Genomic DNA, 113589 nt, shown 5'->3' on the forward strand with positions numbered 1-113589 from the left:
GACTGTCTGCAATGCGACAGCGTTCACACTTCAGAAGATTACTGGTGGAGCGCTCTAGAAAACTTTCATTTTGCAATTTTATAATTGCTGTGGACCATAAATAAAGTATATGAATAGCTCTTCGATCTGAAACACTCAGATCAGTAATCATTTTCAGGTTCTCCTCATAATGGAATGCCCTCTGAGAAAGTGTCTAAAGTGTAATTCGTTTCTTTGGCATAAACAGCTCAAATGCATCAGACGTGCAAGTTATCCATAAATGTGGGCAGAGAGGAAGAACTTGATCCTTTTTTCTTAATTTATTCCAATTGAAGATTTCCATTAGTGACTTTTGCATTTGTAAAATGTTAGTTGCTCTGCTTTCAACTGCAAAGAACCTCATTAGATTAGATTAGTTCTACAATGTGACAACAAAGTTGTGCTCTTTCATGGGATTTCTGCTGACCCAGCATGTGTGGAATGGCTGGGGTTTCAGATGTGAATGTATGTACGTTTGGAGGGCATTGCGCAGGGAGATAAGAAAGCATCGAGTTAATCAAAGAGATGGAGGTGGGGGCTTGTAAAAGTGAGGAGTGACTGCAGAGCTGGTGGCTAAAGATGAAGCATTAAATTTACCGCGAGATGACAGTTTCATTGCCGGAAGCACTGTCTAAGCAACCTGAGTGATCACCCCCTTCCCAGCACCACTAGTCTTTCTCAATTTTTTAGATGTCAGCTGAGAGCATTGTGCAGGGGTGCATCCAAACCACAATACTGTATTTGGAAATGCGCAGATAACTTGTTGTAGTACAGACATTATCTTCCCGAGGTTGTACACTGATACTCTGATACTGATGAAATGTTTAGAAGATCAAAGTACGCTAACATGTGTGCATTAATTAATTCATCAAGTAATTTGTTGCACACAATTGAGCATGTATTTTAATACATTTCTGCAAATTGACAGATATGTCAACACACAAATCTATTTTGTATTGCATTATAGAATATGCATGCATGAGACTGTTCACATCACAGAGTGGCTGGGGGACTTTAAGGCAGACAACATCCTAGTGATCTGTTCCATTTTTGCTAAATTCCCACTTTGCCTAGTGGGTGAGCACCTCATCACCCTCTCTCACCCATTCTTAGGCTCATTCTGTACATGATTGCCTGTTCAGGATCTTTAAGGCATCAACAGATTATGGTCATGCAAGGGGTGTAATGATGAGTGAAGAGGAGTGGTACAGTCTTTACATTTTTAAATATTGTCAAATAGAAATGTATTACTCTGTGCAAAATGTGATATGATTAGCCTGCTGTGCTAAAGGGTTCCACCAGGAAGACTAATGACACAGCAACTCAGGTTCACTCAAGGTTCTGAATTCCACTGAATTCCACTAGCCACGCTGCTCTTACCTGATGGCTGAAGGTAAGTGGACATGGTGAGTGCTTGGATGAAAGCCTTTCAGGATGCTGCTGAAAGTGGTATTGTTAGGCCAGCATGGGATGATCTTCCCTCTGCATCCCTGTGCAGCAACAGAGACACTGGGACACAGAATCTACAACAAGAAATGAGTACTTGATCGAAGTATACATACAAAAGAGGATATATGAAAAACCAGATAGAGGCAATATGCATAAACTAGATGACGCTAGTTAGCCAACACAGCATTTAGTCAACACAAAACCTCTCAGGCCATACCACTATTTAGGGTCATTCAGTTAAGGGTCATTCGAGGATACTGATCTTTTTGTTTTAAAGTCATATATTTATAGCTTTTGCTTAGTGCTTTAGGCCATTGTCCTGTCACAACATGTAGATCTCTTACAGAGTGCAATAGGGTCTCTTCGAGGATTTGCTTGTATTTGGTTCCATCCATCATGCTTTTGGTGGCAATATGCTTCCCAGTCCTTTCTGGTGAAAAGAAACCCCATAGCATGATGCTGCAACCATTATGCGTGACAGTTGGGATGGTGTTACCTGGGTGATGGCCTGTGTTTAAAACATAGCACTTTACTTTCTGGACAAAAAAATGCTTTATGGAGTCTCAACAGATGGAATATTCCAGTGCTGCATTTCAGTAGTTTTGATATGAAAAAGTTTTTAATTTCGTTATTTAATCTCCAAATAATAGATAATTTTCATTGTGGTTGAATTTTAATATGAGATATTAAATGTATCACATTTGATCATGTCACTGGCCTCAGGTGGTGATGCCTAGATAATGATAGTTGACGACTGCAGTTATTGGATGCATTTGTCACATCCTCTGACAGATATATCACGCATCTCCCAGAGCAAATTCAACATTGTTGCTAAAATGTAGCTTTAAAACTAAGGAGCTTCTTCTGTATACATATGCTACGTACACTACATGGCCAAAAGTATGCGGACACCTGACATCCAACATCTCATCCAAAATTAAGAGCATTATGGTTGCTATAACAACCTCCACTCTTCTGGGAAAGCTTTATATCAGATGCTGGAGCATTGCTGCAGGTATTTGCTTCCATTCAGTCAGAAGAGTATTAGTGAGGTCGGGCACTGATTGGGCAATTAGGCCTGAATCGCAATTGGCTTTCTAATTGATCCTTTTTCCAGGTTTCCAGGTCACGGTAATTTGTCAGATGTGGGACAGTTCTGTTGGAGGAGCATGGGAAACGTGTTGAACTGGAGACAGGCATGATGCATTACCATCCCACATTCTGGCATATTCCTGTTGTCTGAATGTTCTGGCCTGGGAATATGTTCTGTGAACCATCACCCAAAATATGATAAATGACACTTTTCTGGACTGTTTAAACTACTCTCAAATCATGACGGGTCTGGGCTTTTCTGGGCTGTTAAAACTACTCACATGAAATCTCCTGCACTGCTGAGTTTGATTAGATGGATCGTTTGATATCACTGATATTTATATTTTCGACCTTAAAACTGCACAGGTGTAGTAAGAAGATATCCTACAGAAACATTTTTAGTTAAATGCAAAAGTATTGGGACAGTGACGCAATTTGTGTTGTTTTGGCACTGCACTCTTGGACATTGGATATGAGAAATATGAGGTTAAAGTGCTTCGGCTTTAATTTGAGGGTATATTCATCCATATTGGGTGATGCTTAAAGAACAATGGGACTTTTCTCACTATAATATTGACTTGAATTCTGTTGCTGGAGCTTTATTTAAAAATTGAGCTAGGAACTAAATAAATCATATAAATGATCAATTAACACTACAGTAGATGGTAACCACAAAATAACACAATACTGGGAATCTAATTCAAGCCAATAGGTGTGAAGGGGTAAAACGATTACAGAGAAGTACACCCACAGTTTTATACTGGTGGACATCAAATTCTCTGTTGACATCAAATTCAAGATGCTTTTACTAATTCTGCTCATATATCTTTTCACATGAACTTCAGGATATCATTTGGAGAATTTCCAGAAGAGAGTGTGACTGAACCACAGTTTTAAAGTGCCAATTCAAAACTGCCAATAAAGGCTGATGGTTTAAGAAGAGTGTCTGCTAAATGCCTGTAAGGTATGAGCAAACATTATGATTGTACGGAAGCCTGGTAGTGCTTCATCACCAAAGCTGTAGTTTTTATTTTTACTGCGGCTTATGTGTGTGGGCTACTCTATTCTAACCCACAAACCAAAATGTGACATGTCTACAGGCAACACAGCACTATAAGAGAGAACTAGTGCTTATTAGAGTAGACGAGCAGCTAGCACAAATAGTGAAAACATTCAGCATAACCTATTAATGGCACTACTAGAACTTTAACCTGTGCCTATAGAGCCCAGTCTCAGCTTGTGATGACAATATATAATTTATTGCCTGTTTTGTGGACTGGTTAGTTTGAACAAAAAGCATATAATTGTTGCCAAAATGACTTTGGGCTTTAGGGTTTTTGGGACATTCATACTGACTGCACAGTTTTAATAGGCGCTGTTGGTGTTACACTGCCCTCTTCAGGCTAACATTAAATGTTAAGGGGAAAGGTTACAATTAGAGACTCCAGACTTGCACCTAAATTCCTAAGTATGCTTCTCATTATGAATGACTAAATTACTCTGATCATGATGTCTTTTGGGGAGTACTCTCATATTGTGGAGATGATCCCATCTCTCCCTCTAGTAGTTTGCTTACCATGTTAAATGCACCTTTGTAGTCAGTTTGGCAAAAGGCATCTTCCAAATACTCAAATTCTAGTACATTGTATTGTGATCTGTTTCATATTAATAGGTCATTGAGTGAAACTCTCAGCTGCATGTTGAATGATCGCTACCCTGCTACAAACGTGGAGCTTTTTATAACAGGTATTACTCACTGAGTGCCTTCACAACAATTGCATTAAAATCAGACTAACCTGATCATTGTTTTATTAAGAACACCAGTATGGTAACGCACCACTATGATGCATAATGTCTTATCTACTGCTACTCATTTCAGGGAATTGTCTACAATATGAATTCCAATAGATTACTTTTAAATCCACATAAACAGACTTCAGAAATAGCTGATATGAAGACAGATGGCTCCGATAACACTACTGTACACATACGGATTATTTCAAGCAGCAGTCTCAGTTCTGTGCGTGTGAATGATGAATACAGATTTTCTCATGTATGGCTTAAGCTTGTTTCCTTTTCATGGCATGTTTCAGCATGAAAATAAGCAATGCCTATCACAGTAAGTTCACACTGTATGTCATCCCTCTCTCATTTACTTGAATGATCCTGTATATCATTTTCTTTTTGTCTTGCTTATATTCGTTTGGCTGGAAACATGAAATATGAAAGCACAGAGAAATACATTAATAAATTTACAATGGAAAATAGGTGCAAGGGATGAATGATAAAATAGACCAAATGCCTGAATGCAATGACATATTATGAGTTTTGACTTTGTATGTTCCAGTTCCGTTTGAAGATTTAGCAGTGCAGTTCTTCATGGAATAACATGAGGAGCTCGAGAATGTTAAATTTACAAATTCAATGTGCTAAAATGTTTTGCAACAAAACGAAATGTGTTTCTCCACAGGATACAGTAGAGAATGCATGTAGAGATTTATGTGTTTATGGCCATTTAAATGCTCCAGGTGCTGACATTTGGAGTCTAAAGAGTCATGAATGCATAAATAATCTATGGCAGAATTCCAAGTGTTTCTCATCATTTCTTCTGCATTTTCCATTAAATAGCTTTGGAAGACGCTTGAATAATTCCATATGTTTTAAGACTGAGAATAGGGATTGAGATGGGATAAATAACCCAGATAGTTATATTGTAAGCCATGGCCTTTGAACTCTGTCAATGCTGTTTTCAGATATTCAAATTGGCATGAAAATAAAAAATAAGAAAATTAAAAACTTAAATTTTGCGTGAAAATGTTAATCTCGGGATATTACAGTATTTGTGCTTCTTATCATTAAATAAAAATAAATGTTTTTTGGTTGTTTATAATTTTATCGAGTGATTATTTCCTCTATTATTGCAGATCTGAATAGTTTCAGATCTTCAGACAAAATGGAATATTAGTCAAACCAGAATAGACACAAAACACATTTTTTAAATTACAGTGTTGAAGTAATAATTTTGTAAAAAGTAATTGGCCCCTTAAACTATACTGTATATGCATTCCCCATGATCATCCAGATGCTTTTTTGCAAATGTGAGAGGAGCATTGCTGTTTCTATTGGTTAGCAGTCATTGCTACTCTCCCACAAATCCCATTTTTACCCTGTCTCTTTCTTATTATGGAGTCATGGGCGCTGACCTTAGCTGAGGCTAGAGAGGCCCACAGTTCTTTAGATGCTCTTCTGGGATCTTTTGTGACTTCCTGGAGGAGTTGTCACTGCGCCCTCAAAGACATTTTGGCAGACCGACCACCCCTGGGAAGACTCACTACTGTTCCAAGTGTTCTAAATTTTGAGATAATGGCTCTTACTGTAGTTTAGTGGATTCTCAGAGCCTGTGAAATGGCTTTGTAACCCTTTCCAGAACTTTTACAGATATATTTCAACAACTTTTTTTCTTCATCTTCTCTGAATTTTCTTTTGACCACGGCACTAAGGGCGTAATTACTATTCACATGGATTATATGGGTCTTTGATAACTTGTTCATTAAATAAATTAAGTAATCATTTTTAAAATGTGTTTTGCGTTTCCCTTTATTATTATGTTTGTCTAAAGAAAAGAAACTATTCAGTGTGACAAAAATGCAATAACAGAGGAAATCAGGAAGGGGGCACATACTTTTTCAAGGCACTGTTGACTGTTCAACAAAACTGGCCATTTATAGCAGGTGATTGATTCACATCTTATTTTCAGGGCTGAGATTAGGAACTGCAACCGGATTTATGTTCTGTATCATTTCTTTCCAGCAATGAACTTTCATATTGTGATACTTACTGTATAACAGCCTCATTAAACTTAAACCTGGAAATAGACAAGGGTAATGATCAATAGAAAACTGAAATATATTGTTAATATTGTTACACAATATAACTTATTGCCAAAAGATGATAATAGAGTTCAACACACAATGCACAGAAGGATAAACACTACTTAATTAAACAGCTACAAGTTAATTGCACATTTGACATATGAGCTTGAAGGCTTTCCTAAATGGCTTCTGGTTCAGTTTTGGTAAGTTGACTGGCTGTGGTGTCTTGTCTCCATCTTCCGGCAGGAATATGAATTACATATAATATTCTTCTTGGCAGAATCAGACTTTTGAAGCCTGAGAAAGAAATAGGGAATTGTCTTTTATCAAATAATTCAAATAAAAAAAAAAATCTTAAACCATTCTTATTTTCTTTGTTCTATTACAACATCTGTCAATTTGAGTATTATCACAAATGAGTAGCTGATTCCTTGTGTGTACACTGCCATGCACACCTTAGAAAAACCTCTGACAACCCACTCTAGTGGAGCTGGCTCACAAGTTACTGTGATGCTCCAATACTGAAGGATATACATGACACGGTCTAATTAATTACCTGTAGTGTGATTGACAACTCTTAGCAAAAAAAAAAAAAAAAACTTTTCATCCGAAAAGAAAATATTACAATTCAAGAAGCCAAGAAAATGCTAAATAGAGGGCAAGGTCAGCTGTGAAAAAATTTGTCTTTAATTGATTAATATGCCTTTGGCAATGAATGTCCTTCCAGTCCACAAATGTATTGACGTTTAGAATGACTGGTAGAATGAAGGCAATAGTACACGTCAAAGGGAATAATATGAAAGGGAATAACCACTATATTCTTTCTCCTAAATCTTCCTTTCCATATAATTCAGTTGATAAAAAATAAAATTCATTTCACACAATATGAGTGGTCTGAAAATAAACTTCCACTGTATCATAATCTTTCAGTACTAAGTGAACCTTTCCTGAAGAAGAGTCACTTGAATCAAACCACAACAGTCACAATAAAATTTTGTTTTGGAATAAAATAGTGTTTGAGTATAAATACAAATCATATTTTCTGACAGCTCAGTATCTGTCTAGAGTGGTGTGGGTATCATTTTTGTCAGTGTTTCAGGCCGACACAGTATGTAGTGCTGATTAATCTTATATAACTTGTTCAAAAAGTTCTGAACTAACAGAGCAGATGCTGTAAAATTTGTTGTAGTGACTTTCAGAGCTAGAATGTGTTTCATATTGTACCTGTAGTCATAAATATGGAGCGGCATTTCATCAAATATTTATAATTTCATTAATGTTTTCATTAGTGACTTTTTAGCTGTTTATTAAATGATGATTTTCCGTTTATACAGTTACTACAGAGCTACAAATAAGTGTTCATAATAACAGGTTTCAGGCAGAAATGTGTTCTCTAAGTTTTTGTCTTTGAATACTCTTACTGCTTTCTTATCTGTCACATACAGGCATTTTTTTCACAACAAATTTCAAGTCAAGGACTGGAAATAAGCCATTGAATAAGACTGGATGTTTCATATTCATAAAAAGAAAATATTTGATCTATCCAACTCAATATGACCCAGTTGGTAATGTGTAGTTCAGACATTAAAGACATGCGATGTAGGCTACAGAGCTGCAGAGGTGATGCAGTAAATTAAAATTAAATATCAATCCATTTGCATCCATATGCACAAACTAAATGAATCAAATAAAAACATGAAATGTACCAAAAAAGTTATCAGAAACAAAATGCAATGCATTAACACATTAGCTCTCATGACGTCAATGAGTTTATAAAACGAAAATGTCAATATTATATATGTATGACTTTACATAGCAGACATGTTGACCCAATAAAGAATGAACAAGGAGCTCACTAAAAATAACAGAAATAGGGATAAACATCTGTCACTATATGGATAAAGCCAAGGTCAGAAAAAACAGCCTTACCACTTACAGTACATTAGACAGGAAGCCGTATAGTTCGTTTTAACGTAGAAAAGGATATCCAGCGACTACTGTGAATTGCAGCGGCACTTTAGCATCTGTTCTCCTTTTTTGCAACTTACGGTAAATGAAGCGGTCAGAAAAAGAGCCCTTTTACGTCTTGGATGTTGCGCGTGCGCAAACTTTACGGGGGACAGATTTCTTGTTGGATACATGGCTAACTATAAAGCTACACCGGCTACAAATAACGTAACGGGACGAATTAACGAAAAACGTTATCTTTTTAAATAGTCATTTAGGGAATGCGGAGGAGACACTAATGCTTTTTGAATACTTACATGAATGATTTCAGCGTTAACAGAAAATTTGAAACGCAATGTATTTTAAACATGGGCCGGCGACAGACGTTCTAAATAGCGGAGAACAACTTTCAGAGCAAAAGTACAAGATAAAAAACACCACCCCGAGATGAATTACAGTATTCCAGCCAACTCGCTGCTGTTGTTCCGTGCTTGTGATGAGGGGGACTACGAGAGTGTCAGGAGGATTCTTGAACCTGGAGCAAGCGAAACCGGGACTCAGTGTCGATCTGAATGTAACGTTGATCTCTCCCGAGCCCTTTCGCTTGTACCGGTGGATTGCACGGACGAAGAGGGAAACACTGCGCTCCAGTTCGCCGCAGCGAGTGGTCACGAAAACCTGGTCAGGTTTCTACTCAGAAAAGGGGCCTCCGTGGACAGCCGTAATAACTATGGCTGGACCCCGCTCATGCAAGCTGCAAGGTGTGGTACCACTTACTGTGCGTGCTTATTGGTCAAAACTTTAATAGATGGTACATGGGGTGATTTGTTGGATCATTTGAGTAGGCTATGTGTAGTTCATACGTGATCCATTCTTTTTTGCAAACTCGTGGTGTCTACAATAATAATAATAAATAAGATAGAAAACATGGGAGAGGAAGACACATTATATACATTCGATTTAGTAGACTTAAATTTTTTTTATTTTTTTATTTTTTTTTTTACAAGGGATGATGCATTCCTGAAAAATGATCGCCTTAGAAGTACTGGAAAGTTTTTGTGTAGATTCGGGAACTTTGCACATATGAACCGTAAAGAATAGTGGGTTACAAGTTACTTTTGTGTATTGTTTATACTGAAGTCATGATTGTTTTTGGGTGGCAACGAAGACTTGTTACCTGTTGGTGAACCGGGTTGCGATTACATTTGAATCGGTGCCAAGCGGCGCTGGTGAAATTGCGTTCCAATACCAAGAGGAGGCTTATGAAACAAAAACAGTTATGAATAAACGTAAGAGATCCAAAACTGGAGTTTTTTTCAGTATTTTTTTAACTTTTCTTATTCTGCACTATACTTAAATTAGTAATTTCTCCTTGTTGCAGAATATTAGTAGGCTTTAGACTCCTGATGCCTCCAATGTATTTAGTTTAGTCAATGAGTTACTAATTAATAAATTACTGAATAACTTAACCAGACTGTGCAATCATTTTTACACCTCTGTTTGTTCCAGCAAAGCAGCTAATGGTTTAGAAATGTCAGTCCTGCATAGTTGTAGTACCAGGGAGAACCGTCTCCAAGACAAAACAATGCCCAAAGTCCAGTTTGTGCTAAAGTCGTCTTTTTTAAATGCAGGTTTGGGCACCTCAACGTTGCCCAGATTTTGCTGGAAAATGGGGCGGAAATCAACGGCAAGAACAGAATGGGGGCCAGCGTGCTCACCACGGCAGCCAGAGGGGGCCACACCGGCATGGTCAAGCTGCTGATGGAGAGCGGGGCCTTCGTGGACGACTACGACCACCTGGACGTCCCCGAGGGCAACGGCAACAACAACAACAACGGAAGCGGCGGGCCCAGGGAGTTCCTGGACGTCACCGCCCTGATGGCAGCCGCTCAGCACGGGCACGAGGCGGTGGTCAGGCTGCTCCTGGAGTGGGGCGCCGATGTCAACGCCACCCTCAAGACCACGGGCTGGAGCCCGCTCATGCTGGCCACACTCAGCGGGAAGGTGGGCGTGGCTCAGCAGCTGGTGGAGAGAGGTGCCGATCCCGACCAGGTCAACGTGCTGGCCAAGACCGCCTTCGAGATCGCCCTGCAGCTCAAGCAGAAGGATGTGAAAACCTACCTGGACTCCATAACCACTGTGCGCCCACAAACAGGTGCTGCCACTGTGGTCGAGATGGAGGGACTGCTGTCTGTCTGTTTAATCTGAAGCGACCAAGCCCACAAGAGCTCTTTTTCATTGTTAGCAGGGATTAATATTCTGCTAATGAATCATTACTTTCATGTTTTACATAACTCACATTTGCATGGTTGCCTTAAGCTGCCAATTATTGTGAGTGATTTGGCTCTTTCAAGAATGACTTCTTTTGTCTTGGTCTCTTTTGGAGATTCTGCCTGTAAGATTAATATATTCCATGAATTTCTCTTGGTGTCTAGTGCAATTTCTCATTGAACATACTTGCAAAAATAAGGCAAATTTTATGATACAAGGATAGGAGTTTGAGCTCCCTTTGTTGTCGACAGCACTAGTGTGTGAAAACACAATTCACTAATAGCCATGTTAAATTTCTTTTGTTTAAGTAGAATTCACACTTTCCTGCAAGTAAGTAGACGAAGGCTCCTTTGGAGTTTTAAGACCTCATTGATTATTGCGGTGATAATCGTCTTTCAAACCTGTTTTGTCTGATGTTTGAATTGTTAGTGGGAAGGAAGACCTTGGCTAAAGCGTAACACTGATTTGGTTCTTGTCTTTTTGTGTAGATAAATAATACTTTTTGGACAGTTGGCAAATAGATGTCCTTTGAGCAATAGTGTCTAAAATATTTGCAACATCCACGTTGTCGGCTTTAATATTCATCCAAATAGTGTTAATTCATCTCATTGCAATGTGTATGTGTATGGCTGGAAAGATAGCCTAGTCTACAGCATAGACATAGACACAGACATAAACCATGCTTCTCCTGCTATTCTTCACTGTTCTGAGCCAGCTTTTTTTCAAAGTACTAGACCCAAACTGCGCAGAGAGCACCATCATCCTTTCAAATTACCTTTTTGGTTTATATTCTTTTGTTCTTTTTTACTGTTCAAGATGATGACAAGAGAAGGCCAGATGTATTCAGTGCCCTGAAATTAGGTAAGTTAATTTCCTTTCGATGTAACGAGCACACATTCACACTTTTTGATTGCTTGTATGGTGGTTGTAATTTTATAGCTGTTGTATGGTGGTTGTGATGTTACTCAGACCATTAGATGGAACACTGAGCAGTGAGTTTCCCCTCTGCTCCATTGGTTCATCACATTAGGTAGTGACTGCCCAAGGGTAAAATCCAGCATGGCATTTACAGTCTTGCATGCCACTCTGTCTCCAGGCATTTGTGTGCATATCGGAAAAGGAAACGTGGGAGTAAGTTAGCGTGGCTTTAGAATTAGCATGAACCAGGCAGGAATAATATTGAAGGAACCACATTTGGACAGTCATTTGATTACATTCCGTTTTTTGTCTTGCACTGTTGGTTCTGCCACATTGACTGATGACCAAACGAGACCTGTGACTCTCATACATAGACGGCTGGGGCAATTGTATGCGCATGTGCCTGTATGTACGTGTGTGCATATCTCTGTGCCACGGTCTGTGAGTCTGTGTACACGTGTGTGTGTGTGTGACAGGGAACTCCCAGCTGGTGAAGGAGATCCTGGATGAGGATCCGGCCCAGGTGAACATGGCGAACGGGGACGGGGCGTCCCCGCTGATGATCGCGGCGGTCAGCGGGCAGCTGGAGGTGGTGCAGCTGCTCGTGGAGAGGAGTGCGGACGTGGACAAGCAGGACAGCGTCCATGGGTGGACCGCTCTCATGCAGGCCACCTACCACGGGTAACTTCCTGTGCTTCAATGCATTCAAACAGAGCCTCTTGTGAAAACAGATCTAGCATGGCTCTTTTAGATTTTCACAAAAGATGAAGTACATTATGGAATTACCAAATTAATTTTTATTTGTCTGATTACCCTTTTGATTTGGCAGTATGCTTTGGTTTTTGTAATGGTTCTTCATCACTTGTTCAATACGTTTGCAGGACTTGGTTTGTGTAAATGTTAAGATCAGCATATATTTAAACCATTGATCCTCTTGTGAATAATTACTACCATAACAAATCCGTGTTTGCTTGCAGGGGTCTGCTGGCATAGAACAAGTTGCCAGACTCTTTACAATTTTGGCTGTGCTTTTGCTTTTCACCTCTCACTTTGAAGGAATAAGGATGTGGTGAAGTACCTGCTGAACCAGGGAGCCGACGTGAACCTCCGCGCCAAAAACGGCTACACGGCCTTCGATCTCGTCATGCTGCTGAATGACCCGGGTGAGTCCTGAATCGCTGCCCGGCGTGAAACAAACGCATTTATATCTGTATCATGAGCTCACGGCCACTTGCCTTCCTTCAGATCCCAGCGTGTCATTCGGTGACGGTCCCTAAGGCGCTCTGTTGTTGCTGTTTTCAGACACGGAGCTGGTGAGGCTGCTGGCTTCCGTGTGCATGCAGGTGGATAAGGACAAGGGCAAGTCCAGGACTAGGACGTCCCTCTCGCGCTCCAAAAGCAGACAGTCCCTCAGCGTCCCTGTACCCCCTGACGACAAGGGGGGGCTGAAGGTATGGTATTGTCAGTGGTGTAGTGAACTTCAGGAATTGACAGAAGCATGTCTGGGGAGTCATTTTTTGTTATTGTCATATTTTGCAGGTCAGATTCACCAGAAATGTTCTGCATTCTGCATTTTCTGGGGTTCAGTTTTCCCACAGACCAGCAAGTAGATTCTCTCTTTCAGTAGGCTGTCTGGTTATTGAAAATGTGATGTATTTAGTGAAAGCTTCAATCTGCCGGGATACAGGTGTGTGGGTCAACACAAGCTGTGTTGTTTAAATTAGTGCAAGCACAGATATGATGAAGCTACTTTTGGGGCCAGGGCTTCACTTTTTTGACCTAGATATAACTAACTTTACTGTTTTTTCTATGTTAAAGATGGCAGTTGTCAGTCAAATTCAAACAAAAACGGTCATACTTTTGTATTCCTGAGACTAACACTGATGTTCTTTTGGTGGAAAACTGTCATACCTTACCCCAAGTTCAGATCTCCAATCTTTTGGTTACAATCAGCAGTTTCTCACAGTTTCGAGTGTTTGTGCTCTCAGTGTGCGTGTTGCTCGGGGCAGTTCGGTGCATAGCAACATGTACATGTCGCCATGCCTGACGTGACTCTTGTCGCCGACAGTCGTGGTGGAACAGGATGTCCAATCGGTTCCGGAGGCTCAAGCTGACCCACACTCTGCGGCACGGGCTCTCCACCAACCGCCTGGCCCCCTTCCCGGACGACCCCGAGGTGTCTCTGGACTCCACCATGAAGGCGGACGGGAAGAGCGGCGGGCCCAACGGCGCCATGGCGATGCCTCCCGGCCTGGGGAACGCCGACGTGAGCGTGGCGTGGAGCGCCAAGAGCAAAGACAGCGGTGAGAGAGGGCAGAGCGTCCTGTCACACTCAGCAGCGAATGTACCGTGCTTCTGAACTGCTGCTGCTTTTGACTGGGGAGAGATTAGGAGAGGCTTCAGAACTCTCTTTACATCTCTCTGTACAGTCAGTGCTGCAAGTCATTCTGTCTATACTGGATACAAGTATCACAAGTGCAAGTACACCCCAATGTGTTTCAACTTTTATTAATGTTCACATTGTCATAAGTCTCTAAATTAGAAAACCACAGCCCATACAAACCATTTTGGACGTAATGTCAAGTTATGTATGGTGAAAAAGAATTTAGTTTTTCATTGTACAGACACAGACACTTGACATTAATTATGAACTCATCTGTTCATTTTTGCTGTTGCCCTAAAAAAACATTTGGTTTTGTCTGTCAGTCTTTTAACTCACCAAAATGGTGAAATAAGCATGTTGTACCACTAGACACCACTAGAGGTCTTAAATCAGCCATATGATAGTCTGAAATCTAAGATGAAATTTGTTTGTTATATGTTTGTTTTTTTTTCAGGCATTGGCAGAACCAGCACAGAAAAAGATGACTCTCTTATAACAACAATGGTTAGTGTTCACGTTTAAGCCTAAGGTTGAAATAAAATAATTCTAAAATGTGCTCCAAGTCCAAGCTGAAATGTATGTAGTTTATATCAGTCAGCTCCAGGAAAAAAAAAAGGGTAGAAAGGATTTTCAGGACTGTCAGTTTTAAACAGCAGTATTAAAATGAATTTATTTGTAGACATGTTCCAGGTTGCCATGTTCCATCATACCCCATCCCTAAAGAGAGCTAAGGCAACTGACCACCTCCCCCTGCCCCTCCAGCTGAGAAATGGCGCTCCCTTGACTCGCCTCCCTAATGACAAGCTGAAGGCCGTGATTCCGCCCTTCCTCCCCCCGTCCAACTTCGAGCCCTGGAACTCAGACCGGTCCCGTGTCCTGAAGGAGGGAAAAACGGAGCCGCCCCGCCTCACTATGCCCCAGAGGGGGAAGGCCAGCTTCAACAGCAGCGGCAACTCCGACATCGTGAGTGCAGTAAAGCAGGGCTGACCACAGCCAGTGCACTGAGCAAATGTGTGTGCACAGTAAACTGCCCAGTGTTAATTCAACTCTAACAAGGTACATACAGTGTGAGTCCAACAGGGACCACATGTACTCTGTAAGAGTTGAACACTAAACATTTTAATGTGTGATATGTGATGAAAGTTGTCGAACTCGCTCATTGGGTTTCGCAGACGTCCGTCAGCCGCGTGGTCACCCGCTCCATCAAGTTCCCCAGCATCACCAAGGGTCCCGCCTCCCCCTCCAACTCTGGGAACTTCAACTACTCCCCCCACTCTTCTGGGGGCTCCAACGGGGTGGCCGGGGTGAACAGGCACGCGGTCGACCCACACAACCGCTCGGGTACGCACCATCTTCTTCCTCCGCCCGGTTTTCCAGTCTGGCATTTAGCACATGCTCTTATTCAGAGTGGTTTACACAGATTGCATTTTTACATTCAAACCATTTATACAGCTGGATATTTTGCTTAATAATTCAGGTTAGGTTCTCTGCTCAGGGGAACAAAGGCAGCTTCTACAACCTTTGAGTTGCAAGCCCAGTTCCCTTTCCACTATACTACACTGCCACCCCTGTCCCCCCTTCCTTTCTCTCCTTTCCTTCTCTGTTCTATATCTCTGTTCTGCCTCTTCTTCCCTCCCTCACTGTGAGGGGGGAAGTGGGTGAGTGACAGTAGTCGCTGAAATGTTTCCCCACACGCCTCCATGTTCCCTGCTCCCCCTCAGGGGGAAGCTCGGACAGCGTCCTGTCCCAGATCGCCGCTCAGAGGAAGAAGGCGGCGGGCCTCCTGGACCAGAAGCCCCAGGCCGCCGAGACTCCGCTCCCCGCCGTGCCCGACATCAGCCTCCCGGACATCCACAGCACCCCCAGCCTGGTGGCCAGCGACGTGCACTCCCGGAGGGTATAGGACACCCCCACTGCTCCCGGGAGTCTGTCAGGGAGGAGACCAGAAGGGTCCCTGTGTTCTGCAGCTTTTTTCCTCTGCCATGCTCAACAGAAAGAGCGGATTACAGTACAAGGCTGCTGTCAGATTTGGGGATTAATAATCTTGGGTGTTTGGGGGGGGGGCAGGGCTCTGGGCTGAAGGAAGAATAGATTTGGGAGGGTGGGGTTGACATGAGGGATTACTCGGCTGTTCTGTGCATAAATCAGACAACTGTCTGACTGTATGAACTTGTGTTTGTTTGAGGGGTATGGATTATCTGGGCAGCTCACATTTGACAAATAATATTTGCACTGTTTAGAGATTTGGGTAATAAAGCTCACAAAATGGCTGAAGGTCAGGACCTTGCTACATCTTTCCATTTACGGGACAAAAATGATGGTGTCTACCTTGAAATATGTTACAGTGTGACCTTATAGGATGAGCGAGGCTGTTTTGGGTCAGGCTAAATCCTTTGTTTTGGATTAATTTTGCAGTTCAAAGGTTGATTTGTGTCTGTCTTTGTTCCTCCACGCAGAAAATGGACCTCATGAAGAGGCCACAGTCGGGAAACTCGTCCACTTCGAAGAGCACCTCTCCCACCCTGACCCCCTCCCCCTCCCCGACTCCCAAACCGCCGCCGGGGGACTCCCTCTCTTCGGCCTCCTCGCACCCGCGCTCCAAGAGCAGCGGCGGCTCGAGCAGCGGCACCATCACAGATGAGGGTGAGCCGGTCCCCACAGAGGAGCAGTGTTCTGCAGTGGCTTATATAAGCAGTTCTCCCCCTTCCACACTGATAACGTTCCATTTCATACTGGGCACACGCTGTCCACTATCTAATGTCACACTGTCTGACTCGTTTCTGAATTACTACAATGCCAGGCACCGAGTTAGATGTGCTATTTCAAAGGGGCAGAGATATATGTCCTTAGAATGGTTCAGTGATTTACATCAATGATGTGCAGCTGCTACATTGGGAGATTTGAAATTGTAATTTGTCAGGCTTAATGTCAGTGTATTACTGAGTGTTTTTATTTTTATTTCAGATGAGCTTTCAGGCATTCTAAAGAAGCTCTCACTGGAAAAATACCAGCCTATATTTGAAGAGCAGGAGGTAAGACAACGAATGAGCTCTCTGTAGTTTCTTGTGCTCTCTTGGGAGCTGTCTGCATTGTAGTAACATCATTTACAAAGTGTTTCCATGTGTGAGATTTGTGTGTTCCGTTAATTTGTGGTTTTTTGTGAGTTCCTCTATTTTGTTTTATTTGTCAATGATCGACCTGCACTCTGTCAAAGAAAATTCCATTTGAAGTAGTCTGTTCTTTTTAAAAAATATGTTTCTCCTTTGCAGGTAGACATGGAGGCCTTCCTTACCCTGACTGACGGGGATCTGAAGGAGCTCGGAATTAAAACAGATGGGCCCAGACAGCAGATCCTGGCAGCCATATCTGAGCTGAACGCTGGAAAGGTAGAGCTGTATCATTAATCTTCACCTCCTTTGAGGGCATATTTTAGGATTGACGGGGTGGTGTAAAGTTTACTCTGCGCTTTATTTTCACCACTCAAATCCTTCCCATTAGTGTGTGTGTGTGTGTGTGTGTGTGGATTATGCATTCGCCATGTTTATCTTGCGTCCTCCAGAGTGCTAATGTTTTCTAAGGCTGTAATCCTGTTGTGTGAATTGTGGTTTCAGGGCAGAGAGAGGCAGATCCTGCAGGAAACCATTCACAACTTCCAGTCGTCGTTTGGCAGCAGTGCCAGTAATCCGCGGCCCCCTGGGTACCCTCGCTGTGAGTGCCGCTTCAGTGAGCTGAAGACGCTCTTAAGCAGTGTGACTTTCAGTGCGCTGGAAATGAAGTTTTTACGAGCACAAACGCAGCGGTGTAGTGTCAAAAATGCCATGATACATTTAAATCAGAGCAGCATTAATATGATAGCAATTTTGGAATCTGAAATTCAAAAGCTCATATGGCGACATTGAAAATAATCCAAGAAGAATAACTAGCAGGTTTTGTGTAACTGGATAAAGAATAGATGGCATGATTATAAAGTAAGTAGCCAGTAACCAGAAAACAGTTGCTATAAGAGAAGTTATTTTGCAGAGGGCAGCACACCCCTACTCTTACAGCATCTTTATAGGCTTTCTTTTGATAAACAGCAGAAATAGGCTGTTTCACCTGTCACAAGTTTTCTGGACAGCCTCTATACATATTGTCATGGATACTGAAATGTGTGTCTTGCATGTGTTTTCGTGTATGTGACTGTGTGTGTCCTGTGCTGTAGCTCCAGCAGGTTGGGTCCGACAGCAGGTGCGCTCCTCCAGCAAGAGGTAGTTTCCGTGGCGCTGACCCCCCCACCCCCCCACACGGGGGGAAAAGCTGTGGAACCCCGCAGATGTGGGCGAAGGAGCCCACGCGTGAGGAAGGAGGGTCTCATGGACGCCAGTGTCCCAGTGCACAGTCCGGTGCAGGAGGACACTGCAGCGCAGACGCCGGGGCCCCCGGGGGCCCCCGCTCCCGCCCCCTCGCCAGGGGCCAGGGAGGCCCGGGGCCACAGGGCCGCAAACGGCGACCCGCTCCCGGCCGTTCTCAGACAGAGCACAAAGTCATGTGCCGCAACCGCTTCACCTGCGCAACACTGCTGTCTCACTGAGGGTGTGAACGTGCCCTCGCTCTGTGTAACGGGCTCTGTGTAATGGGCTCTGTGTAACGGGCTCTGTGTAACGGGCTCTGTGTAACAGACTCTGTGTAATGGGCTCTGTGTAATGGGCTCTGTGTAACGGGACTCTGTGTAACGGGCTCTGTGTAAAGGGGCTCTGTGTCACGGACTGTGTGTAATGGGCTCTGTGTAACGGGCTCTGTGTAATGGGCTCTGTGTAACAGACTCTGTGTAACGGGCTCTGTGTCATGGGCTCTGTGTAACGGGCTCTGTGTAATGGGCTCTGTGTAACGGGCTCTGTGTAATGGGCTCTGTGTCACGGGCTCTGTGTAAAGGGCTGTGTGTAAAGGGCACGGTAATCCTGCAAAGCTTCGGTCAGCATGAATAAGGGGATAAGAGGAGGAAACGACCTCTGGTGTGTAGTCATGGTCACCAGAGCGCCAATGGCATCAGAAAGGTTCTGGTTCCTCAAAACGACAGTTGAGGATGAGTACAAGGAAAATGCTTTTTTTTCTTCATGTTTGCATTTGATGTTTTTGAGAAAAATTAATCTTATAAGAGGTTGAGTATAATTTATTGTTCTGTTCTAGGTTGTTGGTATGTATGCACACAGTTACTAAAATATGTGCTTGAGTTTGATTATCATGAAGATATTAAATTTATTGAAAGGTCTTGTGTTTATTATGTATTTTGCTATGCAATAAATATTAACGGAGCCAATAGTTTGCTCTTGTCTTTATTATACTTGAATATTGCAGTTGTTTCAGATTTGCGTGCCTGTCTCTGGCATTACCATGAACAGATTTATAAGCACAGTACAATTGCTGCATACATTTTGGAATGTTTTGTGTGCTTAGCTTGGCAGCTTTCCCTAGGGCAGCTATGAGGCAAAATTTCTTGACTTGAGCAACTGGAGATATGCAAGATTATCAATGTGCAGTTACCCATCTGGGATTCCACCCTGCTACTTTCTGGTAATGAGTCTAAATACCCGAACCGCTATTCCACTTCTAACAATCTGGCACAGCATCAACCTGTTTCAAGCTGTGTACAGAACTGGGACCCCACCACTGGCCTCTGCATTCTCACCACCAATTGCTTCAAATTGTACAGCTATTGTATGCAGTGCCTTCAGAAAGTTTTAACCCCCCCACTGATCATTTCTTGTTGTTCTGCTCCAGATTTGCAGCCTGTGTTTTTAAGATTCATGATTCAATACTTCATTGCCATGGATTGGAATTTGCCTCAGTGCAGCTATTAAAAACATAACAGCACATTAAAGAGAGTACATAAAGACAGCAGAACATGCAGAATTACCAAGTGCACTTGTACATTCATCAGTCGGAGCTCTAAAATTCTATGCCTAAAGCTGCTACAAAGATTTTTAATGCTTGTAAATCCTCGTACCACTCCTGCAGAGTGTTCGTGCATCCAAATTCAGGTGCTGGACTCCCTCCAGATGTGTGCTATTCCAGATAAGTGCAGAAGGTCCATCCGCTAAAACATAACATTGTTTTTACTTTATTTGCTTGGCAGACACCTTTAATTGAGGACAAGTTCTATAAAATAGCACACATTTTCAAGTTATCCATGTATACAGCTCAATATACACCAAAGAATGTCAGACTAGATTCCTTGCTGAAATGGCACTGGCCCCCTTTGTATTGAACCTTTCATTGCCCAGTTCCATAACCACAGTACTGCTTTACTGTAGACATTAAACTTTAAAAGTTTATTTTGGACCGTGTTGAGCATGATTAAAATGTTAATTAGGCATATATGTTTCTTATTTTCAAGGGTGATCAGCAGGGTAATACTTTTTGTTTACATTGTGTCTCCACTAGGTGGAGGGCTTTAACCTGTGTAATGCTCGTTTACAATGCTTGGCCTATACTGGAGCAGTGATGCTATACACCATTAAACTTTGTTTACGTCTTTGCATGGTATGCCAACTAAGACATTAGTTAGTGAAACAACGGCTAACACCCACATCTGGCTATCATGCACATGCACAAGCATTAATGATACATTTAATTATTGTATATTATGTGATATGCATTATGGTTATTGTGAAAGGACTTGATGTTGTGACTGTGATCTTGACCAGATTGTGAATTATAAAAGAGGGTGTTTAAACATCACAGAGATCATACGGTTGCTCAAATGGCACCTGACAAAACTTTCAGTAGGTTTTCCAGCATGTTGCTTTCAGCCTGTCACTGACAATCCCAGCATTAGAAATCCTTGCTCGTGAGGCCCCCAAATCAGACGGACTTAGCAGCTCTGTTGCTTGTATACTTTGGCCAATTGGGCAGTGTTTCTGGTTACGGAGGCTGGCATTGCAAGGTATTTCAAAGATCCATAAGTTCTGTGGAGGGTCTGGACTGTCCCAGGCTCACTCAAATCTCTAACACACACATACACACACACACACACAGGTTGTGTGACTTCATCTTTCAGTCCACCTGACCAGTTTAGTTCCAGGTATAAGCCGACTAAGCAATTTTACACATTGCCACCAAAAGCTGCTTGGCAGAGACATAGTTTCCAATCTTTTTAACCATTCTTGTTGCGTGTTAAACATATTTTGCCAAACGTTTGTTCAATCTAGGTTCCCATTCAAATGCCTCAAACTTGTATTAGAGTTTAAATGAAATGGATTCTAGGACTCACATTAACATGCAGACAGAGAACTGACTTTTTATTGAAACTTCCAAACAATAGTACTACATTGGATAATATAAACTTTGACAGGTATGGGTGTGACAAGACAGCTGTATTAGGGCCATTCATTATATATATACATTACATCTAAAAATATTTAAATTTGTTCTTACCTGCATCAATTTAGGAATTAGACACAGTTTGTGTTTGTCTTAAGCATGCTTACAGATTGATTAGAGCATGAAAGCTTACTGAAACTTATTTCCTTTCAGTGGTGCAGTACATACCACTGTCTCGTGAGAGGAAGAAGGTTTTTGGTTTGAATCCCAGCGAGGGACATTCTGTGTGGATTTTTCTCTCAGTGTCCACGTGCTTTTCCTCCAAGTAGTTCGGTTTCCTCCCATAGTCCAAAGACACGCAGGTTAGGTTCATTTTAGAGTCTGAACTGTGCATAGGTATGAATGAGTGAGTGAAGTGTATGTGTGTGTGTCCTGTGATGATTGCCGACCTGTCTAGGGTGTATTCCTGCCTCTCGTCCACTGCATGCTGGGATTGGCTCCAGCTTGAGACCCTCACCAGGAATAAGTGGGTTAGATAATTGATGGATGGATGAACTGGTCAAGTTCTGGGAAAAGGCAGCCATGCCTTTAATAATGCGTAAGGAACTGGTCTTGTAGCCTAAAAGTCACAGGTTTGATTCCCAGGTAGGACACTGCCATTGTACCCTTGATCAAGGTACTTAACCTGCACTGCTTCAGTATATATCCAGCTGTATAAATGGATGCAATATAAATGCTATGCAAGAAGTCGCTCTGGATAAGAGCATCTGTAATATGCCTGTAATGCAATGTAATGTTTAACATGAGTATGTCGGTTTTATATTAAATGTTGAAAAACGGAGTTGGAAAATTTGAGTTATGCGAAATTCTTCAATTTCCGAGATGCTTCAGCTCTAGCATCTATTGTATTTGGAATGCAAAATCATTTTAGATAGGAGGTCCACCCTAACAGCCAAGATACATTTGGAATATATTAGGTTATACTTGACATGTGCAATGCAAATGTGTTAGTCTTACCCTTTGTTATTGTAACTGCAGTGAAAGGAAAAATACCATATGATAACTATTTTGTGAAAATTCTGGCTCTGCAAAGGTTTTTGTTTTTTTATTAAACAGGGTCCCTATGATTCTTGACTGGATTTATCCCTAGGAGAACAGATAAGTTACCACAGGACTCAATTTGTTCCAGAAATGATGACAGAGGTCCCTGCTCATGTGTTTCCATGAGAAAGCTCTCTTTAGGGTCTGCTGAGCCCTAGGGATGAAATTAGTTAAAAAATAACAATAATTATTTTATTCTGAAATTAAACTTCTGACTGTAACAGTAAGCCAGTTTCACACTGAACATATTAGCTGCAGCATTGCACACCTGGTCTGGCATTAACATGAACATCCTATGAACATGTAGGTTGCCTACAGTCAGGTAAAATATGAAAATTAATTTCAGATATGACATGTGACTTTCAAAATAGACATTCATCTAAAAATCCCAGCTCTGGCCACAACCATTTCAGCTGCCCAGAAATTAGAAACACCAAGACCAAAAACTTCCCTGAAGTTTATTTAGGGGATGAGCATTCATCTTTTTTGTTTTTGATTGTTTTATCCTGGCACATTTGTAAAGCCTCACCAGTCAGGGCCAGGAAAGGAAAAGAGACAGATGAGGTACGTTCCAAGATGCACCCTGAAAAGCGTAACTTATCTCAGGCAAGAAATTCTTATCCAGTGCAGACAGTATGTTTGGTGTTAGGCCTACATTGAACAGTTAAGTTTCTCTGGCAATGAAGAGGATTCTTCATATTCTGCTCACCTCCAATTTCTCCGTTGCACTCATTCCCTTATGTTTCACCCCATCATCCATCACATATCTTTGTGTTATAGTGCGAAACTTTACTGCTATATTCAACATTTCAAATCATGCATATTGTGCAATGCAAGCCCTGTTCAGCTGGAGATACAAGATTGAGCAGTGAAGACCACATGTCCAAATCCATTTCGGAAATCCAATGCAGGTAAAAGAGCCTGATATATATATATAACCGTGCACGGAGGATATATTCATAATTGTGATCCACTGAGCTTGAAGCCAATGTGTCTGGAAAGGCAAATGCAGGCATCTCTTTTAGCCAGCCCTGTCAGGCACAGCGTGCAGAGCCTTGACCAGCATGCGTAATGCTGCCCAGCATGCCAGTTTACACGGTGCTGCTCAGCTCATCTGCACACTGCAGAGCCATGTCGAAGCAGTCGTTCCTGGGTTTAAAATCTTCTCTGCTGTCACCCGGCCACTGGCTCTGCGCCCCACTGAGGTTAAAGCCCCACAGCCACTAAGGATAAAGCTCTAAAGCTTTCAGCAACCGCAGTGCTTTCCTTAGGCTGTATGCCCTTGCCTGCTTGATGATAACGTAAAAGTGAAATCATGTTTAGGGTCCAGCAGCGTAGGCCTTAAGATCTCATTCAGATCAATGTGGCCAGCCAGCAAGAGAAGCAATTAAAACGACTGGTGAAAGAGACAAAAAAAAGCTAATAAAAACAAAACCAAAAAACAGCAAAACACGTCATTACCCATAAATACCATTATTTTATTTAAGAACATCAAGATTATTCAGTATATTTGATCTGAGTTTTTTTTCTCAAAGGACCTCATCTGTTTCAGGATGGATACAACTGAGTGGAAATAAGGATGAATGCAATGAGCATCATGGTTTGGGGCAGCATTGTTTGAATGATTTATTGTTTTTATGTGTTGAGAGCAGTTCATGTCTAATGAAACTGCAGGAACAAAAGCCTAGCCTAATGTGCTTTTAATGTATTCTATGGCTCCCTGATTCAGAATTTAAGACTGAGCTTTGACCCCCTGGGACCCTCCATTTAACTCAATGACCTTAATTCCACTGACTTTCCCCTGACTTTGCTGCTTTCTGCACGTGAGAATTATCATATGGGGTTTTATGTGCACCCTCCTTTTCCAGTGCACACATTAGCACTGCACTCCTCATCACTAGAAAACATTCAAAGGACACCTAGGACTGTTCCTTAAAAAAACTGCAAATGCACGAAAAAATAGGAAAATGAAATTATTTACACACACACACACACCTACAGACACACCCATATATGCATAGGGGAGAGTGGGGAAATCTTTCATATTTGACTCAATTCTGAAAATATTACTACAGATAGATTTAGATAGATTTAATACAAACAGCCTACATCCCTTGGTTATGAGTACACACCACAATTAAATTTATGGGACATACCATTAACTATCAATCTGGCCGAAGGTACTGAGAGTGAAATGGTACATTTAACCTCGAGAATGGAGTAAAAACTAAGGTGGCGCAGGGTACACCTTACTGTCTTGATAGCTTTAAGGCATCTAAGGCAAGCTAACGCAAAGTAAGGAAATTCAATACAATTCCATGTTGTATGGTACAAACGGTTTTTTTTTTGTTTTTTTTTTTACATTTATATGTTTTTGCGGCCTACCTATATTGGCAAAAATCTATCACAAGACTGTACATTATTCTCCGGTTCCTGTCTAATGTCTGTTCGATCCAAACAGCTGTATCAGTCGATGTCACGTGTCACCACGTTGCCTAAAGTTAAAGTTGAGTTAAATAAATGTAATACGATCCAGTCCAGAGTTGAACAAATCCAATCAATTGTTTAATTAATAGTCCACTGACCACAGGCTAACAGCCCTGTTCGGTTTAACCCTGCAGTGGTACCTTAAACTTCAGCAGATAGGATGCTACTGTACACATCAGAATTAATTCTGCTGCTGCTGTAAGCAGTTGCATCATCAGTGAAGAGACAAGTGAGCCAGTATCTGTAGGAGCCTAACATTCTCAAACCAAAACACCCCCACTGCCATGTTTCATAATGTCCCAAACATTATGGAGCTGGATGTATATATGTATAAAGTTATAAAGTTATGTATGTTTTATGTTTTAAACTATGCACGGTTAAAAATATATTTACAAATAAATAATTTACCTGAAGCCACAGCTTTACTACAGCAACTACTGTATTCAGGATTGCAACACAAATTCAACTGACTGATATTCATTCAAATTTATTATTAAGCCTTCTGGTCTGCTTACAATACCAAAAATGACTAAGTAAATACTCAGCAACACATAAACGAATACTGTTTGGGGAAACTCCATTGTTACAATAACCAATTGATTAGACTTGACTGCCCAGTTAAAAATGGGGTTGTATACAATAGTCTGATGTCAGTGTACTAGACCATGCACTAATGGCTATCCAGGTTGCGTGCGAATACACGCTTCTCCTACAACTCTGAGAGCTTACTGATGCTTAAGTCAAAGCTCATCTTAAAGAGACTATGGCGAGGGCTCCTTTAGGATTTACACTGACACAAAACCCTGCTTTGAGAGAAAAGGCTGGCTGTATTTAGGGGCCTTTGACACCACCTGTCATAACATTGACACATTAGCCCAGACTAATGCATGGCATAGCGTAGCGGTATTGATTTTCATTTTTGTGAGTTAATGACATGCAAAGTGTTATGCTCCGTTTGTGTTCTATGGAGATACAGAGAGAGCAACGCTCCTGCATGACCACAACATGTAAATTACATTTATAAGTAATGGTACAAACTAAGTAAGTAGATGACTTAATATCAAATGCAGTTGATACAATTAATATTGCAATAAGCATACTTTAAGCATGCCCTGCTCTTTGCGTCCTTAAATCTTACTGTGCCCTGCAGGCCCTTGTGCTTACTGCCTGTTTTGTTCATTGTTATGAATCATTCTGCATTGTTTCAAGAAAATAAAATGCCAGATTATGTAGGGCTGCATTACAACAACTGTGTCATATGGGACCCAGGGTCTTTTGACAAATATATGAAAAATAAAAGAATGGCTAGAATGCCTGCTCTTCTGATGTCTTTTGTACTGTTATTATTTTTATCCCAAATTCATCATGTGAAATGTCTTAGAAATGGGCATTTTAAACTCGAGCTGGAATGCATGGGATTGTCAGCATCAACATATACTGCTTGAACACAATATGAGTGTACTACATATGTATTACATAAGTGCAATCATTGTATCAATATTCATTGCAAAGATGGACTCACTTTGTCAGCACATGTCTGTTAATCAGTTAGATATAAAGCTCCCAGACCCCCAAAAGACTATTATCTCCATTGCTAGTAGTATTTTTTTAAGTATGGTTAACATTTGGTGAAGAATGCTGGAGTCATATTTTTTTAATGTGAACTGCATAACTAAATTAGTAAAATAAATCTTTTTTTTAACAGATTCAAAATTGCAGCTAGGGGGTGTCAGTGTAGTAACACAAAATGCATATGTAGAGGAAATCGCAAAGATCTCACAGCACTTTCACCACAACTGTGCCCCATCCTCCAGCCAATATCTGCCATGATTTAAATTGTTAGATGAGTATCATGTTCAAGATCTCTATGCATATCTTTTTTTAATGACAGCACTAGCTGCTCATCCTCAGAGCTATAAAAAATGTAGAAGGGAATTCTACAGCCAACTCAACCATGGTCTACGTTGCTCGGTCGTGAGGATCAACAGCACAGCCATTCAAACTCAACTTCTCTGCTGTCAAAACATCTTGTGTGACTTCATACTGCAATCACACTCATCTTTTATGTCTACCGTCTGGTTCAATTCACTGCACAGAAACCAATCAACATTTTAAATTAATTATTGTGATATTCAGAATTTAAATGCACTACCATGTACAGGCTATTGATATTATTAACGTCTGCGATAATGCTCCACTGAGTCTTCCTATATGTAAGCTAGAAGAATGCAGTGTGACATTTGAGCAAAGAAAAGTATCTTTATGAAGGAGTTTGTGTCAAATATAAAACCATGCACATGGAAAGAAATTAAATCCCATATTGTACCAATATTTTGTGGACAATAACAATTGGGTCTGTAAATTATGAAAATACATCATGAACAATTTGTTCTATCTTTACATAAATAAGATGTATTGGGCATTCAGCATTATGTAAGAAAGATAATTCAATGAACAGACTGTTAGTTTTGGAACATTGAAAAAACATCAACAAAGCCACACAGTCATGAAGAATAATCACAAAGGCCTGGCCTTCATTCAAAATAATTTAATAACATTTGGGTACCATTGTTTCAGGCAAGGTGCTCTGAATCAGAATATCAGAATATGTTTGAATATGAATGAATGTTCTTTAAAATTAAGATGCAGTATGAATCATACTGTGTACAAATTATATTTCTTATGGTTTATATGCAGCTAACATCTTTTCCAGTCCACAAGGATTTCAATACAATTCTGATCCTTCACAATATGCTTGCATATGAATATAACTAAAATTATTAAAAGGATGCTCAATATGTCTTAACAGCGATCATGTTTTTTCAAAATAAAATGATGCAATGCAGACTTCAAAATTCTGTTTTATTTGTGTTGATATGGCAACTGCAAGTCACATGGAGTTGACCAAATTAATATGTTCATGTAGCCTCGATTACATTGACGGTGCTAGACATTCAAGTTGTAAATCTGTATGACATGTATTTACTACTTTGTTTAAAAGTGTATCAGTGTGGGTTTCAGTATTAATTCAACTCCTACAGAGCACATGTGTCCAGTAGGGACGTTCACAACGTTGAATGTGATTCAATATGAGGTCATATGTTTTTCTGAACATTGGAATGTATACAAGACGAATTTCAATTATTTTTCTCGCTATTATTTTATTTATTTATTTGACATCGACTGCTATTTACTGAATTGCCACTAGTCTGCCCCAGAATTAGCTATAAAGCTACATTTCTCAGTTATCCCTAAACTGGTAACACAGAAGTTTAAATTATTTAACAGAAGCCAATAAGCAAAAAATACAGACTGACAAATGTTTCGGGTTCCCTTTGAGCGATTCATATAAATATACAGAACAACAGATTATATTTGCTAACGCAAGGATGAGACCTTTTAGAAGTCATAAACAAGCTATAGTTGGGTACTTGCTAAAAAATAAAAATAAGGCCAAATTTTGATCGGGGCAATCTTTTAAAGATATGAACGGAGTGTATGTTAATACAAAATGACAAAGCGATTTAAATTATTTAAATACAATGTACTGTATAATGAACTCAGCGACCCCTTAACGCTACCGCTTTGACGCTGCGAGTGGTTTACAGGACGTCTTTACCACCCCCGTTATCTATTTGCCTTAAGATGTTAAACTGTGTTAGTAAATACAAACGTCACAACGCAATATTAGTTCGGCTACTTTGTGAATATTAGAAATAGTCACTACATTAATGTATTTTCAATTTTAACTAGTTATGGTATCTGACCGCAGGGTATTGTGACCGCTAACTGAACTCCACCAGCACACTCTACATTGACGTGGTGCACTGAGTCACCGTGTCCTAAAATGACGCTTTAATTTCCTTTTCGTCTTCAATTTGGCGTCGTTTGTACCTCTTCCGAACACTCCAGTTTAATTGTCATAAGCCCCATATAAGTGTTACTTAACGCTTCATTGAGAAGGAATATCCAAATACGTACAATTGCTTATTTTATCTTCACACGCACCACTGAGACATTTCGTCGATATATCCCTATAGTCTTTAGTTAACGTTGTTTTCCAAATCCCGCTTCTTCCATAAACGCAGTTGGAGGCTGTTTCGACGCCAAAGCATTTTTTTCGGATCTGCAAAGATCCTATCCATTTCGGACGAGGAGTAAAGCAGCCAAAAGTAAGCGGAGGCTCTCTGTGAATATCTGCCTCGCAGGAGATTTGTAGTGGATTGCATTGCGTGTGATCCCTCCCCTTCTCTGGTACTATGTCCTGAAAGCTGAAATGTGTGTGCGTGCGCTCGCGGTCGAGTCTGTTTGTGAGGCTCAGTATTGCGTGCGAAGAGCTCGACTTGTCATTCAGAGGAATCCGCCACCTGAAACACGAGGAAGTGAAGGCGACTCAATTGGGTATAAAACATCAACCACATCTGCCTCTAGCATTGCAAACTGATAAAAACATCAGTTTAGAACTCCGGCAGACGTTTGTTTAAATCGCCCAAGGAATGTGTCCAGTTTAAAAGTATAAAGAGCTACAACATTTCAATTAATTCGAATGACACTGTATTAACATTATACTGGATTTTTAAAATAGCAGAGCTACAGGGTAAGTGTTTAAATTACTTTTATGTTTCCATGTATGATACTTTGAGAGCTGACATATAGAGGGGGGCTCGATAAGTTATTCATTTAATGGGAATATATATTTTTTAAATAGAGCTATCATGCATGCGACTCATGCCTAATAGCCTACTCATTATGCTTTTTTTTATTTTATGCGATTGGTCATACAGTGTAAAACAACAAGATTACTTGTGAAAGACGTGCATTTTTTTTTTTTTTTTTTACTATTTTCTTAATTAATCAATCTGCATGTTTTCTGTTGTATGATCTGGATATTCACGCTGGGTAATGATTTTGGGTAACTGATGAGCTTTTGTGTTTTGCTCTATTTTACGACTTGATTGATTAGGTTAATATTGTCCAGGAGCTACTTCCTTTTCATTAAAAAGTGAAATATTTAATCGTTTAAATTAACATATTAAGTTGATTTTACTTGCTTTTTATTGTACTTTTTTGTTTCAGCGCACCTGTTACCTTCTCACTCGCAGTCTAAGATCATGATTCCACCGGGGGACTGCATGTATGCTGGCCGGAAAAGACGGAAGCCCATTCAGAAACAGTTACGTATCCCGATATTCCGTGCGTTTTTGACGGATGAATTCGGAGTTTATTAAAAGTAGCTAAACACTCTTTGCTTGTGTGCACTACGTTAGTTGGTGAAACTTTCAGAAGTTCATTAAATACTTGAAGAGCATTAAAAGGAACTGAAAACACTGCAGATTATGCGAAAATGCGGCAGAAGTGTCATATAAATACAGTGTATTTCACATTCAAAAAGTGCTTGGTGGAGTATCGTTGCAATGTGCAATGGGAAATTAAGTCCACCTCATCACAATCAACCCGAGTTTCCTTTTTTAAAACGTGGGAAACGTTATTTATTTATTTAGCCAACATTGGGGGCCAAGTATGTTAGGGCCTAATGCCCTCCATAAATAAGGCATACATGAACACGTGTTTCCCTATGTTTTAAAACATGTGAAATGTGATTTAAATTCATATAACACAAATTTAAATAATTATCTATTGCATGTTGAAGAAATTATATATTTAATGCTTATCTGTGATTGACTTGTAATGGTGTTGCATGCTGAATGGCTCAATATGTTCTATATAATGCGTACTATATAATATGTGATCAATTTTTCTGCACGTCAATATTTATTTATTTATTTATTTATTTATCTATTTATACATTTTTTAGATAAGGCCAAATATGCATTACAGGTACATGCTAGTTCAATTTTATATTCCATTTCCTATATTTGTTTTAAAAATGACTAACTTCCTTGAGGGAGTAAATGAATTATTCAAATTCAAGCCGGTAACCTTGGGCACTGACTATACTACTGTAACAGTTTAAAATTTTCATCTTGCCTTTTGAACTTGGAATTGCGATGAAAAAAAGTTTAGGATGGGTGTGACATTAATGGTTACGATTAAACACCAGTAGATTGCTACTTTGGTTTAATACCTGAAAACTGCTCTTTTGATTGCACTATATGTTATTTTTAATCAGTTAGTACCTTACACCTCAGCGTGTTATCTGTTACCTCTCAGTTATTATTGACTCTTTCTGTTTTTTCCTGGGATAAAGATTTAAAGCAGCTGAAATGTATAAATTAATTTCTTTGTTATATGTTGGTGTTTATTAATTCGCTATTAGGTAATCAAATTATGTTTGCTCTTTGTTCTGAATGAGAAATGATATATCTGCATTATATGAACATTCAATGCACATTACTGTAACACCACTGATACTGTATTGCTTACTTTAAAGCAGTGAATGGAGTAAGCCACACTGTTTAGTTATTGCATGTTAATTATTTAAATTTGGAAGGTCTGTGCTCTTATTTTAATTTGAATCAACTTGTTTTGTAATCGTGTCAATAATACTTGTCCTGAAACTATGTGGCCAGTCCTTTTGATTGTAGAAATTTCGTTTTAAATATTTTTATCATTATAGTTTTCACTGTGTGTGGCATGAATAGATTAGTGGATGCACACACTAATTATATATATATATATATATATATATAAGACAGCTGTTATCACAATCTGAAAACAACTACTTACTATATTGATTCGTTTTAACTCAAGTACAACATGTTTGCTCTTGGTGTGGGTAATTGAAAAACTAGTCTAACAAATCATTTAAGGTATTAGCAGCATAACATGATCCTTTTGGTGTAGGTCAACTGCAGTTTTTATTGCGAAGGTGCTAACTTTTGTCCATGGGAGTCCAAGGCCTACAGAATGGAAAAGGGCATATGTGTTGTATGTATCAATGTTTATATTGTATGTCTGGTGGAAGTTGGCAAAGCGTCACTCTCACATGAATAAATAAAAAAATTAATGGGAATGGAATATTGTTCAGGACAGTGGGCAACTGAGCCATTGAATGGAACTCATACTTGAAGCTTATTTAAAGACAAGCTTTGCGTGCACTGTTGATTTGCAGACAGAAATCAGACTCCCGCGGGCATCGTTGCCTCATTGAAACTACAGGAAATCCAGCTGGCCTTTCTGCTCCTGTTGCAGAAAAAAGGTACAACATGCAGAGAAGGAAGTTTTGATGAAACACCTGTTTCATTCAGGGGTGACCTGTTGAGAAGCAATGACCACTGGCACTTCGCCAGGTCAGTCAGCAACAGCAGTGTAGAGCTGGGCTGTATGATACTGGGCTGGGAGTTCAGTTTCAGTATAGCCTGACACCATTAAAGTACATCTGCTGTTTAAGTACAACCTCTCTACGAATGACCTCTCTTTTTCCATAAGGATCCATGGTCCAGTGCCTGAAGTGCTGAAATTCTGAAAGCACCAATATTTTGCTGCTTTGATGTTTATTAAATGGAACCTTAGGGCGTTATCTTGGCCCACGGAGTTCCATTTCTTGCCCTGTCAATGACGGCATGAAATAAACAGTTTAGCTAAAGTAAAGCAGAAATCAAGTGAAAATGTCTTATAAGCTGGTTTCCTGCTTTTTCGACATAAAGTGAAATGGAATGTGAATGATAAGTTATTCAATCTACGAGTGTTTTGTTAGCTTTTGGATCTGGAGACTTCAAATGGCTCACATTAGTTTAAAGTAACACGGTGTAGATGTCTGTGTAACTTCCAGTAATATTTTGTTCAGCATTACAGCTGCTAATTACAGCCAACAGAGATATGGTTCATGCAGAGTTTTGATGCTTATGCCCACTGTAAGCAGTGCTATTATTGGAATTTTGGAGAGGATGTGACTCTTTGTGCTGAATCACTGATCTGCTGTTTGAACTGAAGGTAAAACACTTTTTACTTTGAGGTAGATGAGCGTTTGACTGTGTTCCACTAATATGACAAAGCCAATAACAAAAGTCTAGGTGGGCTGCTTCGTTTCTTTTACCAGACAATGCCAACCTTCCTTTATCAGGCTATTTCAAAGCCTATTTTGGCACAGACAGTCGCAGTTCCTCTTCAGACAGTCTCTGAGCCCTCTGTGCTGCTTCAGCAGGAAACCGACAGCGGTGAGTGAGAAGTCCAACCCGTCAAAGCGGCACCGGGATCGGCTGAACGCGGAGCTGGATCGCCTGGCCAGCCTCCTGCCATTCTCGCCAGACATCATCTCCAAGCTGGATAAACTGTCTGTGCTGCGGCTGAGCGTCAGCTACCTCAGGGTCAAGAGCTTTTTCCAAGGTAAGCTTTCATCCCAACGTACCTGCATGACATACCTGTGTGGGCCAGCTCTCCTCCCAAAGCCTGGCTTTGGTCCACACTGAATACACAAAGCCACAGGGATACCTGCATAGCAACGGCAAATAACTGACAGATCTCACTGATTACTACAGAACCTAATCTGCTATTAATTTGCAATTGGTTTTAAAATGCTGTGGGTGTATTTGGATTTGATCTGTCTAATTTGTGTTCAAATTGAAATGAGAAGCTCTCAGGTTTAGGTGTTCGGTGGGTTGGTGTGGATATTGCTCCTGTGTGTGAAGTACCTGGTGTATGAGGAGCGTTTGTTACTCATCAGAGATTACTTCAATGTACAGTAGACATGTAAGTGTATTCTGTAATCCTGAATGTGGAAGAGGCAAATGGCTGAAAGGTCCGGAATGAATTTGAAGAGAATGTGCATCTGTGGACAGAGTCAACTGTGTACGTGCATTGTCATTGCGCCCAAATGATACAGTCATTTGCCTGGTGCCCTCCAACACAAATTCAGTGTGCATATTTGTCTGTTTTAATATGAATATCTTTGTGCCACCCTGCTGGTAATTATCTGGTCTTTGATACAATTTCTAATATGAAAGTAGTGGTGCCCCCCTCTGCAAAGAAATCAAAGAATTTTCAAGAAAAAATAAGTAATATGATACCAAATATTTACTTCCTCTGAGTAATTCAGTTAGTCTGTATCTATATTTGTGGTTGTGTTATGGTTCTCGGGTGATATTCCTGCAGATGTCCAGGTGTGGCATTTCTTCTCAAATCCCCCTAAGCATAATCACTCCGTTCCTCACAACTGTGATGACACACGGAATTAGTTTCTTGCGTTTTCTGTTATTGATATAGGACAGCAGTGCCCCTCACCAGATACATTTTTTTTTCTTTTCAAGTTATGTTCATGTTATTACAAACTATAATTCATTAGTTTGATGTTGCATAACATTCCTTTAACTTGGTGCAAAGAAAGCTGTGATCATTTAATAGCATAGCATAATCCTACTCTTTTCACCCTTTTGAGAAACACTGTTGGCTGTTATGCTACTGTTAAGTTGGCTTTACAATAGAACAATCATTTACATTTATTCATTTTTATACCTCACATTGTACTCTTTTGGCAAATAATGGCATGACAACAGAATCTCAGATCCCACCAATAAGTGTTATTCAGTGATGAAGTATCCTATGCAGGGTAACCATTCAAGCGAAACAAAAACAAAAACAAAAAAAACTGTAAGGTTCGCTTCCCTCCCTATGGGCTTTTAAGAGAAGAGGAAGGGTTCTCTAGTTTTTTCAACCTCTCCCCAGTAGATCAACACTTAGTTCCCTTTAAAACAAATTATTTCCTTAAATGCTTTCTGACAGGATAACTGGCACATAGACTTTAATTCAGCTGACCCTAATGTAGTTCTGAACAACAGCGTCCTCATTTAGAATTCCACACTGTAATGTGGGATTCCCCGAGAGGCTCATGATGTGTGCTGTTAGCCTCTACATTTGCATGAGGCTGTCATAAATATTTGTTTTAAGTATCCAACTGAAACTTTAGTCCTTGCTTATTTTCATTCATACCAGTAAAATTAATGAATGTAAATCGCATTTAAAAGACTGCTTTTAAAGTAGAATTTGTCAAAATACCTTTTTTCTTTGGACTCCTGTCAAAAACCAGAAATTGTTCGTTTGCATGTACAGTAGGACCTCAACAAATGATGTTATGATTTTCAGTCAGCTATAATGCAGCAGATATAACTCCATCATTTTCATCTTATCATTAGAGCAGATATCTGTATATTCTCCAGGAGGAAAATTACACATCCTTCCGTGTGAATGGAGCACACTTTCATTTCCTTTGAATTTTCTCAATTTTGTCGCCTATTTTGAGAGTTCATTTTAAAGCACTGAACTCTTTTTTTTCCTGGCTAACCCACAATTGACTAATTTACAGAGTCCAGTGTACACATTTTGCTCTGGAAGTTACATTGTTTCAGATGGGGCTGTATAATCCACCCTGAAATACTTTAGGCTGACAAGATACTATTTTCTCTTCTAAATCATTACTTTTTCCCTCTGGCAGTCTCAGGTGTATTCATGTAATATGAAAACAGACCAATGTATTCCAGTGGCATCAATCATCTGTGCATTTAATGTGTCTCTATTTTTTTGCTAATCTTGATGTTATTCCCTGTCTGCTGCATCTTCAATTATTTATAGGGCACTTCAGAAAAAGATTTGAAAACATCACATAGCAACTCCGTGGTTCTGATGTCAAAACAAGCTTCTTCGCGACGAGGCTGGGCCCAAATCATAGTTGCATTGTTTAATTCTGTTCACCGTTTCCCCAATATTAACAAATGGCTTAATGGATGTGGGGCGAGTTTCGAGCTACGCAGGTGAGGGAGAATGGCCCAAGACTTAAAATGGAATCGACCTAACCGAGATGCCCGCTTGCACCAACTGGGCCGTAACGAGATTTGCATCCCCCTCCCTCTACCTCCCCACAGAGCCCAACAGACCCCCGCATACCTCTCCCTCTCGCGCTTCTCACACGGCACTGACAGAACACTTCCCAGGCCTCTCACCTCGCGCTTTGCCAGGTGTAGCTCTTAACAAGTCTCTTCCAGGAGGCTCACATGATATCCGCACACATGGCACACATATGAGGCCGGCGCAGGAGGGAAGGCCAGAGCGCTCATCTCTCAGGCCAGGTGATTATGGGGCTGTTAAAGGTATCGCAGTTACACTTTTAGGATGAAGCATGTGGGCTCAATTGTTAGGAGCAGCTGAATGACATTCAGGTCAATATTTTCTATATATTTTCAACATCTTTTTGCCTGAGCATTGCTGGACGAGAGGAAGTGGCATCAATCTTATTGCAGTCTGCAAAATGAAAATGGGGAAAAAGTCTGTTGTTTGTAATAATTATTGTTAAGATGGCCTTTTTCTTATATTCTTTAGGCTAAGGAAAGCATGTTATCTTAAAAGTTCAAATTATGTAATTATTTCAGAGCTTATAATGTGATTTGCTGTTTTTTTTTTAAATTATTATAATGGGTTTGCACCAAGGCATATGTTGTTATTAGCCATTATAAATCTGAGCTTCCTCATATATATTGTGAATTCTCCTCTGATAGTCGTTTTTCACTGATGTTACTGAACCAACTTTTGCTTATTGCATGCTCCTGGTGCACACAGCATGCTTCTGACAGGCCACTAGAGGGACAGTGTGAGAGGCCTCCATGGTAGTATGAGGAAGAAGAAAAAAGAGGAAATGTTGTGTCAGTCTCAGAGTTGCAATGGAAACATTGCGAGCAAAAACAGAAACACAAACAAATACTGCAGCAATGGCAGGAACCACGGCATGTGTTTGACCTTACATGTTGGACATTGTATTTCCTTCCTCTGTTTTTATTTAGGAGTGCAAAGAGTGGGTAACATGTAAACTTCTGTAATTCAGTGTAACTTGCACACCCGATGGTTGAGTGTTGAATCTGTTGGTCAGTTAAACATAATCGCATTGTGTGTCATGCCATACCTACTAATCTAAAGTAATCTGATTCAAACTTGAGTTCGGAAAGATGCAGAGAAGAGTCATGTTTAGATTTGTACCTAATACTGTGAAGTATATCCATAATTTTCAGTGGTGCACTGTCTTGAATTGTTGGAAGAGGGATAAAATTCAGGTAGTTCTCTACGATCCATAAGACTTAAAGAACAGGAAAAGATACACGTGAGAAGGTCTGCAGTGTCCCATGTATGATCATGACCCTCCATTTCATATTTTATTGAAGGCATTTCTATTACATGATATAAGTGTGTAACAGCCTTGGTCGTTCTGAACAGTTGATGGAGAATGTGATGGAAATACATGTCTGGTATTTCAACTCTGAATTTGTAAGCAGAGTTAACCCATTCATCAAATTCATTCTTGCCAGGCCGTTCCAGGGTTTCTGCGTTTTATCCAGTCACCTTGATGTGAGCAATAAAAAATGTCAGGACAAGATAATTTATGGGCAAAATGAGTTTATCATCTCCTTGTGGATTCAGATGAGTTTTTCATGAGGGATATTGCAGCGCCTCCAGTCTTATCCTCCGGAGATACTCAGCAGTCAGGTATTTGCATCTGCTATTATTCTCAAATGCTTAGTAAATGCTCTCTAAATGATGCCAGGTTTTGGTTATCAAACAATATGCAGCTCAGCACACTGGCCAGCCTAATAGGTTTTTTTTCTGTCAACTTTAAAAGCATTTGGAAGGGTTGTAAATATATCAAGAGGCAGATTAGCAGGCTCTTGGTCTGTGGAGAAGCTGGAACTTGGACCGGTTCTTTCATAAATAACCTCTAAACAAAGGGGTTCCTTTTCCTAGTGGCTGCTCATAGAAGTACAGTTCCGGCTCTTTTGTGAATTATGGCCTTTATTTTCCAAGCTCTGGACATATTCAGTACACATGTAATAATCCTGTCATGTTTACTGTCCTGTCACCACAGCTGCTTTAATTAGTCAGCTCTTTAAATATTTACTTCAGGGATTAAATACCATCTCTCCCTTTGTGTTTATGCTCTAGTTTGTTTCACCTCTGTTTCTCTCAGCTGCCAAGAGCAGGTTTTATTCAGGGGGAATTTCTGTTCCCCTCTGATCTGCACCAAATTCACCATTATCGACTTATTACCTTACTTTAACAACTATTTATGCTTATTTTCTAAGCACAAAGGGGATACATTTTATCAATCAGTAAAAATCATTAAAATCAATCAGGCCAGTAAATGTCTTCCTCGTTTTTTTGTACTTATTGTTGTAAGGAAGGAAAGTGCTCACACACAATTGTTACTCCTGAAACAAACTTGTTATTGCGTGAGAATGTTGTGTGGCAATGTTACAGGTTCCTCATTACATAATACTGACGCAATAAAAATGCATAGGTTTAGTCACTCTCAATGAGGAATAAGCTTGGGTTGTATAAAGTTGTGCTGGATTCTCAATATGTTCTAATAGATTTGGCTTCCATTTCACCACCCAGGCCAACTCCCCTCGCCATACCAACTTTAGAGCAATATTACATTAACATTAACAATACAAACTGAACTTTTCATAGCAAGTACTGAGGTTATTATTATTATTGTTGTCTTGTACTCTAGTGTAGAACACAAGTTCTGTCACTTGTGTTTAGCTGTGTTAATATAACTGGATAACATTTTTTTTTAAAACAATACATCATGATCATTTGTGTTTCTGTAATGTATTTTATTACTTAATTTAGCTTCGTTATGAAGGAAGATATGCTTGGATATGGTGTTAAATCCACCTTGAATCATGTGCGCTGTACTGTAGGAAAATAAGGGGTTACATAGCCACACCCAAACCTTAACGTCACAGTTGTTTCAGAGCACCTTACTGTCCATTGTGCTGTCTTTCCTCTTAGGAACTACCTATTTTTATTTTTTCTGCTATCCGATGGCAAGCAGCCATTTAAATATTAGGCACATGGATGAAATCAATAGCCTTCATTATGAGTATCAGATGTTTGAGCTCCACTTGGCCTTTCTCATAATGGACAGGTTTGCCTATCTGATCCTTGCATTTAATCCGTGTTAACTTGCTGCAAGCTTCTGGATGTTTCACGAGAGTAAGGGGCCTACATTTAGGATGGGAATGAATTTCACATTGTTATTTAAAACAATGTATGTGATGTTTCAGAAAGCCAACCCAGTTAGATCAAATATACACTGAACTAATGTCATTGGTATGATATCTCAGCCATTTTCACATGGTTTGCACTTGCTGGTGGTTAATGCCAATATAAGTTCTTCTATGCTCTTTCTGTAGATGCATCTCATGACTTTGCCATTTCTCAACACACTTCAACAGGCTGGTCTGCCAAAGCAACAGTAAAAAAAGATATAACTTACCCACCAAGACAAGACCTCTCAAAGTCTTTTAGGAGCCAGGAAACTTTCAAAGCAGTTCTGTCAATCACACTTTGAATGATTTAAGTGGAAAGTGGTTCTTTTGTACTGTGGACGTGAAGCACCATGAAGCACAAGTTCTGTGAAGGGTTCTTAAAAAATGAACAGTTTCATAGCACAGTCTTGCAGTTAAGACTAGTAACAACAAACCGTTTTGAATTCATGCAGCCTGTAATCAATTGCAAAATATATGAAACATATTGCATGGATATTTATTTTGTCATTTTGACAAACTTCATCAAACTTGTCTTGTCTTGTTTGTTCCCCTGAAGGCCTTTTCTTTTAAATGCTGGGCCCCTTTAACCTGCTTCCACTGCTATTCTTGCACTGATCTCTGGCCAGGGAGATGAGTTTACTGACTAGTTTGAATGCTGTTGTGTAAATGAGGGTTATTTTGACTGCATCTGTCACCATCTCTCCCTGGCTCGCCCCCACACGCTGCTCTCCACACTGCTGACTGCTGGGTTTCTCCTTACCAACGCCCTCCGTCCTTATCGCTGCAGAGCCAAAGATGGGAAAAGGTCCCTGTGTTGGACTACAAAGTCCCCACTCCTTGAAAAACTACAAAGTCCCAACTCCTCTGATTTGAACTGGACAGGTTTGTCCACCAACTCAATCTAACAGTTTGTCAATTGCGTGGCTGGTCTTTACCTCCTCTGTTGTTTCAAAGAGAGACCAGTGCTCTGCTGGAAGATTTCTGCAGAATTATGACCTTATCCAGTGAGGTAATATTAATTTAACTCTGAAATGTTCTCTCTGCAATTTTAAAGCCATCGTGCTGCAGGGATGACAGCGTGTTCTTTCCGCAAAAATTATGTCTTTGATTTTATTTCCTGCGGAAGAGAGAGGAGGGCACAGGAATTCCAGCTGAAGTTAAAGTTAGGTTAAATTGACCACTGCAAACAGCAGAGCCTCACATTTGTACTTGTTCAAAATGAATCCAAGCGCACGTGCATTTCCTCCCAGAATGTAATTTTTCAAACAAGCAGGTCATGCCCTTCCATAATAGGGACAGAAGGGAAGCACGTCTCACGAGAGGAACAGAACCAGGGGTGCACCTTTCCTTTTCATCACTGTGTGTTTAGTCTGACTTAAGTAGGGCACTGTAGGCCCCGCCCACTTCTGAGTCCATGGCTGTCAGTCATCTTTTTTTTCTTTTGGAACTGAGGAGAAATGATGAGAGATGTTACGAAAATAAACCCAACTTTGCAGCACCGTAACACAACCCTCTCAGCACGCGAGGGCCAAGTGTTCTCTGTCAAACTTCAAGCGCATTTTGTACATGTTTCCTAGAGTACATGATATTCCCAGACAACATGTCATTAATGAAAATATATCAAATTCAACCATGTTCCGTGATACATTATCACATTTCATGCTTATTAAGTTTCTTGTGTGCATTTTACTCAGACCTGCTGTAGCTGTTCTATGTAAAAACAATTGCTATGTGCTTCTTTTCTGCATGAACATTCATTATGACTTTCATATTTTATGGTCTTCACTGTGCATGTACATTATTCTAGTAATTTTAAGGTATTTTTAAACAGGGGGCTTTAAATCTTCGTCATGAAGATTATTTTAGATTATGCACTGTCATCTGAAAAGGAGACCTTGTGACATGAGTCAGGTGGAACAAAGGAAACTCGAGAGGAACTTAAAAAAGTGGGGTCTGTTGAGATTGTAATGTGAGAAAAAAGAATGTGTAGTTAGAAGTCAGACCATACAAATAACATTGACTGTGCATTATTTGCATAATCAATTACAGAATCAACCACAGTCTTGTCACCCCAATAATCTTGGAACCATAGAGCTACTTAATCTGCATAGGATTGTTTTTGCAATAACTATCCCTCTCCCTCTGTGGCACCTAGTGGTGACTGGGATTTCCGGAATGTGGGGTAGCCTTTTAAAGCGATGCCTACAGGTTCTAAACATAAATACGGCATCACAAACAGGTGGTACTGTGTGACAGTACAATGCGCTATTTAATTCAGAGTTCCTTCTGCTGTGCTGAATTGGCTCCTCGTCTGCCGTTGCCACTTGCTTTGCAGGGCTAGGCCACATTCTGGGATGAGGACCAGTTTTGCTCCATGGGAGAAGTGCATATCTTGTTGTGATCAAACCCATTGTCTGGGGTTGTGGGTCAAAGTGCTCCACAGTGAGGAAACAGGTTTGGGAAAAAAAGTGTCTGCTCTTGCTCTAAATATGGGCTTTGAATGGGGAAGAATAGATCGAGAGGAACTCGAGGTCTGTTCAGTTAACGTCAGTTGTACGTCAAGCAGAGAAGTCCAGTTTCATAACTCGCTGTGCTCTCACGCTACCGCGCACGCAGTGTGGTACAGTATACACTGTAACTTTGTATCTCGGCAACAGATTTTAGATGAAGCAGGATAACAGCTAAGTGCATTCTTACCACTTGAGCTCATTCTGTTGGTATGGGAACCTCTGGAGAGAAATAAGAATCCTTATTCTTGCAGAGAATTGTTCAGTTTCTTAGCACAATCTAGCCCCACCAGCCACCATTTACTCTACTGTAGTGTTTGAGTCTCAAAGGTCTGTTATAGCTTTTGTCGTTTAGGCTTGAGTATGCTAACATATATACAATATCCAGACAGCTGCATTATAATGAGTGATCCCCATATTCTATTGCAGTGATATTACATAACTGAATGCTCCAGAGAGGCGATAATTCTGAAAAACAACTTTTTCTCGGTATGATGGTAGATATACTGAATAAAAACAAATTTTCTAAGAGTAGGAAAATTCTTTATGCACGACACAGCATCGTTGTATCCTGTGTTTTCGGTTTTCCATTTATATTTTCATATAGAGCGAATAAAATAATTCACTTTTGATTAGTGTTTTGGAGTTCTTTCCTGGTTACGGAGTTTTCTATCTTTGTCCTTTCTGCAAGTAATTACGTCTTTTAAGCTGGATAAGAAATGCAGTTCCACAGCAAAGTGAAGATGGAGCAAGGTGACGTAATCCAGATGAAATCTGTGCAAAGCCGTGTCTGTCAAACAAAGTGCCACACAGAGAGATCTCGTATCATTTTGCACTTGATGCAGTCAGACAGCCCGTAACTTCTGTGCAGTTTTCAGTCGGCACACATCAGGAGATCAAGACAGGGAATACAGCAGAGACACTTTTGGAAAAAGGCGAAGTTTCAACCAAATATAAATGAAACAGTTCCGATTATTTATGCATTCATATTTCTTTACAGTCTATATTTTTGGTTTGTCCCCAGTGCTTTGTCTGCTTCTAGTTAGGTGTTTAAAGGCCAGCTAGTTTGTTCAAGTACTACAACATTATTGTATATATAAATATAAATGCTCACATTTCGTAACTGATCCAGTTTTCTGGTAACTTGTTTAAAAATGTAAAATAACATGCGGGCACAGAAATAGTCCCTTTCCCACCTTATGGCTGTTGTCATTTAGTAGTGTTTTCATGGAATTGTATTGTTTTGAATTGTATTGCACAGAACCTTTGCTATGTGTTGCAATGATATTTAAATTAGTTCTTTCAGAGGCACCATTAAGTTAATTCTCTTGACTCACCAAAATGCTCAAACCGCACCATTACCTTCTTGTGCGCTTGCTCATGTTGTTTGCACAATTTCACTCAGAATAAATAAATTCTTATAAAATAAATAAAATCAATTATTTTACTTTCGTATGTCATATGAATCCCTCAGCTTGCCCAATCTAATCTTCATCTAATACCACTGCTGTGGGGGAGAGGGATCTTATAACGTTGACTTGATTGCACTGGTCACGTTTTTGGAAAATATGTGTAACATCTTTGTCTTCCATATTGCAAATCCTCAGTTTAAAAAAATTAGCTCATCCGCATTTTACACAATTTAGAACATACATCCAGGTATTTAAAGGCCCTGAAGATCATTCTCTTTACAACTGTGATATATATTATCAGACAATATGTCACACATTGTTTTACTCTTTCGTGTGTGTCCCCTCAGTTTCTCTGTGTGACTGCACATTTTGCGTCTTTGAATCTCATAATGGTGCAGAATTGCAGTGAGCAATATGTTTCTCATACAGAGGCTGAATACTACATGGGATCTCTCAGCCATTTCCTTCTGAGGACTGTCTTTACAGCTGAACTCTTAATCCATGAAGGTACTGAAAACATTTTGGAACTGGCTTGGGGTGCAGAAGGCAGTCAATACACGGTGACATGCAGCAGATTAGAAGTAGATTTCCACTCAAGGCCTGCTGTGGCTCAAAGATTGTCATTGACACTAATGTAGACACAGATTGTTTCTCTGTTCTCTCTCAGATCTTGTCTGTTTTAGTCATGCAAATTGGAGTGTAACTGTTCTCTTGCTGATTTGGTTGTATGTACAATAATACAATTTTAAATAGGAAAGATGTGGCTTCATATGAGCTGTGTGAAGAACATAAATCTATGAAATTTGAGTTACCAAATTTATGATTTAAAAAGCAATAGTATTATTTGAAGTGTTGAGATGATGTACATGTGCATATATTTTTTCACTATTTAAATCAAATTTTGATTAAATCATTCACAATGATAAATTGTTATCAGATATTGTATTGTGTAACAGCATCATCCTAACTGATTTAAGCTATTTATTCTAAGGTCATTTCCATTCCATGGTATATAGTGCAAGTGGCAGAAATACGGACTTATTAAAGGTGTATGTTGGTAATGTTTTGCTCATTAGTGATTTATACTCCAGGCAAGAAATTTCTTTTCTTTTCAATGACCTCTCACGCGATAGATGGTGCATGTATTCGCTTGAATAGTCCCACTTGAAAAAGTCCATAGATCACAAAGGGCATAAGTAAATTACCCAAAGCCACATCTGGTCTAGACACAAAGTATTTCACTTTGACAAGGCCAAGCTGGGAGCACAGCATGTGTAAGTGTGGGACTGAATGTTTCTGGCTCATGTCAAAGTGAAAACCTTTGTTTCCCAAACACCATTGTAGGGCTCTGTCTGCAGTAATTACACTCAAGTAGGTTGCATTGTGGTTTGACCACAGAAACTACGGCTACCAGTTGCCCGGGCATTCACTAATTTCAAAATGTCTTATTGCTAACGGATTGACCCTGAAAAATCACTTGTATCGGTTGAAATTAAGAAAAGAATTCTCCTACAAACTTGTATCTGTACATATATTCAGTTATCAGTCAGAAAAGCTGTCACTATTAACAGTCTCGCTGTGATCTTCAGCACCCTCTGTAAAAGTGAAGTGGTTTTTCAAAACAAACAGCACTTTAGTGGAGTGTGCCAGATTTCTTCAAACAGTCTCCAGCTATGTCAACAAAAATGAGTATTCACTCACATATTTTTTTCACGCCTACATTCCCAGTGTTGAATTTTCAAATTTTGAATCTTTTATGAAAGCTTTCGACACATGAGGTGCAATTGCAAAGAACGAACAAGTTTTGAAAATCCAGTTCAAATGTGAGTCAGACACTTAACAGACACTCTACAGGCAAAAAGATAGCTTTTTATCCTGCAACAATTTATTTATTTTTTTTTTCCATAAGGCCACTAATAAGCCAGTATGCAGTACATTCATTTTGACCCACTACAGGGTTCCATATATTTTTTAATTAAACAACTGAAGATTGCTAAAGCTGTCTAAATGCTAGCTGTTTTGATTTCGGCATTAGACAATTTTTTCTTTCCTCATGAATTCTCAATATTCTGAGACAATTGTTCTTTTTTTTTATATCTGACCACAATGGCACTTTGTCCTTAAAAGTTATGAATTTAAACATTACATTTTATATTATTTAATGCTCTGTATGTAATTCTAAAAGATATTCATCATAGATGCTTTTGACATCAGTCAGTTCCTGGTCATTTTTCCCTTTTACGCCATTATTTATTGCCTCAGCCTCTGTCTTTGTCTTGTATTGAATTACGAAGTGGCTAGAAAACAATATTATAGTTTTATAGTTTTAATTTTATTGATATGTTTAGTGCTTCAGTTGTTGAGATTGATTTGTACTTTTGTGACTTTTATTACATTTTAAATGATTCCTTTACATATACCTTTATTTCCTTTTAAATGCTTTTAAATGTACTTTAACCATTTTAACCCTGTTCCTTTTGATCAGTATTAATGGCTATTAATTTGTCATTTTTGTCATTCCTGTGGGTTATCTTACTCTTTATGCATATAGTTAAGTGCAGAATTATTTGGACAGTAACCTTGCAGTAAATCTTGCATGTTGGATTTCAAAGACACAATGAATGTGAGGCTGCAGTGCAGCCTGTCAGCTTTAATTTGAAGGTATTTACATCCATATCAGCTGATCCATGTAGGAATTACAGCTCACAATCCTCCCATTTTAGGGGAGTAAAAGCAATGGGAAAAAATAGCATAATCTGAAATGAAGTTCTCATATTTAGTATATGGTTGCATTCAATGACTGCCTGATGTCTGCAACCCATCAACATCTCCAGACCCTGCGCATGTCCCCTGGTGATGCTCTGCCAAGCCTGTACTGCAGCTCTCTTCAGTTCCAATTTGTTTCTGGGGAATTTTGCCTTCGGTTTTGTCTTCAGTAGTTGAAATGCATGTTCAGTTGGATTGAGGACGGTGATAGCCAGTGAACAACATTCCACTTTTTGGCCCTGAAAAACTCCCTGGTTGCTTTAGCAGGATGTTTGGGGTCATTGTCCTTTGCTAGGTGAAGCACTGTCCGATGAGTTTTGAGGCATTTTGTTGGATCTGAGCAGATATGTTGTTTCTGTACACTTCAGAATTCATCCTGCTGCTGCCGTCAGCAGTCACATCATCAATGAAGACAAGTGAGCCAGTACCAGTGGCAACAGTACATTCCCTAGCCATGACACTACCTCCAAGATGTTTCACAGATGAGGGCGTTCCTTTGGATCATGTACAGTTCCTTTTTTTCTTCGCACTTTCCTCTTTTTTATCACTTTGGTACAGTTTAATGCTCGTCTCATCTGTTCATAAGACTTTGTTTGAAAAACTTTACAATTTTTTGTGTGGTATGAGAGAAGCCATATATTGGGAAAAATGAACTAAACTTCACCCCTCCTAGGAGATTAAGAAGAGCGCCACTTTGCCATCATGCCCAAGTAAAGAGCAATGAGCTCGGTGTCTTGTGTGATAAATTAAAATTAGGAATCTTAGTATTAGGGAGGTCAGAATATTCCTTGTGGTCCTACTTCACTGTACACTGTAATAGCACACCATTACTGGTTTAAAGCTTGTTTAAAAACATCCAAGCAAGTATATCCATAATAACCAGGCTTAAGAGACTCAATACTTTTTTTTGTTTTGCTTGTAATCAATTGTCATGAAGTGAAAAAACAGGACCCCAGTCTTAAAATTATATTGCATATTTAAAATTACATCATTAGATTGCAGTAATAATTGTAGGCTGTAAACATTTTGGAAACACAAGCTTGACAAACCCTTTGCTGGGCATTGAAAGGCAGCCTTTTTGATCCTTGGCCTTTGGGTTGAGTTCCACAACTGAAGTGAGAGGAAACAAATTTGTGGGGAAAAAAAGGGACACTGACACGATGTCTGTTTAAACAGGTGGCGTGCCTGTTCCCGGAACACTCGCTTGTTACATACACACAACAACCGTCGAACTCGGGGCTGTTTTACGGCTGTGCGAGAGAACATGACAAAATGTATGTCTGTTGAATGGGGGGGGAGGGGGGACAAAGAAGGGAAAAAAATGATGAAAACAGCAGCTAGGGAGCTCCTAGCAGACTGAGGGTTCCAAGCACATAAGGGAGTAATTGCCCTCAATGAGAAGTGGCAGAGGACAGTTATGGGTAATGAATGCTCCAGTTATTCACTGAAAACATTGCGTGACTACTCCTTGGCAAGGCCCACAAGCCCCCAGGCACAATTTGTAATACAGAAGAAAGGAAGGTATGTCTTAAGTGTTCTACTGTAAATATCACCACGCCAGCCCTAATGCTGCTGGATTTGAAGGCTGACTTCGGCAGACTTTAATGACATCATGTCGTGCTGGGTGAGATAATATAGGATGTCTTTGAAACTCTAATGGTTAAAACCGGGTTGCAGTTTGAGAAGGGAAGGGAAGAAACAGAACAATGTGCCACTGGTGGGGTTTTTGATCAATTGTTTCTTTTTTGATACAGACAAGTGTGTGTTGTCATATATGTGACATGTCTGTGTTTGAACCGTGGGATAAGAAATGAGAGGCTTTCTGTTAAATTGAAAAGTCAGTCTGTCGTGGCATTTCAGTTACATTTTTCTCACTTGATTCCTTTCACTTAGAATCTCAACATCAAATGTGTTAATAAAATCTGTGCAGATATTGCATTTAAAAGTCTCTCTATATATACACACACATGCACACACATTCATTATGTGTACACAGGATCAGATTGAGTACAAAACCATGTAATATAGACAAACAAGGTACTGGGACCTTAACTCAAAAAACAACAATGGTGCTGTAAAACTTACAGAAAAGCAAAAGCAAACTATTGTGTAAAATATTCCAAGCATGGTCTACTTTAAAGAACATTACAACAAGCGATACACACATACTCATTGCTCACCCATCCCTTGAGGCACGATGGAACATATATTTTAATCTAATAGCATCATGTCCACTGAACAGAGAACTGGAAATAATCATATCTGGTTTCCGAACTCTACAAGCTGAGAGCAAGGTGGTCAGAAGCCTAATTAGGGACCAATAAGGTCACTCACTTTGTCTGTGAAAAAAGTAGTAGACTGGAAACTTTCAGTAATACATTTGGGAATTCTACAAGTAATTCCTGCAATGTTCAAGTGTTGATTTGGGTAGTTCAGATTTGGGAAATGGGATGTTTGACAATTTCTTATTGTTAAGCTGCACACAATTTGTAATTGCCTAATCGATTTTAAAGAAATCCTCTTTTGGGGGGTGAGATGTAAAAAAAAAAAAACACTGAATAAGTGAAAATGTAATAAGGCATTGTGGAACTGTTATGGATGAAGGAAAGCAGCCAAGAGTTGAAAGTGTTGAAAGCATATTAGTGCTCTTTGAAGTTCTGTGAAGCTGGATATTTAAGTGATAATTCCAATTCCCCAATTCAAACAGCACAGAGCAACAATTATGACCTTTTACTGGCCCTCCCCCAGATGTGTCTAGTTAGTGTAATTGAAATGAAGCTAATTCTGGGTAGCGAACTGAACTGATTTGCCAGTTGTGTTTTTGGACTGGGCTGTGCTAAAGCTAGGGGGAGCAATGGACTGGTCTTCATGACCCGTGAATCTTATTTTGATATCTTTTCAGTGCCGCTTCCTTTTGCTGTGCTTATCTTTAATGTCTGTCTTCAGTTATCATCAAATACTTTATCTAAGGAACTAACCAGAATGCAACAACATTCATTTGATGGAGGAGGAGTGACTTTAACTTATCTGGGGAATTACAATAATATGCTATTTAATTTTAGCATTCTACTTAGTAAATGTGCCTGGCACTGACTTTAGATTTAATTTCCAGGTTATTGCTTTTATTTTCGTGGTATCAGTATTGTCAGCAACTTTTCAGAAGCATGAAAATATTGTGCACATGTATGAACTGCATTTGGAATCACTTGTCAGATGCCTGTTGTTCAGTTACAAGCCTGAGCCAAAAATAATTAAAAAATAAATCATTGTTAGTGCCTGCTGAAATATTGTCAACAGCGTGTAACCAAAACTTGCGGCCTTCTGGTCTGGTTTTGGGGAAGCTACTGTGAATCTGTAATGTGTTTTTGTGTCCTGACTGAATTGCCTGTGGCAAAACCATACAAACAAGAGGTGCAGTATATGCGACACATGTAGAAATTAGTCTCTTTGAAAAAAAGGACATTGTAGTCTATTGCTCACATCTCTGTTTGATTGAGTTATGGATAGTTCAGTATACTGCTTATTTATTTTTTTCAAGGAGTTTTTTTTAGGTTACATGTTTTCTGTCAAGTTGTGCCTTCTTAAAAGTGTAACACTGGCTTATAACGATGTGCCCCCACTGATGGAGGCGTTGCACAAATACGGAATTTAATGCTTGGCTCTGTTTATGTTGACCGGAGTATCATGTTTAAACTGGCCTTCAGAAGGACAGAATGTTATATGCGTGCTCTGCAGCTGCTAAACCTTTCCCTGGCAGATCGTCCTATAGCTTGCGTGCGGACCAGGGAAATTCCATTTTTGCTGGTAGCGCGCCAGTGTTTGTTTTCATCAGATACCGTTTTTTAAATATGCACTGTTCCAATAAGGATTAGACATTCCTCCCAGTGGGTCTAAACAATAAACTATATATTTCATGCAGCATCAGATTCAAAACATTTGCTGTTTTATTGAAAGTGCAGTACACAGGCATGTACACTTGCTGGTCTCTCTCTCTCTCTCTCTCTCTCTCTCTCTCTCTCTCTCTCTCTCTCTCTCTCTGTCTCTACTGTCTAGACTTTTAATTCAATATTGAAATTTATAGTCACACACACACATATTGTGAACAACAGCAGAATCAGTGTGTGAACATGAAGTGGCATTTTAAAAGACTAATAACATTGATGCAAAGTCTCTGGCCTGTTTGAAATAACATCATCCCACATTACTTGGTAAAACAGCTTGTCTGCTGCCTCATCAGGGGGGTTCAAAGGAAACATTCATGTAGATGTGCTTCTCTCTTTGTGGGCAATTGGATCTACAGGATACCAATCTGTTCACACGCAACATAGTGTAAACTATGAGAAAATGACCCCAATATGTCATAAACGAGTTTAGCATAAAACCCCATCCTGTCACATGCCGCTGCAAACATGCTCCTTTTCCCCACTGGATACTCCTTGTCATGGCCTCTGTTTTTCTTTCTTCATCTCCTTTAAACAACTGTAGCTTTGCTTTTTAACTGTAATTTGCTCGCACATCCAGTTTAGCTTCTTGTCAAACACATTAGCTTTTTTCGTACTGCAGAAAGCAAGAAAAATTTGCATTATAATGCCTTGACAGCCCATAATTGAGTCCCTTTGATTGCCTGGTTCTTGGGGGAGGCCAGTGGTAACCCAACACATTATTCATGTATGCAATTAATAATGCGCCTGTCAGTACCCAGTTGTCTATTGGAAGCGCTCATTATCCTGCGAGACCGATTTCACCCGAGCAAGAACAGTAAACACCCTGAACATAAAGGCTTAGAAATGAGCTGTTGACATTGGTGCTGACACACATTTACGGTGCAAAACCATGCAAGTGAAAAGTTAAACTTAATTGTTGTTCCTTTTCTGTTTTGGGGGAGGCGTCGGGGGGGTGGGGGGGGGGATTAGTTAGTGGCCTATCATTTAACTCACAGTGGAATTGCTAATTGGGTAAGGCTTTTCGCCATTGCAAATGTCTTATTGGACATTTTTCATTCAGTTATAGGATCAAACACAAGGAAGAATAATGAATAAGTCTTATCTAAAAAATCATACATATATTGGACTGTTTTAAATAAATACCCTTTGTGCTTATAATCTGCGCAGCTTTATGTTTTATAAATTCTGTACCTTGTATATACACGCCCGCATGCACGTACACACACTGACACACACACACACCATACCTGCCTTTTTTCTGAATATGTTTCATTTTATACCCCCCTAACCAGTCTACTGTGTGGTATGTATGGTGCCCTTGAAATGGTTGACAAATTATCTCAGCCTAGATACACTATGCTCAGAACCTTTTTCCAGGGATAAATAAATGAATGGGGCGCTAGAGCAGTTTATCAGTTGGACTGGCTTGGTCCACATGTACTACATGCAGACCAGACACAGGGTGCTTAAGAATATCAGTCTGAACGTGGCACACGATGCTTGATTATTCACACTCTAGTGCTTCCACTTTCCGTGAATGGAGGACGTGTGATTAAAACCCACCAATCAGCTCTTTCTCGCACTGGCTGATTCATGCAGAATAATCTCTATCGGCTCGCGTGTCAGGTCACAAAGTTGACCTATTTGGCGTTACAGGAAGCCTTTTTTTCTCATGGGAAATTAAGCTACTCCACAGAGTAAAAACAGATGCAGCCCCAAAATCGCACTATGGGTGCATTCATACTGCACATAATACAGCCTGCGTTGGCCATATGGTGCCATACACATGAACACTGTCAGTAGCAGTCGAGGAAAAGGAGTCACTAGGTAATAGAATTTTATTTGACTGTATTGATGGTACTTTATAGTCTAGTTTTGGTAACTATTGGCACTACTCATTATTGATTTTATTACTGAATTTCTCTATGGTTATCCAGTAAAATGGAAAATGCTCAGCCCCTCCCTTCGCTCAATTATTTATTTATTTATTTTATTTTTTTTGTGGAAAGTGATTCATCGGCCTTGTCACATGTGGGTCAAGACATCAGAAACGGGGCGCAGTGTTTTTCTCCCGCAATATGTGGAAGTGCTAGAGGCCAAGGGCTGGACTGGACAGCTAACATTTTCCAAAAGATCTGCTTGATGTTTCAAATAGAGCTGGTGAACATTCTTGTGAGCGGCGCCAGAGCTCAGTTTTACTTTTGGCACGGATGCGTTCTGGCTCGCTGCTGCGAAGACGCTTGGTAGCTGCACCCTCTGCTCATTGAAAACCTCCGAGCACCAATCGGATTTCAGATTTCTTCAGGTTTCAGGGGCCCAGTGATGACACGGTCGAGATAGATGTCTTGATTAATTCCCCGAGCTGTTAACCATAATATACCCGTGCTCCATAGGTCATGTGTAGGATCAATTTCGCACTTGCCAGTCACTGGGGTTGCTGTGTTGTTCGTGGCTTTCCCATTGATAAGTTCTAATGTGATATTTTCCTGAATACTGCTGTTTTAGCGAGTGGCCAAGTAAGAAGATGAATAAAAACAGCAAAACAGAATTGCTAGTACTGACTTAGGTTAAAAGAAAGCACTTGATAAACACCTTGTGTTTCAGGTTGTTTGTGTATTTCACTTTGTATGTTGAGTTTTGGAGCTGCACATATCAAGACAGCTGAAAACAAATAACCAGCCACCTTTTTTCCACAGTAATGCAAATTGACATCATAGGGCTGCCAGGAACTCATGCAGAGAAACCATTTAATTATAGTGTTTGAGAAGGCTAAGAAAATTAGCGCACCGATACATCAAATGATTACAGGCATTAGCCTGTTTGCAGTTTCTGGAGTTCTGCTCAGGGTTGGATTTGATTAAGAAAGTAAATTTGGCCATGTGACAATTTCAGTCTTTTACTTCACACGCAATCTATTGCATGTAATAAAAGTGGGACCTTTTTTTCCCCACTTCTTTAATATTTAGCCATTTTTTTGTGATGTCTGCCAAGTGTTGGACAAATCTTGAGGAGAGCTAGCTCCAAAGGACGTAGACTGTACGAAGCGTGGGTGTCCAGTGCAGTCGGACAGTGGACAATGAGAGTCTTTGTCACTGGCCATTTGTATGCTCAAATTCCAGACAGCCATTACTCTGTCACAGCTTGGGCTGACCCAAACACACACAAAAAATCCCTCATCTTGTGAAGAGGAAGGTTGTGGAGACTGAGCCCTTTTAGGACCAACACGAGTGTAAATAAGTGCCGGATTTTAATGTCCTAATTAACTTTCTACAGCTCTGTTTCTGGGACCTGGACTTGTCAAACACTGGAGCTAGAATCCAGTGAGTAATGTATGTTTAAGACGCTATGCTACTTGCTGACGCTATGGTTGCGATGTATTGCAGCCTATGTGTATATAGTTTCCTCCAAGCACTCTGTGTGCTGTCCAGCAGAAGTGACAGCACTTCAATCTCAGGTAATTTGTTGTAATTGTTTTCCAACTGTCTAGCACTTTTCACCTCTTTTCAGTTCTCAGACTGGAACTGGAATCTCCCTCACTGGTACTGTGATGTTTTCATTTGGAATAGGCAAGTCTACCTGCCCTTTGCACTATGTAAGGGAGACATTAATCTTTTGTCATCTTTGCACCCTGGTGTTAACAGGCCACAAGGAAAGTAAATGAATAAATTCAATATTAAGAATACTGCTCCCCCATTTGTTTTCACGTAATCGCAATAAATTCTACTCTGAGGGATACAAAATTTTCTGAGAGTAAATATATTGTTCATAGAGAGAGACAAACCAGACTACATCAGTGTTAGTACGCCCTGGCTCAGGTATATTTCTGTGACAGTGTACGGGGAGTTGCCAGGAAGGCGAAAAGAGGCCCTGTCTCTTTAAGAGGCTCTCGTGAAGTAGTGGTATAGTAAAGATCAGCAGGCGGAGGATTGCGTGACTGCAGCAGACTCGGCTCTGACCTCAGAAAAGTGGTTATGAAAACGATCTGTCGATCAGAGGCGCGCAGGAGACCAGCCCTGCAGAAATGAGCGTGCTTCCTCTGCTCAGGGCAGCCCTGTCCCGCCAGGAGGAAATTTCGGCTCTCAGACTCGCAGTCGTACGTACACACCCTCGTGCAAGCACACACAGAGGCTACTGATATTAATGAACACGCATGTACATGTGCTTGCACATGCAGATAAAAAACATGCACACACACACACACACACACACACACACACAGACACACACACACACACATCCTGCACAGCACCCTGCCGGAGGAGCACAGTGTTGGATTTTGAAAACAGCCTCACTCTGGTGCTGATTTTTATCTCAGGAGTTTAATAGCCTGTGACTACTGTTGCAACAAAAATAAAGGGAAATTTTTAAAAGGGGAGTAAGAAAGATATGTGGTTGGATTGCTGGGGCATGCAGTGATGGTGATAAAAACAGATAAGGATTATGCCTGTCCGTGTGGCTTGTGGACACATTTGGGTGTCATATTTTTGGTTTATCGTGCAGACCTAGAATGTTGTGGAGAGGCCCCAGTTTACAATGTGCTGCACCTAGTACAGTAGCCTTAGGGAAACAATTGTCTCTCTGTGTGCTTGATGGGTTGCTTTGCCCTCAGTTATGTGTGCAGGGGGAATGCTCATTCAAGAAAACAGGCTAGCGATTTGAGCAATGTGCTAAGCCCTCCCTGGAGTATGCACTTGAGCAGCCACGCAGGTTCTCTTCAAGACTTTTAAAACGCTTTATTGATTTTGGCAGCACCGAGTGACAACAAAAGGCCCAGCGTTCTCATTGGTGGTAAATTAAACACTGTTTGTCTTAATCCCCTGCCAGGGCTGATAAAGTCCCACAAAGCCCTTAATATCCTCCATTAGACTGAAGAGGTTACAGAGTGCACTGGGGAGCTGGAGCAAGTGTGCTGCGCTATGTCTCTGTATGACCCGCTAGAGGGAGAGGCAGAAAGAAAGAGTGTGTGTGTGAGAGAGAGAGAGAGAGAGAGAAGAGGTAGAGTGGAAATGAAAGGATTCCCCTCAGGCACAGGGACCACTGCTGCGGGCTGCGCTGAATGTCAATATTTACAGTTCATCCTTCTGCTGACAAAGTGCATCTGCTCTCCAGTTCCTGTCACCGCTGCCCTGTCTAATGCACATGCTCGCAGCCAATTAAGCACATTCTCCAAGAGCATCCAGCAGAAAGGATGCGTTCAGCTCGGAAATGCCACTTCTGTCCCGCACTGTCATAATATTCCTCCACTCGCGCAGTGACACAGGAGTGGTGAATAAGTGTGCAGTAAATCTTCATTCAAAGAGTGTTAGAGAGAGTTGCAAAAAGGCTTCATATCCACAGCTGCTTTGCTATGCTTCTATTTTTGTCTCTGTTTCCTTGTATTGTGCTGTTTTTAGTGGGTTTTATTGTTTCACTCTGGGGTCACTTTCATTACAGAAATTATACTGCTCCATCTTCTGAGGATCTTTTGAATTTAATTGTGCTGGATTTTTATGGGGTGAACTTATCTCAGTGAGGTTCTTTTTCTTTCAGTTCACATTCGGTCAAGCTGCTAGTAGTATACAAAATTAGCATTGTCCACTTTCTGAACATTATCATAGAATCTGATATGACACAATGATGTTGAACAGTCTTATCCTGTCCTATTACAGATTAAACTAAAGTGTTCATTAAAGTGATTGTTTCACCCAAATAACTTAACTAATTTGAAATGTCATGCCTTTATTTCCCCCAAATTTTAATGTTAATTTCAGTGACCTTAAAACTCTTCATGTAATTAAGTTTTAAGGTCAAAGAAAAAAACACATTTTAAATTTAAAGACATTATATGAGGTAAACAATAATGCACATAATATTGTGTATTTATGTGAAACAGAGCCAGTAGCACTGGTGGTGATGGACCAATAATGGAGGTTTAGGAATTAGATTTTAAATTAAAATCCTTAAGAAAGAATTCAGCAACATTACTCAATAACTGTGCCCCACTCACATGGTTAATTAGTATCACAGTGACAAGACCGCAGTGACTGAGGGGCTTGTCTGAACTGGTTCTCCCATGAGAAAGACTTTTTAAGAAAGCTTAGAGAGGCATAGTACTGCCAACTGTCATCACAGCTTTCATCACAGCCAACTTTGTTAATTATGAATATGTAAGACTCATACGCTGTTCTTCTGTTCACAAACAAAAAAAAAATGCAACTCAAAACATTTTTCTCTCAAGTAGAGATTTTTACATTTTTAAATATGTTCTTTTTATATTATAATTTTTTTAGGATTTTGAGGAGACTCTGGTTTTGGTAAATGTCAGATTATAAACTTTCCTTTGCAACAGAACGACAGGATGCTGCCAGCTTACGCATTCTGCTCTGAGCTGTCCATGTGCTCTTAGTTTGAACTGATTCTTAATGGAACAGTAAGACAACTGCAGTTAATTTAGCAAGCCAGGCCAGAGCCTGATGACCAGAAAGGTGCTCCTCTCAGAGCAGTAAAGACACATGTGCAGATACATTTAGCAGTAAAAACTATTTCCCCACTAGAAATTTTTATAATTTAACACAAAAATGAGAAGATTGTTCTTTCACCTTGGCTAAATTGATGAGCAATTCTGTTGTAATTACCAAGCTCACTACACAACCATGGATTTTCCAGATATTTAATTCAACTACTTTTTTTTCGCAGTGAGAGGTTCCTGAAACTGTCAAACATATTTGCATATGTGTGTCAGTCTTTCTGCCTGGGACTTACAGTAAGCCCTTTCCAAAATCTTTAATCACAACTCTTTAACCAATTTTAGACCCATGTGTGTTGATGAAGAGCAAACTATTTATTAAAATTATAATATTAAAAATGATTAGTTTTTCTCACTCTTAAAAAGCATTCCTGGAATGTACATTGAAAAATATGTGCAGAGATAGTGATTTCTCTCAGTGGAACAAATGGCCTCAGGCAATAATTTACATTCAGGAAAGTTAAATGTTGTGAAAAGTGTTGGAATCGCTAACCACATTATGACTAATGTAGAGAAATAGGCTGTAAGCTACAGTCAAGAAAGGGGGCTGGAATTCCTTCTGTTAGTGACCTGCGTGGTTTGCGTGCTGAGTTTTATTTTGCATGGAAGCCACATGTTTTGACATTGCATAACTCAGTGCTGGTTTATAAATCATGTGTATTTTTGGGTTTTCCTTTAGAACGACGCTCCTTCTGTAAACACTGAGCACTCTGGGCAGACTCACTGTCTCTCAAATGAGGGTTTGTACTCAAGGTTTATAAATACTTAATGGTGTGACTGTAAGGGGAATATGAAGAAGTGGGCTGGAGATTTGAGCAAAGCTCCATACAGTTTTCTACGTCAATCACTGTGAATTAAAATGAGCCAGCCGCTAAATTGGTACAGTGATTTAAAAAAAAAAAGTGTTTTCCATAAAAGTTCCTGTTTTGGGGCTGTCACTGAAACAGACTTCTGAAGGACAATTAAAGGAATGGGAAAGGGCCAGCTTTGTAGTCACTGTTTGCCCAGGTGGTTCTAATTGCATGTCGTAATGATATCAAATTATAGTCTCAGAGCTGCTGAAAGAGTTTTTCCTCCGCCATTTCCGAGAGAAAGCCTGACTATTAGCCCAGCCACCGTCAAAATTTTGCCTGACGTGAATGATTGACAGCTGACTAGTAAGGTGTTCCTTCATGCTTGTTTAGGGGGTATTTCTCTGGAAATCACCAAGTCATAAAAAACTTTCTCTATTCTCGGGATTTTGCCAAAAGAGCCTTGCCACAAGTGGCCCTCAAACTCATCACCTCTTTTAATGGAGCTGCTGTCTACATAATATGAGCAAACACCACTACCATTGACAATATGCATGTAATGGAGTGTTATTTGACTCCGGGGAATACGTTGTAGACGTCAAAACGTCAGTCCACCCCGTTCATTAAATAGTGTCCTTTGCCCTGAGGTCGCTGTGCTCCAGTGTTCCTTATTTTTGGCCAGTCCTCGTAAAATGTCCAGGTAAGGAGCTTTTCTCTCATATGCAGGTAATGTGTCAGACACTGAATTCAGTGCACCACTGAATATTGCTGAATGATTTAATTACCTGCCCCAGTTGACAAAATATGGAGCACAATCAGGAAAGGTAGTTGAGTTTGCCCGCAACTCTTGTCGATTTGTTCTTGGTATCTGAGAAAGGTTCATCTGTTAAAGCTCTTGTAGCCCTTTGCATTACTGATATGAAATCTTTCCCTTGCTCTAAAATTTGGCAACCCCTTACCACTGTAATTAAGCTTGCAGAAATTCAGAGTGAGTTGGCTTGTTGTGTAATGAACTGATGTAACAGATTGTATTGTGCCCTGTGTGCCACTGGATATCTGTGTACTGTGTTCGGGATATGCTCAGTGTCTTCAGCAAGATTATTGCCTCTACACAGAGGGCTTGACATTTTGCAAGGATGATGCAACCCCTTTTATGTAATACCTATGTGTCCTTGATGACTATAGACTCAGCATGACCTGGTAATGGACGGAAAATGGAAACTTACTGCCACATGTCTAGTTGCTGTAAGTTTGAACTCAAGTCATGATTCTCGTCTTTCAAAGCTTGTTTCAGTAGCATTTCAGTGGAATTTCTTGGGCAGATCTGATTGGCCAATGTAGTTTGTATGCTTGTTCCTCATTAGAGATGTCCTTCAGGGGACGTTATTAAAAATGCAGGGGTTAAAAAAGGCTGAACCAATGACAAACTGAGAAATTAAGACAAGACGAATCCAAAGGGCCATTAACTGAAAGTGTGTTGTAGTACTGTACAGTTAACTAAATACTACTTGTGAAAATTTTAGAGTGATTTCAAGCTCCAGTTAGATTCCACATTTCCATTGTGGGGTGGGGGTAGACTTATATTTCATCATATTCAATCATATTTCAATGCACAGCCTCTGGTGCTGTTTAATTCTGCAGTGTGCTGTTGTGTGCTGATGCAGAGAGGGTGTAGCTACAGGTGTGTAATGGAACAGAGATCTGTTGGTGTAGTACCATGGCAAAATTTGTCTGCTGCGTTCCCCTCCATTGGACTCAATACTCTTCAGTGCATGTCAGCTTCCTCACATAAGCAACACTTCTTTTCAGTTCAAATGATATGCATTGTGCCAGCTGAAACCCTTTCCATAGGAAATATTCAATGTTCCAGTGCAAGCCCCTTTGACATTTCAGTGGATGCCTGTGTGTGTGTGTGTTAGATTTAAATTCAGGATTTCATTGTTATATGTATGTGCAGCTATTGGGCTAACAAAACAGAAATTTAACCAGACACCGAAGAGTTTGATTGATTTAATTCATTTTTAATCAATAATCATTTCTCACATATGTAAATCATAGGCAACAAATCATTTTAAAATGTAAAAAAAATCTGCTCCTTGCTAAATTTGCCTACAAATGTGCTTTGTTTGACTCTCACATTTGTAGTTTCCTGTCCAAATATATGATATGGTAAAAAGATTCCAGGAGAACTACAGTATTTGGCCACAAAGGTGTTTTAGTTCTTCCAACATTATTTCCAAAGCATATAGCACATGTGGTTGTAAATCTAAATAAAGGTGGCAGTCCAGGATTCCACTCTGGATCTCATTTACGGAAAATTTCACATCAAAGTCGCCTAACAGAGAAATGCAAAAGAATCACTTGCAGTAACTGCCAAAGGACACAGAGATCAAGAGAACATAGCACAGTGTTGTCCCTCACGGAGCCCTTTACGGGGAAATGTGACCGCAATGAAAACCTGTTGAATGTTAATCCAGGTTGGCCTCCTGTGCTATGAACATTGTAACCGCATTATAATCACAGAACATCCCTTTTTAAAGAAGGGCCTATCTGCAGCACACCTGTACAACCTGTGACTCATTAAAAATAAAAAGATTTCAGGTCCTTTTTTCTTCACAGTGCTAAGATCCCAGCTTTTATTTAATAGATATGCCGCACGCAATAGGGCACACTGTTCTACAGGAGTGGAAGTGGCGTTTGAAGAAGATATGTATTTCCCAACTGGTAACCACCCGTGGGCAGCTGGAATATTTTGGGAGTAATACAGCAATAAAATGAGGAAACCTGTTTGAGTTAACATCTACTGTAATGCAGTCATCTACTCAGTGTCAGCTAATGACACTGCCCAGGCTGGGATCTACTAACTTGTTTGGACAACAATTAATCTTCTATTAATTCCTCATCTGGAAATGGCTCCAAAAACTATTAGCACCACAAAAATCAAACCTCAAAGTTATTGATAAACCTGCCATTCAGTTGTATTTATTCATTTATATATATTGACTGGTGCATGTGATGGTACAACTCAGAATGGACATTGTATTGGTAGGCCATCTTGGTCTGATTGATTTGTTTTCATTTATACCACTTTTCTCTGGGTTAGGGCTGAACTGTAATTCAGAGGGAAAATTGCATGGTCCCAACTATCAGAAGCACAAAAAGAAATTGTAAGTGTAATTATGGGTTTGGTTTTGTGATGTTTTCAGATGTAATTGTGCCTTTCCTCCCTGGTCTTTTGCATTTGTTCCCCAAGGGAAACGATTGTGTCAGTGAAAATTCAGACATCTCTGTCCTGTGAAAATTCAGGGCTCTGCCATGATTTAAGAGATAGCTGGATAATGTTGGGCTGCCGTTTCAGTCAACACCCATTTGTAGCTGATATTACAGCAGAAGCGGTGATGGGAAGTAGAACTGCTTGGAGGATGCTGGCTAAAATGTGAGGGGAAATTCAGACAGCAGACTCAGAGACTCAGTTCTTCAGTGGTCTAAGTGGAGATGACAGATGGGCGGTTAAATGCTTTTAAATGTGTCGCAGAGTGTACCTTCAACCCCAAAGCCCACAAGCCCGTAGTGGTGGTCGCACGCATTTCAGAATGTCACACAGCGGCTGCTCAGGGCGGAGGCGGACTGCGGCTCTACTGGCTGCCCGCTGCACGCAAGGCCTGGGAAATCCAAGCGGGTCAAGGATTTGCTCGGCACGCTTCGGGAATCCCGCAGCTACACTGCCTGTACAAAGCCAATCAGGTGAAATAACACACACCTCCATCTGAGCTGTGTGTGTTTCTCTCTCTCTCTCTCTCTCTCTCTCTCTTTAACTCTCTAACCTTCTATCTTTCTCTTTGTTTCTCTTTGTCCCTCTCTTACTGTCTCTCACTCCCTCTCTCTCTCTTTCGCTGTCTTTCTTCATGCTGCTTACTATTACTTTATACTGTACATGACATTGCACCCATCAAAGTGGGGCTGCCGTTATGGAAACAACCTATACTTGTTCAAGGTTTGTCACTTTGAATTGATTAGTGATACGAAAATGAGGATTATGAGTCATGCGATCTGATACCTCACTGATGGTTCCACTGGAGAAGCTAGTCCTGACACAGAATGCATACAGTTTTGTAACTGTCTCTCTAATTCCATGGTAATCACCCTTACGAATGGCTTATCTCTGTTATTTAAATACTGATAATGTACTTGTCAGTGTGTGTTCTGCTACTGTTTGACAAATGTTTGTCCAAGATTTGCTGCTTTGGCTTAAAAAGTGAGTTGGCAACTGTTAATTCTTTCCAAATGATGTATATGAATATTGTGGGATAAAAAGTCTACTACTTTGGCAATAAAGAAGTTAAATGATATACTGCATTTCCACCCCTGGCCGTTCTTCCAAACTCATGAAACAGTGGAATAATGCTGCACTCTGTTTGGAATAAGCTCTCAATGATAATGTGCGTGATGAAACTGGGAACAAGGGATAGGCCCTCGTTTCCCTTATTTCCTGCAGTGCTGAAGCAGCTGTGGCTTGCGGTCTTTCCGACGCTGGTGCACCCACGCGTTTCCAGGCCCGTCCACTGTGCTGTACCTGGCTCCCTCCGTGGTCCTCTCGCGGTTACTCCGCACAGCAGTGTCTTGGGCTTGTAGTGCCAACGGCAACAGCCCCGGCTTCAGTTGTGGCACACACGCGTAAATGTTTTGATGGCTTGAAGCTGTGGGTCTCTGTAGGCAGGTTGGGGGTGGGGGGGCGGGGAGTGGGGGCAGCAGTGCGTTTGATTCTCTCCACTGAGCCATTGCTCTCTCTCTCTCTCTCTCTCTCTTTCTGTCTGTCTCTCTATCTCTTACTCTCTCTCTCTCAAGACAATGCTGTAGCTGCTGCCATCCTCCGACATGGCGCAAAGCAGTGGGGCCTAACAGCCTCTAGGGACACCCACATACGCTTACCATATGGTCCCGGGTTTGAGCTGTTCGGAGTGGCTTTTATCACCCCCTGGCCTTCTCAGGCAGCAGGTGAAGATCTTCTCCACAGTGAAACCCAATCTGGGGGGTTGAACGCAGGAGCATCTGGACGTCCCCACAGCAGTGTTCTATTCCAATCATTTGAAAGCCCATAAATACATTTCAAAGTATTTTATCATCCTGTGGAAGATTTTGGGTTACCCACAGAGGCTTATTGATTTAGCCTGTGAGCTGTATAGCGCTCCTCAGATCTCTCCACTACCTGTGGTAATGCAGAAGGTCCTTTTCCATTTACCCTTACTCCACCCAGGCCATGACTCACACATCCCTATCACTACAATGATCATTTTCACTGTGGGTCTTATTTTGGATTTTATGTCTTACACTAGGTTTAGTCGCTGGGAACAGCTGGCATTGTCCTATATAATTCGGGTATTCAAAAAGGCCTAACTGAAAGCATTCTGTCTTTGTGATATTGCAATTGTTTAATTTATGGAGGGGTTTTCATTTTCTCTGAGCTTGTCCACACTTAATGGCTGTCAGTATATTTTCCGTTGCTCATTAGCAAAATTTTCAATGTAGATATTCAGACAAAGACATGTGCAAAACTGATAGTTCTTCCTCTCAGGCATACCCTTTCCCCCAGCACTCCAATGTATTGATATAAAATACTGATTTCTGTAGCAGAAACATACATTCAGGGTAAATACACAGGGAACATACTATTCATTTTCCCATTGAAAGTCAATACAGTGTATCCACACTTTCCACATCCAAGTGTCATTTCAATTTGTGTGCTGCCATAAAAAGTTCACCCACCCTTCCTACCTCCCTGCAAACACTTTTTTTTCTTTAGCAGTGCTATTGTTAATATGCACAACACTTCCACGCTGTTCAATCATTCTGCCTGCTTTCGTCTGTCACTTCTCATCCATGTCATACCTCCTTATCTCACCTTGTATTTCTTGTGGCAGGAGCAAGACTCAGCAGCTAGCCTGGAGCTATGTGGTTGGTTGGGTTGATGTACCTTTGTGTTCTGCTTTGGTGATATCACTGTTTGCAGACAGGCAGGACAGGCAGGTTCATGTCAGTGCAGATATGCCTCACTGCTTCTCTTTGGCCTTTGGTAAGAAACCACATCCCACCTCTGAGAGAAAATAAGCAGTAGCGTGCAGTGTTCTGGGACTTAAAGCAGATTTCTGTTGACATGGATGATGTAATAATGCTTTGTTTTAAAGTCTTTCTGTCTGCATGTCATCAGGACTTTTTTGGTTGCTGTAACCAAAAACTCCTTTGGTTGTATGAAACATGTTTCTTAAAAAGCCACTAAGGTACAATCCTGGCAACGATTAGAGTTGTTTCCCTGTAGTGCTTCAGGGTTGTGGGGTTATAACTATAACTAATAAGTGTTTACATCCCTTGGAGACTGGTTTAGCCAACACATTTCTGTGTAACATGTAGACAAGTTAATTGGATACATCATATCAGTTGTACGTCTTGCCTAGATGAGAATATTGGTAGCTACAGTGACCACTTCACACAGAATGAACAGAATAAGAATAAGGCCACCACAGAATAAGTTTGACCATTGTGTACTACGGTAGATGTACTGTAGTAGTTAATCCTGTATACATGGGGACTGTAGCTTGATCGTTGTATGGGGTTATGAGCAGCTGAGCTGAGATTTTAGACCCAAACTCTCGCGATTTGAGATAGTTGGCTACAAGGCGGAAAGTGAAAGCAAACATAATTATTATATGACTGGTCCGGTTCTCTTGTGGTCTGTCCTGGCTTCTTGGAAGGTGTGGTAGGACTTGTCACTCAAAAGGCATACTAGCTAAGCTGGCAGCTCTCATATTTGTTTTCTTTCTTGCTGCAGGGCAACACAAGCAAACTGAATTGTAGGGAACATCAATAAAGTCTTGTTGCTAACAACACTGATGACGCTTCTGACTACGTTGACAAATTAGCTGTTTTTTTTTCAATGTTGGTTTCCGGCACGTGTCAGTGCGCATTCTGTAAATGCTCAAGTATGCCACAAACTACTTCTGTTCCATATTTTTTAAACAGTGTGGAACTGAGGCATTAGTGGCCTCTCAGCTGGAATCAGTGTCTTCCTCTGGGTTGTCTCCTGCTGGAACAAGTGTAAAAGCGTCAATAAACCAATGAGCCTCATGTTACAGCATTGTGCGAAATGACAGAACTGTGAGGAAAAAAATACAGATTTCGTTCATAAAAACACCATACATACTACCCAGACAACCCTGTTCAGATAATTGTGTGCAAAGGCAAAAATACTGAAATTGGGAATTAATGATGCTGGATACAGTTCTGAATAATTTCATGAGCTGGTTGGACCTCTGCGAATTACAGAAGTGGCATTTATTCAATTATGCTTCATAGTAATGTTTTTGTGGCACAGAAATGAGCAGTTTGTAAATTTAAACACAGGTTTAGTATGTTTCTGAGCAGAGTGAGATCATATTATCCCATATTTGGGGCTAATTGCTGTGCAGCCAGTTCAGGCAGTAAATGTATAGCATGCCACAGTTTGTATATTCAGGCTTAATTTGTCAAAACCTTCCAGCTTCCTAACTTTTTTATTTACAGCATTCACATACAAGGTTTAATTGGACCAACATGGTTATTATGTAACATGCAATCGTTGAAGTCCTTATAGGAAACATTTTTGGAATGAGGTTTATACATACAGTAAGTACTGGTACATGTCTGTGTAACAGACATCTGAGTAACTGAGAGATGTCAGACATCTTTCTTGATTCTTTCTGTATGTATCTTTTATACTAAATCAACAGGCTACCGTAGCTCTTTTGTCCTGAAAGATTCCCTGCTGAATGCAGATGGTAAGCCCATGAAACACAAATGCAGCAGTGTTCTCAACTTCAGCATTCCCTTTCACCTTTCTGTAGTTTTAGCCTTTTCAGATGGATAAACACAGACATACCTGTAGTTTTGGAAAAAGCTGACATCAGGGTTGCGCAGAGCTAGTTTTGTCACCTTGAATGTAGTTAGATGGGCGGTTTGTGCAAACATGTTTTTAGGAGGAAGAAGGAAAGAAAGCAAATGACACAGTGTACCCTAGTGTACACTGTGTCTCAGGCCATTTTTCCATAAGAATGTTAGTCATTTTATCCTCATTGCTGATGGCAGACACTCACACATTGTAATGGAAAATCCATTCATGCAATTAATGAATGTAATTTAAAACAGACGCCAAAAAAAAGTTCATCCTTTGAAATGTGAAGCATGTAAACTTGGCTCTCTGAATTTGTTGATTGCGGACTACCGATGTGACCGGTTTGAGGTAAAAACTCTCATTACTTCTTTGCACGCTATCCCCCAATGCACCCCCCCCCCCCCCACGCCCCCACCCCCACCCTGAGCAGCAGTTGCAGCAATGGATATCTTTGTGTGAGTGGCCAGGTCACTGTATGAAGTGTTAAGTTGGTAAAACGCTGATACCACAGGTGGCTATGGCGGATATCGCGCGGTGATGTCAGTTGGCGCTGTAACTCAATCCGCAGCCCTCATCCTGTGTCAGTGCGTAAGACAAAAAGGAGTTTAACACATGTGCCTTTCCCTGGATATAGTTTTTTTTTATCAGGTGGCTTTTTTTCTGGTTTCATGTTCAAGAAGTAGTCAGAAAAAGCGTAGTCTAGAATGAGGCTTGTTTGAAGCAGAGAGGACGGCAGTTCAGACCAGAACAGGGCAGGGGAACCTGGACTGCTACTTGTCACAGTTGAATGGGTTCAGTGAACAGCGTAGAGTTCAAGCTTGCGTGAGTGTTCCAAAGTGACAGAAAGGGTATTTTTGAACCACTAATACTTGCAAAATCAGCAATGTTCCCCAGTTAGAAAACATACTGGAATCATTCGAGAGAAACATTCCTGTGGCTGTGGCATAAATCAAACTTCCGCTGTAAAGAAAACAGGGGAAAAGTCTTATAGAGCTGTACATTATTTGTAAAGTGCATCCAGTTGAATTTTTTTTTTTTGCTTTGCCCAAACTGCATGCTTTTTCGGTATAGGTGAGTTCTGCTTGAAACAGCTGTTGCACATTAGCAAGTCAAATTGTGAAGGAGCCACAACTGGCATTTTTATTTTATATTCTTACAATCAAAGACCCAATAAAAATGGCAAGGCTAGAGATAATAAATAATCCATAATAAAGCATTTATCATATAATGATTTTATTTCATTTTTATAACTTTACTGTTTTCATTGTACGATTCACAGAGCCTGTTTGTTATGGGTTAGCGCCAAGAGTTTATTGCCATAGTTACTGTCTTGGAAAGCAGAGTTTGAAACAACCAAATGTTCTTGACATAAAACAAAAGAACTCAATGATCATGCTGAAAATATTTTTATTTTGACTCATAACTCATGAATTTTTGGCTTTCTCCTCATCCCTGACGTGCGGGAGAGAGACACAACATTGGTGCACCATTTTGTACCCAGACTGGAATGTCGTGGAATAGTTGTCTCCATTCAGACTTTGATCCTTGCAAACAGGTCTCAGCCAGTCCATTATGATGAGGATATTGATGATTTTACTGATCAGTTTTGCATTTGGTTAAAATTCAACACCTTCGATAGCATTTGTCCTGTCGTGTTTTAAATGGCACAGGCTCTCTGCTGCACATTACATTACGGAATAGCACTTGGCCTGGCTTCACCATGGGCCTGGCTTCAAAACTGAAAGCCACAGGGTTCAACTACATGCAAGCCACCAAAACCAATTTATTTGTTCAGGATGTTATAAGAAATTCATTACCATGGCAGCGATAATTACAACTGGGATTTGTGAAGTGTGCTGTGAATTGTAAAAACACCTCGCTCATGAGCCATATATAGCCATGTAATCTAACAGCATTGATTACAGATGTCATTTTACCATGGTGACAAATATGGTGGTATATAAATTCAGTATTGATATTAGAAACAAAATGAATGACCAGAATTGTATGTTTTTTTCATTTGAAATAGCAATGCTTGTCCTGTGCAGTCCTACCGGTATTTTGTGCAATCATAGGTCCTCTCTCGCTGGTCATTCCGTCTGCGGAGATTCAGTCAACAGTGATCCATTCTTCAGGCCCGGTGTCCGGCCAAATGGGCATGCCAGTTTCCTCACCCCTGTAACAATGGCTGAATACAAGATGCCTGCTTTCCCACTGAGGGCAAGTTGCCTGAGCTGAACAGCAGCGGTGACCGGTTCGCAACTCAGCTCATCATGGAAAATGTGAAGAGCGGTATTGTTTTAATTGGTCGCGAACAACACAAGGACACAGAGGGAAGGCAGTAACAATGGCCGTAGAGGCAGACAGGAAACGTTGCGTGAGCCCAGCGTAGATTGAGCTGTTGTGGAATGACTTGGTCGGTCGGGTTCGTTTTAGACCGATTTCCCCCGTTTGCGTTCTTTATGTGGCTGATTGCACTATTTTTTTTTTTTTGTCAAGTCTCGCATCAGTTAGCAGATTCTAACAAAGTGGAAGCATTAGCATTGCACAGTGCGTACTGTGAATGTTAGCACATGTATGTAGAATTTTCCACTACATACATTGATTAATTTGTTATCCCTTTGGGCAACCCTGTCTTATCAAAAAATTGTTATGCTGAACAAAGTCATGATTCAGCATTGCAGAGAATATGGCTCTTTTGATTGGTTTTATCTGAGTGAAGTCCAGCAACTGACAGACAGTAGCATGTTTCTATTTTAAGACAAGGCAGCAGTATTATTACATACATTCTGAAAATTCACACAAAACCAAAAGGAAACCCTTTTCATCAGAACAATACTTGAAACATTTTAATACCACCAACCAGTATGTTTACCAATTCATTACATCTGCACCATTCATAATACATTGAGGAAATTTTCATATTGCATTGAGGATCAGAAGATCTTCCATTGCCTTGTAATTAATAACTGTTAACAGCTTATGTGTCAGAAATGTTTCATGACATTTGCCTAATCTGTTCATGATGTTTTTTACTTTCCTTATTAAATGAGCTGATTAAAAGCAGTGGACACCTGCAATGGGAATCAGAGTCTTAATTTAAACAAATAAAACCTGTCTCACATGCACATCAGTTCAGCCAGTTCAGTTTTTGATTATGAATGGCTGGACAGCAGGCTGCAGAGTTTCAGGCCAGAAGTGTTTGCCCCCCCCCCACTTCTTGCCAAAAAGCAGAGAGCTTTATTGAATGCTGCAGATAATTACTCCATTCACCATTTCAAAAGGCGACCCAGGCCAAAACCAGCTGGAAACTGAGCGGCTGCCAACTTTCCGTGGCCCATTCCGTGCCAGTGGCTGCCAGCGGGTCATCGGTTTGGCTGCTCAAGGTCAGCTGCCTGTCTGTTTCCCTCCCCAGGACACAGCTGCGTGATTCAGCCTCGGAGGCCTTGGAGCCAGCCTGAATCAGAGTCCACCGCCGGCCCCCTGGCTCTGTGGAGTGATTACACACCACAGTTTTGAGCCCCTCCCTACACTGAGACCTCCCCAAAACTACCCCAACTCAAATCTAGTATAGTGAAATAGAGTTCAATAAAGTAGATTGTCAAGATTGAAAATATATTGCAACTACTCACAATATATTTACAAATATACAAATTACTGTTGCTTTCAGATATTGCAATGTACTTATAAAAATATATTAAATATACTTTGATATCGCTGAATTATATCTATATATTTTTTTAAATTGTATTATATATTATATAAATTATATATTGTTAAAGTATATCTAGCAGTATATTCCATTGAATTCAAACAATAATATTTTAACATATCCTCAGTACATTGAATATTGGCTGAGCTTTTTTCAGCACAAAATCCCAAAAAAAACAAAAACATTTTATGCTGTTTACTGTATGCTGGTTTGGTATTTCTCTGCATAAGAGAAGCAGCTGATCTACAAATTGTGATTCCTGCCCCCAGTGCAGCACTGTGGGTTTCAAGCACTACTAATGCTTGCAAGAAAAAGAAGAGGAGAGAGAGAGAGCGAAAGAGCAAGAAACAGAGAGAGAGAGAGAGAGTAAAGAAAGAGACTGAGCTGTTGTGCTGGGGGGTTGTTGTGAGACCTCAGAAGTGACTTGGCAGCCCCTGGTAGCTCAACCACCGGGCTTTTCGTGAGAAGGACTCCAGTTTTGTAAGTGGATAGAAGGGCAAACCTCAAATCAGAGCATGTGGTAATGAGATCATCACATGGCTTAGCGAGGCTCACACTCGGCAACACAATGTGGAACCTCTCCTCCAATCTCATGAGAAATGATTGGGATAACTCCATTTGTCATGGCTGTTAGTGGACACATTAGCCCCTAGCTACTGCATATTGAATAAATCAAATCGACCACCTATTTGCGCGTGACATTCCTTTTCTCCATATTGAGCAAGAACATGAGATGTAAAATAAAATCAAAAGCATAAGGAAAAAAGGAAAATAATCCAGAGGTTGCTATTATGGATAAATACTTGGATCTTGAGAATTGAGTGCTAGTCCAATGAGACAGTGGAGTCCCACAAACATAACTGGACCGTTTCAGTGTGCGCTGTGTGTAACATTAGAGCCCCATTGTCTGAATGATAAATATAAACCAAGCATGTGCTTTTCTAAATCCTGCGAACCGAAGCCACGGGCAGTTTTACAGGCTTTGCGGCTCTGGCGCCTTTCCTCTTATAGCAGGGTTGCGTGATGTGGAGGTCACTCCCTGTCAAGTGACGTGGAGCCTGCGGGGAAGAGCCTGTGGGAAGATCGCACCAAGGGGAACGCGTGGGAAAAAATGGAGCCGTCTCTGCTTCTCGCCTCGTACGTTTACGAGCCTACCGAACCTTGCAGAAATCCTTCTTTGTTTTCGAAGGCAACTTGCAAGGCGACAATGAAAGTAGAGTTTGAGGTCAGAAATCAGATGGGGGACGAAGTTGGGAGCACCGTTGTGGACTGGCATGGGGCAGTACTTAGCGTACTTGGACACCCAGTGCAGAGTAATGCAAGGTCCCAAAATTTGTATAGAAAAATGACAGTGGGGAGCGATTAGGACAGTTAACCTGTTATTCAACTTGAAGGTTCTAATGGTAATGCTGATCCTTGACATCTATAATTCACAATGATTGTTATCACGTCAGTCTTGGAAGAGCTGGGCCGAGTCGTGTTACAGACAAATTGTCACTTCTCACCTCTCTGTACAGGCAAATCAGGTAATACTGCTCAGTGTTGCTTGTAGACAAGCCATTTGGACAGTGGCCAGAAGGTGTTGGCTTGCCTGTCCCCCACAGTATCATTATTAATGCCCATGCCAACGGCGTCCCTGACTTACAGGGGTTTACCTTTCCGCATTGCATAAGAGCTTGGATGTACCACTAAATTATTTAACAGACGGCCAGCTTAAATCAACACAATTATCTTCTCCACACCAGAAAGTTCAAGGCTACGCAAGCTCCGTGGAACAACTTGGACACGAGTGATCTGAGCAGTGACCTCTCCGGAGATCGTGGGGCACGTTACACCACCCTCATGTTTCGCACGCATCTGTTGTTCTCCCTTAGAGCTAATATTAAACAGGCACCGTACCAAGAGAAGGGAACAAAAACCACACCGGCAGAAAGTGTTTAGAACATAACCGTGTGGAGAAGATATGTTACATCAGCAGCGGAGCCAGCACATATGGAGTTTACCTTGCTGGACATCTGCGTGTTATTATTCTCTTCAATGGCCTGTGAAGGCCGATAATCTTTTTAGCAGATTACTTCCCTGATTTATGGATTGAAATACCAAAGAGCCACCAATTCAAATCATCAGGTCCTGGTAGTAACATTCCTCGTGACTGACCCATCTACTGATCCAAAAAGTATTAGGTCTCCTGAGTAAAGGCTAGATATGTTGTTATTCATGACTGAACTGGGAATGTGGACCCTGATTCATTTGAAACCTACCTGTGAAAGGTCTTTCCTTCTCTCTACCGTCATTGGTCCAAAGAACCACTCCCAGAACCACTGTTTTTTGTTGGAGCTCTGAAAATAGAATTCGGTATCCTATTTCCCAATCAGAGGGCTGAAATGTGAGAGGCGGGAGGTGCAAGTTACTTGCGTGTAACATCGAAGGTCAGATCAAATGTGCTGTGTGGTCAACTGATGACTTTTTCTGGCCAAACTTGTACTCATCAAGGCATCCTTATATCCATGTGGATTTTACTCATTCTAGGCACACTTAACAACACATAAATTTTAGCAGTGATATTTTTGTTCCAAATGTCCCTATCACCTACAGTATCTGTAGTCAGGTAATATCTTTCAAGAGAAGTGTTCTACATGGAGTTCAGTTGTTAGCATTCAGTCAATAACATTCAGTCAAAGGGGTGGTAAGGAGTCCAAGCTGAAATATCCATTGCAGTTTTATTTCTGCCAGCCATGTGTATCCTAGACATTTACTGAAATACATTTACTGAAAGGTTCCTTGCTACTGCATGTGAGTGAGTGTTAGGAATCCTAACCCAGAGAGGATAATGAAATCACAACATTGCATCCCCTGGTCCTCATAGGATGGAGCCAGAGCGCCCAATGGGACACTTAGCCAGGCAGGCAGCCCACAGTTCCCTGGGATATTTCCAGGGGTTGTAAGTGGGCATGCATGTAAGTGTGGAACCTGTTTCCTGTTCGTGTTTTATCTGAAACTCACTGGGCTCTGTCGAGCACTGCACTCGTTCCCCAATGTACCTCATCTTCAGTATATCACATTTCAAAATGTCTTAATAGTTTAAAAAGAGGTATGTAATACTCAAATGCAGCAAGAAAAGGTGCAGTTAAATTTAACAACTTAAGTCAAATCTAATCAAATCTTGTAGAGTCATACGAGCATCACTCTCTCTCTCTCTCTCTCTCTCTCTCTCTCTCACACACACTCACGCTTTCACTCTCTCTTTCCCTGAAAGATTGAAGCAAAATGAGAAAATAAAGGAGGGGGAGGAAATTTGGGGGGAGCGGTTGAGGATAAGTAAAGGTGTTGTTCAAGTAAAAGGTGATTATTCCTGGTTTGCATCATTTCTCTCTCTTTCTCATTCTTTCTCTCTAAAATTTAATGTTTGTTCCTTGTTTCATTTGTCATATATAATTCTGTTCGCAGATTAGTTTTGAAACTGCTTTCCAAGATTCAAGCAAAAAGTGGGAATGTTCCCAGAAATGCCACTGAAAGGGAAGAAATCAAATATACTGAAATCTGTTTCCTTTCAATTAATTTAGATTGCTCAGTCTGAATTAGGCTCAATATTATAGCGCGACCCAGAAAAACATAAATACCTGAAAGAAACTCTTTCAATTGTAACCTGAAACCTTTGCGAATCGGGACTCGGTAGTGCATTGCAAGTGTAGCTATAGTGGGGTTTTACTCTGACTTTGATTTTGTAAATTTACTTTGGAACTCAAGGATCAACCAGCCTAGTTGCAATAATTCCATCGCAGTTCCAAATAAAGGATGGTCTGTATGCTTCTCCTAGCATTTGCATAAGTCATTTATATATTCTATAAAACCTGGGTTTTTAAAAAAAACATTTTGAACAAGAGCATGTTCCAGTATCAAAACCTTTTTTGAACTTTATTTTGAAAATATAGAACTTTGGAATGTTTAATTAGCTTAACCCTAAAATGCTGTAATATCTGCAGTATCAAGTAACCACTTATTTACTGCAGGGATGCTAAAGAAAATGATCCAGGGAAAATATTCCATGATTTCCTTCACAGACAAATAATTGACATCTAGTATGGCAAGGAGTGCAGTCAAGAATATCAATTATTTTCATTTTTGGCTCCAGTTGCAGGAGAGGCTCCCATTCCAAGTAACAAAAGCTTTTACGTTCAGCAAGGTTTGTAAACGCGTGTGCCTATGCTGTAAATCTTGTTTGGACCTGAAGGGCAATGGAAACCTATATATAACTTTCAACAGGGCCCTTAACAGTTACCAAGTGGGTCAGTGGGTGTTGATGCCCCAGACAATTCTGCATGTGAGGTCCGCATCTCAAGTTTTATTTCTCTGTAAAAGGCGACCGCCCAGTTTTTCAGCCTCCGGAATATCTGGTTTTCCGACTGCCGAATTCATTGGAATCACTTCGGCAGTCTCAAGTGTGTTATGAGCTGGGAACTTTGAAAGGGGAAAAACAGATAAATAAGATAAAAAAACTCTGGGATCCAGTCTCCGCCCATGCTAATGACCTCTTTCACAAAAGCATGGCCTTTATCGTGACTGTTGGAATCCGGGAAAAGAGGAACTCAGACACAAATGTATTATTGAGTAAATTTAGGTAACTGTATCAAAGGAAGCTTTTATTTACTGTAGATTGAAATAAATAGAACTGGAGGATACAAGCCCTGTTTGAACGCCTCTCGGCTGAACAATGGCATTCCCAATCAATTTCAAGGGAACATTCAAAACTTTGGTGTCTGCTTCCTTGACTCGCTGTATTTTTGGCTGGTGATTGTATGGAAGATAGATTACTGAAGATTTAGATTTTGGGGTTCCTCTACTTGTTTATGTCTTGGCCTGCACTGTAATGAGAGCATTATGAATGTGATTTACTCTTCATTGAATCAATGATTGCATAGTAATATAACTTAATGAAGGGCTTTAGACAACAGTAAAAACAATGTTCTATTGTTTCTTTAGAAATGTAATTTTTGATTACCAATGAAAAATATTATTATTATTATTATTATTATTATTATTATTATTATTATTATTATTGTTATTGTTATTGTTGTTGTTGTTGTTATTATTAGAATAACAATAATAATGATAATAACAATAGTTACTATTATTATTATTATTATTATTATTATCATCATCATCATCATCATCATCATCATCATCATAACTTTACCATTTTAATACATGTGGGTCAAGGAATAACTTTTTATTTTCATTTCGTTGGAATGTGTATAAATGGAGGGAAACATGGATTGACCCAATTTTTTCAAAGCACAGGATCAAACATTCCACAGATGTTTCTCAAACTTTCTTGTCCTCAGTCTTTGCTGTGCCTGAGCTCTGTAGTCTTAGACATCTGTTGTGTGATTCCAGGAGGCAGAATAGCTAGTTTTGTGTGATTCCGCAGTCTCTCTCTCTCTCACGCACACACACACACATGCACACACACTGTGCAGCTGAGTTTTTATGTCCTCCACACAATGAGCTAGAAAGGGCAATTTTTGCTATAACATCAGAGTGCATGGTAGCCACATAGCTTACCATTCTGGGGTATTTTTTAGTTTGAGTCAACATTATTATGTCATTTGCCCTTGAGTGGTATTTGTCAAAAGCAGATAGTACTGCCTGTGCTATCATGCAGTATTCACATCGCTTTCTGACACCACGTTGCCAATTACAGGCCTGGGAACAGATACTGTTTATCTTTGAGAGACACTGTTTATATCATCCAAATTCATTTAATGTCCTATATTACTTCCTTTTGTTACAGTTGTTATGACGACAAATCATCTTTTTGTTTGCTGCTTGATACTGAAAAGGGTGATGTTTCCTAAGTGGTGCTTCCAGTCTCTTTATTACTTACCTTGATACTCGCTCTATTTAACATGTGTGACCCCACTTGCAGTTTTCACCAGAGGCTTTCAAAACCTTGATCATAACTGTTTTTTTTTGTACTATGCCTGAATGTGTAGCCTCTGTTATTGTGAGACAGTGACCTGAAACATGAAAATGTATTGAATAACTTAATTATTTCCATAAAGAACTGTGGAGGTGGGCACACCTTGTTCAGGCTGATTCCGGAAGAACAGTTTGGTTGTTTTTATATATAGAATTCATAGCCCTCATATGTATTCCCTTCAAGGTTAAAAGTTACAAAACATTGTAATAAGAGTCCAGAAACACAAAGGGTATCATAATAGAATAATTTGATACTATAGCCACAACGCGTCATTAAATAGCAATACAATAAACTGTAAACACAGGCGTGTTTAAAAATGTATACTGCAAAGCAATTTAAGGCGTTGGCTGAATGTTTGACAAAGCTTTTGTTTTTCTTTTTAAAGAAAAAAAGATACTTTTGATGAAAAGAATCCAAAAGAAAACTACTACTCTCCTCTCTCAGCTTGCTTTCATGCCACATAACCTAAAAAAGAAAGTTCCGGACATATGATACAACATATAATGAAGAATTAGGTTCCATTACATTGCAGGCTTAACCTTTATGGAGTGCATTCAGTGCTTGCCAGCAGTCATCAATATTTAACAGCTGTTGTTATTATGAAATTCTTTATAGGCTAATGTGGCTTGCTGGTTTGCACGCAAGGGCTTGAACGAGTGCCAAGGCTCTGTCAGGGACGAGAGGAGATTGACAGACGGTTGGCTTGCGTGACAACAGGGCTTTGGTCAGCCAGCTCCAATTCTCTCTACATCAGCCTGCTCTCCCTCTGGTGTTTCTCTGCCTTGGATTTCCTGGGCTGGGGGTTGGGGGGGTGGGTGGGGGAGGGGAGAAGGGGGAGGAGCTGAAATTGGGGAGGAGTGGGGAAGGGACATGGGGAACCAGGAGGGGGTGGAGACAAGCAAATCAGGTGGCCGGCAGCCAGTTCCCACCCTCTTGCTTCCAGTGAAGTTATCTCTGTGCTGTACGCACGCAAAGCTGTCAGGCAAGGGAATGCTTGCATGTGTCTGGATTACTTTAATTCCTGCGCCCCATGCCAAAAGATGCCACCTTGGCAGCATGTGCTGACAAAAGGAGAACTATTGTCCAGTCTATATTTTCACTGACAGAAAAGGGTATAGGTAATAGCTATGATTATGATTGATACATCTGTTTCCTGCAATAACCAGAGATTGATTATGACAGAGAGGAACTGCTACATGTATCTGTCTGTTGAATGTATTGCACTGACCGAGCTTAAGCTATTTTAATGCCACGGCTTACATGTCAGTCTGAGAAAGTGAAGACAAGTATATAAATACAGGTGTGTGATGGTTCTTTCGAACAAGAACCATGGTTTTGCTGACACAATGCCCAGTCCAGTCACATTCCACACTGTTCTCTTCTTTGAAATATACCCAGTTTTGCAAAGTTGTTATATATTTAAGACCAAGTCTGTAATATATGTAATATAAATGTACTATTTAAGATTAAATATATTTAAATATAATTTTGTTATTAAGTTTTGAATAAATAAATAAATATCAGTGTGTTAATTGACATGAGGTCTTTTCTTCAGACCTGCGCCAACACATCTAAAGTATTATTTTCACGACTGCTGATGTTCAATTCAATGTTTTACACAATATGCACGTCGTGGTCGAATTGACCGTTCCTGGCTGTTCATGAAGGTTTGGAATCTTGGTGGTTCTAGTGTTAAGAATGGATGCTACACAGTATCTAATTTTGTAAACATATTGACCAGCTTATAATAATTGAAACAAGGTTGCATAGAATAGGTATGCTACACAAAGAATATAACAGAAGGCACGTAATCCTGACACAGTATCATATTGCTTTTCATTTACAGTTAAGTCGTTTGATACACCCAGTTGTTTTTCATATTTGTCGAGGCAACAGCAGAAATCTGAGCGGTGACTTCACATGAAAAAGAAAATACCAGGCTTATTACTACTGGTATGCGAGGTCATTATCTGTCCTGCACAATGCACTGCATACTCCTGTACAAAGAGAGGGAGGCAGAAATCATCAACAAATTACATGTTGCGATAATGGCATGTTATTGGAACCATCCTCTCAGGCGCCACCTGTGTCGGGTTCCGTTGGATGTTTGTTTTTCACACGGCGACCCTTACCAAAAAGGCATAATTTTCCCCTGCTGTACCAAGTTTTCTACACTGTACACTGTGTTCTGCGGAGAAAATTAGAATTCCTGACTATTAGGTTTTCTGTTTTCATTGAAAAAAAAACTGAGAGAAAATGAATAATGTCCCTGTTGGCTGAGGAAGCGCAACTTCAGTAATTAATCATCCTTTTTATTTGTCTTTCTTGGGCTCACATCCTCTCCAACGTTTTCATAAGACTTGAGAGGCAGGTTGGGGAAAAAGAAGAAACGGCAGGGCTCTGAAATACGCAGTGATTTCCAGCAGTGGTCTAAACCAGTCAGGTGAAATTTAGATGACTGTAAAAATGTGATCATTGAGAGCGTGCGTTATGAAAGAAAGAAAACACTTCTCTTTAAATGGGTGAACAATGTGAGATCTAGCCACATTTGAGTGGGCCTTGTCATGCTTCGAATCTGGAAAAGATGAAAAGGAGCTCAAATCTCTTGCGTGGCTCTGTGAGAATACGCCTTTGAGGAAAAATTGAGGAGAGTGGTGAAAACTTTGTGTGCGAGCGTCAGGGGTGTGTGAGGAGCTAGGTGTTAAACCTCAAAGTGGCTCGTTGGCCGTGCGGTCGTGCGACGGATGGCGGACGGGAGGGCCATGCCGTGTTCTGGCGCGCGGGAGTGGATGGATCAGGACGTGCGTGCCTCGCCTGACTAATCTCGTTGCGTTCGCGGGTCTGTTGTTTATCTCCTCCGTGCGGACCGCTGCATGCTCGCAGATTACCGCCCGTGACGCGGTGCGGCAGCGCCTCCTCGCTCGCCGCTTACAGGAGATTTTGAGGGCTCTGCTGATTACCGTGGCGACTACAATGATCCGGCTGTTTCCTGTACCCACAATTCAGCGCATGGTGTGGATGTCGAGCGCTCGGTGCCACGACGGAGCAGGGTGATTATGGTCCGAAAGGGAGCTGTGTGTGATTTATTCTGCGGTTTCGGTGTAATCCCACATGGCACATTAGGCCACTTCTCATCCCGGCCCACATCAAACACTGGCTTATACCAGCTTCCCAGCCTCTATTGAGGTTCTACTATAGTGCCCACCTCATAAGTTCATGGGAAGGCTGAAAACAAAGGTTGGCATAGCGAATTACATTGTTTTTACTAAATTAATTATTTGTTTTGTTTCTTAGAAATGTCATGTATAAGACTTTTTTGTGTCATTTGATTTTTTGATACTCATATTTACCTCAGCAATGAAATTTAATGAAATATCATGTGTCGTGTTTCATGCGCTCATCAAAAGTTTTCATGGCCGTCTATATACTTTAGTTAACTTTTTCATCTAGATAGGAGTGTGAGGGAGGGAAAGAGAATGTGCATGTACAGCCTGTTAGGGGGAAAATCGAATTATACAATATTGTCTTTTCTGGTTTGTATAGCGCAAGGTGGCTGATTTGGAGTAGGACTTTAGGTGACTTTAAGAAATGTTTGTTGCCAAAATGCATGCAAGTTTGTGCCAATTAGATCAGAAAATCAGATGTGCTAAATGCCAGTTTAAGACCTTTTCAAAATAAAGAGCAAACCATGTGGTGGTATTGTGTCAGATTAATCCTGTTAAGCCATGAAAACCAACAATGGTTGCAGTTCTTTTGCATTTCTTCTCTCTGACCTGGTCTCTTTTTCTGAACAAAAATCTGATTTAATTTAATTTAATATTCAGTTTATATTACTGTTTATATAATGAGTACACTTTATCACGTGTGGTGAGATGTACAGTAAGTTGGTTTTGATGACACCATTTACATCCAGTACTGTAGCGACCCGATACAGTTCGGCAAAGATGCAGAAAACAATCTTTCCATATGCTGATCGCTCAGTCTGTTTTCGTACTTTCTCTCTCCTCCACACAGCCATTCAGGAGAAGCCATCCAAAAAGCACAGCAGCCTGCCCTCCAATGAGGATGCCAGGAAAGACAGCCAGCCAGCAGGGACCGGCCTCACAGAGAGTGAACTCTTACTGGAGGTAGGAACAGTCGATTAACTCCTGACCAGAGGTGGGAAACATACAGCCCCTGAGCAGTGCTGACAGCTTCATTTTTATCAGTGACATCCCAGAATATGAAAGGAAAAGTAAAGTACTTGAAATGGGTACTATATTTTGAGAAAAAAAAAAATTATATCTGATTGTTTATCCAAAAGCATGCAGTGTTTGATGCTTGTCCATGCTCTGGTGCTATTATTATGGGAATCAGCCTATGCATATGAACAAATCACTGTTACAGCTAATACAATAAGCAGAAAGTGTCAATTGTGATGGAATTAGCACGTTATCTTTCATTGCTACAACACAAGGAGTGAGTGCCAACTGTCTATTCATATTTAAGACATGAAATTAAAAGCTACTTTCATCATGGAATTTAAATATCAGATACAAATACAAGGTCTTGCTATTGATTTTCCTTGTTGATAGAATGAAACCACAAGGTAAATACAGCTTTATTGGACTTGAGACTCAATGTAGCAGTTTCACAGGTGTGAGGGAGGTGACACTTCACGCTCCAAATGATTGACAAATAGACATGAGGTCGGTAAGTCTGTAAACAATGAAGGAGTGCCAGACCTCTAGATGGACTAAACCAAGAAAACATCTCAGTTAACATCTGAAATTGGCACAACACAAGATGAATAGAGCCAATTGACTGTGGAAGTGTATTGCCCTTATTGCGTGACTAGAAATGGTAGTCACAGCAAGGCATGGCTTCAGGCCTCTGCAATTGTACTGCAGTAACCATGGCAACTTGGTCTCTGGGGAAAGGAAGATGCCAGAGTGTTTTCCTTTATTCTCAGGAAGGCTAAAATGTTTGGAACAGTTCTTTTTCAATAAGCTGTGACCCTGACAAATACTTTTGATGTCTTTGTGACACTGTTTTGCTCAGAGAGGAGAGGAGGAAAGCGATCGGGATACATCAAAAGGTTTTCAGCTACCAGAGAGCTCTTATGTCAGTTTAGTTTAGTTTAGTTTTTTTTTTTTTTTTTTTTTTTTTACTTTATTTTCAGGTATCATAAGGAAACTCATTTTAATTCTGTGTGTAAACTGCCATAAAGGAAAGCATTTAACCTCCACTGTTTTATATAAAAAAAGAAAGTAAATTTTTCAATTGAACTGGAATTCATTTAAAAAAAATTTTTTTTTGGTTTAGCGACGAACAGGTGTGAGTTTCCATGGCCTCATCTAATTGGAATTCCTTGAACCATGAAAAAGGAATTTTGGAAAGCAGCACAAAATTTTAAACTTTCTCCCCCCGTGAAAACACTTGGAGCAAAATTGTGACGGCTTTTCATGGCATAATTGCGTCTGATTTACTAAGGGAGATACTATCTGATCACGAAATGTTGGAGCAGCAGTTCAGTACAAAGCAATAAATAGGAGCCATTTCTTTTTTCGACGGTACTGCAAACGAGCACGAAAAAAAAAAAACACAAAGAAGCTACACAGGTTTAGCGGGCAGCAGCTTGCAAGCAGAAGCATTCAAATCGGATTGTTTAAAGCAAATGATTGTCTCCAAGTCATCAAATATTTGCTTTCTTCAGCAAGTAGTCTCCCCTCTGGCCCCGTCGTCAGACCTGGAAGTGTACTGTCAGAGAGCGTGGTGGAAGGCGCATGCACTGTGAAGTCTAGTCACGCACGCGGCCGCGCGGCGCTGTGCTGACGTGCAGGTTTAGCGCGCGTCGAGCTCCGCTATCTAGAAACGAGTGGAAATGGTTACTGGGTCAACGGCCTCTGGCTGGCTAATGCCTGCACAGTTTACGTCTGTCAAACAGAGTCTCAGTCAGCAGGAGACCAGGAATGGAGCACGCCTCCCTCACGTTTTTTTTTTTCCCTGGAATCTCTGTTTAGGCTCCGAACCCATGTATACTCACACTGAGTGGTTTCCATAAACACACACTTAATGGCATCGCATATACACGCATCATTCTTTGGAAGTGCAAACATTTGGAACACCATACTACCATGTACTTACCGACCCATTTAGCCTATGACAAGGTTCTCATGAGTTCATACCAATATTTGCAATAGAGCCATGTTTTTAACTCAAAGAAGAGTTTATAGTTCAAAAAAGGATGTCTGTAGTTTATTATAAGTATTTTAAAAAATATTTGTATTTTTTTTAATTATTTGTAATTCATGCCTTTACTGCATGCAGCATAATTTTGTGTGTTTTTGTTTTGTTCTGTATTCTTTTCCCTTTGTATGTGTTATTGTTTGGGTGATTGAACCCTTACTCTGTACATGTGCCCATTTAAAAAAAATCTAGTGCATGCCCTATCTCTACTGTATTATATTGATTTAGAATTACAGTGTTGGTACTAATACTTTTTTCTGGCTTCTTTATTGTCGATGAAAAATCTTTAAAAAGGCCCCAAATCAAGAGCATTGATATAGCTCTGTCCGACCAACAGCAATCCATTTAGAACATTAGCTATCAATAGGCAATAATATAATATAAATAGAATCTTATCAGGTGGTGTGGTGTGTCGTGAAGTCTCAATGTCAGAGTCTTGTATCCAAAGCAGTTACTTTGTTTAATTTTGGATGTTAATTATAAGTTTTCTGTGCAGATGTGTTCACCAAATGCCACCTCATATTCTGTCACGGAGGAGCTGTATTTCATTTTCAGCATTCAAAATTCATATTTTCCCCCAGACTCTACGTTATCATCTTTAAATTGATGTATCCGCAGTCCTCATACAGCATATGACAGATCACATTTGGATGTTTTTCTTGTGTGCGGTGACAGTAATTTTGAGATTACATTGTTGGCCATAAAACGCTGGTTGATATTTATCCGGAATGTTCTTGCCTGTGGCAGAAAAAAGTAACTGAGGTCTGGCATGAACTGAATGGAATGAATTAGCAGAGCAAAAGCACCTATTTGGCAGTGTTTTTTTAAGTAAAACACACGAGTGGAAGAAACAGAATTAGGTAGCTTTATTTAATTTTCATTAGTGGAATGGCCATTGCGCGAAGACCGTTTTCCCCAACCCGTCCTGCTGCTCTCTGCGAACACGAGGCTAGCGCTGACGGACGGGGGCTGGGGTGTGAACGAGGCGAACGCGGGTCCCGTGCCCCCCGGCCACGGACAGCTTGAAGGCGTCTCGCCGCGGCGCGGCTGCCCCGAGCGCCCTGCCCGCGGCGGGAAGCTGAGCGCGGAGCCGGGCCTCGGGAGCCAGAAGAAAAGCAGCTGGCCTGACCTGGGTCGATTCACATTAAACTGGAGGTGACAGGGCCTGGCACGGAGCGGGCTCCAGTCACGCGATCGTCGGGAACTTGGACGCCGTACAGGCACTTGAAAGTTAATAAATTGCAGTTTGTAGAACTGACTCCTACATTTCCCTAACCTCAAATATGGAAGTCCTGCTGTGGAGATGCAGCATGAATTCAATTTTAAAAACACTTGTTACCGCACAAAGGTTAAAGCGTGTACTCAATGACTTTAAGACCTCTGTGGTGTCCTTATTAAACACTGCAATGTGGTCTGCATTGGTATATTTATATAGCTGTGTGTAGCATATTTGTACATATGCAATTTTGCTGAAATAGATAGTTTTCTTGTTCGAAAATTCTTGTTTGTTTTAATAATTAGTGTTTGTATCAAAAATTTGTATTGAATGTGATTATTAATGTTTGCTTCTATCTCTTTTTTCTCATAGTCCTTGACTGGTTTTGCACTGGTGGTGAGCACAGATGGGATGGTTTTCTATGCCTCATCGACCATTGTTGACTACTTGGGCTTCCATCAGGTACTATTTATTCATAATGGGGGGTTAATGTGCTGAATTAATTTAATTTAATGCAAATTGCTTAGTTTAGTTACTGTTTAACACATACAAAGCTGTACACTCTATGTTTAACACATGCATGACAGCACATAATGCTGTATACACTCAGTCATTGTCCCCTAAAAGGAGAACATGCTCTGGACCCAGGGAAGATATGGTAATAGCTTATTCATTCACGGAGTGGCAATAGGAAGTTTATAAGAATGCTGTGTTTAATCTACAAAACAACCTTGCTTATACATTGTGATGGACGTGAGTACCAATGTGAACGTTTTAGATACTGTGTTGGCCGGGAAACTCTGTGTGTTCCTTTGGGACCTAAACGCAGGCAAGGGTAGTGTCTTTCCTGGACATCTCCCACAAGGAGAGTCCCGTAACACAGCAGCCAAACCCGACACGATGATGTTCCCAGAGGGAAAGGTCTCACGACATTACGCCAAGCCGACCTCCACCGGCAGCGGGCCCCAGAGACGCAGCTGAGAACTCGCTCTTGATTCTCAGATCCCCGCTGACACGTTCTCGAATCACACCATCTCGAGAGGTGCCCGAGAGAGATAGAGCATTCCCAAGCTGGTCGCTCGCTCTCTTCACAGAGCCTGTGGCCCTCAGGAGCATGTGTGTGTGTGTGTGTGTGTGTGTGCGTGTGTGTGTGCGAGTGGGACGGCAGGCCAGCTCTGATGTTGTGCAGCTCGTCACCTGTGCTGTCCTGCACAGTAGCAATTTGGACCCACAGAGCCTGGCCTGCTCTGCCCCTGCTCCCTCTCTCCCCCCGCCTGTCGGATTATTGCGTCTGGTGGAAAAGCTTTCCTAGCCTCGCTCTGGGGAGGCGCCCGGGAGGTCAGTGGCGTAGGTTCTTTAAGGATTTAGCGAGGTCAGGAGGTAAACACGTTTGGCTAAAGAACTGCGAATGGCTGCTTTCTCTCATTTAGTATCAGCTGGACATGGCTGTCCTCCCCTTCCTAAGTCATTTTCCAAGTGATTGAGTAAAGCGCTTCGCCTGATTACATTGACAAGGGATACTTATGAGACCTGGTAATTATTACAGTATAGTGTTTTCTTTTGGCTTGTGAGAAGTTCAGAACAATAACATCGGAATTTAAGTGCTGTACGAAGTTGCTTAGGTCCACACTATTGAGTCTTTCCACACACCACCATCAGTTTTTATGGTTAAGTGTATGGTACTTATTTTTTTACGTTCTCTTTTGAATTTGTCGTAGCAAACAGGAACAAGCTTATTGGCTTGATAGCATGCTTGAGGATTAATATAACTCGATTTGCAATTTTATTTCTCCTTTACACATTAATTCAAGCTATGAAAATGAAGTGCCTGTAGCTTCTCTGTTTTGCCTTGTCTTATTATAGAGATTAAACTTCACAGTAAGATGTGCATGCAAATGATGTCTAAATCTACAAAACACAAAGCAGCTGTCATCAGGAAACCAAATGGTACGAACTATAAAACCTATATGGGTCACCTCAACTGCTAACACATATGTCTCTTTCTGGACCATTTATTGTATGCGTTATAACTTTTATTGTTATCTCTTTAATCACTTGTACTCTGAAATCTACACATTACAAAAATTATATTTTTGCTTTTGTACCTACAGTTTTCAGTGAATGAAAACCAAAAAATTTTCTTTTATATCTTGTTTAAATACTATATTTCACAGCCTCCTTTAAGTTAGTGCACCTAATGAAATCCAGTTCAGTGCAATTCATAGTAATGATAATGTAAAAGCCAATGTGATTTTAATGTAATTTAATTAATGTTTGGACAAACTATTATATTTTATTACATTACTGTACTAAAAATGAATATAGCAGATATAGTTACCTTTCATTGGACAAAGCAAACCTTGAATAAGTGAATTTATGTCTGCCGCTGCATAATCATTTTTGTAAAATCATCATGACCATATTTTTATCATGTACGTTGTCAAAGAAAAAAGAATTTCTATTAAAGCTGACAAATTGTGACATAGTATGTATGCTATTCTAACGCCCATTGCAGAAAATTCACAAAGCCAAAATATTTCTGAAGGCATTGTTTAACAATTCCACCAGGGCCTTTAAAAAGTGTTGCTGGTACCCAAACAACACCAGGGAGCATAGATTCCCCATTATGTAAACAAGACATGACTAGCAGGCTGCATACGAGACAAGAAAAGATATATATTTTTGTTTTAGGATTCCTACCACAAAAAAAGGCTGAAATACTGCAGAAACAGCATATCCCTTTGATCTAATTTGCTACTTTGTAATTATCCTTTGAAGGACAGGAAGCTTGGGCCAGGGAAAACATTGCTTATTCTCTTTTACAAGAGAATCTCACACAATAGTCACTTGATCCGTCTGCTGATGGGAATCGTGGTGGCGCTGCCATGTGTTTGGTGGAAGAATTGTTTTGCAAGGCAAATGTTCAAACCCTTGCGTGCCTCCAATGTGGAAATTATGAGGAGGCTGAATATTTTAGAAGGAATCTGTCATTCATGACAGAAAGCAAAGCTATTGCTGGAAAGAAAGAGGAATTACAAATGCGGGGCGGGTGAAAGGGTGGGGGGGTTTCACCAGGGCTGGGCTGCTAGCCCTCCGCGGCCCATGTCACGCGATGTTTGACAAACAAGCCAGCTGGGACAGCCACGCATCCCACGGCCTGAAAAGAAACACTTAATTGTGGGCTGTGGAAACGTTAGAAGTGAGCACTTCTCAAGTCAGACCCAGAGAGGTTATTTTAACAATGGCAACAAACATGCACCTACAAAAGCAAAGTGAAAATACTATTAATCTGGTTTAGGTATTTGGACAGCAGAGAGGCACTTTATTGCCATGCTGACAAATACAAAATATTATGATATTCCATGGCATTGTTGCATGTGCTTTTTTGTTTTCCCTTGTTCATTGCAGGTGTCATGAACCTGTAGAAATGTCACAAACTATCTTACATCCGTATGACTGCTTAATGCCACTCTAAAGCTACTGTATATTGCTGCATGAAAGCCACTATGTGTTGAGAAAACTAAATATGTGCAAAATGTTTGGTTGGATGCACAAACCATTTATAAATCATCCCTGTAAAGGCCATTAGCTTGTTTGGCATATCTAACAAAGAACACACCCTGTGGCCTATTTTCAATGGTGCTATTGCGGTTCACTCCAGTCTCCGTACTTTGCTAAACGGTCGTTTCAATGAGCTCCTTTCAGAGGCCAGCCCATAGATGCCCTCTGTGTATTTCTGGGTCGTTCTTTTAAAACCCGATCTAAATCCCCGAAACAAGCGACTGTTATCTGCCTAAAGGGGAACGCGACAGGGCTCCGCGCGGGCCTCCCGTAGCGCGACACTCTCGGTGTCGGCCCGAGTGCCTCCTGCGTGCCGGACTACGGACCGTGTTCAGCGGAGCGCGGCAGAGGTTAAGTGGGAAGGCCACCGCTGTTTGCAAACACAATAGAGACTGTTAATCAGGGGCTTTAGTGGGTCAAGCCGTGATGCATTATCTCCCGCTCTGCCCAGACTGACGTGATGCACCAGAATGTCTTTGATTACATCCATGTGGACGACCGGCAGGAGTTCCGAAGACAGCTCCACTGGGCCATGAACCCGGCACAGCAGGTGGCCAACCCGGACCACCATTTAGCGGCAGGAACTGGTGTGTATATAATTACTGACAACAGAGACGCGGGGGCCCTGTGCCTCGCCACGGCCAGAGTGAGCGAGGCAGAGAGGAGCGTTGATATTGTGCTGCATTTTATGCTCTACTTTCAGAAATGAAGCTTTATCTGTTGGCTCTCGGTTTTCCAAATTAACACAAATATAAAAATTATTTATGAATGATGAGTCTTAGAGCATGAGTGCCAATAGGTGTGAAGTCATGTCAGACCTTTTTGAATATTGAAGCTTGCCAATGATTTGTTTAATTACAAATTCCTCATCTAATTTGTTTTAAAGCCCAGAGCAGCGCTACTAATAATCAAATGCATCATTTCTTGGGCATTGTTGGGCTGCAGGCCTTTAAACTGTGGCAGGAGTAATACTGGGAAAACTTCCAGCCTCTTCACCACGTGTTTTGTGTGTGTGTGTGTGTGTGTGTGTGTAGGTGAAGACTTTGTGGTCAGCAGCCTCTTCGGTTCTCAGGAGCCAGGCAGCATTCCTGCAGAGTTCTCCTCCTTCCTCAACCGCTGCTTCATCTCGCGGGTGCGCTGCCTGCTGGACAGTACCTCCGGCTTCCTGGTGAGTGACCCTCCACACTGACCCTCACATACTCTCCTCCTACGCAAGGTCACCATTAGGCCTTTCCCAAGTGAGCAACCTCGCAATCCACCGAAGGATCTGAGGCCCTGTCCTTGTGTGCGGACCCCAAACATGACAGCACTGGATACTGTTCCCTTTCCCCACATGTGCTGCTTGCTAATGGTCATAGTTACTCTGACTGCCACTCTCAGCCCATTCGTTCCAACTGTGGTTTTTGAACTGCAGTGAAAGGTTTCTGTGGGTACGTTACAAATTGTTCTGTACATTTAAAAAAATCTTTTTAAAAATGTACTTTTCCCAGCTTTCTTGCTATAGTCTTCTGTGAAAAAGTCATTCATAGAAACCAGTGTCATGGCAAAATTATAGGTTTGAGCTTTTTTTAAAAAAAAAAAAAAAACAAAAAAAAGAATAATACAATACAGAATGTCTGTTGCATTTCAAAGAGAAATTTCTGTTATACATCAGTATAACTTGTTTTGCTTCTGTAATCTATATCTATAAATAGAAAATCCAAAACTGAAAATAGTGGAGGGCTATGTTTTTGTACCTCCTAAACATTATAACAGAGTGATTTGGGTGCAGAAGTGGAAATACATTGAGCAAGTTACTTTTGGAATTTTCTTTTCAAGAAAGATCAACATAAGATATATTTGAATTTGTTTCTGTTTTGTAGGGTAAGAAGCAAGACTTGTTTTGCATCATTATTTTGTGTAGTTTGTTATGTGAGAGTCCTTTCTTTTTAAAAATCTCAAAGTCATTCATCTAATGGGACCTGTTTCCCCAAAGGGGAAATCAAGGACATTCGCTACAGCTTCTTATTTCTCCCAAAGCAGTCATGAACTCTCACAAACTGTTGCCGAATCTACACTCTCTGATTAGGCTGAATATGCTCACTATTACTTCCTCAATAAATAACAGGTCTTGCTTTAATTTAATTTTCTTTCCATGCCCCTTGCTATGAACTTTCTGTGTTCCTTTCATTCTGTGCTACAAATTTAATGATGATGTTAAAATACATGCAACAGACTTAAAAACAATGTTCTCCTCTTGCACAAATGTTTTATTAATTCACTAATTATTGTTACTACTGGACTATTTAATGTTTACTCATCTGTAGATGAATAGATTTTTGAATGGGCTCCTGCAAGAATGTGATTATGTTTTCATTATGATTTTGTTAGCATAAAGATTAGTATATTAGTTTGTGAGAAATATACCATATTTTAAATGCAATATTGGGAGTATTTTTATTCCAGATGTCTTTCTTATGGAACTCCTCGTTTGATATACTGTTAGAAATAGCGAATCATGACCTATTCATTAACCTTTATTTAACGAGGTGAGTCACATTGAGACACCATAAATTGGCAAACACCACAAAACAGCCATGGCTGTATACAGTCTTTTTTGGAATGGGGGTTTATGGTGCACCTTCCCTGTTTGTGCCTGTGAGTAAGTTTCCCATTCCTCTCTCCAGACCATGCAGTTCCAGGGAAGGCTCAAATTCCTCCATGGCCAAAAGAAGAAGACCCCATCAGGCACGGTTCTGCCCCCTCAGCTGGCTCTCTTCTGTGTGGCTGTGCCTCTCCTGCTGCCCTCCATCACTGAGATGAAGATGAAGAGTATGATGATGAGGAACAAGCACAAGGGCGGGGTCATTACTGCACTGGAGCACAAGTAAGTTTTCTTTGTGTATTATATTGTCCGGAGGTTATACAACGCACTGTAAGCAGGAGCTATGCACTCTAAGTTAATTTCTCCACTAGAGTCCTAACTGTAAGCCCTTAATCTGACTTAAATACAGTGGGAAACAACAGCCTGCATGATTTAAGCAGCACTGTTGCAAGATGGGTTCAAAAAAGGCCACGCCCCCAAAATTACTCAAATGCATCTTGGAACCTTGTGTTTTTGGACTATAAAAATAATTCTTGGAAATGAAATCCCGGAGAGGCTATAATAATCAGATGTCCTGGATGGCCCTGGCATGGCCATGATTAAATCCACCTCTTTAGAGGGTTCAGCCAGGAGATCACTTAGTTTCTGCATGTATCTGGGCCGGTGGCCACAGACACGAGCTCTACCATGCTGACAGGCTGCTGGGTTGGGTTCTGACCCTGTGTCATCGTCAGGCCAGATCAATCAGAAGACCTATGTCATTTCACCACTTGAGCTGTGACTATTCTCTCTCTCTCTCTCTCTCTTTCTCTATTGCTCTCTCTCTCTCTCTCTCTCTCTCTCTCTCTCTCTCTCTGTTCATCTCTGCCCCTTTGCCGCCCCCAGAAAATGAATTTCTGTTCTCCTGGATACAAACAGAAAAACAGAAAGCACACTATTTGTCCAGTTCTGAAGCTTCACCATTTCTGTTGCTTTCAAGGTGAATTGACTCTTCCCTGGCATAAAATCATTTATTTAGTTTTGAAATATTTTCCAGAGACCAAAATTGTTCCCACCTGCTATTATAATGATTTTATTGGATTTATCAGTCAAAAAGATATAAACATAAATAAGCAAATATATTTTTGTACAGCTGTTGCATTTTCTTTCCAAGAGATAAAATTCCAGTAAGATAGTGTGCACTGCAGTTTTTCCCCTGCTGGATGAAAGCATATTGTAACACTGCATTGTCAAACTCTAATATTTTAAAAACAGCAGGACTGGAGTACCAAGGCCTATCCCAGCGTGCATTGGGCAAAAGGCTGGAATACACCCTGGACAGGTCACCTCACAGGAAAGAAACAATTTGTTTCCTCTAAATGAATTATTTTTAATTTTGTGCAATGCAGTGTAATTTATACATACATTCCACATGATGAAAAAGAACATCACACTGGATATTAAGATCATCCACATTTGGTGCCGGAGTAATTAGCTAACAAGATCATGGAATCATAGTCGCAGTTACTCATGTGATGACAAACCTTTTGATTTAGATGCTTCTAAATACACAGCAGATTACAATGCAAAGCAAAGTTTGCCTAAAATGTTTTAATATAATATCTGCCTTTTTGGAAATTATGTGATTGGTCCATTGATTACAGTTGACAGAACTGTTCCAAAAAGTGTAAGAAACTAGTTTTTTCGAAGCGGTAGGCCAAACAAGCTCACAGAATGGGACCACTGAGTGCTGAAACGTGTAGTGCATATAAATCATCTGTCCTTGGTTGCAACACTCACTACAGAGTTCCAAACTACCTCTGGAAACAATGTCAGCACAAGAACTGTTCGTCAAGAGCTTCATGAAATGGATTTTCGTGGCTGAGTAGCCGTACACAAGTCACCATGTGCAATGCCAAGCTTCGGCTGGGGTGGTGTAAAGCATTCTGCCATATGACTCTACAGCAGTGGAACCGTGTTCTCTGGTATGATGAATCACACTTCACTATCTGGCAGTCAGACGGATGAATCTGGGTTTGGCAGAATATATAGTGCCAACTGTACTGGCCTGAATAGTGCCGACTGTAAAGTTTGGTGGAGGAGGAATACTGGTCTAGGGCTGTTTTTCATGGTTTGGGCTAGGCCCTTTAGTTCCACTGAAGGGAAATCTTAGTGCTACAGCATACAATGACATTCTAGAGAAGTGTGCACTTCACCTTTATGGCAACAGTTTGGGGAAGACCCCTGTTTCAACATGACAATACCCCAGTGCAACAAATCCAGGTCCATAAAGAAATGGTTTTAGAGGTGGGGAAGAACTTGACTGGCCTGCACAGAGCCCTGACCTCTACCTCATCAAGCACCTTTGGGATAAATTGGAATTCCGACTGCAGGGCCAGGCCTTCTGCCCAACATCAGTGCCTAACCTCAGTAATGTTTTGTGTGGCTGAATGGAATCCCCGCAGCCATGTTCAAAAATATACTGGAAAGCCTTCCCAGAAGAGTGGAGGCTGTTACAGGGGGGTCCAACTCCATATTAATGCCCATGGTTTTGGAATGAGATGTTCACCAAGTACATATGGGTGATGTTCAGGTGTCCACATGCATTTGTAAATGTAGTGTTAGATTTAGGTCTGTCTTCCAATTAAATAATTTTGGCATATAATAATGCTCTGTAAAATATTTTAAGCATAAAAGTTTCAGCAGCATTGTTTAATTAAATTGATACATGTCAGGTTATAAATAATGTAGATCAAGGATTAAAATGCCTTTAGATTCAAAGTGAATACATGTATTCACAAAAGTACCTTAGTTCACTGACACATTCAGTGTGGAAGGAGCTACAGCTGGTTCAGCAGGAAAAACATTAACTGTCCTTTAATGGCTAAACTTATCTTCAAAGGCATCAAAGGTGAACTATGAAGGAAGTGTTAGCAATCTGGAGCCCTATCACCCCCTCTGCTGTCCACAGAACACAATGATATGCTTTAAAACATATCTCAGGAAAAGAACAACATTTTTTCCCTTACTCACAATTGTTATACCTTCATATTTCATAGTTGTAGAAAAGACAAAGATGTATTTCATGAAAAGGCTGAAGGAGGGCTTTTATGGTTTCTTATTCGGGATCCCAGAATTGTGTGAGTGCTGATATACCGAGAACTGTGTGAATGTGTGAACTCTATGGTTTCTGCAATGAGAAAATAAGATCAGGTCAGTGTGTGGGCATACAGACACAGGTCCACAGTGTTGCATTTAGGATATCCATGGGATTCTACTGTCGCTGCTGATTTATTGATTGATTGATTTTGGTGGAGTTTAAATTTTATTTATTAAAATGTTTATTTGTTTTTTTGTCATGGTCCAGCGGGGATCAGAAAGGTGAGGCAGAAAATAAAACAAAATGCGTTTTCTCATAGAATACACAACCATTCCAAAACACATTTTTTTCAGCTGCAGTGTTGCTACTCTTTAATTAGATACAGTAATAACTGTAGAATGCCATAACCTTATCCATATGAAATCAAAACCAGTTTCTATGGTCCAAGTGTGATGTCTTAACCCTGAGAGCCAGAAGTGTTTCTCGATCAACACAGCCAATCAAAGGTGCATATATACTGTGAATTTATGTGTGTGTGTGTGTGTGTGTGTGTATGTGCATGTCTGTGTGTATACAGTCCTCTTGACAGTTTCTGCAATTATATTACCCCGAAAAAGCCAAGACTAGCCTTAGTATTAAAAAATATGAGAAGAATGTAAATAAATGTTCAATTTCCATTCAGAATTTGAACACTTACCAAGTCCCATTTCTTGGTTTTCAGAGCCATACTTACATACATCTGGAGGAACAGTATGTTGCATTTAAACCCATAGATTTACAGAATAACAACAGGTGGACTGAATAAACTGGCAAGAGTTCCCCAAATCTTTGAAAACATCTCCCTGGTCACTTGGTGTCGTGTGAGAACACTGCAATGGCATTTTTGGGCTTAGTGCCATTTTATTATTTTTTTAAAAGCAAGCAACAGGCAGACAGGGAATGTAGAAATCAAAGGCCCCAACCCAAAGGCTTTTTCCTTTGTGACAATGATGAATAAAGCAGAGAGAGGACCTCCCGTCCAACGAGTTCATTCAGTTGAAGATCAGTGGGTTCTGGTGCAGGCTAATGCTCAGCTTGTGTATAGAAACGCATTCCCAGAATATGTCAGTGTCACACAGTGGGCCCTGAAGTATGTATCTTGCAAGTCTTTGCTCATAGGGAATCCTCTGAAATACAACACTGAGTAAAAAAAGGACAGCTGTATCTTGTTTTTGCTGATTCGTTTGAATGTAGCCTCTTAAATCAAAGGCAAATCCTATGATATCCCTGGAGCTGATCTTCAGAAGGGTTTAGTTACTGCCTTTGTATGAAATGTATATCCAACAAAACTATAACGCTGCAAAATCGAACTTGCAGTTGAGCAACTGATTGCTTTTGAAATTCAAGATACCGGAATTGCATTTGCAGGCCAGTCATATTGAGCATTATTGATAAAGGAATGGTACTGTGTGTGGATGTGGAGAACAAAGACGGGTCAATGAATCAGCACAATTGGGCTTAGTCTTAAAAATCAGTCATTCATCTTTGGTTTATAGCTCTGTTTTCTCTGGGAAGGCACTCAATTGGGTATTGAAATCTTGAAGTTATTTCAAGTACTTTAGGAAAATAACATTCCTGAGCACATAATATTGCTCAGTTGGTCTGTAGCAAAGGGCCTCTATGAATTTATTTTATAGTTGGTTGTCATCATACAAAACTTGTGTTCTGTTAACCAAGTATTTATTTTTCTAGTTTCCTATGAAAATCATCATCTTCTATGTGTCATGGCATAACAAAGCAACCACATTAAATCTAAACTCGCCAACAAATCCTTTTCACTGTAACACAATTAACATTCCTGGCTCAGTAGACTGCAGCCAAATGTCCATTAAATACATTTTCAAACGTCTATATTTACTTTGGAATTTTATTATGCTCAGTGTTACTGACATTTGTATTGCACTGCCACATAACAGATGTGAGTCACTGCATCTTGACATTAAGAAAATATGAGTAAACGTTTCATGCCCTGTAACTTTTTCCTGCTGTAGTTAGTTACCCTTAGTTTGGCAAATAATAAAGCATAAAGCATAGTTTTGCTTTTTAATGTGACTGAACCCCTGCTTGGAGAAACCCTTGAATTAGTAAAGGTCAGCTACATAAAGCGTTTCTCCCAGCTTCATTTTGTTGTCACAAGCGTGTCTTGTGAAAGAGAAGTTGTTGGTCTTTTTGACTCTGTTTCCTGTCAGGATAGTGGCAGCTGCTGACGGAGAATGTGAAATGTGACTCCTGTTCTTTTCCTGTCATCCTCAGTGAGAGAGAGGACCATCTGAAGAGGCAAGCCAGCACCGGGGGGATGGATGACAGCGGGGACATCCTGCTCTTCAACTGCCCCGGCAACTCGAGCGGACAGCTGCGCCACCACACGCCCTGGACGCCCTTCTCCAAGGAAGGCGTCAAGTACAAGGTGGAGGGGTACTACTCCCAAGAGGAGCCGCTCAATTTCTGCAAGTCCTCCGTGGGTGGGCACAGGGCTCACAGCCTGGAGAACCCATGGACCATGCGAGCCTCTGTGGGCGCAATAAGAGTGGGGCAAAACGTCAACCTGGCGCCTAATAGGATGGGCAAGTCCAGCCACTACGGGAAAGCAGGGGCGTACAGAATGTCTCCCAGCTGCCACGGGGGCAGGAACGAGGCCTACCTGCCCAAGCTGTACGGCAGCATGCAGAACCCGGAGATGGAGAGCTACTGCATGGACACCGTCAAGAGCGAGAACGGGTACGTGGGCCACGGCGAATGCTACGACGGGCGCATGCTCCCCGAAATGCCCATCAAGGTGGAGCAGGATTCCGACTCGGAGAATGGGTGCGACGTGTACGGCACCCCTCACGGCCGCGCGTGGATGTGCAAGGAGCACGTCGACAAACGCTACGGGATGGGCTACGACGGCCTTCAGCTGAAGGCCGAGGCGGAATACTACGAGCAGTACTCCCCTTGCCTGAAAAACAAGGGCAACCTCAGTCCCACTTTCAATGGACACTACCAAAACATGTGTGCTGGGGGCAACCGGCCCCTGAAATGTGTTCTAAACAAAGACCTTACCCAGTTCAGCCCCCAGCGACTGTCCCACTCTGACCACCTGAGTACGAACTGTATGAACAGCCAAATGTACACCAACAGCTCCATGGATCATAAAGGCTACATGCCGCAGGACTACAAGTTAAGCTACGAGTTCAAAGGTCACAGTCTGGTGCATTCCATTAAGCGTGAACCCGTGGACTCACCACCCTGGTCTGGCAGCAGCCATGGCATCAGCCAGATGCCCGTCCAACACAATATCATGCCCAACTGTGTGATGAACACAGGGGTAGTGCACAAGACCAACCCCTACATCTATATGCAATAACTGTGAATTCTCATGAACCTCTTTCCCATTTACCATCACAGGAAAAAGCCCAGGAAAGAACTATTGCTCATGTTCAAGGCTCAGGTTTAAGAACAGTGTTAAACTTATATGACTGAATAAGACTGAAGGTCCACCCTCTGAGATTGTTTTTGAAACGATCAGTGGAATTGCAAAATGTATAGTTTATCATAAGCACTTTTAACATTTATGGTGATAATAAATATTTTGAGATTCATACACTATGTTCGTGTTTCTGTATCGTGGACATCTTACCTTGTGTAGGTTGTTGGATATTGAAGGTCTGCTATGTAATGTGGGGGGAAAAGGGTGAATTTTTGTTTTTGTTAATGCAAAGGGATAGACTGTTATTCAGGTGGGAGAGAGAAAGTGGAAGAGACGCACAAAGATACCAATGTTATACTGTATATTGCATTTTCATGTAGTCTTTGAGCTAAAATATGACATCTTTAAACATAGTTTAGTGTTAATGTGTATTACAATCTGGTTTTTATCTGATTTTTTAAGCAGTAAGATTTTCTTTTTAATGTTTGCTCCCAGGAGAGAACGAAACTCAATGAAATTGAAGGGTCAATATATGGTACTGCATTTGTACATATTTTTTTTAATATTTTGAAAACCTTTCTGATTTTATATCTTTCTATAAATTCTACCTGCACTACAATTTACCTTCGGTAATTGTTTATTAATGACTCCATTTGATGCGTTTTCTTGTTAAAAATTGCCCTCTTGTTGTCCAACTGAAAATACAATTGCAATGTGTATGAATATTTATTATTCATACAGTAAATATTATTGACACATAGCCTTTCAAGGCGATTCCTGGAACCACACAAACAGTGGAAATTTTCATTATGCACTCAAGTGAATTAAAATTAAGTGAATAAAAAATGTAATTATAAATGATGATTACCCTCTCACTTTCACTCATTGCAAACAGAAGATTATCCCAAATATGCCATTTGCTTTCTATTTTATGTGTATAGTTAAACTATTAATCCAGTGAGATTTAGTCATCAGTTACATATGGCAGCATACTGACTTTGTACCATGGTACAGCAATACAATAATCAGCAGGTTGATTGCTGAAATGCAACCTACGGTGAACCTACATTCAACGTAAAAGAGACTTCACACTTGTGTTACGCATCTTAAATTATTCATGTGGTAAATTAATAGGGGTATTAAGAAACAAGTTCTATCTACAGAGATAAACTTTTGAATTGTACAGATGGGATTCATTGGTTTCATACACTAATGTAATCATTCTTTTAATAAAAAATAGAAGAAATTCTGAAATGATGTGGAAAAGAGCTGTCAATGCAGTGCAGTTTGAACCAATGACAACTGATATTTTAAAAATTCATTCAGAAAAAGAATGTCCATGATGCTTTCTCTTTCTCTTTTTCAGCTTCCAACTTTAAATTATTAATCATATTAAGAGGCTGGGTGGCTGAAAATACTTTTAGGGATTTATTCAAGTATCAATTCCACTAAATCTAATATTTCCTTGTATGCTCTCATCTCCTTTAAATGTTATGCCTTCATTGGACATACTGAGATGAGTAGCTCTATTTAGAAATAGTTTCAATATTTGGATAGCTTTTTGGAAGCATATTTATGAAATGCAGACATTCAAAAATAGTTTTTGGGCTCAAAATTCATAGATTTTGTAGATTTTGTCTCCATTTTCAGCAGTAATATTGTCTGGGTCTGAGTTTTGAGGATTGTGTTTGTGAGTCAACATTTCAAAATCAAATAAATCTACTACTGTGTGCTATACAGCCATTGAGTATTTTTTTTTTTTTTTTTGCACTTGCACTATGGAACTGGATTATGAATTTTACTGCTACCTAGACATAATGTCAAGTTGACATGCACAATTGTAAATTGCTTCACTTTTTAAATTGCTGTTTTGTTTGTGTTTTGTAAAAAAAAAAAAAATAGTGTCCAATGTTTTGTATTTATTGTCAAAAAGTGAGAGCTTCATGCTGTTTCACAAAGGAAAAATGGCTTTTTTTCTTTCTTTTTGAAAATGCATTAACTAGTAAATACACATAAGCTCCTTGGCTAACTTTGTAGCTGCAAAGCAGCAATTACGTATTGCAGCATTTTCTCAATATTTTTTCTGTGTTTTTCAAAAATACATCAATAAAATTGTCATAAAACATTTTTTCCTATAGCTGTTAAGGCATAGTGTGCATACATGCATGCATGTGTTCATGGGTGTGTGTTTAAAGAAAAAAGTACACTAAAACACCTTTGTGATTTTTACTCATGAAAGTATTATTTCTGTAAAGTATTAGTGTGCGGAGTGTGTGAGCGAATGGTGTGTGTGCTCTGTGATGGACTGGCAAACTGCCTGGGGTGTATTGCTGCCTCTCACCCAATGCATGCTGGGATAGGCTCCAGCACCTCCTATGACCCGGACTAGGAATAAGCGGGTATAGATTATGCATGGATGGATAGTGTTGTGTTGTGTTTGGTTAATAAGATAGCATTCAGTGACTAGGACTTCCAACCCCCTTTAAGCTCTAGTAGATAAAGACTAATGATTTTTAGCAAACTAATTATGCTCTGTTAGAGCTGTTCGCCTTGTCCTTTTCCATGTGGCTACACAACAGTTATAGTCAGGATATATTAGGGAGTGTTTTGTTTTTGCCAATGGAATTTGTGAAGTGACATTGTGGAAACAAATGTAGGAAGAGCTTCACAAACACCTAACTGCATGACTGCAGAGAGTGTTCTGATGGATCCCCTGTGGCTTTTCACTGTTCAGCACCTGGAAATGGGTCTGGAATCCTTGATAAATCATGTTCCAAAATAGCTTCAGAGCATTCAATTTTTTTCTGCAACAAAGACAGCCCTGGAGGATGATGCAATCATTTTCAACAGATATACCAAGTATATATCCTTCCATGCATTTATTCATCCATCCATTTATTTTGCAGTAACTTCTATATCAATTTATATATAGCTTATCAATTTATATATAACTTATAGCTGAGCTTAGGAAGCAAATGAACACACTGGACTAATTAGAAACACCTGTGAATACATTTGTTTCAAACATAATGGTGCCTTAAAATGGGGAGCTATATATAAAAAGTTCTGTAATTTCTACATGGTGAAACCAAAATGCATAAAAATACTCTTTATTAAAATGTGTCCTTTGCCACATGGGAATTGTTTGATTACAAATCTAATATTGCAGAGTGCAGAGCCAAATCAAGAAAAACATGTATTTGTCCCAAACATTATGGAGCTCACTGTTTATTCTTACTTGACTTTTAATTCTATTCCTATTAAAGCTACTATCATTTTAACTGTTACAGTAATATTTATGCATAGGTTAGTTTATACCACTTCTGAAGCTATAATTGGTGATGATTATCCTATTTTGTGTGCTCTTTTATACAATTAAAACATTATTTATCAGCCAATGAATCATTAAATATAATTAAGCTGCAGCTTTATGCGTCGATAAGGAAACATGAGCACAACAGATAGCGGGGGAGTCCTTGTAATATTTGAAGTCTCAACTTGGAAATCTTACTTTACATTCAATGCTGAAATTGCAGTGTTCCAAACCACAAAAAGGAAGTGTAAAATTATTCCAAAATATTATCGAAAATACAAACCGAATGAAGAGCAGAGTCGACTAGAGTGCTGCTTCACCGGGTTCATGAAAAATTCCACGCTAGAGGCGTTTCCTTTCTGGATCTCTATCTGAATTTCCACAATGTGCTGCTGAGGTCTGTGTGTCACTGGGCTAGGAGAAGACAGATTTTTTCAGTTGTGTGGAAAAGTGTGCAAAAGAGGGGACATAATTGTGCTCTGTTTTTGGAATTCATTTTAATATCCGGGTTTTGACGGCAAGTCTGTTCACTGTTACATATCTTCCCAAATTACAACTGGCATGTCAGGGCAAACACAAACACACACCAGTGCAGGGAATTAGTGGCATTTATAATCCCTCTTATTACTGGCAGATTTTAAATTGCAGATAAAAAGATACATTGCGAGCTGACAATGCCTAGTTTTTCCCACAGTGCAACCTATATTATCTCACATGCTAATGTATTCAGATTTAAAAACTGATGCTTTATTTCCCGCTGAGATTGGATCTAACAATCCATTGTAAATTTGAACTTTTACTTTTAAATATCTCTAATCATAAGTTTTTGTGTACAAAACCCTAGGCCTAACACACACACTGTTCTACAGGAACATCCATCCTAGGAAGCAAATGAATTTCCGTTTCAAATTAAGGTGGGTAAGTCTCACTATGGACTTTATTTAGTCTGTGGAGAGTCTTGTCTATCACTTTGAATACAGTAATTCATCAAATGATGTTTGTTTTTTTTATGTAACACTTTACATATTGATAATTGATGTCAAGTTTTAAGCGATTTATTTGTTTATTTATTAATATTATTATTTTTACATCTCTCAAATAAACGTTATTACAGAGTTTTATGCAGGTAAACATTTCAGAGAAGTGTTTAGGTTTCGGGTTAAATTTTTACTACAATTCCTAGAATGCAACGCGCCCACTGTCCGGAAGTGTGTAGATGGCCTGCTGTGCTCAAGAAATCAACTTTCAGGAAGAGACCTGTCAATACAAATAGCTAACTAGCTAGCGAGGCAGCTAATATGTAAAACATTTGTTTAAAAGCGGATAAAGGATATTTCTGTCAGGTAGGTGCACATGGCATTCATCTTGCTTATAATTTACCAAGACAACTATATTGTACGAAGGGTAAATGTTTCCTGAAAACGGGCCAACTAGTCTCGACTAGCTTACTAGGGCCTCCGTGTTTTTTACGCTAATGAGATCTGCCTAGGTCGCTCATAGCATTGTTTACTTGTGCACTTATTGTATTGTTTGTTTAACTAAACAATTCGTGTTCAAACAAAGCTACATCATAACCAGATTGTGCTTACTGTGCATACAATGTATTTGTCGATAACTAGTTTTGTGCTATGTAACTTTAGAAAGAAAACGAAGTTGTGTAGCTAACTTATCCATTAGACTACGCTATATCAAACTTGAGAGTAGCGCGCAAGTACAAACGATAACGTTAGCTAGTTGCATTGGGGCGTTCCTTACTTGGACAAAAGGCAAATTGTCTAACTATTATCGTAAAATTTTAATTCTACCTAACTTCGTGCAAACTAGCTAATTTTATCTGGGGTTTGTGCTGGTAACTGATGAATACTTAAGAACATAGCAGACAGACAATTTATATGCGAAATAATTTACCAAGTTGAATAGTCACATGCTGTGTCACTCAAAGTTCAGACCAGTGCTTTAGTCTAGCTGGGCTAATGCAATGAATCATAAAATCGCCTCCTAAACAAGCACGATCGGTCCTCATTTCGACGTTAGCTACATTCGTATTGACGTGATGCGATGAATGTAAATAAATATCACGTGTCATTGTTGGGGAGGACCATGTAGAATCTGCGGTTGTAGATACCTTTTAATCTTAACAACGTTGATAATGTGTCGTTTCATTAAAAACCTAATGTATTTTTGTTTCAGAGTTTGGTGGTACTAAATAGTAATACGTGAATATAAACACAATTAAGTGCAGTCCCTTTGTCAGACTGTAATAAATTACTGAGTACTGTGTCCAAGTAGATTTCAGTAATGGACAGCACCATTGAAGGCCTCTAAGTTCTCCGGACAACGGCAGCAAGACTAATTTGGAGTATATCAGACTTATTAATTATGAAGACGGTGTTAAGGCATACGTAATCTCTGTAGGGTTAGAAAATCTAAAGTTGAACATTCGTTTAACAGGATAACATATGTATTTCAATTGAATTTCACTTTGGTTGTGTCAGCAGAATAAGAGAACATATTTGGAAATTTGTTTAACCTAGATCTTGCACTGACAATAAAAATAATTTGATTCAGATTGGATTGACTTATATTGGACACAGCCAGGCTTGATTGCAGCCTGCCGTGTTGAATCTAATCCTCACTCATATTGAACTTTACCATCAGAGTGAGGTAGTCAGACTTTCTACTAGCACACTATGCCACAATCAATGGAAATTCTGGAAGAGATGAGAAAAAAGTTGTAGACATATCAATCTGGAAAGGGTTCAGAGCTATTTCTAAGGCTTTTGGACTCCACCGAACCACAGTGAGAGGCATTATCTCCGAACGGAGAACACTTGGAAGAATGTACTTGTGTCTGTACTTGAGAAAGTCTAACAAATAGTCTAATTAAGATTTTGTATGTGTTTGTGTTGAGTTGAGGGCCTGCCTTTGCCATGGAGGAGACTGATAGGGAGGCTGTTGCCACGGCGGTGCAGAGGGTTGCTGGGATGCTGCAGCGGCCAGACCAGCTGGACAAAGTGGAGCAGTATCGTCGGAGAGAGGCACGCAAGAAGGCCTCGGTGGAGGCCAGACTGAAGGTAACACAGCCACTGAGGACAAGGCTCACTCCGTCACCCATTTACTTATCCATTCACATACTCCTCTGTATACTTACTCACCCATTCATTAGCTCACTCACCCATCTATTCACTCATTCATCCATTTGCTCACTCACTCATTCATCCATTCACTCATTCACTTACTCATCCAGTCACTCACTCACTCATTCACCCAATCGCTTATGCAGTCACCCATCCATCCATTCACTCACTCTTCATACCCACCCATCCACTAATGCACTCACTCCCAGATAAACCATGATGGTCAAGTGTTAAAACTACTGTGAACCAGTTAAACCATGTGACTCTGGCTCTTTGTCCTATTTTTGGTGTGAAAATCGCAGCCTCCTCTGTTTAGCTCTTCCTGGTTGAGGATAGAGTTTCAGCTTGCGTGCCGGCAACTGTAGCTGAGCCTTTCCCACCCTTTCGTTTTCCAACCAAAGATATCTGTGGTAAACGCTAAATCCAGGCCCAGTCTGCAGAAAATTCTATTATGCGTTTCCTTCCGAAACTGGAATGTCTCTAAAGTGTAAACAGAAACATAACCATTGGTCATGGCTTTGACACAGCTTAGGGCTATCCAACTGTATTTTCAAAGTAAACAAAAGCCTTTAAGGTGATATAGAGGATACTTGACTCTTGCTGTAAAACTTAGCCAGAGATATTTTATTGTGGTGTCAAGTTATTAACAAGTTAATTGTTGGGTTCATAATTTGTAAGTACAATGCATTCCCCCCTTGATCCTGTGAAATTTATTTAGTTTTTTTTTTCTTATGGAAATGATTATTATACTGTTTTCCAGTCATTAACCTACAGTCGAGACTTATAGCTACTACTTGAACTGTGGTTTTGGGGATAATATAATCAAGATGTATGCAGATTTACCACCTGTTGTTAATGTAGCTTGACACTGCAGTCTCAAATTTCCAATCATTCTCAATCCAGGAAGGATAAACAGAGTGTATTTATGAAGTCAGTTTTAAATTTTAGCAGTCCCGTTGCTAACAAGCTGTTTAAATGCTAATCACCATGTTCATACATCATTCTTTTGATTAGATCATTTATATATCTCAAAACGCACTCAATCTGCGGTACATCTTACGAATGAGTGGTGAAAGAATTCTTAGCTTTACTACACACATGGTTTACATTTGCGTAAGTGTATACCAATTTAGCTGAATTGGCTCGGAAACGAAGCATGGGATGTACATATTCATAACGTGCCTGTTTTGCTGCTGAATTTGGCTTGATCACATTATGATAAAGTCTGGATTTAATTAGAAATGTCCACACTGAATGCAGTCCAGACTCCAGACATCACGTGTTTTGGAGGAAAATGAGGCTATGTTGTGATAAGATGATGACCAGCATCAGTGGCGAAAGCCCTGTGCAAGATTTTTTTACAGGGCCTCTCTCATTCTCAGACACACGCGAACATGTGCACCATTAGGCCTTGACAATGTGTTAGGTTGTACAAGTTATGATTTAGGCCATTGGGAATGTCAAGGTCAAGGTAGACATCAGAACCCTGAACAAGAGCCCGACAGTGCTTAGCTGCAGGCTGGTGGAAACGTTTGTTTCAGTGACTGTTTGTCAACATCAGAACTGGCTAGCCCAATAGTTTGCTTTGGCCTACACAACACATCAGACCAAAAAGGTGCTCCAAAGGTGGTCCAAAACTAACTACAGTTTTTTTGGATATACATGACAGTAAAGAGTGCTCTCTAGTGATTTAAATGTGTGAGAAGTTTGCCTTTTCCTTTGGAGGTGGCATTATCATCCTCAAACTGTTAGGCCGCACAAGCTATGAAATGACGTCATGGCAGTTTAGCGGGTGAAAGTATTGCTGACGAGATCGCGTGACCTGTCTGACTGTCGTTGGGTAAGGTGATTACCTGAGGAGCGGCGTTAATGAATTCTCAGGATTGACCACGGCTTCATCGCTGTCTCTGTGACCTCTGGTCTGATTAGATTCTCCTGAAGTTCGACGCTTGAAGGATTTGTACCTTGAATGGAAAATCTGTGAAGGCTGCAAAGTACCAATCAATCACAGCACTCGAGGCATGATCTTATGCCGGTATCTCTTAAGATTTATGAGATTGAGAAGCAGGAAATCCTCAGACAGTGCTTATTGAATGAGACATTAAACATTGAGCAGCAAAGTAGAAACACTGAAATTCTTTTTAGATGGTTTCTTATCAGATAAGGTGCTCATTAATCATAATGATAACTGTGGCAGTGACGGACGTCTCTGAGAATCTCTGTTGTGGAGCACTGATGTGGTGCTGACAGCAAGGCCCTCCTCTCTCACCAGGCAGCCATCCAGTCGCAGCTGGACGGGGTGCGCACGGGCCTCAGCCAGCTTCACAATGCCCTGGGCGACGTCAAGGACATCCAGAGCTCTCTGGCCGACGTCAGCAAAGACTGGAGGCAGAGCATCAACACCATTGAGAACCTGAAGGATGTGAAGGATGTGGTGGTACAGCACAGCCAACTAGCATCAGCTGTGGAGAACCTCAAGAACATCTTCTCAGGTACGAGAACCAGTAGTGCCTAGGGTTCACGAGTAGACACAGGTGAAAAATCTCCTGGGTAGTCTGTATGGCTGGCAAAGTGGCTTCTGGTGTTCACACTCTTGCTTTTCTGGTCACATCACCTATAATAACGATCATATTTTTCTGTGATTGCAATAAATGGCCTGTACCTCAAAGAAGGAGATTATAAGTTACTTAAACCCCATGTCAGTATCCCTTACTAATTTTTTGTGTTTATTACGGAATGTATTTGTCTGAAAATTGGCATGTAGTCCTAATTAAATGCATTTACAATGTTAGTGGATGGAAAGTCCTGGAAAAGGGATTAAATGAACAACTTGGACTAATGGAAATGTAAGTTTCAGCAGTATAAGTTTCAGGAAAAATTCATATTTTACCTTCAATATTAATTTTACCTGAAACGTATATTGCTATTGGTTGTCTCTAAGACGTTATTAAATGGATTACCATTATTTGAAGTATGTTAATGTCAGGGTTGGGCTCTATTCCATTTAAATTCAGAAAATTTAGGAAATGAATTGAAATTAAATTCATTAATTGAACATTTATTTCAATGCATCTCCTGAATTGACTGAATTGAATTGGATTTGACCCCGGCCCTGGCTAATGTCAGTTATGAGGTTTTGTTCAATAAAGGGTTTTAATACTTGAAGTAAATTGAATCCATGTTTATCCCCACTGGTGCTTAGTGCCTGAACATTGAAAGTTCCCTGAGAGCTCACTTTTAGATGTTAATTCAAATATATAAAACAACGTTTCTCAGTGTTCAAGAAGTCTTAAGGGGTAGTTACTGAAGTGTGCTGACATTGTTAGACAAAACGCCTCAATATTCTATGCATGATGCATTCATCTTTTTTTTTAATGTTTTTGACTTTGAAATTCATCATTTGAATGTAGCTGACACATTAAGTGATTTTTTTAAAACCTAATAGCTGCTTGCAAATAGCATGAGGACACAACTAGATGTTGGTTTTTATTGAGTATAACAGAGTCTTATATGAAGTTTCTGCACTCTCCCTAGCTCAAGGTAAAGCAATTCTGCTGTACATAATAGTCACCTCCACAGGGGATGTTAATCCTTGAGCGCTTACGGTAAGGTAATTCACTTGAGTATTGGGTAAATGTTTGGGTTTTATGTCCTGAACATATAAAGGTTCTCCTCATTGTCCTCGTTGATTTCTTTCCACTTTGAAGGGAGAATCACAGCGTGACAAAGGTCACCAACAAGAGGTTGTTGCCAGTAATGTAACTTTAGGGTATAATAATGTGGCTTTTGTAGTGCAGGAACATCCAGCCACTGGGTCATTGACATTGAACAGATTTTCACTGCATCAATATTTAATAAATATCATATTTCAAGTACTGTAACATTGTTGCCTGTGATGAAATGAGTCGTTGAGTCTAGAGAATTTCCTTATTAGTGAAACCTATGGCTGAATGTTACTGAATTATCGGCTTTTAGTGTGTAAATGCCATATTAAACATGTCTTGTTTGCTGTGAGCAGCTCAGTTCAAATTGAGGTTTTCCATGCTTCACCGTGGGGTTTACTTGCATACCAGGAAATCCCTGTAGTGCTAATCCTTAGATCACACCAACTGAACACACATTGTTCAGGCAGGAGCACAAGTGGGGATTATGAGCCAGCTATTGTACCTTGACCCCTGGAAAGACCCTGATGGGGAGAGATTACACTGAAAGTAGCCGAGTTAAGCTGCTCCGATCTGTAATTGTGCGGAAATGCCCTATGCAAGGCACAGAGGATTGCTTGGAGGTGCTTTGTGGCCGATACTGTTACTGGTATATGCTACTCACACTATATTGTGCACAAGGTGCTGCTAAAGTGCTAGTCTCCAGTTTGTCTGGATACTGCAAAAAACTCTTTTCAATTCCAGTTAAATTGTAGCTCTGGTAGTGTTGTCATACCCAGAGCTGTTAACTGATTAATAATGGCTGAATAGAACATATTGCCTCTCACAACACAAACACAGTGTTAAGCACAGTTGGTTAATATTTGTTTTTGTTGTATTTCATTATTTATTTTTTATTATTAATTCCAAACAATTGTAATGCCAGAATTTTACCAAGAAGTTCATATTTTGTAATTGGACACTTCATGTTTTGAGGGATTATTTACCTATTATTTAAACTAATGATAGGCCTAATCACCAAATTATTAAAGAACCTAAGCACATGTATTCAGCAACCTTAATTAAGCAAGAGATTGGCAGCAGCAAACAGCAGCATTCACAGGGGTCCCCAGGACCCATATTGAGAACTACTGAGTCATCCGCATTGGCACATTGGCCATCCTTGTGCTGTCCTTTCCATCCAATGCAAATGACATGTTCAGTGCCTAGTTTCCCTCTCTCTATTTACTGAAGGGAATATGGCTTAAAACCATAGTATAGGGAAAGCAAGGACAAGAGGTGATGCCAGGTTCAAACTGGGATGCACAGGGCTGTGAACATCGTCTGTGTTGCGGCGTTGCTCGGATACAATGCCCTCTTGCTACTCTGGCTCACGCTGTTCATAGATTCCAATGCACTCATAGACAAAGGATTCCTAATTTTACTTAAAAACACTTAAAAAACAATCATAAATATGACAAGAATATACAATCGTACATTTTTGTTGTTGAATGAAAAAACAAGCTATGTGTGTAGGTCCATTTCCAGTGAAATGGCCAGCGACAGGGCTGTTAATATTATAGTATTTTGATCTTGGTTGAGTAAGAGAGTCGGATCCCCTGGGTCATCTTTACTTATCTGTCTTTCCTTGCTAGATGCTCTTTGAATCAGTGACATCAATGGCAGGCCTGTCACATAGGATGAACTCTGTCATCCGTTATTCTTTATGGTGCGCCTGAGAAATGCAGCACCCCGGGGCTTTTTAGGGGGCAGTTCTCAGAAATTACATGGTAATCAGTGAAAGTCCCAAGATGTAAAGAGACATTTCATTAATTTCAGCAGAATTGAGCAGTCGACTGTCGGTGGTTTAATTTGAAGAGAAACCTGACTGTGTAACTGTAAGCAGGGGCACTGGGAGACCTGAGAGACAATGGCCGATGCACCGCGGTGTCAGAAGTCCTTTTGGCCCCACACACCCACTCACACTGAGTCGTGTTAAATATTTCAGCGTAGGCTACGTCCTGTAGCCAGCGCTTCTGACCTTTCCCTGAGCGCCTGTGGGGGGCATTCACGCTAATACTGTGTGCGGTAATTCACGCTGGGCATTCATGCTAATACTGTGTGCGGTAATTCACGCTGGGCATTCACGCTAATACTGTGTGCGGTAATTCACGCTGGGCATTCATGCTAATACTGTGTGCGGTAATTCACGCTGGGCATTCATGCTAATACTGTGTGCGGTAATTCACGCTGGGCATTCACGCTAATAGTGTGTGCTGTCCTGTTTCATGCAGTGTTGTGCACAGAGCTGGGTCTGTTAAAAAGCATCGCGGGAGAGAATGTAGAATGAAAGATTTTCATCCCTCGCTTTGCCTTTTCTGCTTCCCCCCCATTCTCTCTTTCTTTTTCTCAGTCCTTCCTTTCTTCTCTCTGACCCGCCCGTCAAAGATTTTGGGGGGAGTAATTGCAGATTAGACGGATGTTAGCATGCGGCTTAGTCCCCCGTTACTGTATATGCAGCTCGATGGAAGAGCTGCGGTCCATATGTAGTAAACAGCAGTAGACCTTGTGATAAACAAATCCGGCAGCACCGATGCATTAACACACAAGCAGTCTCACGCGTTGTGCGTTCCCACTCCGCCCGCAGTGCCAGAGATCGTGGAGGAGACGCAGGGGCTGATCGAGCAGGCTGAGCTGCTGCAGGCGCACCGCAAGCTGATGGACCTGGAGTGCTCGCGCGACGACCTGATGTACGAGCAGTACCGCATGGACAGCCAGAACACCCGCGACATGGGCCTGATCCGCGGCTACTTCGGCGACGTGCAGCGCCTGTCCGAGGAGCTGGCCAAGCAGCTGTGGATGGTGCTGCAGCGCTCGATGGTGACGGTGCGCCGCGACCCCACCATGCTGGTGTCGGTGGTGCGCGTCATCGAGCGCGAGGAGAAGATCGACCGGCGCATGCTGGACCGCCAGCGGCAGACGGGCTTCATCCCGCCGGGCCGCCCCAAGGACTGGAAGAGGAAGATGTTCGAGGTGCTGGAGCGGACGGTGAGCGCGCGCATCGAGGGCGCCCAGTCCGAGACCCGCGAGGTGGACAAGATGTGGCTGGTGCGGCTGCTGGAGATCACGCGGCGGAACGTTCTGGACGACCTGCTGGTGGTGAAGAGCCTGATGGCGCAGTGCTTCCCCCCGCACTACAACGCCTTCCGGGTCTTCTTCGACCTCTACCACAGCTCCCTCTCGTCCCGCATCCAGGAGCTGGCCACCGAGGACCTGGAGGCCAACGAGATCGTCTCCCTGCTCACCTGGGTGCTCAACACGTACACGAGGTAGCCGGCATGGCAGTTCTCATATTCCTTCTCTCTCTCTCCACACCCCCCAAAAATCACACTGCCCTGCCTGCTGTATACATTTGGTGGCTTTAGTATTGGTACAAGACCTGACCTGAGCACCAGACCTGGCTCAGATGCTTATTTGAAAAGCTTTAGTTCATTTTAATGACATAAGAAAACATAAAAAAGAGTTTTTAAAAGGGGCCTAAAGGAAGTCTCAGTCTCCACTGCTCTGGAGCTGTGAAAATTCCTTTAGTTTTTAGCCTGTGTGTGCTATCAGCCGGTCACTCACTAATCTGGTTCCACACGTTAGCAGACTCATGCCCGAGAGGCACTGACGTTTAGACGTGGTGTTTTCAGGAACGGCTTCATCCTGAGCATGAGAAAGGCAGGAAAAGCCATTTAGCGTAGCGTTTGGCATAGGAGGGCATGGCGAGACAGACAGCAGTACCTGGACGATGCTGTCCTGGGTGCTGGCACAGGGATCCGTTTTCAGCGTGTGGCCATGGCGGGACGCTCCGGAGCATTCCGGAAACGGCTTGGCCCCGCTGTCAGCACGCCGCCTCCGCTCTTGTGTTTCAGCCCAGAGATGATGGGCCACCCCGAGCTCTTCCTGGAGCGTGACATCAGCCAGCTGGAGCCTCTCCTCCCCAGGGAGGTGGTGGATGGTCTGCTCAGCAAGTACATCCAGACCTTCACGGTCAGTCCCGCTCCGCCCCGGCCCACACTCTCCACGAGGGGGCGCTAACGCTCCACACACAAGGCTGTAATCATGTCTGACACCACCTGCGAATTAGGTTTAACACAAACCACTGTTTTAGGACTGCCATCATCACACATATAGCCATTTGTTTGGTGATAGTCCAGTCATTGGTTTAGTGAACACACGTTCAGCCATTTTAACCATCATGGCAGTCGTACAAGTGGGTCAGTTCCCTTCATTACTTATGTTCAGCCTTCTAGGTGGGGGCCACTTTGGATGGAGGCATTAGTGAATGGGTCACCAGACATTTCTGAAGAAGACCACTGTACAGAGTTCTGCTCTGCCTAGCTGTTGACGCTTCTTTCATTGTATGCTGCTTTATGGGAATAATGGAATTATACTTGGAAAAACATGAACTACACAAAGTGTGATAAAACCGAGTGACAACCTCAGGGAGTTCTCTCAGTTCTCGAAAACATCAGATTAGAGAACAACAAAGTTCTCTAATCTTTACCTGACATAGTCTTTACCTGAAGTTGATGCACATTTAAAAATGGGAAACAATGGGTTTGTGTGCAAGTCATACAGTACTTTACTGTAAAAAGAAGACTCTCCTTCACTCTCTTCATTTCATCCGCCAGTCCAACATCACCGGCTGGCTCCGCAAGGCTCTGGAGACGGACAAGAAGGACTGGCAGAAGGAGACGGAGCCGGAGGCAGACCAAGACGGCTACTACCAGACCACACTTCCCGCCATTGTGTTCCAGGTACTAAATCTCTGGTCCTGTGGCCCACACTGACAGGGGGAAGGTTCCCTCCTCAAAACCGAGCCAGAGGTCAAGGCTAGGCCTTCTCTGGAGAGCACTGGTCTCTGAGCCCTGATGTTGTGTCCATGCCCTTAGATGTTTGAGCAGAATCTCCAAGTGGCTGCCCAGATCGACGAAACCTTCAAAGAGCAGGTGCTGCTGCTCTGCCTTAAGCAGATGAACTCATTCCTATACAGGTAAGACAGAGCACTGATGCCATATCCGACTGCAGGGAACGCCCCACAACAGATCTATAAACACATGCTCAAGATTAATAAGGTGTCCAAATTATCTCCCTCGGTTAAAGGGGAGTCCCTAATTTGGCTTATGGATATTTTCAGTTATATTTGGAAAATTCTCTCATATGGAAATTAGGGGTGCACCGATCGATCGGCCTTGGACCGGAACCCGGCCGGTTTTTCCTCCGTCACACGGGATCGGTGACCGGCAGGTTTACTTTCATTTCGGCCAATCTGTATTCCGGTTTTATGACGTAAGAAATGCGAGCTGCAGTAATGGGAATGCTGCTGCTATATCTTTACCAAAATTTGGAAACAATACAAAGTGTCTTGAAGCGGATATGAAAGGTCTGGTAATATAATAAATAATAATAATGATATTAATAAAAGTATCAAATGTAAAAAAAAGAAATCATGATCAGTGCACCCCTAATGGAAATGATAGGATTATATATACTGCTTAGCAATGTAATATAACAGTACTGGAGTGCCAATTCCCAATGAACAGCTTTTGCTTCTGTGATCCTCCTAATGTTGTCGATGTCATTATCCAGGTACCGGGAAGAAGCAATTGCCTACAAAGATGATCACTTGAAAGATCGGAAGCTGCCTCAGTGCTATGTCCAGTACATGATTGGCATCATCAACAACTGCCAAACATTTAAGTCAGTTCATTTCTGCCCTGACCTGAGTTCGGTGTTTAACTAAAAATGGAAAATTACTAAGTGATTTACTGAGCTAAAATAAGGACAACATTGTAGTTCTGTTCATATATTTACTTAAACAGAACTTACGAATGTTAAGTTATCAGTAGTTTCTCAATTAACTTGTGTATCACTTTGAAGCGTGAAATTGATTATATTAACAGATCTTTTGGATCTGTTTCAGGGTGTCAATAAACAGTTTGAAGAAGAAGTACTCCAAGAGGGTGGAGCCCACTCAGAACGACGCCGCCATCGTGAAGACGCTGGAGGAAGTGGCCAAAGATGGCTGCGCGTTCCTGCTCGATGAAGTCTTCTTGGATCTGGAGGTGAAACGGCGGGCAGTGTTCACGTAGTGTTGTCCACCGCTTGCTCTGAATTCGTCTGTAGGTTCGTGAGGCAGGCATGTGAAGGATGTAAGAAGCACAGATGTTCCCCTCTGCTAGGAAGTTCTGGACGGGCTTTTCTGAACGTCGCCGAACCTCGTTTTCGACTGAAACTTGTCTTCAAATGAAACATGACGTGCATAGCATGTAGAGAGCAGGGATGTTCCCCTTGTTGTCTGTGCTAGATAGTCCTGTACTAGATGTTCAACTGAGACTTGTCCTCACAGCAACACCTGAATGAGCTCCTGACAAGAAAGTGGCTCACCGGATCCAATGCAGTGGACACCATTTGTGTGACGGTTGAGGATTACTTCAATGACTTTGCTAAGATTAAGAAGCCTTACAATGAGGTATGTTTTAAAAGAGTGTTTTTAAGGCCTTCACATTACTGGAATGTCATTCATATGGAAAAATCACCCCTTGATTAAACGAGGATAAGTAAGAACCTCCATTCTTCTAGTACTTTATCTAATTTGCTTTGTGAAAAGCAGTTAGCTTTGCTCACAGCTTTCATTTCCTTCACCTTTTCTGGAAACTTAAGAGATTTCCCTCAGTCTATAAACCTACTGAAAGGCGGTGTGCGTATGTGTGTTTGGCAGGAGATGACGAGCAAGGCCCACCGCAGAGTGGTGATGGAGTACTTAAAGAGCGTGATGCAGAAGCGCATCTCCTTCAAAAACGCTGAGGAGCGGAAGGAGGGTGCCGACAGGATGATTAAGGAGGCGGAGCAGTTCAAGTTCCTGTTCAGGAAGCTCTCGGCTGTACGTTCCACTCTCGCGCCACCGGCATTTCACAGGCTGTGGTCTCTTTTTCATTTTCAAAGATTAATATACTCTGTCCTTTTGTTTTTTGTTTTGACCTACTTCACAAAAGTAACGTTTTATTGTGTTATAGTGGCGTACGTGGTTTCAATATGGGCAGTGCTTTTCCGTTCTGCGTAAAACCAGTGTCTCTTGCTCATGGTAGAACAGTTTCTTGTAATATCCATAGGACACTCTGTTGCTGCCTGTCCTTGTCCTGTATGGAGACTAACTGCACTACTGTCTTCAGCCTTACATTTCACACCTCTTTTTGTTAGTGCTCTCCCCAATTTAACTGTTTGCTAACCAGTGTGCCTCTTCCCTACCCATGATCCTCCAGGGTGACGACACTGACCATCTGTGTGGCAGCATATCAGCCATCGCTGAGGTGTTCAAACTCGTTGACCCCACCCTGCTCTACCTGGAAGTGTCCACTCTTGTCTCCAAGTACCCGGATATCAGGTAAACTGCTCGCCGAAAGCACTTTAAACTGTCTATACTGTAGACCGGCTCTTAGTGGAAATGTTTGTGTGGTGAAGGCAGCGTTAATTTCCTCTGTGCATTCTGGGAGTTGAAGGCTGAAGGATTTGAGAACTGACCTGTTCCCACTGTGACTCTGCAGGGAGGAGCACATCGCCGCCCTGCTGGCCGTGAGAGGGGATGCCAGTCGGGAAATGAGGCAGATGATCATCGAGACGCTGAACCAGAACAAGCCGTCTGTCAACACCAACTCCCGGCCCGTGTTCAGGGACGTTGCTGTCACCGCGTCCATGACCTCGATGACTGTGCCAAAACTGCTGAAATAACATCTGGAGCAAGACTGCACCCACCAACCTGTGACCGCACGATGTTGCAGTGTGGTTGAAACTACTTGTTTTCTATGCACTTTGAAGGGAAATGATTCCCGGACCAGTAGCTGAGATGCGCGTGAAAGCAGCAATATAAAAAATAAGCGGTATAAGGGAATGTTGGTTTTTACTTTTTTTTGTACTGATAGCGTGTTATCATTTGATACTTGATGTACAGACGACCTATCTCTACCAGCCTTTTTATCAGGTGCAAACAGGCCTTAAACCATACGGTAAACCCCGAGAACCACGGCTTTCAGAGATGTACATCTGTGAAAAGAATGAGTGCTAAAGGATTGTGTGCTGTTTTTTTGTAATTTACCATGTTAACGTGTCATACTGGATGTAGAGGACAATCCATGCTCGTCCCAGCCTTCATTTAAGTGTAGTCAGGTCTGAAATCATGTATAAACTCTCCTCTTTGCGATTTACTGGTCTTTTTCAGAAGGACCGCTTGATTGTAGGTCTGTAAGAGGTCTGTAAGATTGCCTTATTAAAACAATTCAATCACTTTTGCCAATTCCCTGTCTCCATTAGTTTTTCACTCCCTGCTTGGATCGTTCGGAATTCTACTCAGTTCTCTGAGGGCACGTCATAATTCCCAGAGCTATGCAAATAATAATTGTAAGTCTGTCCCATCCTCAATCAGTGAATGTGTGAGCATGGATGTCCTCCAGTGAGCATGCAGCAGCTGCTGCTGCTTTTCCCTCTGCAGGCTGCCAGGTGAGCTGCGTGCTTACTGTGCACGGCTTGCATGGCTGGCGCCCCGGCCGAACAGCGGGCATGACTATGACGATACGGGGAAACGACTGCCAGCGCAACCCTCCCTCCCCGGGTAAGATCATGGCTCAATTCTGCATCACCCTATGGGACAGTACTGGCATGGTCAACACTCCAGACCACAGGTCTCTTAATTGCTCTGAGATGATGCCCAAGTTCAACCTGCAACCCTACATCCTTAACAGCAGCTTTTCTGACAGTCAGTACACTTTTGTGGCACTTCCCTGGCCGTGTTTAAAAACGAGGTAGCCATTATACTGACGCAGCATTCAGGTGGACCTTCTGAATGAGGGGCGAGTGGAGAGTATGCGTCAGAGGGGAGTTGAACACAGTTGTGTGACTCAGAGCAGCAGCTGGCTCAGGAACCCTGGCGCTCTTGGAGGTCATGCAAGTCAGCTGTTCCAGTCCTGGATGACACACA

The 113589-nt window shown here is 40.9% G+C and overlaps 3 protein-coding genes across 4 annotated transcripts; all 3 read left to right on the plus strand.

Annotated features, from left to right (window-relative positions):
• Window positions 1-8520: 8520 nt before the first annotated feature.
• LOC135253646 (ankyrin repeat and SAM domain-containing protein 6-like) lies at window positions 8521-19246 on the plus strand. The gene is made up of 16 exons (XM_064333213.1): window positions 8521-9139; window positions 10010-10533; window positions 11466-11510; window positions 12044-12248; window positions 12624-12730; window positions 12870-13018; window positions 13636-13870; window positions 14405-14454; window positions 14713-14913; window positions 15123-15291; window positions 15672-15847; window positions 16407-16593; window positions 16915-16982; window positions 17220-17336; window positions 17562-17658; window positions 18152-19246. Exons 1-16 carry the CDS (start codon window positions 8826-8828, stop codon window positions 18199-18201), a joined length of 2694 nt encoding a protein of 897 aa, XP_064189283.1. The 5' UTR covers window positions 8521-8825; the 3' UTR covers window positions 18202-19246.
• A 9905-nt stretch (window positions 19247-29151) lies between these two features.
• LOC135253647 (aryl hydrocarbon receptor repressor-like) lies at window positions 29152-96605 on the plus strand. Of its 2 annotated transcripts, none has more exons than XM_064333214.1 (9): window positions 29152-29434; window positions 29914-30010; window positions 32939-33123; window positions 78381-78493; window positions 82183-82272; window positions 85823-85958; window positions 86406-86539; window positions 88038-88237; window positions 93327-96605. In XM_064333214.1, the coding sequence occupies exons 2-9, from the start codon at window positions 29949-29951 to the stop codon at window positions 94417-94419; spliced, it is 2013 nt and encodes a 670-aa protein (XP_064189284.1). In that variant the 5' UTR covers window positions 29152-29434; window positions 29914-29948; the 3' UTR covers window positions 94420-96605. The 2 variants fall into 2 exon arrangements, with proteins under 2 accessions (XP_064189284.1, XP_064189285.1); XM_064333215.1 differs by having other exon boundaries at window positions 29153-29434; window positions 32942-33123.
• A 2396-nt stretch (window positions 96606-99001) lies between these two features.
• LOC135253648 (exocyst complex component 3-like) lies at window positions 99002-112908 on the plus strand. Its single transcript, XM_064333217.1, has 13 exons — window positions 99002-99138; window positions 100707-100869; window positions 103205-103424; window positions 107221-107902; window positions 108488-108605; window positions 109250-109375; window positions 109511-109611; window positions 110208-110318; window positions 110542-110683; window positions 110968-111090; window positions 111340-111501; window positions 111881-112002; window positions 112163-112908. Exons 2-13 carry the CDS (start codon window positions 100726-100728, stop codon window positions 112344-112346), a joined length of 2235 nt encoding a protein of 744 aa, XP_064189287.1. The 5' UTR covers window positions 99002-99138; window positions 100707-100725; the 3' UTR covers window positions 112347-112908.
• The last annotated feature ends 681 nt before the right edge of the window (window positions 112909-113589 follow it).

Source organism: Anguilla rostrata, chromosome 4 (genome assembly GCF_018555375.3).
Source record: "Anguilla rostrata isolate EN2019 chromosome 4, ASM1855537v3, whole genome shotgun sequence".
Taxonomy (NCBI): domain Eukaryota; kingdom Metazoa; phylum Chordata; class Actinopteri; order Anguilliformes; family Anguillidae; genus Anguilla; species Anguilla rostrata.

Bases quoted from the DNA above. Each gene is read 5' to 3' on its own strand.
- LOC135253646 (XM_064333213.1), top strand. From the start codon at position 8,826: ATGAATTACAGTATTCCAGCCAACTCGCTGCTGTTGTTCCGTGCTTGT. The intron at 13,871-14,404 runs GTGAGAGAGGGC...TTTTTTTTTCAG, and splicing joins CGCCAAGAGCAAAGACAGCG to GCATTGGCAGAACCAGCACA. The intron at 14,914-15,122 runs GTGAGTGCAGTA...TGGGTTTCGCAG, and splicing joins GCAGCGGCAACTCCGACATC to ACGTCCGTCAGCCGCGTGGT.
- LOC135253647 (XM_064333214.1), top strand. From the start codon at position 29,949: ATGATTCCACCGGGGGACTGCATGTATGCTGGCCGGAAAAGACGGAAG. The intron at 30,011-32,938 runs GTTACGTATCCC...GTGCTGCTTCAG, and splicing joins CGGAAGCCCATTCAGAAACA to CAGGAAACCGACAGCGGTGA. The intron at 82,273-85,822 runs GTACTATTTATT...CGCTCTGCCCAG, and splicing joins ACTACTTGGGCTTCCATCAG to ACTGACGTGATGCACCAGAA.
- LOC135253648 (XM_064333217.1), top strand. From the start codon at position 100,726: ATGGAGGAGACTGATAGGGAGGCTGTTGCCACGGCGGTGCAGAGGGTT. The intron at 111,502-111,880 runs GTACGTTCCACT...ATGATCCTCCAG, and splicing joins TGTTCAGGAAGCTCTCGGCT to GGTGACGACACTGACCATCT. The intron at 112,003-112,162 runs GTAAACTGCTCG...GTGACTCTGCAG, and splicing joins TCCAAGTACCCGGATATCAG to GGAGGAGCACATCGCCGCCC.